Source organism: Vanessa cardui, chromosome 9 (assembly GCF_905220365.1).
Source record: "Vanessa cardui chromosome 9, ilVanCard2.1, whole genome shotgun sequence".
Lineage (NCBI taxonomy): Eukaryota > Metazoa > Arthropoda > Insecta > Lepidoptera > Nymphalidae > Vanessa > Vanessa cardui.
Genome location: NC_061131.1, coordinates 5,585,939 through 5,730,117, shown reverse-complemented (window position 1 = coordinate 5,730,117; position 144,179 = coordinate 5,585,939). Strand labels below are relative to the sequence as shown.

Genomic DNA, 144,179 nt, shown 5'->3' with positions numbered 1-144,179 from the left:
ATAATTACAAACATACAAACATAAATTAATAACTTATCAAATATATTTTAATCGAGAGTTTTTCTATGTAGTGAATCGTGATCGAGAATGACGGGTTCATAGCGTTTTATATATTTATTATATAGGGTAATACTGATTGACCTACTAGCTACCTGTTGACTTCCAGGCAGGATACATTACATACACATATAATTGAATTTAACTAATATGATTGTAATTTTTAAATATTGAAAAGAGTAACTACTGCGTTTTTTGCCGGTTCTTCGGTAGATTCTACTTTCTGAAACGGTGGTAGCTTCACTTAATTGTTAAATGACGATTCAAAAGTGCTTGTAAAAGCCCACTTGAATAAAGTTTATTTTGATTTCGATAATAAAATTGGGCGAATATATTTATTTTTGTAATGCGTATTTTGTACATCAGATGAAATTCTGTCACGTTTGTATCCACCAACCCACATCATAAATCACCTGGTATAACAGGCTCCAAACCTTATCCTTGGAAGTGGAGAGGCTTAGCCCAGCGGAAGACATTTACAGTCTTTTACTACTGTTTCTCCTCGACGATATTTTTGTCATAGCTTTATAATACTTGTATTCTAGCCCTGAGATTGTTTACATACTATCTGGATAGGTTCGTCAGAGGTGAGACGTAACCAATGAACAAATAAATAAACTCACCTTCAGAGTTAGGGTAATCGTATAACCAGAGCTCTGCGTGTTTGAGTAGAGTTTGTTTTAAAGTCTAATTTACTCACGTCTAATTTACAAGCACATCAATTATTTGTAATCCAATTTCAAAGTTAGCACATGTTCAGCATGTAGATTCAACAGAGCAAAACCGGCAAGAAACTCTGTAACAATATCTTTAAGCGGGGGGGGGGGGGGCTTCCAATCGACTGGCCCATTTTCTACTCTGCTAACCTATTTTAAATTAAAAATAAGGTGTCTTGGGATATCTGGTTGGAACAAAGTAGCTTTCGCAATGTATTCTGTATTAAATAAAATTGCTATAAAATATATATTTATGTTATAGGTTAGCGAACGAGCAAATGGGTTACATAATAGTATGTGGTTAAAACCGACCATAGATATTAGTGCTGTAAGACGTATTAACCATTGTTTACATCGCCAATGAGCCACCAAATTTGGGAACTAAGATATTTTATCCCTTCCTTCAAACCGAAACAACAATACTAGGTTCTGCTGCTTGGCGGTAAAATATCTGATAAGTTGATGGTTCCCGGGTGGGTTTGCACAAAGCCCTAACGCGAAATATTATAAAGAAAGAGACAAAGATAATTAGAAAGAGAGGGAAAGGTCGTCTGGTCGTCGGGTGCGTAAAAGGACTTCGTGCCAAAAAATAAATAAATACGTGAATACCCAATAATTTACGTAATATGTTGAAGAAATATTTTAAATTGTTGTCCCACAGACGTTCTCAGCCAAGTCGTTCAACTATAGTGCTTCAAAGTCTATTCGGGTCAACTCCAGACCGGCTTTACATTGTGTCATTTCATTCGTATTCAGCGTGAGTTTTGCGCTCCCAATCTTATTTGAATCACAATAACTTTATTAGTTTGTTTTTTACGAACGTAAGTGGTAATAATACTTGCTCACAAACACGAAAGTTTGTCTGTATATCTCTATCAGCTAACAGCTGAATTTTGGTGTTATATCTTCTCTATAATAACTAAAAACATAAAAAGTAACCCTGTGTGTTTCTATCTCGACTAAGAAGCTGAAACGATTTTGATAAAATTTAGTATAAATTTATCTTAAGTACCAAGGACATGGACTACTTAATTTAATTCACTCCTCAAGGGGGTGAAATAGGGGCGCGGTAACATATAAGCTAAATGGACGAAGCATTAAAGTGAAGTGACTAATGCGAATACTCTAGGTAGTGCGAAGTGACGCGTTGCTTCTTTGTTTATAAATAAATATAAATAAATGGAAGCTGCACTTGTGTTTGCCCAAACACTTGCTTCAGCCAACTACGCACACAGTACTTGTGCGTAGTTGTCTGGTAGATGACGTCTTAATTACAAATAAAAAAACATACTTTTGTATTATTATGTACATGTATGCCAATGTATTACATATTACTAGTAGTCTCCTGTCGCGTCTTCGTTTTAGAGTGTTGGTTGTCATTAAAAAAAAGCCTATGTCCTTTCTTGGAGTTTATGTTTGCTTCATAGCAAATTTCATCTAATCCAGTTCAGCGGTTTGGTTGTGATAGAGCGACAGAAAAAGAGAGTTACTTTCACATTTTTAATATTAATATAGATTGTGAGATTGTACGATAAAACATTCAAGCAGAACATCGTCATCGACTGTATTTGTACAGTCAGAGTAAGAAAACCTCCGTTAATTTTCAAATTAATTCCTTTATCAAGTCTTAAACTGTTAGTACGTTTTGAATCTAAACAAAAAATCATTGCGACGCAATATGTCATCCTCAATCGGTAAAGCAGATTATCTCTCATATTGAGCACACGAAAATAGATCTAAAGGTGACGAACCTTTTCTTACCCCAACTGTACATTTATTCATTTCCGTTCTTTTTATTGTAATTTACTGTTATACATAATGAGCATTTTGTAGCTTTAATAATTAGCATAATCCTGAAGTGGCTAACGAGTCTGAAAAAATATGCTCGTGTGTAGTTTTTATTTGCCGTGCCAACCGTTATGCGTTCTCATTTACATTTTGCTGAAATAATCGTTGCTTGTAAATGGTACAAAATGTTCTTTTTAAAAATTTATTTTTTTAAATAATGTTGCTGATAGCAGTTGCTATTCTCGCATCTTTTTAGCTTAGGCTAAAATATTATTTAGAAATATTGTGACATTAACTCTTTTGGTTGTATGACGTTGCGCATTTTTCTTGTTCCGATATTTTGTAGTGAGAAAGGACATAGGCTACTTTTAAATTAGAAAAAAAGTGTTTTATACAAAGAGGTCTTACATCAATGTAACATTTTAAGTTAATTTGTAAATATGTATGTATTCATATTTTTACTAGCTACAGCTAGTTTCTAATAAATGTTCCATTTATTGAATATTTGTAATTTAAGTTTACTTATGTACAATAAAGATGTTATTAAATGAAATTTCTAACGTCCTCTCAATATTGACGGGGAATAAATCTTTAACATCGTAAAATATAGTTTTAGCGATATTCTGTTACTAGGGGTGTCTACTGCAGATAGGGTTGGGCTGCCTCACCTTACTTCATTTAACCTTTTAGTGCTGACTCATAATATGATCTAACCTCAGATTAATTTGAACGATTGCCTTTTAAGATTTTAAGTTGATATTATTGATTATAATTTAAAGTAATTTTAGAAATTAATCAAAATAAATCATATGTGTCTAAATAAGAACAAACTTGTTTTGTTATTTTAACAATTCAAAAATTAATTGTTTTATTTTTATCGTTTATTTAGTAATTCAAACGAATGATATTATTGTACACTATATTAAGGCTATTTTTAATAAAAGATATATCATTTTATAGAGATATAAATTATAATAATTACTTAAATACCAATACCAAACCAATACTGAATATTTGTGTTTCTACTATTTCCTTTGTGTCCCTAAAGTGAGCCAGTGTAATTACAGGAGCAATGGACATAACAACTCAATTCCCAAGGTTGGCGGCGCATTAGTGATATAAGGAATGGTTAAATTTATTACGGTGCCATTTGCTATGGGCAGAGGTGACCTCTTACTTTAAGGTAAGTAAGGACCATTTACACACCAACCAACCTATGTTATATAGAGGAAAAATGTCTGATTAGGTCGGCAAATGAAGGAGAAAATGTATTTCTACGAAAATATGTCACACTTACTGCTTTAGTTATCTGAAAAAAATAATTGTCTTAGGCTTCGTATAATAGGTGAGATTTTAAGTTACAACAACAGCCTGTAAATTCCCACTGCTGGGCTAAAGGCCTGCTCTCCCTTTGAGGAGATGGTTTGGAACATATTACACCACGCTGTTCCAATGCGGGTTGGTGGAATACACTTGTGGCAGAATTTCTATGAAATTTGTCACATGCAGGTTTCCTCACGATGTTTTCCTTCACCGCTGAGCACGAGGTGATTTATAAAGACAAATTAAGCACATTAATCAGCTGTGCTTGCCTGGGTTTGAACCCGCAATCATCGGTTAAGATGCACGCGTTCTAACCACTGGGCCATCTCGACTCTTACAGTTTTTTTATTTCCAACATTTTACGTGAAGAACCAATTTAATTGAAATGCTTTAGGTAAATGTTAAATAAGACATACAATAAAGAACCTTCCGCCCCGACGGTCGCTGTCAGGTTGGACAACGTCTGCATAAAGTAAGGTGTCACGGTGATCGTCGTTATTGGAAACCTTTTATATTTTAATGTCAAAAACCGCACCACATTTTTGCTTGACTACAAACAAACAAAGAGGTAACGTAGTCTTGAGTTTATATTATTATTTATTATACTAGTAATCGCCCGCGGCTTCGCTTATATTTTAGAGTGTCGGCATGTGTTAGGTTAGGATAGGTTAAAGAAGTATTGTCCTTTCTGTGAGTTCAAGTTTGCTGCGTACCAAATTTCATCAAATTGGTTCTGCGATTTGGGTCGTGAAGGAACGACAGACAGACAGAGTTACTCTAGACTGAGATGAAAATAATGTTCGAATGGAGTAAGAATCCGTGACGTCACACGATTCTTGTCACGGCAAACGGCATGTATTTCGCTCGTGCCGTCATGATGATGCTCTTCGACACCGTTTTCTACGTCCTTGTAGGCGTATATTGTATATTTCGTTGCTTTTTTACAATAATTATTAAAATATTTGTTTTATTAACGTTTTTTTTTAAATTATAACCCATACCAATAATTAAATATGGACAGTTTAGTCCATAGTTATTGTTATTCTAATAATTTTGATTATTAAGTATCAACAAAACGAAAAAAAAACTGATTGAATTTAGGTTTGTTTTAAATAAATCTTATTAAAAATTCAATTTCATCACGCACACATCGCATTTAAAATTCTATTTTGTTAAATTTGCACCTAGTGGATTACATACCTAAATACGTGCCAACTGGTGATAAGGTAATGTGTTTTAGTTTAGATATAAATACGTATATGAACTATTTAGAGACAAGAGCAGCCTTCAAGCTTCATTGAGTTCTCATATTATGCTTTTAATTCATCACGTTCGTGGCGGCGAAGGAAAATTTCAAATTTTCCCACATGGGAGCAGTTTGGTGGAATTACCTCCCTCAAAGGAGACGCGGGCTTACCCGAGCGATGGTATATTTACAGACTACATTTTTATTAGCACAAGCTAGCCACTGAGCCGTAATGGTCCAGTGGCTAGAGCGCGTACATCTTAACCGATGATTGCGGTTTCAAATCCAGGCAACCAATGAATTTTCATATACTTATGTGCTTATAATTAATCTCGAGCTCGGGGAAAGAAAACATAGTGAGGAAACCTGTTTGTGTCTAATTTCAACGAAATTCTGCCACACGTGAATCCACCAACCCGCATCGAAGGAGCTTGGTGGAATATCATTCTTCTTAAGGAAGAGGAGGCCTAAGTTCAGCTCAGCAGTGGGAAATTTACAGACTGTTACATATAATACTATTAGCAAGAAAGAAATAATCTTAGTATGTTATAGAACAGTTAAATATCGTTTAGTTTGAAGATAAAATCGTCGGTAGAAATCCTTCAGTGACGTCGATCATACCGACATACATTGATAGATGGCCGGCGGTCTTGTCAGTCCGCAACGCGAGCACTAATTGAAGCGAGCCAGCGAATATTGGAAAAAACATAGCAAAACAATAGAAAATGGTTTTCGTGAAAGCTCGCTGTTGTGAATGATGTTTTTGAGTCATTTGTTTTTTTTTTGTGCCCGAAATATATAAAAACTTTTTGCAATAATCAATTATTATACGATTTGAATCCTCAATACATTTATTTATATTAGTTAACTGGTATTTGATCAAATTTCGTTATTTGGTAATTGAAAATCAAGGAATAGAAACTAGAAAATGAGTACTGGTAGATGATAATAATGTAGCTTTTTAAAATGGACCTGTTAACTGTAACCTGTTAGTTATTAAAAAACAATACACAGAAATTAAATATTTTGATTTTCCATAAATAATCTTTTATTATTATTTAAATATTGTGCACTTAAGGTAACCTGTTTTTAAACAGATACTTTTAAAATACCTGAGTTGTCACCTTTCGTTTAAGAATTAATCATGGAGTTAACAAGAATTCTTTTAAAATTCCACTCCAGATGGCGCCACGGTCGCTCAAGACTGGAATGCTTTATTGGCATAACACCTAGGGTATATACGAAAACCTACAGGTTCTCTTGTATTAAAATTTTTAAAATTTACTTGTTTAGTCATACTTTAGCTAATAATTTTAGAATAGGTAAAAATTGTGCTAGGCTTCGGAACCACGCGGAATAAGTAATTATTTAAGTTTACTTAATTACACTATTGGAATTATTTAATGGAAAAAGTAACAACTTGTGGGTAAAGGCTTGATGAAGCTTCTTGGTAAGTACCGACACACACTTCTGCTTGTTAGTAAAATATAAAGGAGAAAAAACTTAGTATTATTGTATTCTTGTTTGAAGGTTGAGCGACCCAGTAACATAAATAAATATAAATATGAGACTACATCACATACATTACTCTGATCCCAATGTAAGTAGCTAAAGCACTTGTGTTATTGAAAATCAGACGTAACGACGGTACCACAAACACCCAGACACAAGACAACATAGAAAACTAATCATAATCTACATCGACTCGGCCGGGAATCGAGCCCGGGACCTCAGAGTGGCGTACCCATGAAAACACACTCATGTCTAAAGTAACATGTAGCATAAGATACGTAACGTAAGAGTAAAAAAATTTAAAAGCTACTTAACATCAGATCAATCTGCCCCATCGTCTAACTGCGTATGAAAAAACGAAGTTATGTTAATATCAATTTAATTTAATGCTGTAAAATGACAATTCCAAAGTAACTCGAACAAGTATCTATAATTTGTGTTCGATTTTTGGCGTCATGTGAATGCTCTTATCAAATATTTAGCTTTGAAATGCGTATCATTTGAAATAACAACGCCAGGATCCCCTTTGATGTTACGAAGCCTTTGATTAAACGATAACAATCGAAATTAATTTAATATATTAATTGTGTTTATGTAGGTATTATTTCACTCAATATAGCATTAATATATACGTATAATATAATTGGAGTATCTTTTTGTAATATTAAAAATGAATGAATATGTATGTACACACGGTACATATACCAAAACAACTTTTTTACAATTTTTGTCTGTCTGTCTGTCTGTTTGTTCTGGGTAATCTCCGCAACGGCTGGACCGATTTTGACGGGATTTTCACTGGTAGATAATTGATATAATAAGGAGTAACTTAGGCTACAATAATATTTTTTTTTTAAATTCAAACGCGTACAAGGATGGCACAGCTAGTTAATTATATAAATACGTTTGCTACTACAACATCTTTTATATTGTCATTGTTGTGACGAAATAAAAGGATGCAATATCACACAAAGCAATCGCTCACAACAACATTTTAAAGCGAGCTTGTATTTAAAATGGTACAATATTAAAAAGTGCTACGGGCAGTCACTAAAAGCAGTAAAGGGAATTTTTCGTTTAAAATTCATTCAATAAAGTGTGTTGTCGATCCAAACAGAGGCAAAAGCGTTTATCGGATGGTTAATCGTAAAATGGACTCACTGACATGAAAAGCCACATTATTTAACAGGAAAAGGTGGGATATACGACATTTAAGTAGCGTATTTTTTTAATATGCATTGGTAAACTAGCTGGCGTTCGTGACTATACTCGTATGACTTTAAGCCCCAATCAAAGAAACATGGACGTTATAAGTTTGACTAGTCTATGTATGTGTGACTATTTATTTTATTGGATATTTAGTTCTCGAATGGTGTACCGATTTTGATTCAGTTTTTTTTTTATCGAAGACTTATTCGAGAATCAAACTCGGTTAAGCAATTTAAGAGTTGTGCTGGTTGAAACGGAAATGGTATCCGCAATAATCATATATTTTATAATTCTAAATTAACGAAAGTAATATGTACTGTTTTTTTAACTATAGTGCAAACAAACTAGGTCGATTCTAAGCTTAGCTGATTTGATTAAAATAAACACTAAATGTCACCTTAAGTTTACTACATACATCACTAAAAACCATATCATAACCATATCATATCATAACCATATCCATTATGGCATTTTTTAAGGTAAGGGGTATCAACCGGAAAAATAATAGGTTGGGGAAAAAGTTTCTTCGTATTTTATATGAAAATTCAAAAAGTTTTTTTTATAGTTTATTTACATTTGACTAACGTATGTAGGTGCCATTTTGTTCCATAACTTTTTGCCATCTTGTTGGTAGTGACATGATCCCATTGCTGTAAAAATTTTGGGTCTTCTAATTGAAAAACTGCGACAAGTGGTTTTGGCAGTCCTCTCGTGATGTTAACCTGACACTGCCTAAGGAATTCTGCAGAGACCGAAACAGATTAAAATCTGAAGGTGCAAGGTCAGGACTATACGGCGGATGCATTAATACCTCCCAGCCAAACTCTCGTAATTTTTGTTGAGTGGCTAAAGATGTGTGAGGTCTAGCGTTGTCGTGGTGAAAAACCACACCCCTTCTGTTGATCAATTCTGGCCGCTTTCTCTCAATTTCTTGCCTCAATCTCATCAATTGTTCGCAATACAGTTCTGAATCGATGGTCCTGCCGGGCGGTAACAGCTCATAATGAATGATGCCCTTCCAATCCCACCATACACACAGCATTACCTTGTTGCGAGTTAATCCGGGTTTTGCCACAGTCTGTGAAGCTTGACCGGCCTTTGACCACGATCTTTTTCGCACGTTCTTGTCGTATGTGATCCACGTTTCATCACCAGTTATCAGCTTCTTCAAAAATGGTTCGGTTTCATTACGTCGTAATAAAGAATCACAAATGAGTACACGGTTCATTAGGTTTCTTTCAGTGAGTTCATGAGGCACCCATATATCGAGCTTTTTTGTGTACCCAGCTTTATTCAAATGAGTTAAAATCGTTTTGTGGTCAATTGCCAGTTCTTCAGCTACATCGTAACTACTAATATGCCGATCTTGCTCCACTTTTTCAAAAATGGCATCAATTTTGTCCGTAACAGGGCGACCATAGCGAGATGCATCTTTGATATCAAAATTTCCGGCTTGAAAACGCTTAAACCAATCTTGCGCTACTCTCACAGATACTGCATTAGGTCCATAAACATCACAAATTTTTTTCGCGGCTTGAGTTGCATTTTTACCTTTTTTATAGTAAAATTTTAAAATGTACCGAATTTCTTCTTTAGATTCACTCATTTTAACAACAACAAAAACAAATGAAAATCACACAAATTCCTAATTTGAATTTGGAAGTGCCTTCTTTAAAATTAAAACTTTTTAATGATACCAAAACCAGCCAGATACAAATGGTATAGCCAAAGAGATTTTATTACAAGTTCATACATACTATATGCGAAAAGACTTTTTCCCCAACCTAATATTTATGCTTTTTTCAAATACCTTCAATAAGTGAAATTCCATGAACAGACAATATTATATAATGCATGAAATCCCCAGTGAATTTCCCGTGGTCTTTCTCATTCACACCCATCTTAATCCAGGGTGCGGGGCGTGCAATAACCCAAGCGCCGCACATTGTGCGTGCCTCGCCGATGACGGGCAAGTCTTCGACGAAGGTCTCTTTAAAGTATTTTTTTTTTTAAAAGAAATCAATCAGGACACTGCTTGAACCCTTAAGGAGGAGCTGCTTCTTAATAAATTTATCAATCAAAGTATTCTGAAGCAGCTTCTCCTTAATGTAAAGAGACTTCAAATCGGACTGATAGGTTTTTTAGTCATATCACACCTATCGCGTTTATGTTCTGTAATATGACATTTCTACGTCCCTTAGTTTTCACTCCAAGAAATCTTCCACTTTTCTTCTCAGCATTACGTCAATGCGAATTTTACGAAGTCAATTAAACTTTCAAAGTTTATGTCCGTATATATATATTTACGTATTATATCCTTAACTAATTGGCCATTTATGAGCAACGAATTCAGTCGTTGTTTAAAGATTTTTATAACATAATACTACAATTAACCTTAATAACGCAATAAATTTTATTATTGAGGCAATAGAGAGTCACTTTTAGAGTTCTATTATTCCTTGCCAGAGCAGTTTATTTATTTTTTAATAATTTTCAACTACCATGTCCGAATTTTATCAATGTTTTGGGTTTTTAGAACAATTTTTCTTTGTGATTAAAATCCTGAAATGTTTGGTGTTCGACGGTGCCTGTAAATGTCTTTGTATGTCAATATAAGATTTGTGTGATAATAAATATAACTAATCTGTTATGCCGTTAAGTATAGATAACATTGTAGCTGTGCATCACTGTACTAATGGCATCCAATACAAAATTTATAAATGAAAATATACAGTAAAGGCTTGAATCCAGTGTCTACCTCTTTGTAAATGTACTATGATCAAGTAAGTAGTTTAGTAGTGATAAGGAAAATGAGAGTTAGATGGACTTATTTTATTTTAAAAGATATTTATCTGTTTCATTGGTTTTGCTGCTGAATCAGCAGCCATTGAATCAATTTAATACCATAAAATTTAGTTATTCAAGTAAGAAAAAAATAAACTATCTGGGTATATGGGATAAACCGAAGATCACCAGATTAAGCGAAAATTTTTATCTAAATTTCACATGCTCCACTGCGGATTAGTTTAAGCGTGTCAAAATTAATAGACCAGGGTTTTTTCACGATATTTTTATACAGCGCTAAACACAAAATTAATTATAAAAGCTAATTTAATTTAGCTCGAAAAAATTCGTCCTTCCCCGGGCTAAAATCAGTAACCAGTGCGGTTTTCGTTATAACAGACTTTATTATATCGCTTGCAACGGCATGGCAACATTTGTATATAAATCTATCGAATAACTATAGCATTTCACAGCATTTATTTTCTGTCGTCTAATTTATAAAACACTTATCTAAAAAACTATTATATGTTATTCTGTATATCTTAATAATGTATGCAAGTATAATATAATATGTAGTTTATGATAATGAATATATATTTTGAAGAGCTGAGTGGTTTGACCAGTGGTTAGACCGCGTGCATCTTAACCGATGATTTCGAGTTCAAATCCAGGCAAGCACCACTATATATATGTGCTTAATTTGTGTTTATAATTAATCTCGTGCTCCTCGGCGGTGAAGGAAAACATCGTAAAGAAACCTGCATGTGTCTAATTTCATCGAAATTCTGCCACTTGTGTATTCCACCAACCCGCATTGGAACAGCGTGGTGGAATATGTTCTAAACCCTCTCCTTAATGGCAGAGAAGACCTTAGCCCAGCAGTGGGAAATTTACGTGCTGTTACTTTACTTTACTTTTATATATATTTTGATATATAATATATATTATATTTCTCTATGTGTATTATTTGTATCTAGTTATGTGTGAACTATTATACTGTAATATTAGTTTATTTAAAATAAAGATATTATCTCCTCTTTCTATCTGCACTTAACTGTTCTCGTCTTAAGCTTCTATTCTTCTATCTTCTACCTAAGGTTGTTTGTGAGATATCGCTACAAGCGATAAGACCGCCTTTGCGCACCAGTTGTTGTTTCTTTAATACCCAATAATTGTCGTGTGTTGTGTTAAAAGTATTTGAAATAAAAAAATAATGTAATTAATTAAAATAAACAAATGAACGAGTGAATATTTCTATACTGAGTCATAGCCTTTCTTTAGTTACGTTTATCTTCGTTTAATCGATGTAAACTTATTATTGATTTAACGGGAAAACAACTTATGTCTTAGTTATATAAATTTCTATTTCTAAGAATCTTATGAACTTGTTCTACAGCGAGATCGAGCGTTACAAAACCGAGAACAACTTTATTATTAAAGAGTGCAGTAAAACAATTGCATTATTATTAACTTATAAAGATTTAAGAACACAATATTAAGAGTGTAAATACGGAAAATTTATTTTAAACGTGAAATGTAGGATATTTGTCATTTGTATAAAAACATAAATATCATTTGTGGTTTTTGGAACACAAAATTAAATCATACAGTGCTCCACGATTGATAGTTTTAGGTGATTAATTTTTTTATCATATATATATATATATATATATATATATATATATATATATATATATATATATATATATATATATATACACGTATATTTTTTGGAATTGATTGAAGTAAAATGACATCTATCTTACCTTTTATTTCTTTTCGAAATATCTAGCTTAAATGAAAAAAAAAATCCTATTTTAATTAGTTTCATGTTGTGAGTAGTTTTAACTTGTTATAAAAAAGGGGCGGATTTACTAATGTATTCATTAGCATTTTAGGACACCCAATTAAAGAGTAGACGAACCTCTGTTATTAAGCTCTATTTACATTACATAAATACATTGATGATATAAGGAGTACATTACAATATTACTTATAAGTATTGTAACAAAACAAAATTTGTATTTGACTTTTTCACATATTTCACTTAACAAAAATAAATTGTATAAGAGTTAATATTTTAAAATGTTATTCATTGTATCATAAAAATATGAATGTAAAATGTCACGCTTAGTAATTAAAATTAAAATGGAATTATCAGATCTACTCTGTGGTTAGCTTTAGATCGCATACATATTATATGTACGTGGCCCACCGCTTCAGCCTAACTGAATTAATGTCATGGACGCGTGTTATACTCTTGATGTACATAGGACATAATATTATGTATTTATATAATATTTTTTCTCTTATAATTTATCAGACATACAATAACAAACAACAACAACAGCCTGTAAATTTCTCATAGCTAAGGCCTCCTCTCCATTTTGAGAAGAAGGTTTGGAACATTCGCATTCGCATGTGGCAGAATTTCTATGAAAGTAGACACACGCAGGTTTCCTCACGATATTTTCCTTCACCGCCGAGCACGAGATGAATTATAAACACAAGTTAAGCTCATGAAAATTCAGTAGTGCTTGCCTGGGTTTTCAACCCGCAATCATCGATTAAGATGCACGCGTTCTTACCACTGGGCCATCTCAGCTCTACAGACATACATACACTTATATGGTATATAAGGCGGAATATTACTATTATTAATAAGAAGATATGTTCTTTGCGCCAGTAATTACACTGTCACGTTCACCCTTCAATCTGGAACACAGGGGTTCTCTAAGTAGTGCTGCTTAGCGGTATTGTAAGTGATGTTTGGATGCTGTCTTCCCAAATGGACCAAGTGTATCAAATTGCCATTTTCTTTTAATGAAGATGTGAAGAATTTTTTTTATAGTAACCTTCTATTGATACCAATACTGAATACCCCTATTGTTTAGGATTCAAAATTTAATTATTAAATAAAATTCGAAATAGAAAACGATTTCCATTTATTTGAACAGTAAGCGAATGCATGAAATTAAATGTGTAGTAAGCAAATACATAATATTTATAAACATATTATGATTTTTTGTTTGCGTTTAATTGTTAAACAACTATAATATTAAAAAACGCATTTTTTTTTCTTTACAAAATTGCACATTTTTTATTTTATTTTAGCGTAATACATTTTGCAAATGAAACATTTTATATTATTTTACGATAATATCCTATTTAACTAAAATTAGCTTTGTGCTTACAATGTTGACAGGAAAACGGTTATAATGTAGGTGAATGGTTCAAACACGATAGCTTGAACTAATTTGGAAGCCAAGCTAAACGCCGTGCCCGAAGCGACGCCAACAAGAGGTGCTAAAGTTTTAATTAGTTAGTAAGTTTCAAAGTCGCATTAAGGCATCCGGCTGGCTTCACTACAACGTTAAACAACTACATAATATGTCAGGAACGAGATCGTCGAAGGACAAGAATACGAGTATATGAAATGTTAAATATTGTTGGTTAGGTAGCAATAATGCTAAATTTTGATTGAGTCAGTATTTTTCATAATTTTCTCTTGCAAACAGATCCAACACAGATCAACGAGAAAAAGGATATTATTTATCTTCAAATAACAACTACTTTCTTTATGTTATTTTGGCGGTCGGTCAAAGAGGCAAACTGATGGTAAGTGGATACCTCCTCTTATAAATTGGCGCCGTAAGAAATAGTATGTTATGCCCTTTGTTCCCTTCGTTATACTCATTGTCTATTGTATTATACGCATTGTCGTTTGGCCGTAGAATATCTGATGAGTGGATAGTACCTACCCAGACGGGCTGGTTCAAAGCCCTGCCACCGAGTGGAAGTTACTTCATTTTTAACAAAACCAATCATAATTTGAAAAAAGAATACCCAAAATAATATTTTATAAGTAAATTATAATTACAATTATTTTTGTTAAATATTTCAGAAGACCAAGAGAATAATTAAAATCGTAATTAGCAAAATTAATGAAATACATGTTCTTGTATTTGTAAAATATTTAATATATTAAATATTTAATAATTAGGAAATCATTATGTATTTCATTTCTGTTAAATTTTAATATTTCTTATCACATAAATTACTGTACACCAAATTCGCAATATTATGTTTGTTCAGCGTCAACATTGTTAATTCTTGCCACTATACTGCGTGGACATAACTGATGATTGATTACGTAGTTATAATTTCTTGTGTCTAGTTAAGTATTTTGTATAGTAAATTAATTCATTGGTGAGCATTTTGAGTATAATATGAATCAAGAAACAAAACTATGTAGAGGAAGTAATATTTAGTAAATACGCGTACTTCTAAATACTTACTAAGTATTGAAAGATTGATAGAACGACGCAACCAACGAAGACCACGAACCACTGTCTTTATAACATCACAGGCACCAATTGGTCAGAATCTTTGAAACAGAGGCTGAAGGTTACTGAGCGCAAACTTGAGGCCCGTACCCGGCTTGATTCTATACCCAAGCTGGAACACTTCACTGCTAGTAAAAGATCGTGACTGAGGCGAACCATACATCATGTAAAAATATGTGTATACAGTATTCATTAATTTATAATACACTACTACTAAAAGTACTACCTACACTAAAAGACTACTAAAAGTGCTATCTATACAACTTTAATCATACATAGTTTGTACTAACTATTATGTGTTTGAAAAATAAGCAACAATAACCAATCTGACCATATAATTTTGGTTCGTCCTGAAAATATAAACTAATATGAAATTTCTACATTAAATGTATAACTAGTTTTTGCTATTGGAAGACACAAACAAACAAACAAACAAAACTTACCTCTTTCTAATAATAATTCGGTATTAGAATAAAACGTCAACGCTACAGCAGTGCGATTCTGTAAAACTTCGCTTCGTAACTCACTCATGAAATCTTGACAACCGTTTAACAATGATACGCCATTTTGATACTTATAAATATAGACATTGTAGGCAATGTTGCATGTCATATCCTGAAATTTCAAGCTCGTTTTCTGCGGTGAGATTCGAGTCTCTTATCATAGAATAGCTATATAGAACTGATTGATTGGCTTAATATCAGGATTCAAGATACAATTTCATAATTAATATTACAGTGTTTATTTATACAAACAATGCAATATGTTCTGTTATCAAGTTTAATTTAATGAAATGAAATGAAAATATAGGGATTTACTGTTTTGACATAAACGTCCTTCGCGAAGCGAGATTTTGCGTCGTTAAAAATATTCAACAGCTGTTCCCCGAAGGACTTGTGGAATTTTAAATTAAGCCTGTACATTTGGAAATAGTACGAAGAGTTTCACGAATTTTTGTCGCTTTTAAATGTGTGTTTGTTTTAATTACGAGTGTAAATATTTTAATTACCATATTATATGCATTTATTCAAAGTTAGAAATAATACTCCATAAAAGTATGGTTGTATTATTAATCGATAAAAGTCTGAAAGATAGGCGTAAAACTTACGTAATGTTATTTCATACACAAAGATTTATCAACCGACTTCAAAAAGGAGGAGGTTATCAATTCGTCTGTATTTTTTTTTTTTTTTTATGTTTGTTACCTCATAACTTTTTACTGGGTGGACCGATTTTGATTAATTTTTTTTTGTTTGAAAGGTAGTGCTTCTCATTTTAATTTTATTTATTTCCGATGGTGGTGGTATGTGCGCGATAAATAGGTGAATAACTCAAAATTGGTTGGCACAATTTTGATAAATTCATTTTTTATTATAAAGGATATACTTTAAGGGTAGTTTGGTGAAAGTTTGGTAAGATTCTGAGCACAGGATCCATGACAAATTAAGGGAACGGGAGGGAACGGAACAATTCTAAGGAGCACGTTAGCAATACTCGGTCGAATCTTTTATTTATGGGTTACTTGGATATTTGAATCACCTTCCGGAACGTGGTTATGTTCATGTAATTGTCATAATCGAATATTATAATCAATTAGCGACCCGCCCCGACTCCTCACGGGTGCAATACTGATACTAAATATACTAAAGAATTTGTTTATTTACGACATCACATTGCAAACTTCTAAAATTGTCAGTGTTTCTTTACTATATTGTTCATTTATTATATACACAAACCTTCCCCTTGAATAACACTATCTATTAAAAAAAACCGCATCAAAATCCGTTGCGTTGTTTTAAAGATATAGGGACAGAGAAAGCGACTTTGTTTTATACTATGTATTGAAGGAACTCCTAAACGGCTTACAGTTAGGGTGCGATTTGGGGCAGTATTTCTTACTGTCTTTAATCAAATTTTGTGTATATGATGTACGACATAGCATACTAATAGCTCTTTTGCACAGTTTTTTTACTGAGGTTGATTACAGCTCTTTCGAGGGTGGTACCTTGAAGTTTATGCCGCATGACATATTAAAGCCGCATTTTCATAGTCAATTTTTGCTTTATTCGAAAGTTGAAATTGTCCCTGAAGTAGATTCTGATTCAAATATACGGCACGCCTTATCTATCCATATTAAGAAAAAAATGCTAGTCTACATCAGTTTCACTTAAAATCAAAAAATAAATAAAATTTTAACAAAAAGAAATACCGACTTCAAACAAAACACTATTTTAAAACAAATAAAAATACACTAAAAAGTAATAAAAATAATTGCATATTGAACATATTTTTGAGAGACCTCCTAGGTAAAATGAAATGAAAAATATTAGACTACTTAAAAGTCGATTTACGATTATAAAATGTAGTTATAGTTATTGTTATATTTGGAGCCGGTGTCAATTATTTTTATTACTTTTTAGTGCATTTTTATTTGTTTTAAAATAGTGTTTTGTTTGAAGTTGGTTTTTCTTTTTGTTAAAATTTTATTTATTTTAAAAATAGGAAATCCTACCGTTTTTGTCGATACGAATAAAAGGTGTATGTATTTTTGTGCAGCGCTTTTATTTTTATGACATAGGTGGCAATCGAGCAAGAGGCTCACCTGATGGAAAGTGACTACCACCGCCCATGGACATCTGCAACACCAGGGGGCTTGCAGGTGCGTTGCCGGCCTTTAAGAAAGGAGTACGCTCTTTTCTTGAAGGTTTCCATGCCGTATCGGTTCGCAAAAACCGCCGGCGAAAGCTGGTTCCACAAAGTGTATTTAAAGTAAGGCATAAAAATAAATCATATTACATAAATTAAATAAAATAATTTAATCTGAACCTTTATAATATTATGCATTACACATATTATTATATATCGTCATTTTTAATCTGTATACATAAATTTGAAATACCACTCACTGAATAATCACGAAAATTCAGAAACTGTAATATCTACAAACTTGAAATTTAGCAGGTTCCTTATATAAATGGTGTAAAATGGGTTTTGGAAGTTTGAATAAATTTCGCTCGGGCAAAATCGCAGATTCAGCTTGTATATTATAGAGTACACTGTTAATATGTCTTTGCGGCAATTTTTCTTTCTATACATGAAGCTTTTCAAATATTTTAATGTGTTCCTGAATTGTAATGACTGTATAATGTAATGGAAATATTTAGTTTTTAATACCGTCATCATTTTTTCTCAGTATATGAGATACAATATAAAATAATGTGTATATCAATCAAGCCGTATGTATGCCTGTGTACGCTTCAGAGACAAAGTGGATGGCAACATCGATATAAAAAATGAATACTTATCATTTTAAATATTTAGAGCAGATTCTTAATTAAGATTCACGTTTTGCGCAAGCGATCCTGGGATGCCCCGAAGAGACGGAGTTGGTACCGCTGTTTTCTTGTGACTATTCCGGCGCTCTCAGCGCTAAAAAAGATCCTTATTTAAGATAACGATAGCATTGTTTACTTAACTGTGAGGGCCTTATAAAATGTATGGTATGAGAACTATACTCATGCATTAATTTAGCCACGATTTTCGCTAATCCATCATTGAACTAAGCTGTATTCTTTTCTGGTAAAATTTAAACGGTAACAAGGTGATGTGTATTTTTGTTACTAATAATCGCCGAGAATTTATTGAAGTACATATTGATAATACAGTTGTTTGCTCCACAGTTTTGAATTTTATTTTTATTGATTAAAATAATGTTTGAAAATTTCAAATATAGCAAAATAAAAGACATATGTATAAGCCGTTAAATCTTTAGGCTTATTATATTAAACCAGTCGGTCGCCCGTGAGACTTCGCGATTATTTAAAAGATTATTTAGGTATTTTAAATCCAATGACAGGTTTTGTTTTCATTTCAGACTGATGAAATATTTTTTAAATTGATTTTTTAGCGTCAAATATATAAGTTCTGTATAAACGGCCAGTATTTTCTTTCCGCTCTCTCAATTTTTTTTTTATCATGAATATTCTATAATTTTTTGAACTACGAGACCATAAGGTAGTGTATTTAAAAGTTTGACTTTTTCATATTGGAACTTTTCTCGAAGTAACCATAATTCATAAAGAGTACATAAAATTTAAATATCTATATCAATTATAAGAAAACCGACAAAGAAGTGCATCTAATCTACATCGGACTCATTACAGCGTCTTCATAACTTTCAAAGGCTAAACCGATAAACCTTTTTTGCGTTAAAGGTAATAAATAAAATAATATGTTATTGTTTACTGAATCAAAACGAGTGACTAAATGAAATACTACCGGGAAATGCTGACAGCGAGAGATAATGGCCAAACTGCCGAGAAAATAGTTATTTTATACAATTTGATGGGGGAAAAGATATATTTAAGCTTCGCTAAAGTTGTATATTTTTATTACGAGATCATAATAATAGTATAACTTTCAATGTGTTAAGATAAATATTTTTTATTTGGATAAGTTATTGGTAATCATGCATTATATAATGATTTTAATGACTTCCTATTAATAAAGAGCTGAGATGGCCTAGAGGTTAGAACGCGTGCATCTTAACCTATGATTGTAGGTTCAAAACCCAGGCAAGCACCACTATATGTATGTGCTTAATTTGTATTTATACTTCATCTCGTGCACGGCGGTGAAGGAAAACATCGTGAGGAAACCTGCATGTGTCTAATTTCATTGAAAATTTTGCCACATTTGCATTCCACCAACCCGCATTGGAACAGCGTGGTGGAATACATATGTTCCAAACCGTCTCCTTAATGGAAGAGGAGGCCTTATATCAGCAGTAATACATTTATAGGCTGTTACTTTACTTTACTATTAATAATATTTACCACGTCTATAATTATAAGCACCGGGTAGGGCATATATACATAGGGCACATAGAGTTTAGAATCACATATAAAGACTAGTGTATTTTTAAAGTTAAACTGTACATAGCTTAATATATTCGGATTCTTTTTGACATTCTTTTTTTCTGATATTAATTATAAAAACATTAAGTCCAAACTTATTAAAATTCTTATATATAAGGGTTTTGGTCACAAAAGTGAAACAATCCATCATACTTTGTTTTAATTGAACAGCCTCCAAACAATATAAGGATGTTCTATATTGACTGCAACTGCGAAAAATATTCTGTATCATAATTTAATTATATTAAATATCATAAACAGTCTCTTGGGAATTTTATATTTCAAATAAACAATATACTTTTAATACAAAAATATACGCCAGTGCGTTTTCAAAATGTGTTTAAAGAAGCAATATTGTTTTGTAAAATACTTTGATAAGGATATTTTATTGTGATGAAAACAATGTAAAAGAAAATAAAAATAATTATAGAGTTAGTGAAAAAACTCAAAAACAAATGATAAACTCAATTTTCGAAACGAGAATGAATAAAGAGACGTTAAACAAGATAAATAGGGAACATTAATTGTCGAGAAATGTACGAAAAAATCTTAATAACATAGATTTTCTCTCGATTTTTAATGAAAAAATATCAAATACGTTTACATTTTGTCAGTCCTAGTAATTAAATACAAAGCGTATTTAATTACTAGGACTGACAAAATGTATTATTTCAATTCATTCGAAAAAGTTTCTATCATATTGGGATGTTATTACGAACATTAGTGTTATAAATACATATTTTCAAAAATTTCCAAAAAAATTATGTCGCTAATTAGGAAATTTCTTAAATATAATTTAAATATGATTATAGATTACCAACGTGATCAAATTCAAAATCTGATGACAAAACTAGTGTGTTTCATTACTTATTATGTAATTTATTACATATACATACTAGATTAAGACTTATAAGGTAAACCCATAGATACTCCAAGGCAAGGTATAAAATAAAGGCAATCTTTATTCTTAATTTCGAACTCTTTTTTTTAATAGACACTTCAATACGTCTTCCTCGGTATATAGTCAAAGTCATGCTTTATTGTATTTTTTAATTCTCCATATGTAATGCAGTTGCACCATATTTAGGTAAAAAAAGCCTCCTAACTTGGATTTTGAGTTAAGATTGTTTCATACCAAATGTTATCAAATGCAATTCAAGTATTGAAAGCGTAACAGACGATGAGATCGACAGAGTTATTATTACATTTTCGCAAGCTAAGCATTAAGCGAGCCATTCTACTTTTGTTAAAAAGTTACCAAATGTTAAGGTAATCAATCAATCAGTCAATCGGCCTGAATCTTGTAGTATAAAAATATTTCGGTTAATATTATCTATTCCTATAATGAGGAGTGTATGTTTGTGAGTGCATATGTATACACGAAACATATACAAAAACATATTTTTTTTAAAACTTGCAAAATTTTTTATTTTTTTTCAAAATTTGAAAAAAAATTGCAAATGCGTCTTTTATCGACAATGCATCGTCAACCTTAACCAAGACGTTATGTTCCCTGTGTCTATAGTTCCTTCCAAACCCTTCAAAGCAGAACACAACAATACTAAGTATTTTTGCATGGCGGTAAAATATTTAATGAAAAGATGACACTAACCAATAACATCTTGCACAAATACCATACAAGTAAACTTTTCTTCGAAGGTCAACGAAGTTTATCTACTAAAATTTTAATTATTGAATTTGATAAACGTTCTATTTTTAAAAATCTTTTTAGTTATCTATATAAACATATCATGAAAGAGTATGTATAGCTGTTTAGCTTATACATATTTATAGAGGCTATACAATTACTTAGAATCTTCTCCCTTTAATCTATGTATATCCGTGTGGAGCTAAAGTTTAATTCGTTACTTTCCAGACCTAACAAAAGTGCTTAAAATAATTATGTGGTTCAACTTCTCATGGAACAGATGGTCTCATTCCTCATGCAAATTATTATTTTATAGCAGGAGGGGTATTATTTTTTACATTGTATGGCAATTTTACGTGAAAGTTTTTATGTCATATTAAAATCATTTTAATATTTATAATACGTCTATACTAAAATTATCAGAATGAATTAAATTTACGTAGTGACGTTAAACTATGTACGTTAAAATATACTGAAAATGATTATCCATTAATGATTTTTACCAGGAAAGGAAGTTTTCGGGTGATATGATAAAACAATTTAATGAAACTTGGTTAATGTGTTTTGGTGTAAAGTTCGGTAGAAAATTAAAATGAGCTTATTGGTAATATAAAACATTTATAAGTCGCGTGGAAAAAATATTGGCTAGGTTTAAACGCTTTGCTTTATTTTAATATGAAACAAAACCATAAATGATTCTGTTAGTCTTCGACTAGATTTAATTTGGACATGTAGATAGATTTTTTATTATCCATGTGGGCGGATGACGAGAGCTGGTAAAAATTTTATACGTTGACCCGGAACATAAAAATCACTACGTAAAGTTTTATTACAATTTTTTTCACGTTGACACGGAAATAAATGCAGTGACTTCTCTCTGATATTACCCGGGAAAGTAAATAAAACATGATTGTATTATTTTCAACCGACTTCAAAAAGGAGGAGGTTATCAATTCGTCTGAATTTTTTTTTGTTTGTTACCTCATAACTTTTTACTGGGTGGACCGATTTTGGTATTTTTTTTTTGGCTCACACCGACTCCAAATATAGCAATAATTATTATTATATTCTTTATTGCACTAAAATATCTGTATACAATGATTGTACAGTAAAATAAGTACAGGCAAAGGTGGACTTATCTCTAAAAGAGATTTCTTCCAGTCAACCTATGGAGGTGAGTGACGGAGTGTTGTAGCGGGCAAGATAGTGCAGACTAGTATAGAAAATATATAGAAAAATATGAAAATATAAATACATACATAAATAAAAATATAATACATGAACATACATAAAAATACAGTGCACAAAATACATATACTACGTATATTATTTATATATACTATATAAATACATATACATACATATTTACTGATCGATGTTAATTTAATATATAAAATAAAACAGATAAGACATGGGGAGAAGTAAGGTTAAGATGAAGGGTTAGCTTGTGAGAGAAAATAATGTTTCAAGCGGCTTCTAAATAACTCAATACTACCACTGTTTTGGATGGATTTTATACTTGATTGAATTATATACTTTTTATCATCGTAAATCGACTTTTAAGTAGTCTAATAAGTTTCATTTTATTTTACTTAGGAGGACTCTAAAAAAATGTTGAATACGCAATTATTTTTATTACTTTTTAGTGCATATTTATTTGTTTTAAAATAGTATTTTGTTTGAAGTCGGTTTTTCTTTTTGTTAAAATTTTTATTTATTAGTTAACCTATGTATTATTATTATTTTAGTGAAAATAGGAAGGCAAATTTCCAAATAGGCGACAATAGTAGGCGAGGCTGGCACTTTAATAAATATCAACCTACATAACTATTGCACCGCCTACATTAGAAAAAAAACATGTTATATACTTACTCAGGTTTCTGGAAGAATATGTAATAAATGAAAAAGTACTTAGAAGTTACTTTACTTGGTGGTAGGGCTTTGTGCAAGCCCGTCTGGGTAGGTAGCACCCACTCATCAGTTATTCTACCGCCAAACAACAGTACTCAGTATTGTTGTGTTCCGGTCTGAAGGGTGAGTGAGCCAGTGTAACTACAGGCACAAGGGACATAACATCTTAGTTCCTAAGATTGGTGGCACAGTGACGATGTAAGGAATAGTTAATAATTCTTACAGCGTCAATGTCTATGGGCGATGGTGATCACTTACCATCAGGTCGTTTACATTTTACTGTTGGTTGTTATAAGTCAGGCAAAAAACGTAGCCTTCGTCTTTTCTTGGAGTTCAAGATTGCTTCATACCCAAATTTCGGTGGTTTGGTCGTGAAAGAGCGTCAGAAAGACAGAGTTACTTTCACATTTATAGTATTAATGTAACGGATACTCTCGTTGATATTTAGGTCGAGTCAAGCGCACACCCCCGTACTTCCTTGACGACGACGCCCTTCATTAATACTGTTAATTAAATGAACGTACAGCAAAATAATGATAATGATATTAATACAATATATTAATAGTAACGTCTGTCTCGTTACATTTCTAAATAATGTATCGAGAATCAATTAATTTTACGACTTAACGTTGATGTAAATGTAGAATGATGGATGCCATTGTCAGAATTAAATTAGATGCGGGTATTGTGAAAATGTTCATATTGAGCTTAATAAGCGTTATACAGACATTGATATATTAGTGTTCTTAATTTGTCAAATTTACGATTACAGTTATTCTTACATGACATTCAACCAGTTGGGTACATGATTTAATGTCCTTCACCCTTCCACCATCAGACGTCTATGAACGTCATTAAAATACCAACTACTTACACTAACCATTTTGGATTCTCAATTTTTATATACGCACATCCAAGCTGAGAGCCGACGGTTGACGATGGTTCAATGGTTGCAACACTTTAATCTTAACCGATGGTCGCGAGTTCAAAGCCAGACTAGCATTTTTTGTGTACTTTATTTGTATTTATATTTCATATTGTAATTCGTTGTGAAGGAAAATATTACTAGGAAAACTTGAAATCGCAAATCTCCCAGGCCAACCCGTATTACAGAAGCACGGTGGCATAATTTTTAACCTTCTCAAAATAATGTCTAAAGCATCCTAATGCCTTAGACATTTACAGACTGTTACATTTTAAGCTCAGATTGGCATACGGTGGCTATGTATCCCATGTGAATCTTGAGCCTATAGTCCAAGAATATTCAGAGTAGGATTAACGGGGCCGTCATGTTACATCGTCAACTGCATCAGTACATGTTATCAGGTATGTTTGTGGCAAGGGCCAGAGCCTATAGGTTATAATAAAGAAATAATGAAAATGTTTTTACTCAAACTCCTACTATTTATTATAGGGTAAATTATTCTAATAAGCAAGTTGCTCGGTTATTGTAACAAGTAAACTTTAGCGAACTTGAATGAAGCAACTCTTTAATTATTCGATGAGGATATTAAAGTTAATAACAATCTCAATAGTATATTTTTAACATGCTGTATAAAAACTCAATCAAAATACTCGTTTCCTTACACTTAGTTAATTCGAATTAATAAATATATATTTATAGGGCTATTTAATTATTGTCTCTCGTATTATACTAGTAGTCGGATCCGGTTTAGTTCTTATTTCAGAAGATGGCCGTTAGGTACTAGTCGTAAAAAGTATTCTATGATTATTCTAAAATAAGTATTCTAAATGCGTTATACCTAATTGCGTAACATGAAATAAATTCGGTTTAATAGTTTGAACGTGAAAAAGACAGACAAATAAAATAAACAGAGTTATTTTTGTATTTAGTAGAAAGATATAGGAGAAGGAGAAAGAAAGGGAAAGTTCGCCTGGAGGGGTGTAACCCTTATTCTGGCCACTCTACTTTAAGCCCTGTAAAAGAATTGCGTTCCAAAACTGCGTTTCAATAAGATTGTCAGCTTCATTTAACAGTATCTAACAGTACGAATGAATACAAAACTTGTACCTTAGAAATAGTATATCCACTTAAAAAATGTAAAAATATCAAGTAATAATGTCTTATAGGAGAAATTCTTAACGTGTGACAACTAAATGGGAAGTGAAAGCTTGCTGGATGTAATTAGTAGAAACATTTGTACTAGTTAAAAATAAATATTTCTATCATTGTTACATAAAAGCTTTTCATTTATTTTATTAATAAGTAATTATTAATAAGCAATGTCTTGATGTAAATATGTGACTGGAAGTCAGTTCGTTTACATTGCAAAATTTACTGTGTCCACTTTAAAAAAAATCGTATTATATTATTATGTTTTTATATTATTTATTTTCTTTTGATTCGTTATTATTATTTCATAACCAATATATGAGTGAAAAGGTCATCCTTGCGTAAATACATTTTACTAAAAGAATTTTCAACGAGAAATAAATATATTTTAATATTACACTCGTATTTTATTTATAAAACAGTTTGAGCATGTAAATGAAATATAAGTGTGGTCCGCCTATTACATATTTCAAAATTAAATTACTCAACGCTTAATCAATAATTTTAATAATGTTTGTATTCTTTGAGTTGTTTTACTTCATCCCGAGATTGTTTGTCTTAATCTATTAAGTCTTAATTGATTTTTGTTTTGTTTATGTTTATTTGAAGTAATTAAACAATTTAAACTATAACATTATTCACAGCATAGTGTTGTTCTTTGCTTTTATTCTGTATATGCCTCTTCTCTTTTTTAGTTTCTTGATAAAAAAATATTCTGGTTTTAGTACATTTTTGTTCTTCTTAAATATTCAATATAAGATTAGAAATTCGTGTAATCCGGTCTAATAAAACATTGTGTCTTTTATAATTTTATTTGAATGAGATCTTGGGACGGTCTCTTACAAATAATAAAATACTAAAAAAAATACTTTACATTAAAATTAACTTATCGTTTTTCGTAAACGCATCTACACTTAAACCGACTACAAAAATATAACACTTTTGGGTTGGACAAATAATAATAGCAGTGTTAATTTATTAAATACTGGTGCAGTACTTCTCTTGGTTATAGAGTAGATTGCGTGAAAGATCCTATGGTATGAATTCCAGCGCCAGAACTAAGTCACGTATGGCATATAAAAGTGAATAAAAAAACCGGTTTCCGAGGATGTGAAATACTTTAACGAAAAATCGTTGCAACAAAAATCGGCTCCAGTTGCATCCACGGATGATGCTGCCAATCTTTTTGATTTTCCCGAAGCATTGAGATTGAATGGTATTAAACGTTACAAATTGATTTCTTGTTTTTATTAATCGGGTATCTATTTTAAGCTTGTCCTGATTGCTATTATGAATATAAGGTGATGGGTTTTCCAAATGAAGCAATTTGATTCATCTAAAATAGTGTTTAATTTTGTAAGTAACAAATAAATTTTACAATTAAAAAAAATACAATAATAAAAGCTGAGTATTACAAACCTAAAATAGTGAATCGACAATTGCAATGTTCATGCTTTAATTTTTAGACAACAGAGACCAAATGAACATTAATTAATAAAAAAAAAACTTTTATAACTTGAATGTCTTAAATCAATATTTTTAAATTAACTGACACTTCTTATGTCATTAAAAAAATATAATCTCTTTTTTACTGAGTCAACCTCCTTCGACTCAACTGTTAACACAAACCTTACATGTACATATAACATATGTTTGTTTTCTACTCTTTGAAGTCTTAAATACTTAATGCACGTTGGCACGTTGTCAAGGTTATACCTAATAAGAAAGAATTCGTAATATATAAACATCCCTTCCGCAGCCTAACGTGAGAGAAGCCGCTAGCGGAAACGAGTTTGTCATATAAAACATTTAGAATATGTTTTTAGATAAAACTTATAAAATGCCTAAACTTCTTGAGACCTTACCTTACCTTCTAGATACTTTATTGCAAAATTAGCATTTTTCTTTTTAATTACAAAAAAGGATTGTGTTAGTTTGATTTGAGACTGTCTTAATATTGTACTTTACATAATAGTTCTTATTCAAATTATTCAGAAGATAACTAACGTAAGTAACCGTCCAATAACATAATATCGATAGTATATTTTGTATGTATTACATATTGTATCATGAAAGCTATCGACTGGAATTACAAGCCTTTACGGCTTTGTGCTTTTTATACAAAGAGAGAGCCCTTTCCAGATTTAGCCGATCGGGAGGGCTATTCAAAACTTAAAACCTAACCCATCTTACTTTTCAGATATCTGAAGTAATTGTTTATTCACTGAACAAACACTTACTACATAGAATACTGATCGTAGCTTACAGGGAAACGTTAAAGCTGTAAAAATTGTGTTTTATAGATAAAAATAATCATCCTCTTGTTGTGTTTTTATCTTTACATCTTATTGTGTTTTTTAGTGTGTAAAATAAGTCGTCTACCGCTGTCTGTTCCTGTGTATGCTTAGATTTAAATATACAACGGATTTTGATGTAGTTTTTTTCAATATATAGATAGATTCAGCATGAAAGTCTAGTATAATACATACACGATATAGTTGGGAAAGAATACAAAAACCTTCCTTTCGAATCACACTATCTACAAAAAAAACTGCATCAAAATCCGTTTCGTAGTTTTACAGATTTAAGCATACATAGGGACAGAGAAAGCGACATTGTTTTACACAACGTAGTGATTAATATAAATAACCTAATTGTGGTTATTATCTCATAACATATCATGTTTTAGTTATTTTACATTTTAAATAGTTGTAATATAACTAATTACACGTTAATTTCCCTCGCGTGATTAATAAATTCATTTTAATGTCATATGCTGTATTCTGAAGCCCGCAATTAAATACTGTGTATTATATATGAGAATGTTTTAAGGCTAACCAAACAAGTGTTGTTGATTTATAATTAACAATTTGATTTAATAACTGTAATAAATTTATAGACTTGGATAATCCACTTGAATAAATTAATAGTAAAAACACGGTTTCATTAATAAGTTTACTTACGTAAAACTTTGTCTATGCTGTTGACGATTGGATGCTTTCGACTGGAGTCAATTTTATTCGCAGAATTAATGCTTACCAGAAAAATGTTATTTTTTTTCTCAAACAATCTTTAGAAACAGAAGACTTTTTTTTATGTGATAGGTGGCAAACGAGCAGTAGGCTCACCTGATGGATAGTGACTATCACCGGCCATGGACATCTACAGCAACAGAGGGCTAGGTGCGTTGCCGGCCTTTAAAGAAGGAGTACGCTCTTTTCTTGAAGGTTCCCATGTCGTATCCGTTCGGAAAAACCGCCGGCGAAAGCTGGACTTGTACTAAAATAAACATAATTTGATTATTTCTGTGAGTAAAAGAATAACGATTTCAATCCCGTCGGTTCTTGTAATCTTCTTGTATAATTTTATTTATGAAGCAGTATTTCCTAATTTGGTAACAAAATCGTCACTCTATTAAATCCTGTCATACTGGTTTATATATCCACATAAAGATACTTTAATTAATAATATTTGGTTTTGTGATTGATTTGATTGCATATATCGCATTGAATTTGTGTGTTTAAGCGGAAACTTTTAACCACTAACTCCCAATTAATAACAAAAATAACTGTAACGGATGAATAAAAATAAATTGAAAATAAACAAACAAGATTGAGTAGATGCCTAAAACGATTTGATCTGTACAATTAATTAGAAAAAGAAACATATTAAAAATACAACCTCTTTTAAAGTCGCTTAATACATTGTTATATAATGACTACGTACGTTTTGAATACAATGTAAACTGGTTGAAACCAGATTGTCTAAGGAAATCAGAATCCCACGAGGACCACATACAACTACCATGTAGTCTATAGAGAAGGCGTCATCGCGGACTCAATTACAAACATTACTAATGAATGCTATATAGTAATTAGTAATCGTAATTTAGATAAAATAGAGACAGGAGCATTAAAATAACGCCAATCAAATTATATAGAAGATTGAGAGCATTTGTGGTGATACAATAGAAAATACAACACTCTTTTTTATAACATTTGTTTGAGCACAAATAATTTTCTATTTTTTTTTATGGTATAGGTTGGCGGACGAGCATATGGGCCACCAGATGGTAAGTGGTCACCATCGCCCATAGACAATGACGCTGTAAGAAATATTAACTATTCCTTACATCGTCAATGTGCCACCAACCTTGGGAACTAAGATGTTATGTCCCTTGTGCCTGTAGTTACCCTAGCTCACTCACCCTTCAAACCGGAACACAACAATTCTGAGTACTGTTATTTGGCGGTAGAATAACTGATGAGTGGGTGGTACCTACCCAGACGGGCTTGCACAAAGTCCCACCACCAGTAAGTATGACTTAGGTTTTTTAAATTTAATTCTTATCGTAAATAAATAGTATCGATCTTTTTGTGCAGGACATTGTAATGAATTTTATGAGGCAAGGACAAAATTTGTCAGGGTGCCGCTTCACTGAGCGCTCTTTGATCAAGATGCGCATCAAAAGGGAAAATCGGTTAGGTTTTTGCCCTTACACGTTCGAGAGCACACTACACTGTTGGGTAAATTTTTGACTAACTAAAATTTATGGGTGTTTTAATTTTGTTTCAGAAGAATTAGAACAGAATAGCTAATGATGTATTATTCTAGGAAAATTTTTGATAAATAAATAATTAAATAGATAAATACATATTGGACAACATCACATACATTACTCTGATCCCAATGTAGTAGTAGCTAAAGCACTTGTGTTATGGAAAATCAGAAGTAACGACGGCACCACAAACACCCAAACCCAAAACAACATAGAAAACTAATGAATTTTTTACATGGATTCGGCCGGGAATCGAATCTGGGACCTGAGAGTGGCGTACCTATGAAAACTGGTTTACACACTACTCGACCACGGAGATCGTCATTTGATGTCAAGATGATTCAACGCGAGCATATTTAGTAAATGTACGTGACGAATCACTCTATAATGACTATCATAAAAAGACTATTATTATAAATACAAAATGGAGAAAATAAATTCAATAATGTAAATTTAGTTTCATTAACGTAGCTCTTACAATTAAATTAATTCCATTTAAATTTAATATTTATATCGAGTAGGACTGTCAGATGATTAGTAACTATTATTTTTGTATAAATGTCTTCGAGTGATAGGTTCTAAATGCAGCGTTCTCTTTTTAAATATAGAAGACGTTATTTTCATAAATATAGTATAAGCATAAAATCATGTTGAATATTTTATATGCAGTGAAATAAAAACAATCCCCTCTTAAATTGGTCGCGTGATTGGTTCCGTGATTCCGTCTATAACACTCCTCACAGAGGAGAAATTTATTGATACTGTTGCCACGCTGTCGATGTTCTGAAGTTAGTCGTTTGTATATTTATGGCTTTATGTATGAACGATGAATGTATTTCATGTAACTAAAATTTGAACGTAACTTCTCATCTTTGCCTAATTAAATTATACATGTGAATATTTATTCATTTTTATTTATATGTATTACTAATTTTATCGCGGTTTCGTTAGACGTTTTAGTTCATCGTAAAGATTTACGCATTGAATATTAGTCAAATTCAGTACGATTGTTTGACCGTGCAGTAGCAACAGAAAAATAAACCGAGTTACTTTCACATTTTTAGGGTTTCATAGGCAAATCGCAAACAACGGAACCCTCATGGATTCTTCATGTCTGCCTGTCTGTCTCTCTGTCGGTAACAACAAAACAAACAACAACAACAACAACAGCCTGTAAATTCCCACTGCTGGGCTAAAGGCCTCCACTCCCTCTGAGGAGAAGATTTGGAACATATTCCACCACGCTGTTCCAATGCGGGTTGGTGGGATACACATGTGGCAGAATTTCTATGAAATTTGTCACATGCAGGTTTCCTCGCGATGTTTTCCTTCACCGCTGAGTACGTGATGAATTATAAAGACAAATTAAGCACATGAATCAGCGGTGCTTTCCTGGGTTTGAACCCGCAATAATCGTTCTAACCACTGGGCCATCTCGACTTTCGGTAGATCACAGGCACTTTTTTAAAATTAGTATGGATAATATCTCCACAGACAAGCGTACGTGTCGTTATAATGATATATTATATATTATGTTTGTTATAGCAAATTATGATATTTTAACGTCAGTGCATTTATTGCCAGGTTCTATTAATATTATTTATACATGAAGCTCAATACCACAATAAAATTAATCTAGTAGAAAACAAAGCAATTTTTAATATATGGGCTTATATACATTAAAAGGCACTCTATAAAATACTCAGGTCTTGCTTTGAGCAATACAGTAAAATTTCGATGATCTCGTTAAGCACTTTTATCTCTCAACGACGAATAAATGTATACTATATGTACTGGTTGTTTTCTTAGGATATTCATTGAAATGTTTTCATAAAACGACGGGGCTCGTTCTTTTACACATACGAGTATATCTTAAATGATTAAAACTCCCAAAAAAATACTCGACCTTAGTCTATTTATTTATGTGATGGTTGGGCTTTGTGCAAGTCGGTCTGAGTAGATAGAAACCACTCAGCATATATTCTACCGTACAGGAGAAGGATGAGTGAGCCAGTGCAATTGTGGGCAAAAGGGACGTATCATTTTAGTTCCCAATGTTGATAGTGCATTGGCTACGATAATTACGTATGCTTAATGTTTATGTCTATGCCTATGGGCGGTGGTGATCACTTACCATCGGGTGGTCCATTTTCACGGCCGCATTCCATGAAAAAGGATGAATAAACAACTGTGAACTATTGAATTCTTTTATTATTTTAATATATTTATTTTTTACGTTTTGTTTTAAAATATTTGTCTTTATTAAATTATCAAAGCATGTCGTTACATGGCTTGGTGCCATATTGTCAAAATACGTTTAATACCTTCCTCTAAAAAGTGCGACAATAAAGGCTGTTTTTTATTTTGTAAATTGTGATTCCATATATCCACTATATATTTTGTGTAGATATGAATGGTAATATCAATCTATCTATAGGAAAATTATAATTAATAAAATTTATATATATTTATTTCTTACTTTAAAAACAACTGTATAAAAACAACTGTTGGAAGTCTCCTTTTTTGTTAAGGTCCGCCTATAGAGTACTGAACAAAATCCTATTAAGCGCCATATTGCCGGATGTTCGCCGTCAAGCTTTCATCTGGGAGAGGGAAAATGTATTGAATTTTAAACTACATTGCTTATTGGGCAACATTTTTTTATAATTGTGAAATAATTTACGATTCGATAAAATATATTTTAAAGTTATAACCTTAAAAAAGCCATTTCAATTTTCTTGATTATGTCATTGTTATCTGTCTGCCACACTACACTAGGACAAGTCACTAGCTAGTTATATGTATATTGTTTAACAGATTGTAGTTATAAGTACTTGTATAAGTTGATTATAATATGTATTTGTTAAGGACATTGGAAAACATGCTATCCCATCTGGACGATCCCTTCATATCTTAAATCAAAATTTACAGGAAAGCGAGTTAAAGATTAAAATATAAAAATAAATGTTTATTGTATTATATACAAAGACTTAATCTTCAACAGATTAGGAACGAAAACCTAGAAAAATGGACTAGTACTTGTGTCAGGCTAACTTTTCCATAAAAAAAGTATGTAAAGTAACAGCCCGTAAATTTCCCACTGCTGGGTTAATGCCTCCTCTCCTAATAAGGAAAGGGTTTGGAACATATTCCACCACGCTATTCCAATACGGGTTGGTGGAATGTACATGTGGCAGAATTTCGATGAAATTAGACACATGCAGGTTTCCTTCACCGCCGAGCATGAGATGAAGTAAACACAAATTAAGCACATATATATATATAGTGGTGCTTGACTGGGTTTGAACCCGAAGTCATCGGTTAAGATGCACGCGTTCTAACCACTGGGCCATCTCAGCTCATAAGTACGTAAACGTGCATTAAATTTGTTTTTATTAGTTTTTCGTAATTTAATATTAATCCATTAATATAAGATCCATGATTTTTACTTTCGTAATAAATTTATTGAACTACTGAAGTTGATTTAGCAAACATATAAAAAGTTAAGTCTGACATGTCTGTTTGTACGAGATATAAGGTTACGCAGACATAAAGTCAAAACTTTAAATTGCAACTTTATTTAATATAAACGCAGTAAACCACGTCACATCATATCTCTACTTACTACGTATATTTGCTAAACGTTTCGGAGTGGAATATGTCCCTATTACAATTTATTTATCATGTAAAAAAATGTATTTGATAAAATTTGTATAGTGTATGCTTATTGATAATATATAGAAGCAATTTTGAATAACAAAGGGATTTGTTTTAGGACATACGATGAATACAATGGAATACTTTAAAAGTGTTTGAGAATTTATAGCGGATAAGATATAAAATTGTTACTAAAAGTGAGGGTTAAAAAAACTAAAAATAAGTCTATCATTTTATTAATTCTATTAAAATCTATATTGATACCAACGTAACAGAAAGAGACGGGGAGATAAAATAAAGATTAGAAAGAGACAAAGGGGGGAAAGAGTGGGAACTTACGCCTTTTTCTTACGTACCATGACGTTTTCAGCTCACTTTACTGTAAACCCCGTTAAAGAATTATTAAAATTACCAAAAAAATTAGAATTATCAAAAATTTGCTTATTTTGACTACTCGTTTTAAATGTACGGCATTGAGTAGAACATATAGATTTTTACGACTGTAATTTCTAATCACTATTTCATAAATATTAGTTATATCTCAAAACAATCACAATAATAATATTAATGGTAAGTAACAGTCAAATACTCAATTAGTGCAAGCTGAAACGCATTTCCATATTGCGAGTAATTGATTTCGGTTCAACAACTATGAACTTGCTGCCGGAGACCACACCGGACATATTCTGTAGTTAAGCGAAACCAAAGTTTAATATAGATAAATTAGTTCGATAGTTTCAATTTAGGTAAATTCGTTACAGAATAAGCATAATATTGAAATAATAAAATTCTTAAGAAGCTGGGAAATATTAAAAATAATCAATTCTTAATTTGAAAAATGAAATTCTTATTTTAAATGTTTTTGCTGTTCCAGTATATACATATAAACTGTAGCTTGTTAATCAATTAGTTTAAGCAAGCGGTATTTGTTCGGAGACTTTATAATTTTTATAACAGTAATTTTATAAAACAAATACCATTTTCCATACTATATGCACATTTCCTTGGTAGTAAGAACAACGGACTCATTAATTGTTTTAGCGCCAAAGAGAAATAATTTGTATTACTTTGTTCCGGTCTGTAGGGTGAGTGAGCCAGTGTAATTAGATTCAGAAGAGACATAGCCTCGTAATTCGGCCTTATTATTGTTGGGGAATTGTGAGTATAGTGAAATGATTAATAAATGTTCCACTGCTAATTGACGGTAGTTACCGCTGAATAGAGAGATTTTCATTTTGTTTTCGCAAATTATAATAACACAGTCATATATCACGAAGCAAAAATATATTATAAATTAATTATTTTATTAAAATAACATGTTTTAATAAAATCAATAAAATACAATAAAATGTTGTTATTTCAAACTATCCGTGAGTAGTCGATTATTCCTCACAATAATAAAACTCACCTAAACTAAACACCTAACCCGTTCTTCAGCTTCGATTAAAAAGGTATGGCTGAACGGTAACGATAACTCGAAAATCTGTTAATTAAATTGGAGAAAAGTAAATGCATCAAGCTCTAATCGACATTTTTTCTTTACTATTTGATTAAGAAACGTCTACAAATTAAGTAAGCTCTATAATCTCTTGTTTCAACTATATTCATAATTTCATGCAGGCCTACGATAGACCCGATAGAAACCTATCCACACTTATAGATCGTTAAAAAAAAATGATTTTATATAATATATTGTAAGGTTAATTAGCCAAGTTATTATATTATGATGTATTTATTTAATACTATGTAATAAATATACTAATAAGTTTTTATATTCATAAGTCATAACTGGCCATAGTCACATAATTACTTTAATTATGTAACTATGGCAACGGAAAAATAAGGAAGGAGACTTGACATTTTTATGTTGAATTGTGAATAATAAAATTTTAATAACAAAAATAATCGAATTTACTTGAAGATAATCTCAGAAGTGGGATCGCCCATAATATCCGCTAAATTTGTATAATCGAGATATTTCGTTATTAAAACCATAAAATTCAATGAAATGACAGTTCAATGGCGGCCATATTTGACGTTTTCGGGTGCGTTCAGAAAGTATGTCCCAAATAATTTTATGCAGGATTATGGTAGACTCCATGGAAAATTAACCACAATAAGTTATAGATCAACGTTTATAAAAAAAGTTAATATGCTATGCAACGTAAAGGACAAACCCTATTTGTTTTGCTATTGTTATAAATATACTATACGTTTTTTAAAAATACCCCGAAGCCGAGTTTTCATCAAGTTGAAAATAAATTAAGCCGGTAAATAACACCGACGACTTATATTTCATGAAATAAAGTATATTATGGCAAATTACCTCTATAAGCAAATGTCTATAGTACTGGACTAACCAGACTAGAACCTTTTATATAATTTCTAATAATTAATTGAATGATAAATCAAATGTACTTTACTTTATTCAAGTAGGCTCTACAAGCACCATTGATTCATACTTTTTCATAATAATTATAAAGTTGTACTATATTAATTTATACTTTTTCATTCATAACCACGAAGCACGCTGCACAGATGGTTCCTGAGCATATGTGACGTCACAATGTCAATTATTTTAAGGACATTCACATTATTGCGTCACTAACATTCACGGTTTTGTAGCGTTGTGATATTGCGAATAAATAAAAAAAAAAATAGTTTAATATGAACAATATAGTGTAATAAAAGAAATATAAGGATTTTCAATTGAAATACCTAAATATAGAAACCCTATATTTGAAGTTATATTTACTTTTACTATTTTGATTATGAATGAATGTAGAAAGCGTAGTTATTTTAAGGGAAAGTTTTTAACATAATTATTATTTCAGTCTTTAGTTCAATGGTAGTAAAGAATATCGTAACATTTTGTTTGATATACTGTTCGACGTTTAGATGGCTAATTGCATTTTGCATAATGTCACTCACCGCCAATAAAGTGAAGCGAACAATATAGTGCCCAGCTCTAAGATAGTATTATGCAACATTGTACAACAAAACGCAGTCGTTTTAAAGCCATATTTTAATAACATTTTAATACTACAATGTATATAAGATAGTCTTGTCACGATATATTCTTTTATTTATAAGGTTGGTCACTTAGCCAATGGGTCACCTGAGTTACCACCGAATAAAAATCGGCGGAGCTTCAACATTCATTGCAATATGAATTTACTAATAACCTTGAAAATAAGGTGTCAGATAACCAATTGAAATCCCTTTAAATCGGAACATTCGTTACGTTTCTACGTAGTGCTGTTCATCGTTTGTATGAGCGATGAGCGGACGGTACATACAAAGTCGGACTTATCTAAAGGGTTATAACCAAAAAAAGCATTACAAAAATAATAATAATAATAATAATTTATTGTCATATTTTTTAATTAAAAAAAGTTATGAACTAAATTTATATAATTGGCTTATAGTTCATTGTGTAATTTAGATTAAACACGTATATTTCAAAATAAACTTGATAAAAAATAATCATCATGTTAACATTATGGCATAATGCCATCCAAGTATTTTGTATATGGGGCGATGTACATATAGCACAGAAGTAATTTTATTGTATCGGTTTTCTAGCATTTAGATTTAACATACGGTGAAAAGTGATTTTACATGTAATTTTGACTATTTTGCATAAGGCGGACTTTTGTGGTAATTTTCCATTTAATTACTTTCAACAACAACAACGGCCTGTAAATTTTCCACTGCTGGGCTAAGGCCTCCCCTCCTTATGAAGAGGAGGTTTGGTACATATTCCAGTGTCCCGATGCGGGTAGATGGAATACACATGTGGCAGAATTTTTATGAAACTAGACACATGCAGGTTTCCTTACGATGTTTTCCTGGGATGTAAGGGGGCGCAAACTACACCTTAGTGCCCCAAGCCAACCTCACCTGCCCGTGGTGCATCCTGCCGATAAGCAAACGAGGCTCTGGCGACCGACTGATGGCGGTATAACCATCAACATAATAGGCGTAGCTAAATACCACAGGCCGGTGACGGGCAGCAGCGACACCGGTGCGAGAAGCTACGCCCTGCGATCGCCAACCCGGCTGCCCAGCGTGGCGATTATGGGCACAACCTCCACATGCAGCACACACGCAAGCCACGGTCCCCAGTTCCCGGCAGCCCCGCTATTCCTCGTCATGGTGGCGACGATGGTAACGGCGGGACGGGGGGTGCTAAGAATCATAGGGCTACGGGAGGCCACCACAACCGACTGACCCTTGCGACGTACAACGGACGCACGCTACGGCTTGACTCGCATCTAGCGCAACTTGAGGTAGAACTTGGGAAAATTAGGTGGCACATATTAGGGCTATGTGAAGTCCGTAGAGAGGGAGAGGACACCGTAACCCTCGAATCAGGCCACCTAATGTACTTCCGAGAGGATGACCAACAATCCCAAGGTGGCGTTGGGTTTCTGGTAAATAAGTCCCTAGTTGACAACGTGGTGGAAATCTCCAGTGTGTCGAACAGGGTAGCGTACCTCATTATAAAGCTCACCGAGAGGTACAGCCTCAAGGTGGTGCAAGCGTGAGCACCGACCTCGACACACTCGGACGATGAAGTGGAAGAATTATTCGATGACATATCGAGGGCCCTCCACTTCACCACGAAAACCCACTACAACGTTGTCATGGGGGACTTCAACGCTAAAGTGGGAGTACAGAACTGCAGCGAATCGGTAGTAGGACCCCATGGATTTGGAAGCAGGAATCATAGGGGGCAAATGCTTGTCAACTTCCTGGAACGGGAGGGGCTCTTCTTGATGAACTCCTTCTTCAAGAAGCAGCCGCAAAGGAAGTGGACGTGGCAAAGCCCCGACACAATGACAAAAAACGAAATCGACTTCATAATGACGGACAAGAGGCATATATTCAGAGACGTCTCAGTGATTAACAGGTTCAATACCGGTAGTGATAACCGACTCCTCCGAGGCTCTCTGAATATCAATTTTAAGGCCGAGCGCGCCCGTCTGATGAAGTCCACGCTCCGACCAAAGCTGCTCCAAACCATTGCGGGATCTGAAACATTCCAGTCAATCCTGGAGAACCGATTCGCTGCCGTGGAAACCACAACTGACGTAAACCAGAACCTCGAAAATGTAGTTCGAATTCTCAGGGAAGAAGGCACGAGATATTGTGGCATGCAGCGTAAGGGCAGGAAGTCGAACCTTTCGGAAGAGACTTTGGGGCTCATGAAGAAACGACGTGAAAACCCACCTGTCACTTCGTCAGAGAAACGGCAATTAAACCAAGAGATCAGCAGGCGCGTACGACACGATCTCCGGTGCTCCAATACTCTTGCAATAGAAAGAGCTATTGAGCAGAATCGGGGGTCTAAGGTGTTCGTACAATCTCTTGGAAGGAGTCACCTGACGAAGTTGACCACAGCAAGTGGAGAAGTCGTTTCTTCTAAGCCGGCAGTACTTTCGGAAGTAGAGGACTTCTACGGCCGGTTATACGCATCGCATGCATCTCGACCTGATCCCGAAAATGAGGATCCTAGAGCTACATTAACACGCCATTTCTCCGAAGACCTGCCTGAAGTCAGTATTGGCGAAATCGAGACTGCTCTTGGACAGCTTAAAAATGGAAAAGCCCTGGAGAGGACGGCGTTACCACAGAGCTATTAAAAGCGGGAGGTAAACCGGTACTTAGGGAACTTCAGACGCTTTTTAACTCTGTTCTCTTCGAAGGAAGAACTCCGGAGGCGTGGAGTAGGAGTGTGGTCGTCCTGTTCTTCAAAAAGGGAGACAAAACCCTGCTGAAGAACAATCGTCCCATATCCCTACTGAGCCACGTCTATAAGCTGTTTTCAAGAGTGATCACGAACCGTCTTGCGCGAAGATTCGACGAATTCCAACCCCCGGAGCAGGCCGGGTTTCGGACCGGATACGGCACCACAGACCACATCCATACAGTGCGGCAGATTATACAGAAGTCCCATGAGTATAATCGGTCTTGCATTCGTGGACTATGAGAAGGCCTTTGACTCGGTTGAAATCTGGGCGGTTCTGGAGTCCCTGCAGCGTTGCCAAGTTGATTGGCGATACATCCAAGTGATGAGATGTCTCTACGAAGCTGCCACCATGTCTGTCCGAGTACAGAATCAGCAAACAAATCCCATACCATTGCATCGAGGAGTGAAACAAGGGGACGTTATTTCCCCCAAATTGTTCACTAATGCAATGGAGGATATGTTCAAGACGCTGAACTGGAAAGGACGTGGCATTAACATCAATGGCGAATACATCTCTCACTTGAGATTCGCAGACGACATCGTCATCGTGGCAGAAACGCTGCAGGACCTACAACAAATGCTGAACGAGCTGGCTGATTCTTCTATGCGTATCGGCCTACGGATGAACTTGGATAAAACCAAGGTCATGTTCAATGAACATGTTCTACCGGAACCGACTACGATACATGGTACCGTCCTCGAAGTTGTTCAAAAATATGTCTACCTCGGGCAGACTCTGCGATTAGGTAGAAACAACCTTGAGGACGAGGTGAATAGAAGAATTCAGCTGGGTTGGGCAGCGTTTGGGAAGTTACGTCGAATCTTAACATCGTCGATCCCACAGTGCCTTAAGACGAAGGTCTTCAATCAGTGCGTCCTACCCGTCATGACATACGTAGCCGAAACGTGGACACTCACGACAAGGCTGGTCCACCATCTTAAAGTCGCTCAGCGTGCTATGGAAAGGGCTATGCTCGGCGTTTCTTTGAGGGATCGCATCAGAAATGAGGTGATCCGTCAAAGAACCAAAGTCATCGACATAGCCCACCGGATTAGTAAGCTGAAGTGGCAGTGGGCTGGTCATATTTGTCGTAGAACCGACAACCGTTGTGGAAAACGTGTTCTAGAGTGGAGACCGCGTCTCGGCAAACGTAGTGTAGGACGTCCTCAGGCACGGTGGAGTGACGATATACGCAAGGCGGCAGGCAGGAGCTGGATGCGAGTAGCCGAAGAAAGACCACAGTGGCGTGCACTGGGAGAGGCCTATGTCCAGCAATGGACAAAAATAGGCTGTTGATGATGATGATGATGATGTTTTCCTTCACCGCCGAATTATAAACACAAATTAAGTAAATGAATATTTAGTGGTGATCGCCTGGGTTTGAACCCGCAATCATCAGTTAAGATGCACACGTTTTAATAACTGGGCAATCTCTGTTTTTGAATTTACATTTACATTTCTCTGTGTTCAATTAATTAGTCAGTGTAAACGAAAACACTAACGCCTATTTATATTTATTGTTTAAGTATTTCCTTAAACATGCCCACAGATTTATTCGAATCCGTAAAGAGTTTAGTATTGGCATCATAAATCTTTAGAGACGAGGATCCAGCTAATCTAATACTTCAGCTGAACAAGATATATATGACCCCTTACACGACTAGACCGGAATTCTTAAAGACTGCGATTTCAGCTTCGACCTGAAAAGCGTCCGCTGTAAATTTATTTTATAATTACGTTTTGTTATTATTTTATATCTCTATAACTAATGTTTGGAAATATATCTTATTTTATCTAGATCTTTACTTTTTAGAAATATTGCTGTAATTAATCATTGTATAGCTTAATCTACTACTAACTAATATTATAAATGCGAAAGTGGATGTTGCACAATCACGGCAGAACGGCTGAACGAATCCGAATGAGATTTGACTAGGAGATAGATAGTCCGAAAGAGTACCCAGATTACTTTTTATTCTGACAATAGTTTTCACCCGTGGCTTTGCACGCGTTTTTGGGATGTCATGTGTTCGGCAAAAAAGTAGCCTACCTTTCTTCGGAGTTCGAGTTTGCTTCACACCAAATTTTATCAAATTCGGGTCAGTAGTTTTCTAGTGAAAGATCGACAAACAGACAGACAGAAAGAGTTCCGTTCACATTTATAATATTAGTATAGATTAGAACACAGACCTCTTCCCTCACACACGAGCGAAACCGGAAACACGTTGTTCCTAGAAATATATATTGTAAAACAGACTGTACAACAATAAATATAAATAACTGATATTTATAGGCACAATTATTTATTATATAAATGTACCATTAATGTCAATATGGTAAGAGCTGTATATATATGAAGATAATGTTTACGACTTCATTGGGAGTAATTTCATTTCAGCTGATAAGAAGTAGTTTACGTATCCCATTATAAACTATATTGTAAATCCATATATATTCCGGTTCAATAGAATGTATTGACTTCGACGATTTTAAATTATAATGAATGATTAATTTAATAAATTTGCAATAAGAAATTTCATGGGAATTACTTCAGGGACTGGAAATAAGCTTAGTAAACCCTTCATAATCGTTATAAGCCATGTTTACACAAAATCTTGATAACTTGGTAATTCCATCAGATTTATAAAAAGGTTACGCCGGGGGAGTGCTCCCTTAACGTAACGGGGTTGTCTCCACAGCCTCCAGTGTCCATTAGTATGAATATCACATACAAATTTACAGTCAGTTTGTACCAACTACTTCATCAGATTTTTTACAATCTCTACGAAAAAAGTCTTGAAAAATACTAAGATATTAAACGTTAATAAATCTTTAAAATAACTCAGCAAAGACAAAACCGGATTAAACCGGTTACATTTTGCACAGGAATTTCTTATGGAACTTTAGTAAACACTAAAGAGGAAATTGTCGAAATCTATCTGCTAAGTTAGTTAAATGGAGAAAGAAAATTAAGATTGGTTCTGTGTACTCTGGTACTGAGTATTTTATACATATATGTGAAGTTTGAATGAAAATTATGAAAGTTACATAAAATTATATTCATCATTTGATAAACTATTTTGACTCAAAATTAAGAATTGCAGATTAATGAATGTTTTTATTCAGGTAAAGGATATACAGATGGTGTGCCCACTTTTCACATTAAAGAAATGGATTACGATTCAGAGTTTCGCAATATCGAAATCACGTATAGTTTTAATTGGAGACACATTACGGACGGACGGACAACAAACAGTAATGTTACTTTGATTCGACTTTCCATTTCTAAATAATTCATTAAATCAAATAAGTAATGTTTATGTAAAGCAAAATGAATATTACATTAGTGCGATAAGACATAATCGAAAAATTATAGCTTTATTAGGACTTAGATATAAATAAATAAATATATATAAATATTGTACTACATTACATATATTACTCTGATTCTAATGTAAGAAGCTATAGCACTAGTGTTATGGAAAACCAGAAGTAACGACGCTACCAGAAACACCCAGACATAACACAATGTAGAAAACTAATGAACTTTATCTACATCGACTCGTCCGGGAATCGAACCTGGGACCTCAAAGTGCCGTACCCATAAAAACCGGCGTACACACTACTCGACAACAGATGTCGTCAAAAGATATATGTTTTTTATTAAGGAGGTATATTTAAACTAATTACATGAAATATTTATTCTAAGTAAATTCTGTCTTCGACCGTTTTTAGTCTAACTGGGACTCTGTAAACGTAGATCAGAGATCCCTGTGGATATCATATGCTATACGACATGAAAATTCACTTGTAAATCCGCTTACTAGCTTTCACGCGAAGACGAAACATTCAGATCTAAAACCACTACGCGAAAGAGCTAAGCTCCTTTAACTTTTATTTCTGATGCCCAATGAAAACAATAGAAAACCCTTTCACATGTTCTTTTACTCAGTAATACTCTATCGCCTGTAATACTATCAAGGATGACATAATTACTTTGTTCATTCAGTGTAATCAACATAGTAATGATTTCCTCCTTATTCGGCTTATGGTTGACTGGCCATGGGGATAAACTTCAAGGGAGACAACGTCGTTGTACAAATTGTAGTGGTAATATGCCTTTAATGTCATAATTGGTAAAACAGCTTATTCAAATTCAAAATAGATCAGCCAAATTCAGATAAATTCAGATCAGATAAAGTTTTAGGAGAGAAGTTCGTTACAAAAAAACCTTCTAGCTTTTATTTCGTCAATTAGGGTTTTGACGTAGGACCTTGAAATTTGTAGCCTTCAGTATCAGTATCTGACCAATGAACATTATCAAAATCGTACTTTAAAGTAAGTTTAATGTCTGAAAATAGCTATAACGTCTGTTGTTAAGCCTTCATTCAATGGGTATATAGTACAACGCTCGTTATGTTTTGCGTCTGCTATTCCTGCCGAAATGCAAGGGGTGATAAAGGGCTCTCAGACGAGAGTAATTGTCAAGTACAGCATATATATGTATCTGCACTCTTTTGATATAATGGGTGACAGAAAAAACGAGACGACTACCGTTTTAATAAATTTAGATTTTGAGACAGTTTATTTACTAATTTCAAACTAAATTAATTCATGTTTACAATTATGATTTTGTATTTTTGTTTCCTTAAAGTAAAAATTCCGACAAACGTTCCAAAATCAAAATTTAGCAGAATGTTTTTTATAAAAATATTTTACTTCACATACATACTTTACCTAAAATTATATTTTTTTAGCATAGTAAATATATTGTGTGCTAAAATAACGTTACACGTTAAATGTATTTCAACATACTCTAGAGCATAAGAGTATTATTTCGGTAACAAGACCAAAATACTTCGGAACTCAACATCAATGCACTCGAAATCTTATTTACTGTAAACATAATTTGGACTACTTGTTAACACGTTTAATGCAGTTGTATTCGTCAATTGTTGATTCAAAGATGCGAGCATATAAAAGGACTTAATGTAACGATGGAATAATGTTAATAAATATTCAAAGTACAATATTCTATTTCAAAATTATCTTGGAAAATAGTCTGTAGCTAGACTGACTAATTCAAACCGGAAAACAAGGATACTTAATTCTGCTGTTTGTCGGTGAAATGTGTGATGAATGGGCGGTACCTACCCTAACGGACTTGACAAAGTAAAGTAGGTATTATACGATTGAAGCTTAAACTTATCCCATGCTCGTTATCCTTTTTCTACACACTAAGAACCGTTGACACTGACTCTTTCATTCGTTTTTCGCAAACTAGGACAACTATAAAAACATTTTATGTGGCGATAAAAATGTAGTGACTGAATGGTTTGAAGGCAAGCAAGTCTAGTTTAGTAGTTGTCGATAATCTGGTTCATTGGGCTAGTGGCTCTATAAAACTTTGAATGCTATAGTTCTAGGTTCAAGCCCCGGGTCAAACAGATCCGTGTCGATATATCTATGCCACAGATACTCCTGAACTTGTTTTTCCGAACCGATACGACTTGGGCCTTCAAGAAAAGCGCGAACTCTTTCTTTCTTTAAATACCGGCAACAACCTGTAAGTCTAGGTGTTGCAGATGTCCATTGGCTTTAGTAATCACCATCCATCAGGTGAGCCTCCTACTCAAAAGAACTATTTTCAGTTATGTTGGATTTGCCACCTTCTCGGAATTAAGTGAGGAATATACACTGAACCTGTGCTTGCATCCACACTTGTGCACTTTAATATATGTTTTAAAAATAGTGCGTGGGACATAACAAATTTTAAAGTGAAAATAACCCTTAAGTTATCATCACGTAAAATAGAATTGATGAATTAGTCGCATGCAAACGTTTTTTCTTTAATGAAAGCGTTACAAATTTAGCTCTCATCAGAGCACTGCTGAGACACAAGCCCGTTAATTGGGTACGCACGTCGACAGCGACATGATCTAATGAAAATGTAAAGGCGCAACTTGGCAAGAATCCTGCTGCTTATTTAGGTTAACACGACATTAGATTATGCATAATAAAGTTGTAGGCGAGTTCGAACTGGTTCTAGGCCAAAATGCGTGGCGGTAAGGGTTCGTTAAAAATTGGCCACTAAGCAGGCTACGAGAATACAGCTTCTTCGTTTTGTAATTGGAAATTTAAAAAACAACGTTCTATTTACACAACTAAAATTAAAACTTCCCTTTTAATTAATAACATACAAACTGTACAGTACTGTACAGATCAAGAATTTGAAAGAGAACATACATATTTGGTATCTTTGTATTTAATTAATTTTAAGAGTTTTGGAAACTTCGGTAAGTTTATTTCATTGATTTTATCAGTAATAATTTCATAAACATTTAAAATAATCTGTTTTTATTATTATTTTGGGTATCGTAAAAAGTCAGTTGGGCAATGAGTGTCGCCAAAAACCTTAAATTACTGAATAAGACGACTATAAGTCGCCCCTTATTAAGCACAACGACCATCCGTGTGCAAGCAGGGCTCGAGCAATTTTCCCTCGACCGAAACAAATAATTCAATGGCCCAATTCCGATGGTCCAAGTTACAAATATCGGTAAAACCTAAAATCAAAATTAAAATGTACTTTATTCGAGTATTATGAATATGTAGAAACTACAGTAATTAATGGTCAATATATTACCCAAGTAATAATGTTCATAATCGTTAGCGGGTTATCTTCTACCATTACAGAATGCCATTCTAGTTTTCAATTTTCAACGCAAACATAATGCTATAATTGTTACTGTACATTACTGGCCTTTATTGCTTCAAAACGATTCCTTTATTATCACGCAAGGGTACTAAAAATAATTGAGAGTTTATTCATATACAACCCATGTACCCGATGTTATATCCCATACTTATAATTAGCACCTTAAACGCAGGTTTACATATTTTCCTTAAAAAACGACGAATTTACATGCAAACTTTCATCCTCAATTTTATCTTCTTAATGGAATAATTTTCAAAAGTGCTTTACCGACTGACCTCATACATAAATGTAAGCATAAATAGTAAATTTACATCCTAAGTTTTACCCTTTTAGGTGATGAATTTCATTTATAAAAGAATCACAGTTCGTACTTGCCGAGTTTCATAGGGAGTTCCTGTACAAAATATCCCGTGTTAAAATAAACTGATTTAGAATATTTTAGATTTTTTTGTAATATAAACAAAATTGACTAAACTTTGCAAAACATTATGTATGCATATTAAAAAAACTCGCTGTATTTTGTAGTTTCATGAAAATACATTATTCAAATTCTCTGAATTTTCCACACAAAGGACATGTTTCATGGTACTAAAACCTATATAAACCTACAAAGCAACTAATACGCATTTCATCGAACCCTAGGGACAAATACTAACACTGTACAATAGAAAGTGCATATTGATCCATAATTGATTCGAGTTTATTGCGTGTTGGATAATTAAGCTCTTTTGGTAATAAACGTCAGAAAACAAACAACAACAGCCTGTAAATATCCCGCTGCTGGGCTAAAGCCTCCTCTCCCTTTTGAGGAGAAGGTTTGGAACTTATTCCACCACGTTATTCCAATACAGGTTGGTTATGCCACCATGTAGTAGAATTTCTATGAAATTAGACACATGCCGGTTTCCCCATTAAGTTTTCCTTCGCCGCCGTGAATGAGATGAATTATAAACATAAATTAAGCACATGAAAATTCAGCGGTGCTTACCTTGGTTTGAACTTGCAATCATCGGTTAAGATGCACGCGGTCTAACTAGTAAGCCACCTCGCCTTGTATTATATAATGTAACACTTATTTTACAATAAACATCGTAACACTTATTTGTATTTCTGAACGAATTCTTTTACAAATATATGGCAAAAGATTTATCACTAAAATTTGAATTTACTTGGTGGTATATATTCTACCGCCAAACTGCAATTATTAATTTGTGTATTGAGTTTGCTTATTTAGTAGGAGAGGTCAGTCAGTTCAGATCTAACTACAAGGGATAAAACATATAATTTCCCAAATTATCAGGTCGCCAGCGCAATGAGGAGGTAAGGAAAGATTGATATTTCTTATATCGATTATGGTTTTATGGGTGCTGATGAACACTTACCATTAGGAGACACATTTACTCTGCCTACTTATTTTATACAAAATATATATATAGTGAAATTTTTATTGAAACATTTTGAATTGACATTTATCAGATATGAGATGTTTAGCGACCAGCTCTCTACAAAGCATTTGAATATTTGGAAATAGTGAAACGCATTATTCGAATTTCTTGCGACCACTCATGGCATTAACGTGTTCAAATTGCTTTTGAAATTGATCAACCAAAATCGACTTTAACTGACAGACAAGCTTTCATGGTTCGTCAGGGTGAAGTAAGGATTTTATTTACTTGCCGATCGTAGCACTTTCTATCGTGCTCAATATAAACCACCCAGAGACATCCATATACAGAAAAAATGGATCAAATTGCTTAGAAAGATTTAAGAAACATGGCAGCGAACAAACATTCATATATAAAAGACTAGTTTTCACCCACGGCTACGCTCACATTTTAGGGGGTTGGTTGACATGTGTCAGGGAAAAAGAAGCCTATGTCCTTTCTTGGAGTAAAAGAGCGACAGAGTTAATTTCACATTTATGATATTAATACTTCTTCTGACGTAACGGACAACAGCATAATTCTCTCTCATCCCACCATGGTTCCTCTCTGTATCTGTTATATACTCTCTTGTGTGTGTGGAGTATACACTAAAAAAAATGGAAATTTATATTTATTGTATTAAGAACCCTCTTTATGTTTAACTCCTTTATTGACTAGTTTCCTCTACTTATTAAATAGAGGAAACTAGTCAACTTTAGAATATTATCAATCGTAATAATATCATCTTTTAAAATAGAAATATGTATCGAACTGGTAAGATCTATTATCAGTTGGAAACAAATCTTGTATTTCGTTATGTCTTATAAACCTAAAGTAAGTAGGTTACGTTTTTTGATCTTTTTCTACATTACATAAACCAGCGACGCAATAAAAATACTAAACAATTAATAATACGAATAGTAAATAAATATCTGAACGAAAATTCTATTGACATACCCTAATTGTTAATTAATATAATATTTGTGCTTAATTAAAAATACGTTTTAAGTAATTTTGATGAATAGCTATATTTTAGATTTCGTTCTTCATTTATTTTTTCGTTCAAATTTGGAATCCCCGTATTTGGGAGTGTAATTTATTAAGGAGTTACTTATTTTTCAGTTTTGTATCAAATTACAAACAATAAGAAACAAAATTAATTTGCTTAACTGACTTCTATAAGAAGTAACTTATTTCCGTTAAATTTTTCCAAATAAATTCTTGAAATTGAATATAAGAAATATATAGTAAAAAGTAGGTATATATGCGTTACCCGTATATTCTTTACGAGTAGTATACGGGTCACGCATATGCTAAGTAGTGAGAAACAGCGTCAGAGACGAGAGGTTCATTACAGCATATGAGTCGGTCTCACAGCCGAGGTACCAATGTATAATTTATAATTCATTTTACTTGGTAAATAATTCAAAATTCAAAAGTAGAATGATAAACTGGGAAACATTTATGAAGCACCTACTAACAATTAAAATCGCAATACAAAGAGATTTTTTCCGGGTAAAGTCACGTGCGCTAGCGCTAAGCCTTTAAAATCTCTCAATATTTACTTTACGAACATAGTAAATCACAATTCCTTTAAACAAAATGTCATTGATATAAAATGTAACATCTGTAAAACACAGAATTCATCACATTTACTAGTTAACTTAAAATAGGTATACAGAATGGAAAATGGGTTACCTGATGCTAAGTAATCACTGCCCACAGACGTTGGCACTCTTAGCAATATTAACCTTAACTTATACCGCAATTGCGCTACAAACCTTATCAATTAAAATGCCTATTTGTCACACTGATTCAAACACCCTTAAAAACCGGCACACACAATACTTTAGCCTTCTCCAATTGAAGCGGTGAAGATAAATTAACCTTACATTTATATATTCCTAGTGAGTTAAAAGCTTTGCCATATTATGCACTACAAATCGTTTTTGATTAATTAATCGATATTTATAAGTTAACACTGCTCCACTCTCTCTTCTCCTTATATACATTTCAATTTGACTTCCAATATTTCGATAACAACTACGCCGAAATCCAAAAGCCATTTTTGCGAATCCATTATGAATATTATCGATTATTCAAGATTGTTGGAAGAATGTAAAACGCCTGACCACTTTATTAGTTCTTTTTATCACCTCTTAACTTTTTCAAGTGCTTGTCAATTTTTGTTATGTAACTTGCACTTTTTTCAATAAACCGTTTTAATTGTTTTACTCTAAAATCGGATTATTTGTACAAAGATTAAATGACAAAGTTAGTTATTTATCTTTACACCCATCGGCTCAATTAACGGTGAACAACAACCCAAACTAAGTTTTTGAAATTAGGTCTTTAATTGCTACAATTTCTATAATATAGTTAATGAGGTTCTACACTCGCTGAATCCTTTGCAGAAGTAACTTTGGGTAAGGTAACAAAAATGGATTTGAGCTATTTTTAATGGCTCATGGCTCAAATTATTTCTAGGTTAGCATATTCAAGCAATTTATATAGTTCCACGGGTAATTCTTCTCCGACTACAGAATTTCCTGACTTGGACATTTTAATGGAATAAGTAATTTCACTTTTATTATTAGGTGGTCCAGTTTATTCACTTCCGTATGAATTCGATTCCAGAGCAGGTTTAACGTCATAGAATATTTATGTATTGTTGCTAAATATTTAGTTTACATTCAAATGATGAGGGTAATCATAAAAATGACAATAATGTAGCTTATACATCAGAATAACAGGCTGTATATATTGCGTGAAAAATACCTGATAACTAACCTCTAAAATGCTAGTGAAGCTACGATCGAAACCTCGAATGAAAACTAGTATATCATAAGCGGAACCTACTGAGACGGACTTTGATAAAGCGGCCTGAAGTGATAAGACAGTATTTTTGATATACTTTAATGTTTATAATTTATAAAATGTAATTTAAGTCTGTTTGTATGTTTTACAACCGTTTTGAATTGACTTAGAATATTTAAGGATATTAAAAAAATAACAGCAGCTATACGTAATGGATATAAAATTAAAAGATTAAAACCAAAATACCTTTACTCGGTTGTGTGTCGTTATTAATACTAGAAACTATAAGAACGGTTCAAGTAAGGAAGGATAAATATTTACAATAATCAGCTATAACGTATTTCTATGACTACCTGCAATTTTTTTTTTTTTTCAAATTGTAATGTTGGTTAATATTTTACCTAATTTTAAGGAAATTTAGTATGTTACTTATGACTATGATGACGTCTCTTTGACTAACATCGGCCACAGAGGTCATACGTGATTCAACAAAACACAGAATACAAATTTAATTTTTTTCCTCGATACAAAACCCAGTAAATTTTCACGATTTTGAATCAAGTCATAAAACATTATGAAATTTGTGTCTTCTTTTTCCCTTTAAAACTGTACGTTACATAGATTTCACACTATTAAACCTAATCTTGTTAGACTGACAGAGATTGATGGTACAATTTATAATATATCATGGTCTAGAAAGTTGGGAAAGTCTAAAATATCAGATGAAATATACAAACGTTAACGTACCATTTATAATGTACGCTGTGTATGTGTACGGACACCTTCGAAACAGGAAAACTAAGTTGCCATACCCAATGTACGAGTGCGCTGCAAGAAGTCGGTGCAATTACAGGTAGAGCTGTAATATCATTTAAAACTTTAATTTCACTCTATACAAAAGTCTTTAGAGCATTTGTCTTTTTGACGTGTCTCCTTTTAACTAAGAGACAAATTACTGTAATTATATATTATTTTGGATTGCATTTTATAACATTTTTTTAAACGCTTAAGTAATTAATTCTACGTTTTAAATTTCGAAAATGAAATATTAATATTTATTTCCTACCAGCTCTGCCCGCGACTTTTTACGCGTTGCATTTAACAAAAAAGTATTATTGTAGCCTAAGCTACTCCCTATTATATCAGTTATCTACCGGTGAAAGTCCCGACTCCCGGCAAAATCGGTCCAGCCCTTCCAGAGATTAGCCGGAACAAACAGACAGACAGACAAAAAACTGTAAAATTTTTTGCTATTTTGGTATATGTACCATGTATACATACAAATACATTGAATAAAAAGGGCTATTTTAATAATACAAACAGACACTCAAATTACTTTATATGTATAGATTTAACTTTTTTAGGCGACTAAGTTTTTAAATATATATAAAAACTAACCTTTAATTAATGTATATAATCGTTGGTACAATTATTTTATTAATAAACAGGATTCAATAAACAATACTTCAAGTTTTAATGACTGACGATAATTAAATCTTTGAAATTAGATTGACATTTGAGATTGTTTTCACGGTACACGTTATATAAATAGAAGCCTTCCCGTCCGCATTACAAAAATGCCGAAGTTCAAATGTCAAACTATTATTCCTATAGTCACTCGTATTCGTATGTGAAATATATGGTCACGTTAATTAAGGAATACCTGTGCAAACCCCCAGGTTTAGGCTGTGCGTTGTTTAACGGTAAATAAGTTTTGAAATTATATTTATTACATAGGAATATTGAGAGCCGAGATGGCCCAGTGGTTTGAACGTGTGCATCTTAACCGATGATTTCGGTTTCAAACCCAGGCACCACTATATACATATGTGCTTAATTTGTGTTTATAATTCATCTCGTGCTCGGTGGTGAAGGAAAACATCGTAATGAAACCTGCATTCCGCCAACCCGTATTGGAACAGCGTGGTGGAATATGTTCCAAACCACCTTCTCAATGAGAGAGGTGGCCTTAACCTAAAGTGGGAAATTTACAAGCTGTTACTTTAATTTTACTTTACATAAGAAATCTCATTATAGACTTAAAATTTACATTTGTACCAAACAAACTTAAAAAAACAAGCAAATTTATGATATCATATTTATATTATGATTCTCTTTTGACAAAACAAGTAAACATTCCGTTATATAATATGTCGGAGTAATTTCTCTCCCATACAACGGCAAACAGCAATCAGTCCTCATCGCTTTTATCAACTGTGACACTCGCACAATGCTATCGGCAGGTAAAATTTTGGAACCTTTTATAAAAACAAGGTATAATTCCTTAACGCGGGTGTGAGTCGCGCATTTTAAACAGGTATATCCTGTTAGCACACCTTTGTGTCAAACGGTCTTATTTTTATGAGTTAATCCTGAAATCTTTGTCAAGGTTTATAAATTATTATTAACGTGTTCAACTTGAAAATATTTTATTTCTTAATTATCAATTCCTTTTTTATATAAAAGTAAATTCAAAAAGAAATGTGTCGCTTATATAATATCTATGAACAGTTTCATAACAATACAACTTTTGTATAATACAAATATATAAATGTTTTAAAGTATGTGTAATATAAAATACATAAAATAATACATCAATTAGTTAAAAAAAGCCATCTCACTCTTTTGAATGTCAAATCAATAATGAAAGAAAGAGATAAATCACTGTTTAACTAAACACCCGATGAACGTTTATAATGAGACCGTAAGTGTTGCTAGATTGGGTTTACATAAGTTTAATTTGATCCACATCATGAGCATAGATTAGGGTGGAATCACGTATTTCCACATTGAAATCGGTTCATTACTGTTTTAGTTACGTAGATATAAATGTTTGGATGTATTACCGACTTCAGAGTAACGAGTAAGTACTTTTTAATTAATAACCCCAAATGTTTTATTTTTCAGTACTACAGTCACGTTCTAAATGTATGTGGGTATAATAACTGAAGTACGTGTACAACATTGCCTGCCTGAAATGCATAATTATGTATTTTAATTATACCTTTAGTACTGGCATTGCAAAATTTAAAATCCATTTGATACTTTATTATCGTATATATATATATATATATATATATATATATATATATATATATATATATATATATATATATATATCGTATATAAGTCGTATATTATCGTAATCATTACATTGTATAAAACAAAGTCGCTTACCGTAGTCTGTCCTCATGTTTGCTTAGATCTTTAAAATTACATAACGGATTTTAATACCTTTTTTTAATAGATACATTGTTTCAAAAGGAAGGTTTCTATGTATAATACATGTGCAATATGGTAGAGAAATACGGATGATTTTAGAGGTTTCTAAATTGATATCTAAAATGAATACATTTTTTTTCGCTTACATTGCAAACCCTACGATCAATATAACAGTATTATAGATATTATAATGGTCTTCAAAAAAGTCAGTCAGACATTCATTAGTATGTTTTGTATCAGCATTGCACTTGTGCGAACCCGGGGCGGGTCACTAATTTTATATATAAATCAAATGATTTAGACGTTAGTTACCATGCGTGTATCATATGGGAAATATATATTATATTAATATAACATAAATAAATCCGGTTTTCTGCTCTATTAGAACTAGATAGAACCTTTTGCAATAACAGAAACGAATATATGATCTGTAAATGATTGTATAAAAAACAATGGAAGCATTATGAAATGAAAGAGATATCATATTACGGCGATTAGTTTTGTCGGTAAGAGAATTGTCATAAAGTGACATAAGATTAACTTTAAAAGCCGTTAACAGTCGTTGCCGTTACGTTTTAAATGGACCACGAATTAGGCGATAGCTGGCCGCAAAAGTTTGACCATTAAATGCGTGAGCGGGAAAGAGACATCGGCGCTAACGCGTCGTGCCTCCCGAGTCCCGCGTATACTCCGGTCTCCGGCATTTACCGCCGCGCGTTGAATCTTACCGCGCGACTTACTGATGCATTACGCGTGTTTCGAACAGTGACAAGTGAAGTTGGATACTACAATGGGTGGACTCTGTGTGCTGTTTTTAGTGATATTCGCAAGCTTTTCAACCGCCGACAGGAAGCCTACGATCGCGGAGAAACTCACCGAGGATGCGGACTTGTCACAGGTATTCGAAATTCAAAACTTTATTAAATAACTTATGATACATCGTGTCAATGTACGAGCGAACTTTTGAATAAGTTTTGATTTGTTCGTATTCACGTATTTTTTAAATTAATGAGGGTTTTAATTCATAAAATAAAAGTGTTTTTTAGTTAAGTAAGTCTAGTTTGTTTATTTTGAGTGCACTAGTTTTGTAGAGGCAGTAGCGAACGCCTTTCTAGACCACTTAGCGTAGAGACGTGAAGGAAAGAACTTGTTAAACGTGTTCGTGTGAAACAAGAAAAAAATGCGTTTACGTTTATTAATTATATGTTTGTAAGACTAGAGAAAATTAGAAATACAATACACAATTAAAACACAATACAATTTGTTTTGATTAAAAGTTTACAATTTTTTAAACTTCTTATTAATTAAAATTAATAACATTTTCATAAAATAATTAAATTTAAATTATTACAATTGGGTATAGCCTTATTCCTTGTTTAAAGATTATCAAGTTTCAAGGAAGTAAAGGCGCCTTTTTACCAATCGTTTAAAATTCCGGCCGCATAAATTTTAGATTTCTACTCTTGTACGATTTATAATTTAACAGAACATGTACCTTATTATTAATGAGGACAACATAAACCACAAACATATTATAACTCTTAAGAAACTATCACTAGAGCTCCATAATTAAATACTAGTAGTGGCTTGCGACTTCGCCCGCATTTTAGGGTTATGTGACCGGCGAAAAATACTCTATGTCCTTTCTTGGAGTTTGAGTTTGCTTCATACCAATTTTCATCAAATTTGTTTAGCGGTTTGGGCGTGAAAGATCTACAGACAGACAAACAGAGTTATAATATAAAATAAGCACCTCCTAAATGTTCGACTGTAATTTTGTTAAAGAAAATTCTGGTCCAATAGATATGATAAATTATAATTATTTCATTTCAATTAATATATTTAATACCAATAATCGATTCAAATAAGATTTTGATTGGCGGCTATCATGTCGATTATGACCCACGGTAACGTATGAGTCACAAAACAGTGCGCTGATTGAGAATTCCTTACCACTGACTGATGGAATAGGCGTATTATTTTAATGTAGTAGGTTCCGATTTTAGTATATGTACTGCCGCAGCAAGTACAATATAGTAGGTACACCTTTACATATATTTAGTATCTATTCTGACTATTGAATATTATATATATTTTAATAATATAATAAGCTAAATAATTAAAACCTTTAAACGGGCTGATCTCTGATCCTGCCAGTCCGATTTGAGAAATCGTTTTTTCCGTTATGTATACTAATTTCAACCGACTTCAAAAAGGAGGAGGTTATCTATTCGTCTGTATTTTTTTTATTTTTTATTAAGAATAGTTTATAAACTACACTCATGTGCTGGTGAATCTACTTTGTTACATAACATACGTTTAAGAAATTGGTAATAGCCAACCCGCATTGGAACAGCGTGGTGGAATATGTTCCAAACCTTCTCCTCAAAGGGAGAGGAGGCCTTTAGCCCAGCAGTGGGAATTTACAGGCTGTTGTTGTTGTTGTTTGTTGTTGAAGACGTGTAGTGAAATAATGTTACATATCACCAAAAAAGTAACTATTTCCAATGTTTTTATGGATGTTGAAGTTGTATCAAACTAGGCATATTTTTTTTTAAATCTAAAATCATGGAGTTTCCTTAAACTCAATCATTTTAAAACAAAATAAAAACGACTCAATTTCTAACGCTCTTATTTTTTTGAATTTAGTTACACATAATACCAAGCAAGTTAATTATGGTAAAGCCATTGATGAACTGTAAGAAAGCAGATGAATAGCATAAAGTCCAAAGATACGCATATGTTGAGAGAGATCTAAACATGATAAGAAAATCATATTAATTTCATAAGGTAGAGGAATAGTAAGATAAAGTTTTCAATAAAGGTACTTTAAATATTCTTAAGTGTTTAGTTAACACGTTATATAGTCACACTTATAACACAGACTCTTCGCCTGATTAAGTACTTATCTCTGATAGTGGTATCAGAATTAACTATCCATTCAACTGTGAGACCTAACATATTATATTATGATTAAACAATAGTCATGAGCTCTTGAAGGTGTTTGGCAGACGCTCTAAAGTGGCTTATATTTATGACAACACCATGTATATCACCGAAGTTTATCACTTATCATCAATAGGCCTATTTATTTGTTCTGAACTTAAATTAGAAAATATGATATCGTTTCGAAGAAAAAATATCTATAAAATCAATCTATTTCAAATTAGTCATATATTATATAAATAAGCACGTAAGTTAAGCTAGCTTTACAGATAAAGTTAGTAATAATAATGTAAGTGACTTAACAAGCTTTACAATAACCTTTGATTGAAAGTTTTGGTTAATTATCAGAGGCTTTCCAACTTTATCGCTCTGTGTTTGTCGTTTAATCAAGATATCATCGTTGAAAGATTGTCAGCGTTTGCCGAAATTTCTATTTAATAGTTGAATAGAAAATTAATTACCATACGTTATTTGTTAGCTTTTCGTATTCAATTGAAATGATATATTTGTTACACGTATGAATAAACAGATTTTGTTTGAAAAAGAATCGTGCGTAAACGTTTCAATCGCAGATTAACAAAAATCATATTTTCGTAAATACCTACTATCAAGTAAATAAAATAAAAAATGAATATTTAGTACATAAAAATCAAACATATTTAATAAAACTAACAATAATATTATATTTTATTATTTTTTCATATGTTGTCGTTTTAATACATGAATATATGATATTTCGAGATTATTCAATTCATATTTGCCTAATGTGTTCATAGCAAGAGGAAGGACGTCAAATGTTATTTTCTTTCTCCCGGAAGACACCCATCTGCGGGCCTTTATTACTAATTGGTCACATAAGGTTAATGAAACTAAAGCCAGTTCAAATGAGCTGGAAGCCGTCTTAGTAATCCAATAAAATCTTTGTAAAATGGCCGTTACTTCCTCGCAAATTACGAGCAATATTGTTAAGTTTTCTTTTTCATTATAAAACGGAAAATTGTGAAAACTTAGACTCTCACAGGACAAAAAGGGCAAAAGCCATTAAGCGAATGGACCATTCATTACATTAACGTCTTAGAATTTTGAGATGCACTAAAAACGCGGAAAGGTGCCTTTGTGCAAATTCCTTCAGAGGACTGACATTTCTTTACTCCTCTAAAGATATCTACCGAAGATCCACAGATGTTTATTTTAATTTAATCGAGATTCGTTGCGGTTCTTTATGATAAACGTGAAATCCTTTTAATGTCTTTCGATTTTTTTATGGAAATATTTAAATATTTTCGTTTCAATATTTTTCCTTATAAAATAATAAATACACTGATCTATTTTTACTGATGGCAACAATGATAATAAAAGTGAATGAAAATTTTTTCATTCGTTCTTTCAAACAAAATCTTAGCTTCGCGGTTCAATAAAACACATCGATTACACTTTGATACACTCTCGGCTGCTTAATTGGGCAGACGTCTCAAACGGCTACATCCGTTTGGGCAATATTGCGTTGTCTATACACTGCTAGTACTATAAAGCATAATATGCTGTGTATCTCAAAATTTTGGGACTAAGTCATATAATCCTGCTTATATCATCAAAAGCAAGATTTAATTAAGTGGTTTTAAGCATACGTGCGGCGTTAATAACTTTTTAATTAGGTCAGATGTTATGCAAGATTTATTTGTCTGTTATTTAATTAGACGAACATGAAAAATAAACAAATGAACGATACACTTCTACTAAAATTTGTGTAGTAGTTATTTCATTTAGGTAATATATAGTGTAATTTTAAATGTATAACATGAATATTTTTGTAGAGACAATAAACGCTTTATGAGTCTTTGTATCCAGATTGTACGTACAAGTACATATGGGTACAAGTTAATGCAAAATTGTATAAAAGCCTAAAGTTATTTTCGCGAAACTAGAAAATATTATATTTGAATCTGTTCAGAAAAATATTACAGAACATAAAAAGCTATAACAAGACATTGCTAGCTTAATACGTAATACATCTGATGAGGCAAGAAATCAGTATTTATTTAAATTTTAGATATGTTGTGAATAAGCTGGATAGTATTAGATACGTAAATTTAATAGTTGCCAAATGTCAAAGGATCAAACAAGTAAAACAAGGTTGCGTAACGTTACGATGTACCTTCGGATCACAAAATAATTATGATAATACCATGGTGCCAGTAGCAGCCGGTACAGACGCAGGGTAATTCAAATTACAAAGGGTCTATAAGCTTCTCGTAATGCAAACTTATGCCGCCAGTTGATTAGAACAATGACGTTAAGAATTTATTCATTAAGGGCTTGACTCTGATAGTAATGTCATTTGAAATATATAAATAGATTCTATGATACATCTGTGATTATGATCTAAGTGAGATTCTTATCAATACAAACAGAAATTACATTTTGTAGATTAAATAGATTTTTAATCCGTATTGATGATTGTATTACCTATATAAATATATTGTACTATTAATTAAAAAAAATATATTTAGTAGTTTTATTTATTTTTTTCAAAATAATTAGTTTTTATTTTAACTACAGTCAAAGGTCAATATATACTGTTTACGGTTAAATAAAAAAAATGTGTGAATTTTTGTTGTGAAAGACCAGGTACATTTATGTATGTCAAGCATATATGTATATATAATAACTGCACAAAATATATTCTTAGTATAAAATCAATTTTAGGTATAAATTCTTAAATATACTTTTATCCAGTTTACACTGGATAAAAGTATATTTTTATGTTAAAAATAAAATTATTATTCATAAGAAATGAATTTAAATTTTGCGCAAAAGAATATTGACTCGTGTTACTTACTTCCTTCAAGAAGCTATTATGGTGGACAACCGGCCCCTTGTCAATTAACGGTCAAATTAATTTTATTTGAGCTTCCTTTGTGGACGTTAAGATTTATCTTTGGTATTATGTTACCAGAGTGGAATCTCCGGCCGCGTTTAATCCAAATTTAATGAACATAAGATTTATATTTTATTTTATATTTCATAGTGATGACTTTATTCCTGTTTGTAAATAAAATCGTAAGTTACAAAAAACCATAACACTATCTGGTAAGACATTTTTCTTATATAATATCTAGTTGGATTTATATAAGTTATTACTAATAAATAATATTATTTAATAATATTTTAATTGATAATTGTGCATTAAAATGCACGAGATAAACATGATAGGTACTAAATAAATTATATATACTTAATAAAACTTTATTTTATCACCAGATCCAAGCAAATAAAATTGAACATTATATATAGCAATGCGTGTGCGCAGAATTTGAGCTCAAAGCTACAGCTGTAACTGGATAAACCACTAAAAAGCAAAGTTATATTAATTTTGTCAAATATTATTCAATAAGTGTCAGGCTTTTAATTTTGGAAAGTAGAATTTAGAGTACGTCACTAAAGTATATTTTTGTGAAAAACAATTAAGTATTTAATAATATTATTATAATACTAACACACATATCAAAATTTATTGACGGAATTGATATTGAAGTTAATTAAACTTATTTATACATATTTAAAAAATATATTATGCAAATTATTTATTAAAAAATAGTCACCACAATTAAAGCGCGTTTGTTTAAAAAAAACTGTACAATTTCTTAGTGTAGCTCAATTTCAAACATAATGTAATTTGTTTTATTTTATTATTTGTACCGCGTTGTGTAATAATATCCTACGGGCTATATGGAAATGAAATTTACATTATAATTTAACTCGTCTATGAACTAATTTCAAATTGTATATTAACGTAACTCTAATATTGTTAATTATAATGTTTATTGTTAATGCAAACAATATTTACATCATTTTATACATAAAAAAGTTTAATGATCTTTTAAAAGACTGCTAATCATTCATCAACATTTTTCAATCTGTAATATTGAAGATGATTACACCGAAAAAATATGTATATATTTTATAGAAAGTCAATAGGCTTCGAAAAAAATAAAAATGACCGAATATAAAATAAAAATTCCAGGAAAACGACAAGCCAGTTAGGTAATATTTCGAATATTTTACATTATAAATAGGTGTGACAATATATCCTGTCTTCGTTTCCTGTGTTCTTAGAGGTAACATCTAACAATTGCTATGGAATTCAATATAGGCTTCTGGATGCGGACGAGGTGACACATCTTTGTTACTTTATATTCAGTTCCCGTAAGATTATCGCTTGCCACGTACTATTATAATACACACCGTATACCAAACGGAATTCTAGATATGGCTTTAAATAAATTCATTGTTGTCGACCGAAATGTTTTATGTAACGTATATTTGAAACACGCTTGTTCTTTCTAGAGCTGTGTGTTCTATTTAATCGTTTCAGATGATTCGTGTGATGTGAAAAAACGAGGGAGATCATCAATTTAGTTCAAATAAAATCCCAGTAGAATACAAACTAGTTAGACTAATTGACTACGGTAAATTGTCAAAATATCTTAAGTGTACCCGAAGTTTTAAATATAATAAGCAATAAACATAAACAACAACAACAACAGCCTGTAAATTCCCACTGCTGGGCTAAAGGTCTCCTCTCCCTTCAAAGAAAGATTTGGAACATATTCCACCACGCTGTTCCAATCACCTTCATTCCATCCTCACGATGTTTTCCTTCACCGCTGAGCACGAGATGAATTATAAACACAAATTAAGCACATGAATCAGCGGTGCTTGCCTGGGTTTGAACCCGCAATTATCGATTAAGATGCACGTGTTCTAACCACTGGGCCATCTCGACTCACATAAAGATTACTTTTAATTGCCTATAACTGTTATATCATATAATAAAGGGTTCAAAAGGTATCATACATTGAAATTCATGATGTCAATTAGTGATGTAACTTGTTTCAAGCGTGAGCCTCGGGCTGTTTTTTGTTCGCAATTTAATTATATTTGCATATAAATAATCGTTATGATAACATATCAGCGTGTATCCGCACTAGAGATCTGAATGGATTTGAGGAAAATTGAGTACGTGGATAGATCAGACCCTGGATTACGTAACAAAATGGCTGTAATCGCGATTCAATCTCCAATCCAAATCATACGTCGACCTTAGTACTGATTTTTCGACGTAGCCGGCGAGCAAATGGCCTTGTAGTGATGTAGTCTCTTTATCAGCCACGAGAAAACAAACTTTCATAATTAATTAAACCTTCTAAGGTACTGTTACCGTTTTACTCATAAAAGTAAATCTAAAGACCAATTTATACGTTTCTTACATTCCAAAAAAGATGGCCCAGTGGTTAGAACGCGTGCATCTTAACCGATGACTGCGGGTCCAAACCTAGGCAAGCACCACTGAATATTCTCGTGCTTGTTTTTAATTTCATAGAAATTCTGCCACATCTGAATTCCGCCAACCCGCATTGGTAAAGCGTGGTGGAATATGTTCCAAACCTTTTCCTAAAAAAAGGAGAAGCGGCTTTAGCCCAGCAGTAGGAAATTTAGAGGCTGTTGTCGCACATTCCAAAATATTGTACTTCCTTACAAGGATTCGCAATTTTCAAGACGATAAAAATAATATTTTTTATTGTTGGTTGTTATTACCTTGTATAAGAAAGTCTTGTTCAAATTTGTATGCTTCTAGACATCGACGAGGCGCGTCGAGACTGCCTTACTACGTCATTTTATAATTTCATTGAGTAGATGTCCCTTGTGTCTATAATAACATTACTTTATAGCATTGATATTAAGCGGTAAAACGAACGAACGAACGAATGAATTGTATGGTGGAATACTCACTCACGTATATCAAACGATGCTCTACTATTACGGTGACACAGTATGTTGTTTTTAGTTAAACTAGAAATATAATACAATTTTTTTTATATCAACTAAGGTCTTAGGTAGTCTTACTATAATAATTAACTTCAATGAATAAGTAGATGCCTAGAGCAGGCTTGCCTACCAAGTCTTACCTAAGTACCACTCATTCAATGTTATCTGTTATTGCACAATACTTTGATCGCTGGGTTCCGTCGAGAGGAATAATTGAGTCAGTATAATAACAGGCGCAAGGATATTACAAATTATAATTATTAAAGTTGGCATCGCATTGGAAATATAATGACTGGCAAATGGCAATGACCTTGATACAAAATAATCAAGCAATTTACAATATAAAACTAAGGGTAAGAAATAAGAATGACGGCATGTGTCCAAGTTGCGAAATAATGTGATCGTATGCTAAGAAATTCATTACTTAATAGCTTTGCATGTTACCTGCGATTACACGCCAGTTTCAGCAAAAGGTTAATCTAAGGGTATGACCGTATATCCGAGGTAATAATTAAATTTTAGGGTCTTTCAGTATTGTATAGTTACGTACAAAGAGTTTGAATTTACTTTAAATTATAAAACAAATTGTTTTCGCTTTAGTCGAACTTTTCGTCGACGAGCGGTTAGGGAAATTAAAAATTTTGATTTCATATCAACAGCGTCATTATTTGTTTAATACCATGAAATATAATTTTATAATCAGAGACATATTAGCATTGAAAACATCGGCTGTTGATTTTAAAGGAGATACGAAAAAGTACGATTTGGTACGAACATTGATAAAATCAACGAGATGTCGAAAAAACAGTAAATTATGATTGCCATTTCATTTCGATTGTTTTCAAGAAATCGTAGAATTGTATACATGGATTCTTACATAGTATAAATTTAAATTTGGAATATGATTATTTCCATTACATTTTAATACTATCTGCCTATATACCAGTCGTTATTATTTCACCAGCTGATATTTGCTAGTTTTTTTTTTTCAAATGAAACTGGTTCGATTTCCGATGGAGCTGGAAGTGAAGGACTAATATAATTCAGTTTTAGTTACCATGTAAAACAGACGGTAAACATATCTTTGAGTTTATAATGAGTTGGCCATGAAAAATCGCCTATTAAATAACAATAATTTATAATCAGTCCATTCTTATATTTAAAATAAATAAAAGTGATGAGTTACTCAGATCGCACAAACTTAGATTTGACTACCTAAGTATTATTAAAATATTATTTAATTATAGGACGACACAACTTAGATCTAGCATCGGCAAAATTCGTAAAACCGATCATTTTCGAATTGAGTACGCTATCCCAAATTATCAATATTTATTCCTAATGCGAATATGATCTTTGCACAAACGTAATAACTTATAACATCACATGACCTAATATATTCGTCAATTTGACGCGTCGATTTACATGCACTTGCTTTCTCTGACGCGAGAATCTATAGCGACGAATAGCGTCGAATGGCGCGACAGCGAGCTATTTCTATCCGCTGTGTAAATCGGTAGTAATCGGTTTTATTTTCATTCCATTGCATTTTCCGATGCTACATCTAATTTGTGTCATAACATATATTTAGGAACGTACCATATATGTATACGTTAAAACCATACACTACTTAAGTTCCATATCTATACACGACTTTGGTACAAATAACATAATGACAAAATGTTACATGTAAAGAAACAATAAAATCGTTAATTCGGCTAAAATTAACCCACAATTTCAAATAAAGTAGGTACTGAATTCTCAACGTAATGATTAAAGTCTATTTCATTGCTGTTCTCATGCAAATGTAATATTAGCGTGGATATTGAAATGGATTTTTGTTATCAATACTTATTTATTTGTTTAATATAAATAAAATTCAATTTTAATAAAATTACGTGACGCTATTTATTTGCAGATCACATTGATAAACTTTAATGAAACTATTGACTGTGTGGAATTGTTTTTCACAGTTGTTCTTCTTTTAATAAGCAACAATTTTATTTGGCAGAAAAGGAAATGACTGTCTTTTATTTTAATTATTAACTTAGGTTAGTTTTATAATAATTGTTTAAATCTAAATTATGTAATTATTATTAGTACGGAAAAAAATAAATAAAAATAAAACAAAACTATTTTAGTTATACAAACACTCGTGTTAGTGTGTTTTATATAAAGCAAGTTTTATATTTTAGAATATTAAATAAAAGAAACGTTTTTAGTCAAAATGCTTTCGTCAAACGTTTAGGCATGAAATCTTTACAAGCTGGCTGTATTAGTTATAGAGTCCTGTACGTTGCTTGCTTTTGTATTTATACTTAGAAAAGGCGTAGTGTAAAGTATTGGACCCTATGTTTCCTGTAGTTTTAATTATATATAAATACAATGTTTATTCTGATTCCCTGGTTTCCGATCACAGCGCCACCTATCGAGTACAATCGAAGCATCAATCAGCAATACTTGGTACTGTTGTGTTCCGGTTTGAAGTGTGAGTGAGTCGGTATAAGTCTATGGACGTAACATCCTATTAGATTTTAACATGGTTATTTATTGTTTTCAACAAGACATTCGTAGATAATGTCGAAATATCGGGTTCCTCGAACAAAAATAAAAAAACATGGTAAATATCCTCCATCATATCCACCTGTATACGCTATACTAAACGATGTTATTCTTCCTTTATCGCTGTTTTGTTTATTGTAAGTTTTGATATGTGCCTGCGTTTTGTTTATTTTATAGTTATTTTGTTATTATTGTATAAGTGTTGACAACGAATACCGATATACGGATAAATCCAGTGGGGTTTTTGTTACATCGTTGTCTATATAAACAAACCATGTATAATGATATTCGATGAATAAAAAAAAAAAAAAATTGTCATATCCCGTAATTAATAACTGTAGTGACATCTTATTTCCCAAGGTTAACACATTGATGACAAAAGGAACACTTAATGTTTTTAAATGTTTAATGTCAATGGACTGGTAGCTAATATGTCCCCCTACCTACGACAACACCAAAATAACTCCGTGGAAATACTATACATATATAAATGGATTAATAAAATATACAGTGTTTTGAAACGGTCCATACAATTCAGAGTAAGCCGAAACAGAGAAGCGTCTGAGATATTGTTTTTGTATTCTGATTATGCAAATTGATTTCTCGAGTAAATCGGAGACCCTAAGCTTTATAGCAAACGATTCAACGGAACAGAGTGTTGTTTATAAAGTCAATTATTTTCTTAGCAGTAATTTCCTCGATGGTATGGTTTCTTTGTAAAGGTTATTTGAAACGAGATAACTGTTTCAAATTATAAGTTGTTTATTCGGCTTTCCTAAACTCGTATTACGAATATATTTAACTCATGTACTAAGCTTAATACAATTTAACAAGGAATCAATGATACTTTAAAAAAGACTTGAGAAATTGTCTAATATTATCATTATTGTAAAAAAAAAAAACATTTATTTAGAACATTACATCAATTCTCTTTAGTGTAATCATCCAAGGGACAATATGGTCGGTTGACTGCAAATATTAATTTATTGCATTATATAACTAAGTGCATTAAATTACCATAAAATAATGTAATGTGCACGTATTATTTTTATTACTATCAGTGTTATGTTATTCTGAAAATTAATAAAATTATTAAAGTAAATGTAAATGTTTGTAAATGTCCCTCAGCTGGTTTAAAAACTCTACACGGTTTTTGGAGCTTATTACACCAAGCTGCTTCGATGCGGGTTGACGGATACATATGTAGAAGAACTTCATTCAAATTATACACAAGCAGGTTTCCTCACGATGTTTTCCTTCACCGTTGAACACGAGGTGAATTATAAACACAAATTAAGTACTTGAAAATTCATACTCACCTGGCTTTTAACCTAAAATAATCAGATAATTTCCATGCGTTCTAACCACTGGGTTATCTCAGTTCTTCATATAAAGGACAATATGCTTATTAACGTATATACTATATGTCAATAAGTAATAATTAATTTAAGGCTGTTACTTATTTTGTAAGGCAGTAAGACGACGTCACACAATGATCTTGATGAAAGCTCAGTGTGTAGAAATAGGATTCTTTAGCAAAGGTTCCAGTTAAACATTTAATCAATACCAGTTGATTTATATGAGATTTATTCATGGCCTTTTAGAACAGCAAGGGGTGTGTAGCCGACTATTTAGATCGATGACACCGATTAGACGAGATGACAGTTGAGTGTTCAAGTTAAAAAAAGAATCATATTGACAACATCCTCTAAATAATTCTTTTATAGTTAGATATAATAAAAACAATTTCGGTTAATAAATTTCGTCTAAAATATATCATTTATACTGATTGGTATTAAATATTTTTTAACATTAATTGCTGAAAAATAAAACATAATAGCTGATTTGAAATTGAATTAAAATAACAGTACACATGTATATTAGGATACAACTTAGATGTAACATCGGCAAAATCGGTAAAACCGATCACAATCTAATTAAGTACGCTCTCCTAAATTATCAATATTTATTTCTTATATGAATATGATTTTTACACAAAAAAAATATATTCGTCAATTTGACACGTTGATTTACATGCACTTGCTGCCTCGGGTTGAACTGACGCGAAAATCTATAGCGACGAATAGCTTCGAATAGCGCAGTAGATTGCTATTTCTATTGGTTGAGTAAATCGGTAGTAATCGGTTTTATTAAATTTGCCGATGCTACATCTAAGTTGTGTCGTACTAAACAATAGTAGTGACCAGTTAACCTGTAACAATTATTTTGTTTGCAGCCATTTTGTTCACCTCTTTTCTTACAAAAATAGTCATTGAATATATTTTTATGTAACTATTAATGGTTTGTCAGTTTTAAATATTTTAGATTCAACAAAAATCTATTTCGAAACATATCGTTTGCATTGTTCATCATAAACAAAAGCCTTTGAGCGCTGAAAACCGTTGCATTTTTTTACTAAAAATATATATATAGCCAACAATTTGAATGTTACCATTGATTTAAACAGATTTTCTTGTGGTTTCTTGACTGATTGTACAGTTAAGTTTAGTCCTGTATTAATAATGGTAAGTAATTAATACAATATAATGCAAAACTTATATAATATTAGCGGCCCAAGCCGGCTTCGTGGGGGTGGACATAAGTGTTTTTTTATATTTTTAAATTTTTATTTATATTCTTTTGTTGTTTTATTCCGACATGTTTAACAATTGTCATTTTATTTCAACTTATTTACACAAAGACAATAAATTATATACCTAAACCTTCCTTATGAATCTTGCTGTCTATTAATGAAAACCGTATGAAAATCCTTTTATTAGTTTGGGAGTTTAACGCGAACGTACAGACAGACAAACGCGGTCGGGTCTCTTGTTTTAAAATATGTAGTGATGTAAAATAAATAAATGTTTAAAGAGTATACAGAAGTTTCTAGAAAAATGTCAGTTACGTGATGTTATATCAACCGCATAAAAGTCGACGCGCGAAATCTTGTTATGTTGAGTATGTATTAATTGGATGGAGGACGGCTTGTCTACCGAACGTGACTTGTGGATCGTGGGTACTATTGTTCTGCTACATCCGGTGGTTTATCGTGACCGTCACCCTGCTTGTAGCCCTTATACGGCTGCGGCGCTTGCGAAAAGTACTCTTTTAAAATACATTTTGTGGCTGGAATATTGCATTTATATATCTACATGTCGCTAATGCTATGTAGACGGAATGCAATTCTAAAATATAAGTAAAAGAAAAGTTTTCTTTTCCTTCATTTATAATTTGGTGTCCATAATATACATAACCTGTCACATGAGAATCCCAATTTTTATAAAAAAAATTCAGTTTGTCGCCATACAATAAAAACCTAATATAATACCGCTCAGTACATATTATCTAATTGAGATAGACTCAATATAACTCGATATAATTCAGACAGTAGATTCAGTATAATCGGCAACGTATCATTGCCGATTCAAATTAATAAAATTTAAGTAGAATAGTAGTCTTAAGTGAAAGAAATTTGGTACGACGGGAAGGAGCAGTTAAAACATGTATTATTTTGTAACATCTGACATCTTAACTTTTTAATAAAAGCGTCATTAAAATTATAATATCTTCTCGGAAAATAATTTGGTAATGTTTGACGTCTTACTTCAGCAGCGCGCGCTCATTGGTCAAAATGAAAAGCGCGCGCTTCCTCGGCTTCCGTTCCATTTCACAAAATCCTTCATACAATGATTCCAGGAAAGACATTAAATAAAAAAAATAAAAAATCTTTTTCATATATATATATATAAAAAAAATCCGTTTAACGTTTAATCCGCATACGTATAAATAAAAGTAACTAAAATCTTTTAAAATTAAAAACTTATGAATGTATTAATACAGATAAATAATATCTGATAAAATTCGTATAAAATGTACATTCCACATATAGAATTACTTTTTACATTAACAGTTCCGAATGTATAAAAGAAATACACATCAAGTATGAATGATCATCCACTTTTTCCCTGCGAATTTAAAACTTATTCGCGGCCCATTGAATACGTCATGACAGTTAATTTATTACTGTCCCTTAACCGTTGTCAACAAAAGTAGATGAAGCGTGATCAGTATACATTCGCTATGGAAACTTCCTATTTGCAAATTATTAACCAGCTTAGGGTCGAGTTTGTAATCATTTCCAATTTCTGTCGGTGCGGAACAATTAATTTTCCATGTAAAGTGGTTATTTATGTTATGTGATTAAATGTTATACATCGCTAACAACTTCTAATAATTTACTTATTTTGAAAAAGTCAATCTCATCTGGTTAAGTACACAACACTTACGACATATTGTACATAAACAACACTTAATATTATTGTTTTCTGGTTTGACGGGGGAATGGGCCAATGTAATTAAAGGCACATGTCAGTTCCCAAAGTTGGTGGCGCTTTGGCAATGTAAGAAAGCTTAATTTCTTTTAGCGTGACTTATATCGGTGGTTTAATTAATTACTTCTTATCAAGTGACCTATTTCTTCTGTCAGTTAAATAAGTTTTATAAATAAAATATAGTCAGCGACCACTACTGAGTTTTCAACTACGTATAATCAAATTTATAGACGTTTTTTATATATTCGAAATTATACATATGTTTCAATTTTATTTTAAGAGACAGAAAGGCTAGCTAGCAATACGATGAGTTTTTTCTTACCTATGATATATGATTAAACGTGTTACCACTTATAATGATATTATGTCCCTTAGATTCTTACGTCTCATGCACTTGCCTTATCATTGTCGTGTTGTATAAAATCTGTTGTTTGTGGATTGAGATGGCGAAAGGCCTAGCGTTGTAATTTCATTTCGGCCGTCGTGTAAACGTATCTAACATTTATCAACTCATTTATATTACTAACCGCCTATGTTTTTGCACGGACAAAGTAGTATTTAAATTTGGAACCCACATCCCACTATTATTTTGTTGTAAGAGAAATCACAATGTTTTAAGTAGTATCTAAGAATAAACATAAACATACAGACAGATGTAATTAGCATCATATTTTTTAGCTACTTTTTCCACTAATTATAAATGTTTTTACGATGTATAATTCGGGTACTAACAGTCTTTAACAGTTACTATTTTTTGTTTCCACACTGTAATAGTGTTCTTTTTTCAAATTAAGATGCAATCGTAACTCGAGATTTTGTTCATTGAAAAACAATCATAAAACAACAAAAACATCTTTGCAGCATTTCAAAATGCAAATTCAAAATGCAAGTGCATTAAATTTCATAAAATCATCTTCAATTAATTTTATATTCCTTAATCCATACAAACACAGGCAATATCAATTGTGTATCAATATCAGTTGTTAAGCACGTTTTCAAATAGTCTATCGTATTTATTATTTTTTTTATTTTTTTATTTTATATTAATTTGTATTCTTATGCAAATTATAATATATATACAGGAACTGAGATAATACAAGAAGATACTTTGAAAATGAACTCTATTGGAACGTAAAATAAATCTGTACATATTTTAAATCTAGGGTTGCTTATATGACGAATCTCGACTGTCATTAATTGCTAACAAAAATATCAGATAATTGAAAGAAAATTGTGGCTCAATTGTGTGATACCTTGTCAAGATTACTATAAAAAAACTTAAATGTCAAACTGCTATTTGTTAATTTAATTATTTCCAATGCACATCAAACAAAAATATAAACTTCTGCACTCCTTCTCAATTTAAACTTTAAAGATACCGTTTTCATAAGCCCGCGTAATTCTCGTAGAAATGCACACCAAGTTTTCTCCTCACGTATTAATTTATAGAAGATTAATTGAAATATATTTTATGCAAAGTTATTCTTATGAGCATATTAAGAAAATGTAATCATAGTAATCTTTGTTTCATGTTAATTTCGTAAAATTTCAATTCAAAAGTACTTGTCAGGTTCTATTTTAATAAAGTACATATATTTTATTTTGTATACTAATAAGTATTATTTAATTATTTATATCGCTTTTACTAAATGCATATGTATACATGGTACATATACCAAAATAATATTTTTAAATTTTTGCCTGTTTTTATAAGGAATAACTTAGGCTACAACAATAACGTTTTTTATATAAGATTTTAAATTAACATGGTTATTTTTATTATTAAAGTTATTAATTTCGGGATATTTACAATGTTTTTTTTATTTTTGTTCGGTGGAGCTCGATATTTCGACATTGTCTACGAATGTCTTGTTCACGAGACTGGACTATTGTCGAAATGTATTCCCGAAATTAATAACTTTAATAATAACGTTTTTGTTAAATTCAAATGAGCACGAAGTCACGGGCACAGCTATGTATTATAATTTTTAATAGGAATTTAGATTTATATTGATTTATGTTTTATGTAAAATTTTTAAATAATTAATTTTGTTGAAAGGGTTTGTTTTAAGACGACTGTAAGAATACAAGTACGAAAATAACTTGTAACATTTTTCCATTCCAACGTTAATACAATCAGCTAAATCTCATAATATGGATATTCAGTAGAGAGAATACTATGTAGCCACTACTACACACAGTACTTAAATACAAATGTTTTGTTCCTTTTCTCCTAAACAACAATAATTACTTTAATGTAGTTTTTACATTATATATTTTCACAATTGAAGTGGTGTTAGTGAATTTTTTTTTAAACAAAGATGATGTTCATATTTGTTAATATTTTTCTAGTCATGGCTTATCATTCTAATTTCATCTGTATGACGATGATTAACATATAACTATAAATACTATGATTATAATTATAGTATAGTTAATATATTATTAATAATTAGTATATTATAAAATTATAGTCATATCATTCAATTTTCTGTACCAATAAATTTGTACCGTGAAAGCTGGGACGGAGCGCTAGTTGTGTATAAAACGGCAATCTTATCAAACGTTCTCAATTCTAGATATAATAGAAAACAATGAACATAGACGTAAGTTTCACTTCGATTGTAACGACATAAGGCAGTGTACATAACGTCTGCGATATTCTAGACTAGGTGTACAATATATTTTCAATGCAACAGTCGAAGAAAACGCACACAGTACAATAAGAAAAAAAAGTACATTTGAAAATATATACCTATCTGTGTGTTCACGTACTCCGGAAAATATATGAGAATTTATAATGAATTAGTCATAGCGATAGTCGACCTGACCCGGCTGTATGTATCTCCATATCAAACGATAAGTCAATTTCCATCTGCTCCTCATTCAAAATAATATCAATAAATTCCTCCCAAGAAGTCACTGTGTACATTCGAAGGAATTCTATAGGTGATTGGTATGTATACCAGTGACTAAGTCCACAGCAGGACTTCTATTCATTGACGCAAATAGCCAGACCGATTAAAGCATTTGCAATGTAAATGGGCTGCAACTAACCCTTCCGCTAGTCTTAAACTTGGGCATATATTATTTGGATAAGCAAATGAATGCAGATGAGGAATGCACTCTATTAAGTATTATCGAATATCCATTTACCGAACGTCAAAAAACTTCATGAAAATTCGTGACTTCTGAGCCATGAACATCTAAAATTGACGTATTTTTTTTACATAGATATCATAAAGATAGTGATCCTTTTATCAATCAAAACATGATGTGTTACAAATGCGTACAAAAAATGGTCGAATTTCATCCCAAAGAAATAGTATCTTCTGGGACTAGACATTGGTTTTTGATGGACGATACATGATTTTTTCTTATCGCTCCTTCTTTTATATAACGTACACTATTACTTTTTTAATCAAATATGAAATACGATCTTTTCTCTATTTATTTGGATATTTTATATAAAAAAAAATATCTTCCTACAAGTATTTAAAATGGGATATTTACCGTGTTTTTTATTTTTATTTGGTGGAGCTCGATATTTCGACATTTTATACGATTGTCTTGTTCACGAGAATAAATAAATAACACCGTTTTAAATACTTGTAGTATTTAAAATAACCATGTTAACTTAAAACATTAAAATATATCTTGTTATTAATAAACTAGTTCGGGTACTTAATTTCGTACTATGTACAGGGTTTTGCTTATTGATGATATTTTTTAAATAATGAAATGCGATCAATCTGCTAAGCGGTAATCCCTTATATATACGCTTGCTCCACGTATTTATTCGATATCAAATATACCTACTCTATTATTTGTAACAATGATTGTTCGAAATTTCAATACATGCAGAACATATTTTATTTACAGAAATTGATAAAGCTCTATATTATATTTACTTTGTCCGTGATTAAAATGCGTGACAAATTAATTGAAAAAGGTTATATATATTTTTTTCAAATATAGAAATAATATCTGCCTCAGTCTATTACGTAGTACAACCGAATTATTATATGTTATGAAGTAGTACATTTCTTTGATGTATATTATATGATTTAGTGAGCGTAAGCGAAGTTAGCGCTCTAAAAGTACCTTTTAACGACTTGATTGCAAACATATAATTTTCTCTAGACTTTATTGAATTGAATATGAAAGTCGTGTAAGTATGTAATTAAATTTAATTCACTTTTTCGTTTAAAGAGGAGAAAATAAAAGAAAATAATCCAAATTATTCTTAACTAGCGACCCGCCCCGGCTACGCACGGTACATTACTGATATTAAATATACTACAGAATTTGTTTATTTACGACATCCCATTACAAACTTCTAAAATTATTTGTGTCTCTTTATTATATGGCCCATGTATTATATACAAAACATTCCTCTCAAATCACTCTATCTATTAAAAAACTGCATCAAAATTAGTTAAGTAGTTTTAAAGATTTAAGCATACAAAGGAACATAGGGATTTGGAGAAGGATATGGAGAAAGCGACTTTGTTTTATACTATGTAATGATAATGCACCCTGTAGCTCAGAAGAGTAGGGAGGCAAGACGTGAAAAATGATTAAGATTTTGTTCGATCGTTAAATCTATATAAGAATAATTATTTGTATGTTACTAATATAAGCTATATTCTGCCCTTTAATCAAAGAAAAGTCGGGAAATATTTATTAGTTAATATTTCAACATAAACATAGTACACAAAATACTATCGAGTGTAATATGTTTACTGCTTTTCAGTTTTGTTTCAGTTTTAGACAGAATTTCATTGAAATTAGACACATGTTAGTTAACTCATGATGTTTTCCTTCACCGCTGTGCACGAGATGAATTATCGACATAAACTAAACACATGAAAATTCAGTGGTGCTTGCATGGGTTTGAACCAAAAACTATCTCGGTTTCGATGTGCTATCTCGGTTCTTATTCATACAACATTGTATATTTTTTTCTAAAAAAATTAATTTGTTCCTTTAGTACAAAAGTTACCAATCTCTTATAGAAGCACAGCTTAAGAGCATCAAATTATTTTTGATAAGGATAGTGGTGGCTACTCAAATTGCACCCAGAAGGGTTTTTATAAATTTGATAATTATTCATCTCCGTCGTTATTATTTTAATGATTTATCTTTAAGATAATCGGATTACATTGAAAAAAAAAATCAAAGCTATTTAAAGTTGAGTTTCATTAATAAACAATGAAAGCTTAATTTGGAAGTCCCTTTAAGTTTCATTTAAGTATTTAAAGTACGTTCTGTAACCCAATTTGGCCAGGAATTTTGGAACAAATATAAGTATAGTAGTTGTCGCCCGTGGCTTCAGTTCCCTCTTAGGGGTCAGGCAAAAAAGGAGTCTATGTACTTCCTTGGGTAGAAAGCTTGCTTCATTATAAATTTTATCAAATTCGGTGTAGCAGTAAAAGCAATAGTCAGACTGATAGGCTGAGTTACTTACGCATTTATAATATTATAACAGTACAGACACATCAGCGATTTATGTCAACAAACTCCGAAATTAAGCGGTGGTTCATTAAAATTTTATTGCAAACATTATGCATGCATATTATCGCAGCAAAACATGTATGAGGACTGATAAGTCATGACAAATATGCATAATTTAAATCCCGATAGTAGACACTATATTTTGTATATTAAAATATATATGATTATAAATGGTACAGGTTTAATTGACCAATTTAATTTAAATTGATTATTGTTAATTGAAGAACTAGCTGAACCAGCGGATTTACCCGTCATCGTCACACTTTTCACCCCCCCAAGGTGTGAATTAAAAAAATGCTATGTTCTTCCCCGACACTCAAATTATCTTTATACAAAAATTTTATCTAAAATGGCTCAGCGGTATTATCTTGAAGAGGCAGACAGATTTCCTTTCTCAATAATATTATTAATATAGAATAGATGTAGTCGATCAAATGGGTTTCCAGGTAGACTGCAAACACTTAAACTGCTAGAAATCCTTTGTCACGTCAAGGTATACCAACGACATTACCTTCTAGATAAACAGATCTTAGGGAGTTACAGGGATTTTGTGTGTATATTGGATAGCTGGTGAATAGGTTGTACGTAGAATGATAAAGTTCTATATAATTCAATTATTAGATCGCAAATCCCACCGATAAATGAATTATCATATTATACCACTTATTAATGGATATTGAAATTAATACCATATTTTAATCTATCGTGAAAAACGTTGTTGTGTTGTTGGAATTTAAGCCGCCGGAACTGACGCCAAATGATGCCAGACTCGTACATTATCGTATTTGTCTTCGTATAAAATTGTAAGCATTTTGTATAATAGAGCCGGGATGGCCCAGTGGTTAGAACGCGTGCATCTTAATCGATGATTGCGGGTTCAAACCCAGGCAAGCACCACTGAGTTTTCATGTGCTTAATTTGTTTTGATAATTCATTTCGAGGTCAGTGGTGTAAGGAAACCATCTTGAGGGAACCCGTATTTTGTTAGATTTTAGAAGAAGGATATTCAAATTCTCTGTTTAATTTTTTTATGTGTAACGCACTTTTGATATCAATATCTTCGTAAATTGTAAAGAGATTCTGATTTTTTAAATTGTACAGAATATAGTCGATTATATTAAAATTAAAAAAAATGTTAAAACATAAAAACGCATTTCAATACCTTATATTAGATTCTAAACATATTACATTTATAATTAGTTAAGATTATGTTAAGGAAAATTTTATAAATAGAAAATACAAAAATAAATTCTCTTTACATATTTTTTACGAACACAATGAGGACAGTGAAATTATCAACGTAATCCAAAAAAAAAAAACGATCACAAAAAGGTCTATTTGCATTAGAACTAGTTTTATGATTCCGATCATTTGAAATCCCCTGATGTTATATGTATGGGGTAAAACGACATTAAAAATGTTACATAACTTTCCATTGTTAACATAAGAATACCAGCTTAACATCACATAAAAGACTCATCCCTCTACAGTCAGGAGCAGAAGTATGCGGGTCGAATCTTTGTTGTACGTAGAATAATAATATTCAATTTTATTCAATTATATCTTATGCTGAGTAGGGTAATGTTTAGTAGATAAGCGTCATCAATTTGGGTACAACTTCAAACGGCATACTTTATCATCCTGAATGAGAGTATTTTGTTTTATTTGAACCTTTTTATTTCAAAAGCGTTAGAGTTTGTTTTTAGCGATAACTTGCCCTTGTATCAAGTATAGTAAGTATTTTTAAAGTCGGTAAAAAAGTGGGCAATTTAACGGAAGCCCCTCAAGGACGTGTTCCGGTTTCGAACGGAGCCGCCCACTGCTAGGGCTTCCGTCGTGGCAACAAACTTATGGTCAGCAAATTTTTAATGGCCAAGTTAACACTGGCATTAAATACAATGTCCTTACTCACAAGATATCTATACAATTACATACTTCAAAAAGAATTTGTTAATATTAGAATTAAAGGATATTTTTAATGTATATATTTTTACAGACAAACTTAAAAAGATTTCGATATTTTGATTATAATATCGAAAATCAGATGTTAATTGCTGCGGGAAATGTTGTTTCGCATCGAAAGTAGTAAAATTCGTAATCGACTTTACTATAAATAATTTAACGTGAACTGATTGCGCCGCAAACGGCAGATGTTGAATTGTTACCATTTATTGTACACTTTATCGAATTGATGTAGCAGACGTCGTACGTACGAATGCAACGAATTAAATTTTGTTTTCCCTCATCGGCTGTCAATTAATTAAATCGACAAATCGGATTCAATAATCGCTTGTCAATTGTTAACGATTTGTTAAAAGTGGCGAATAGAATTTAGTTTTGGCCTGGTGCCCGTTTCCCCCTTTCGTCGCTTATACTGACTAATCCAATCAATTTGGCTTTGTCGGCTTATTGTTGTTTTTAATATTCACAATAAAGTCACGTCTCAGTATGACAAATGCCACGACTTATGTCTGTATTATTTGACGTTATTTGAACACGTTAATGATGACAATGATAACTTGTACTGTATGACATAAGTGTCTTCGCAAGCTCAGTAAAGCTTGATCCCTATTCCTTCACTATCATATGAGAGGATGGCAATCTGATACTAGAGGTGAATACTGGATATTTACATATTTTCGAAGATACTCCAAGCACCTTACTTGCTTTATCCCCAAGCAGCACTACTATGTGTTGTATTCCGGCATGAAAGGTCAATGAGACAAAATAATTACAAATATAAGGAACATAACAACCTAGTTGTCAAGAGTCAGTAGCCATTTGAGATGTAAGATCTGTAAAAAAAAATGTACGGTATCAGTTAGTCCATTTGCCTGTCGCATACCTATTTCTTAAAATAAATGAGTAGTAGCAATCAAAATTTTTAAATTGTCAAGAATCACTGCACTGAAAAATCTTATAACTTGGCCCAGAGCTGAAAGTCTTTCGCCTTGAATTCTTTAACATGAATGATTAATATGGATCATTTTTAATGTTATAAAATCTATTTTCGTGGGTGAGCTTGCATTAAATATTTAGAATATTACTTAAAATGTACTTAATCCACTTTTTTAAACGTGTTTATTCAGAATAAGATATATGATTCTCCATCGGAACATTTCGGTATTAAACAAAATTGTTGGGATACAAAAAACATTTGTAACATAATATGCGACGAAATAGTATATTTAGTATAAAAGGGCACAAGGAGCGTGTTGTCTCTCAACTTATATTGAATGCAACCGAGCGTCACTCGGAGCCGTCGGCGAATCAAAAGATCGCTTTTATGCAGGAAATTCTTGCTCGGTGGTCTGACATTGAACTGTAAACGATAGAAGATAATTTTAAATTATTTCATGCATAATTTTATATGAATATATTAAATATCTTCGATAAAAATACCTTTTACACAAAAACTTCTTTTTTTTGGTGAAATTAACATACACAAAAAAAGTAGTCGCTTAGATATTATTTAATACATCAATTAATATCATTTTTCAAATATTATCTATAAAATATTATTAACAAACAGTATAAAATTTAAATAGTTAATATACGATACATACTATTTACAAAAAAAAATGTTCTTGAAATTTACATGCACAAAAAAAATAGTATATAGATGATCGCGTGGAATGGTGGTAAGAAAAGTTTCCCCATTGAATTGAATTTCCTATTCGGAACCTCTAGGCAAAAAATTAACTAGTCCTTCTATAGAGGAGAGTTGCTAAATTATTTACATTCAGAAGGCCCACGGATTTCATAGATGGTCTATTTGCTTTCTAGATTATGTAAAGAAAATCTTAAATAAATAATATATTCAACTTGTATATGGAATAAGTGCATTATAATTTAAATTTCAAACTTTACCGACTTTAATATGTTAGTTAGCACTTTCATGATGGTAAAGGGTACCGTACTATTATTATTAAGACACACGTGTTACACCATAAAATCGGTAAGTTTTTTTCATATCTCTCTTCATCTAGTAACTTATTTTTTTTTATTAAGATTATAAATGTGAAAGTAGCTCTCTCTATCTGTCTGTCTGTCGGTCTTTCACGACAAAATCGCAAAACCGAACTTAATGAAATTTGGTATGAAGCAAACTTGAACTACAAGAAAGGTTATAGGTTAATAATTCTTTGTTTTGTAATGAGCCTAACTCATTACAACCAACTCCCTGAAACGCGAGCGAAAACGGGGCGACTACTAAAATATAAAATTTCATAGCCAATATTGTTCTCTAACAATTTACCCAAACTGCTGTTATTGTTACCTTATTGACATAACATTTCACTAAAAAGTCATTTAATAAATTAAACAAATTATTGTAACGTTATACAAAACCTCTGTAATCCCACGATCAACAAGACGAGCGCCTCCGCAATTTTACTTAATACCTTTGAGATTTATCCCATGGATAACTCTTTGCGTTTTTATTAGTCAGGCGCTTTAACTTTTTGTATGAAAAACAATGGAGTTTGTTAAATGGTAACCAATAACGATTTTTAAAACAAATATTTAACAAAATAGCAAAGATCGATTCTATATATTATGATAATCATTTTTTTATTTTATATACAACATACACGGCTTACAGTTATCCGTGTCTTTTTTTACATTTTAGGTACATTTATACAATTTGGCGTTTTATATTTTAATTTAACTCTTCGTCGTATTCTTGGAAGACGTGGCCCACACTGACGTTTTTTCAATTTAAATTAATATATTCATAATCTATAATACATAATATTAAGTATACATAATATGCTAATCATATTAAGTTGTATCAGATTATTGCATCATGGAATCACGATAGATAGAAAGGAAATTAAAACCATGTGTTTGTGTATTCACTATTTGGCTATAAGATCTCCTGTGCTCAATAATCCCTTTTTAGTCTGGCCGCTTAAAACAATTGTACCTAAAACATTACCAGTTTTATTTTTATATAAAGGTTTAGCGATATTAGTTATTAGAAATCAGCAAAACGTAGGTTGATAACAAAAACATGAAATCATGTTCAGGATTAAATATAACATCGATAGTTAGGTAAATCTAAGGAAATATCCATAAAGCTTAACTTTGAAAAGGGCTTCCAAATTGTTTAAAGGGCTGGAAGAATGTACAACGGTTGATGTCATCGAAGCCACCTCACGGTCAGTGAACCATAGAGTGTTTTATTTTTAGGTACTTAAGTATAATATTTGAAGCCCAAATTATCAGTATTTAATGGGGATTGCTATCTATTGTCACATGTCAATCGTTAGCGGAATAAATACGATTAGTCTAATACATACTTGATATCATTATGTAGATTATATTGATTTGTTGGGATTAATACAGCGTGTTCAATTTATTAATTACTCGCAACGTGTGATATTGTACTAGTTTCCGCCCGTGTCTTCGACTGCGTATGAGATCCAGGTCAGGATTTAGGTACCCTATGTCTTTCTTACTCTAGACAAAGTAAAGTCTCAATTTTGTGATAATAGGTTAAGTAAAAATCGCAAAAGGCATAGGTTGGTGGCACATTGGCAAATGTAAGGGATGGTTGATATTTCTTACAGCTTCAATCCCTATGGTTGGTGGTGACCACATACCATGTTTGGGGCACATTTCTGACACATTTGCCAGTCCATTAAGTATGCAAGTCGTGATTTTTTGTGATTTATAATTTGATTTAATCGTAAAGAAATCAAATACACCAATGCGATTAATGAATTAAATACTAGCAAAGCTGAGAGAGAGCTGTCTAATTTCATCGAAATTCTGCCACATGTGCATTTCACCAACCCGCATTGAAACAACGTGGTGGAATATGCTCTAAACCCTCTTCTTAATGAAAGAGGAGGCCTTAGCCCAGCAGTGAGTAATTTACAGGCTGTTACTTTACTACTACTTTTATACAAGCAAAATTTCTACAGACTTAAATTTAAAAAAAACAATTTATTATGTTGACGATATTCAGCTAATACATTAATTTCATATTCGACTACAAAATTATGTTCGGATTGAAAATCGAGGCTTAAGTAAAAGAGACCAAAAATTAAAATTTAATAATTCACAAGTTACTTCCAAAAGAAATGCCCCACTGAATGGAATCCTTCAAGGGCTGTGCTGTTAGGGTAGGACTACACTTATACGATAATGAGACGAACCCTTTGTGAATTTGTGAATCCTTTAGCTCTGCACATGTCAGTGTGAGTAACTTTTGTACATATACTACGTTGTCTGTGTGATCGTGATGACACTTTTTAACAAGGCACGAGCTGGCGAGTTGACTGCCTAGACGAGAGATAAAATTAAATTTCATACATATTAGAATTCTATCTATAATTCATTTATTTTGGTCACATGACCAAAATTTACCAGAAATATTGGTTAAAATTTTAGATCATGTATAAAAATACAGGTAGGTATTTTTTGCAAGCTTCACTGAAATTCTAAAAGGGGGCTAGGTCCCACCCCGTTTGACTCACTCGACGCTCTACAACGCTTAAAGAGGGTGGAATGCTAGGAACGCCTAAAAGCATTGCTAACGTTCCTTTAAAATAAAAATAAAATGTTACTTGATACCTTAAAGTTTGTTAGAGTTAAAACAAAATAGTGAAACACAATACTTTAACAAATGTTAATGTGAAAATAAATTGTTGAATTGAATTTATATTTTGTAACAACATTGTTGTTCCGTGTCTGTTAGTCAAATATTTATGAATAGATATGATATTCTGCTATGTTTTTGTACGTATCCAGCGGAATTCAGTTTATTTAATTTTATCAAATCGTCTGGTATTGAGAAAATGATGACTGAAATTATACTAATATTTGCATGAAGGTTTAAAAAAAAGAAAATCACCTTTACCTGACTCTTGCTTAACAGAAACGTAGTATGTCATACCTACTCATTTTAATACATTAGTTATTGACTAAAGTATTTTACTATTGAGATTATCGGAAGGTTAATTTTGCCTGCCTTTCATTATTGATGACCTTTGTTATTCTAAAGTTATTCTTATATTTCTATTAAATATCAACGTAATTTTTTTCTTAACGAAATTAATATTGGCTTAATTTTGGACACTGAGTTATGAAATACATGTCATCAAAGTATGTTTTTTTCCTTCGTAATATCGAGTGCCGCTTGGCTTTAAGTATTTTATGAAACGTTTTTAAAGGTAAATACCGTCAAGAGTATTGGTATACTTGAGTATTCTATTTGTTAGTCGTGGTTGTCGTGATTTCGATGCGTCTACTTCATCATGATGGAATTGTTCTGAATTGTTGCTCCGAACCAATCAATCATTCCTCAATAAATAACATGAGTTAAGGAAAGTAATAGAATCTGAACTCTTATTAATAAAATTAATATAAAATAATCTTTTACAATAATAGTACATGTCAAAAGGAAATAAAAATGCATATACACATGTAAAGTAAACAAGAATAAATATTATAATTCCAAAATTTACATTGGGTTAATTTAAAGATTTTTTTTTTAAATCATAATTTAAACGAACTAATTTTTAATGACTTTTTTTTAAATAAGTCTAAAGTAAATAAATAACATTTGTCATTTATTATTAGTGTTCAAAATTTTTATTATAACATCAGCAATGAAGTACGTTTTTTTATTAACAAGCTACAACAATTGCTTTTCTTTAACACACGCTTTTACATTGTGTATAACTGACCCGGTGGTAGGGCTTTCGTATAGACGTATCTGCTGGATCTCATCTCACTCATCAATTATTCTACCGCTGAAACATTGTACGTGTTTCGGTTTGAAGGGTGAGTGAGTCATTATAATTACAGAAGCATGAGCTATAACATCTTGTATCCTATAGTTAGCAGCGCACACACGTGTAAGAATGTGACTATGGATAGAGAGGACCAATTGCTTATATGCTTCCCTAACATACTAATAATCTTGATATGCCAGAATGTAAACAAATTTAGGAATTGTTTTATAACCTATTCCAAACCTGCCCCTCAAAGAGAGAGGGGGCCTTGGCCCAGCAGTGGGAAATTTACACTATTGTTGTTGTTGTTGTGGTTGTTGTTGGTGTTTGTAACCTAACTCAAATAGTCGACACCCAGAATGAAAATACTAGAGTTTTGGCTCATTCGATATGTATCAATGAGTCCCATATATTACAAACACAAATACAGTAACATGTTTTTATTATTTCTAAAGTATATAGTATTATTATTTGATGTATTATATCCATGTAATTCAAAACAAACCACCGTCGACGTTTAATTTTGTCGCTAGAATATATGACAATAGCATTGATGTGAACGTCAGTGAATGAACTGCGGAAGAGGAAAATGATGAGGGAAGAATGAGTTCACGTAATCCTGAGATAATTATCGTCTTTCTTGTATAGTTTCATCATATCGGACATAAATGTAGAAGGAAATTATAATGTAGCTTACGCGTTTTTGTTCTTCGTATTTTGTATAAATTACCGAACGTAATATCATGAATAAAAACATATTAAAAAGTAAAAATTACGCTAATCATAAGCATATAGATAATCTTTAGACAATCATATAGATTATTAACCATAGGACCGACAGTTCGGTAATCTAGTGGAAAATCAAAAGTATTTATAGTATAAAAAGTATTCTATGTATATTTAAAAATCAAAATGCCGTGGTTTTCATGTTTTATATAGAAATTCAGGAAGGAAAGCTGAATTAATTGAAAGTGAAACGAATTTAAAGATAAACGCTCATTATTACCTTTATTTATCTGCTGGGTCTTTATCACACCATTTAATTAAATTCAGAGAAAAGTTTGACATAAATATTTCAAGTGACACAAATATGTCAATAGTTATCAGTGACTAAAAGCACAAATTATAAAAAGAAAACAGAAATCGAACAAAATGAAGACTAACGAAAAAGTTAAAAACACTATCACATAGGTAAATGTCCTCCTAATTATGTATAGTTAATGTTCTCTAATGATTTAATATTCTCTACCAAAACATAAGAACTTTAAGAGATGCAAAAATCATAATTGCACGAAAAATCCCTTTGTATCTGTGTAACAGTAAGGATAATCCTGCGCGTGATGGCATCGCATGATTGGTTTTGCAAAATTAATCGGAACTCGCATAGGGTTGCGTGTTTTTAGATTTTTCTATAAAAAATTACAAATATTGAAAAAAACTTAGTAGAAAAAAACATAGTTTCTTATATTTTACGAAACAGTGTTAAAATAGAAACGATAAATATAAAAAGAAAAATATATATATGTAAAATTGATTTACTAGATTTGATAATGTATAGAATAGATAAATTATAGAATTATATTTTTAATTGTGAGAAAAATGAAAAAAATAAGAAAGATTCCTGTAGTTAAGATAGCTTAAACTGGGAGGCAACCCTGAAAATCAGAAGCTAATTTACAAAAGAGGATCAGCGATGCAAATAAATCGCAGCTAAGCGCTTCGCATCATAATTGTTTTCTATTGTTACAAATTTAATTAAGCTAACATATGGAGAGCCAATTGCCAGTAATGCGCCCTATTAATAGTAAATATTGTAATTATGCACCAGACTGTTCGATTAGTTTAAGGTCTTTGGAACATATTTATTTCTATCTATTCATTTGAAATTGTATTAAACATATTTCCATATGATATTTTTTTTTTTATCCAGGTCATATCTGTTTGTTGCTAGTACTATCCATCACAACTACATTTTTTAATCTGAAAAAATTCTGAAAAGAATTTATTTTTCAACTAACCTATACAAATTAGTGGAAAAGCCTAAAAATATGCCGATTCTTCTCGATAGAACCTCTATTCCTGACAGTAATAGTTTTACGTTTAAGTAAATCAATACTGTAAAATGACAGTTCAAATGTGCTTTTATCAATATATTTGAATAAAGAATATTTTATTTTTTATAATTGTCGATTTTCATTAAACAGAATGAAGTTATCACTATGTAAAAAAATGGATTTCAAAGCAATAAACGGAATCCTTTCATTGGCATATCAATCAATACATTGCGATTTGGACAAATGGTCATCAAAACTGAAGGGAAAAATATATCAAAGTGATATCAGTTGGAATTCATATCAATAACTGAACAAAAAGTGGAATTTAAGGAAATAAAAAGCATTAATCTTTATATGATATCGATGTGTATTTTAACGGAAAATAAATTACATAATAAAATACATGATATACTATTTAATACTTTTATACTGCTTCTCTATTTCGTTTTATATAAGAGGGTAACAACTTAAACCATTTATAATAAGACGCGGTCGTATTCTAAGGATTCTTTACTAAGTATTTCATACCTCACAGCATATCTTATTCATTTGCTATTCATAAATAAATAAAAGAACGATCGTCAATGATGCTTCAAGATTGTGTAGTTTGAACGTTTTCTTATAGAAGTTTAGGTCTTGAACGGTAATAAAATAAAATTATAAAATAATAATGATTATTATTATTAGAAGCATTTTTTTCTGTTTTCATCTATTACAACTCCTTACTTAGAAAAATTAATTTACAACCGCTTAATAACGTATTTGGACTCTTTTGATTTCATTACTGAACGACAATACGGCTTTAGAGCTAGAAGTAACACCACTGCTGCAACTGTAGATCTAGTAACAAAAATAAGACAGAACCTAGATAGAAAGAACATAGCTCTGGGCGTATTTATCGACTTAAAAAAAGCCTTTGATACCGTAAGTCATAAAATCTTATTACATAAACTTCAAAACATAGGTATCAAAGGTACTGCACTAGAAATGTTAAAATCGTACCTAACAAACAGATTGCAAATCGTCAAAATTGGTGATATACAAAGTAGTGCTTTGCCTGTCACTTGTGGAGTTCCACAGGGCTCAATTTTGGGACCACTTCTCTTTTTAATTTATGTGAACGATATTGCAACTCTGAAACTAAATGGTCACCTGACTTTGTACGCAGATGACACCTGTTTATTCTATTTCGGTAATAACATAAATGATATAGTTTCTCAAGCTCAATGTGATTTAGATGTTTTGCATAAATGGTTCAATCAAAATCTTTTAACTATTAACGTTTCCAAAACTTGTTACATTGTATTTAAAACTAAAAATAAAAGGATTGCACCGCATGTTCAATTAACTATTGACAATTTTCCAATTGAGCAGAAAAACAGTGAAAAATATTTAGGATTACGAATAGACAATCACTTAACTTTCAAATATCAAGTAGACTACATTAGTAAAAAACTTTCCTCTTTAATTGGGTCATTAACAAATATTTCAAAATGCATACCTAAAAAAATAAAGTATAACATCTACAATTCGCTAGTAAAATCGCATTTATTGTACTTAATAGAAATATGGGGTAATACTGGAAAAACAAAATTGCAAGAACTTCAAAGAAAACAAAATAAAATTATTAAAATACTTTTTAGATATCCACCTTTGACATCAACAACTAAACTTTACAAAGAAACAAACATTATGAACCTACGACAACTTTATGTGTATAATTCTTGTATTCTCATTAGAAAAATTATTAATAAATCGACACATTCAGAATTGACATTTTTAAAACAAAGCAATAAACGTAGCACCCGTAGACCAAGCTTATTAGTCCTCCCAAAAATTAGAACCAAATTTGCAAAAAAAAATATTACTTTCGATGGAGCACAACTTTATAACAAATTACCATCTTATATAAAAAATGTAAGCTCAGTTAGCGAGTTCAAGTCTCAACTCTCAAAATATATTTTAGAGAATACCCACTTTTGTAGCAATTAAAATACACACAGCTATTTTACTATATTTTATTCGGTTAACGAAGTATCTATAAGGCGAATATATTTTTTGTTATTGTTATATTTATCACACTGTTCTCATGTAAGTGAATCTGTCTTTTTGAGAATAAATTCTTAAACCTCAACCTCACTTATTTAACGATATATAATACCGCGTTAAGTTCTATTTTGAATGACTTAACACTCCATTGGCGGTCAACTTCGTTATGCAGTTCCATCCTAAGTACGCGCATCGTAAAAAATCACTCTCAACATTTTTTATAACGCACCAAAAGATTACAAAATAGAAAACAACTATATGAAAAATGGTCTGTAATAAAATATCTTGTTTATAATTAGGTATTTATTTACCCTAAGTAAATAAAGCTGAAGAAATTTGTATTGTGGTAATCTCAGGAACTTCACTGGATTAAAAGAAATAACAATTTTATGCATTCGAGATCCTAATTCTCGAGGAAGATTATTAAATATCACGCTACGGCTCACGGGGTCGCGCAAGCATACTGAAGTACGCTTCATTTAAAGATACGAAAATATTTGGGTGGTGGTAATTATTTAATTTCATAATAATGTAATTACTATAAACATGACAGAAATTGACGTTTGATCTATTTCTATATATCTTTTATCGCTTTCTTCTTAATAGTATTCTGCTGAGTGATCTAGAATTCTTTACAAGATGATTCAGACTTCAGTCAGGACATCTTTGCTATCTGTTTTCATATTATAAACCATGAAACCGCGTCTACCCAGCAATACAGATGGCTCTGGTCGGAATAATGTTAGACTAAATTAGATCTAAGTGGTACTTTAACGAGTTTAAATTAGGGAAGTGACAAAGTATCATTAGGTAATACAATCTTAATCCCCAGAACACTAATTGAATTATCACATTTTTTATATATATAAAAAAAAAACAAAATTATATAGCTTTCTTTTCAATAAGATAATGAGTACGTACGTATAAACGTACATACTTATTTACGTGCTTACATAGTATTCATATAATATATACATAACGTCATTTAATAAATCAGTGGTCCATTTTCTTCTAAGTTTACAAAAAACCACAAATCATTGCTAATTGAAATACACAATTGCATTACTTGTTGGTGAAATTACTTGTGAACTTCGAATAAAGGATGTCACTTCTTGTATAAGACATATTGGTTAATCGCTTCTAAAGTTAACGGACTACCTAAACCTAAGTTAAAATTAACTGATGAGGAGCAATACCTTCAATTCAATATTATATCAATATTATATTCAATATTATATCAATTAAATTAAAATATAGTAAACTAATTGATCCTGGGGCTTTACCCGTGCAACATTCAAACAATTAAAAAACAAACCATATGGTACACGTAGTAGTAATAGTCACCTTTATCCCTTCAAAAGCTGAATAAAATAGTAGCCTATACGAGGACTCAAATTTCATATAAATAGGTTTAGGGATTTAAGCGTGCAGAGGTCGTGTTGTATAAATATGGTAAAGAGGTCAATTACGACATAGAATATCATAGACAATATTTTTAAAACTACAATGCACTATTGTGTAATAACTATGAGACTAATATCAACAAACAAGTTAAAACATTCATATTTTTGAAAATGTTATGTGTCAATTAAGAGATCCCCGCGGAATGTCAATAAGTGCCCACATCCAAAATCCATGACGAACCTATCGGCAAAATGAACACTATAATAACATTTTATGATTAGAATTCAAATCGTAGTGGATTGTTGAATAAAAAAAATGAACTAAAAAAATATATATATCGAAATAGTGTTTGTAAAATAGTACCTTTGAAACATTGCTATTATGTGCGACCACTGAGGTTTCTCATTGTGCTTTTCCCGAAGTACGAGTATAATGTTGATAGTTTTTTTTTCTCCTAATATCAATAAAGACCAGTCAGCATAGCTCCGAGTTTTCCCTCAATGACTACGCTTCTATGTAATTGAATTCGGTCACGTGTAAAGCACACTAATAGACATGATAAATTACTCTACAATTTTTTTCTAGTTACGACTATACACACATATACCTATTATTGACGTATGAGAAACATTAGAAAAAACTTTCGTGAAAATATAGTCAAAAGGAAAGTATCCATGTAACTTATAAATAACCTAAAAGACAAAGGTTTTTTTTACAAACTGATAGATGAATGAAGAAAGCCTAACCACACCAGGCAAGGATTCATAACGACTGCCCCGGCTTCGCACGGGTGCAATTTTATAACAAAGAATAGATAGCAGATAATAATGCTTTCTATCAGTGAAAAAATAGGATTATTTTCGGAGATTATCCCCTGCGTACAAACAATAAATTTTATGCCTGTCTAATATTAGTATAGATTTCGTAAGCATTGACTATCTAGTACGAGGGGGCATTAAATACTCTTTGATTGGGGGAAGTGTAAAACGTGTATTTTATCGAAAAATTGTACTTTTTACCAATATTATTTCAACGGTAAAAGTAAGAAAATGTCCCAGCAATTGCAATTATGCTAAAAATATAATGATAACAATGTCTTTCCCGTTGTTTTCTCTGCCGTGTTAAGGTAAGGTACACAAACGTTATCTCTTAAAAAATATAAGAACACTTTTTTGTTTTTTAACGAAATTGTCTTTTCCAAAACATGTTTTGCATATTCCGTTTCTATCTTCAACGGAAATTGTTATAAAAGAGAATAAAGATTTTTACTTTAGTTAATTTACATTTCTTTGCTATTTTACTAACATTATTCTATTTATTACAAACAAATATGTTTTCAATGGCAATTATTTTTTTTTATTTCTATCGTTTAAATTGTGTTTTTATGAAAATATAAAAAAAATTAATTAATTTGAAAAATAGAAGTTCTGATGTTAATAAAATTCGTGTGACATTTCTTTGACCTCTCGTATAGATTTTTCCGCAGTTTCACCGGAAAGCTGGAGTTCACAGACCCCGTTTTAGCAATCCCCTGTGCTCCGGCGCCAACCAGACTACAGACGAGTCGCGACAGGGCGGCGCCGTAGCCAAAGTTTATGCGAGACCAGTGAAATTACCCCGTAAATTGGCACATGCTTTCCAAACAAGATAGAAATTGTTACGTAAAATTTTCGAGGTTTTATAACAATCAAACAATATTTGTTGTTTATTAACATTTTTTGAGTTTTAGTACGTGTTTACAACAATGTACTCGGAAGGAGATACCGAAATCGTATTACATTAAGTCCATATTATAAATTTATAACGTTTGTATAAGAAACTGACACAGCTCAGTGATAGCAAGACTTGGAACAGAACCTACGATTGATTATGATTTACTTTGGATGTTTTTTACTCTGAATATAGGATGAATCAATACAAATTTCGGCAAAAAAGAAAAACATCGAAGCAATCCTGTATGTTTTGGATGAAAACCTACCACGAAACCGAATTAATGAAAACGCAGTTGGGCCAAATAAGCTCCAAACATACTCCTCAAAGGGAGATTTTACTTTCACAGAATGTTTAAAGAAATTAGAAACCAACCAGATCAATTTTTATTTTTTATACAATAGGCAACTGACGAGCAATTGACCGTAAGTGGTCACCAACACCCATAGAAATTAACACATAAAGAAATTACAATTACTTACAACACCCAAGACCAGACTTGGGAACTAATTTGTTATGTTCTTTGTGGCTGTCGTTATACTAGCTTACTTAGATATTCGTCAATATTATTTATCGATTGATATGTGATAGATACATGGTATCTACCCAGGCTTTGATAAAAAAATTGTCAGACAACCTATTTAGTGGTGAAGGTTATATGCTAAATAGGTTATCCGTAATAATAAACGTTAGCAAATTTGGCAAGCTGTTCGTATTGGTATTTAGTTTTTATGACACATACATTATATAAAAAGTAGGGTAAAACTGCAGGATTGTGGTAGGAATTTATGCAAGCCCGTCTGGGTAGGTACCACCCACTCATCAGTTATTCTACCGCCAAATAACAGTAGGTACTTAGTATTTTTGTGTTCCGGTTTGAAGGGCGAGTGACCCCAAGGTTGGTGGCACATTGACTATGTAAGAAAAAGTTAATATTTCTTAAAGCGTCATTGTCTATGGGTGTTGGCGACCATTTACCATCAGGTGGCCCATATGTTCGTCCGCCAACCTATACCATAAAAAAAGGATATCGCTAGTATGAAACAAATCCAATTTAATTTGAAGCTATCAATATTACAAACGTTGACTTGTACGTAACGCTGTTATGATTTTTAATCTCGATTGTATTGTTAAATTATGAAAATAGCTTTCACGATTGATGAAAGATTTATTCAGTTTATGAAATGTATATAAATATTCGTTCTGAGAGTGAGATTGGAAAGGAAAATGATATTGAAATTTAATTTTGTATTTACAATTGAAAACTTTATAGAATATTAATGTAAAAAGGACATCTTTAAGAATACTTGCGACTACGTGCGCGTTAGAATTTAGCAAAAACTTAATTGTTTTAACCTAAGTTACTCCTTATCACATCACTTATCTCTCAGTAAAAGTTCCTTCAAAACCAGTCCAGCCGTGAAGAGTTTAATTATTTTAAGAGTTAAGTAATTAGCAGAAACAAACAGAGAGAGTATTGTTGAAAATAATGTTATGTTGTTATAATATGTACTATGTATTATAGACATAATATAAATTATAAGCGGCACAAGCATATAGTGTAAAGCGGTTAATTTAATATTCCAAACAGACACTCCAATTTTATTATATTATAGATTAATATTACATACCTTATTATGCATGTTTTAATAACGTTTTTTCTCCTGAAAAAAATATCCTGCACAAATTATGAAATTTTTCTTACGGCTTCAATCTTACTTTTTTGAGGGACCCAGTGTACCTACTGTGTAACTACAGGTTCAATCATAATATATTAGTTAACAAGTTTGGTAGCTGCTGATACAAGGAAGGATTTTAATAAAGATAAATAGCTTATTTCTTACAGCACTAACATCAGTCAACGGTCACTGATCACCATTTACCACCAACTGGCTGATTTGCCTGGTCACCATTATTATGTCATAAAATAACTCTTTAAAAGGAGCCCAGTTATTAGAGTTTTGTGAAAATATTGAAAATCAATAAATAATCTAGTTCGCAATAAAACCGGTATATACGTCATTAGGGGAAAGATTATTTGAATGGAACATTATTTATGTTAGGATGAGCGATTTGCACGTATTCCTGAATGCCTCATTGATATTTTAACAGCATACCATATTTATTGGGATGTGATTTATTACCAGGGTTTTCTGATTAAGGATATACGAAAAACTTTTTATGTCCAGTTCGGTTATAAATTGAACTATTAACGTTATAAATCGAATGTTTTAGACGTTCGAATGAAACGCCGATATCGAGTTATTGAACGTATTTATATTATAAATAAAGGAAACCAAAAGCCAAATTAATAAAAATATTAAAACTCTTTTAAAAAGAAATATATTTTTCAATTCATAGATATTTTTGACTATCTGAGCAGAGTTGGCCCAGTGGTTGGAACGCGTGTCGATGATTGCGGGTTCAAACCCAAGCACCACCACTGAATATTTATGTGCTTAATTTATGTTTATAATTCTCGCTCGGCGGTGAAGGAAAATAACGTGAAGAAACCTGCACGTGTCTAATTTCATAGAAGTTCTGCCATATGTGTTCCACCAACCGGCATTGGAACAGCGTAGTGGAATATCTTCCAAACCTTCTCCTCACAGGGACAGGAGGTGTTAACCCAGCAGCGGGAAATTTACAGGCTGATGTTGATGTAGCCTGACGTATAAAAACGCGATTGGGAGGAGGAAACGCAGCGTGTTGCTGTTTTCCGTCACGGCATACGAGTCCGGCATAACCTTAACGACACGTCAATATATGTTTCATAAAAATAAATGTAACCTATAAATTACATAACATACCTAACATTAGCCGATACTTTGTTATAAAAGAGCTCTATTTGATAAAGAAAATTTATAAAGAAATTTTTATAAGCGCCATACTGTTGGGTAATTTATTTGCTGAATCGAGCAATGTTTTTGTATTGAAAAGACCAGAATGAAAACGCTGGCTCGTATTAACAGCAATTGATTACACTCGTTTTTGGAAATGTTTAATATAAGATAACGTTTAAAAGCTTTAAAGATATTTATAAAAAGTCACTTTTTATTTTCGAATTTCAAAAAAATAAATTGGAAATATACTGTATAGCCTATTAACGTATCTACATATGAGTATTATATATATGAAATTACAATATAAAGTAAATGCCAAAGGATTGTACGTTGTTTAGAATAGCAAACATTTATCAATTTAAACCGTTATTGTGAATTAATATTATAGAGGGCATGAGAAATAGTGGTAACGGATAGGACTATAAATAAAGCCTTGATACGGTTATGGTTTTATCGTAACCGTCTCGGCAACGTTAGATTGGTCTTCACTTCATTTGTAAGGATGTATCGAGTATATGATCCACGTTTTAGAGTGGGGCCATATGTTTTGTATAAATAGCCTATATCCTTATAGCGTAAAAGATAGATAGAGCGAGTTACTTGCTTATTTATTAAATTAATATAGATATAGATACATATATAAATCGTTAAGATTATAAAATCATTTCGTAATAGTAAATTAAAAGTGAAACCTGGTTGGGTAATATTATCCTCTGTTATACATAAATGCATTCTCTCATAATAATCAAAATAACGTAGTTCTGTTCTAATTCCTAGTAACATAGTTTTGGCATAGTCAAAGAGAGGTGAGTATTTTAAAATATGTTCTAAGAAAGCCTTAACAAAAACCCCAATTATTATATAGCCTCATACAAATCAGGATAATAAATAAGAATAATTTGAACCCAGGATCTTAGAATCTGCGATCTTATTAACCGATTACAAGGACTTGAACTAATTAAAGAAGTTTACATGCATTTTTGTAATTAACAAATGTCGAAGTAAGATAGCGAAACTTGCCATAATTTATGCGCAAACCAACGAGCCTAACAAACAGGAACATCTCTTCGATTTTCCCCTCCATTTATGTACCGGTCATTACGATTTACTAATAGGCCTTTAGAATGCTTTGTATTTTATTTATTTGTCAAATATAAATTTTACTTTCAAAGTTGTTAGGTTAAAATTAAATTTCGCCAACAATTTTTTGATAAAGAACCATTATAGGTATAAAAGAAATTAAGTATGGAATTCAATATGTATACAGACATTAGATCAGCTTTATATAAATATATTGTATTGACATTCTAATTACATGTACTTACTGTCACAGTTTTTACTTGCACAGATTTATAAGAAATTAGAATATCATAACAACAAATAATACACAAAACTTGAGTGCTAAAATAAAATCTTTATACATTACCCCAGCTATATCATTTCCCTATGGTATGATAGAATGGCATTCTCGGGAATTGTAGGCTAAGGTCAAAGGTGACATAATCTATTGTCAAAAGCTACATCTTTGCATCTATTATATTATAGTGAATAGAGCGCATTGTAATCAGATTAACAGCTTTCAGACAAAAACGTTGTTTACAAAGTATCTTTTATGGAATTATGGGTTTACCTTCATGCTATCAAGGGGTGAATAAATATTTGAAAGGAACAGATGGTATGGAGTTTATGAGTTAATCTCACAGGGATGTAGAGCTAAATATATTTAAGGAGAATATCTAATTATAGTACATATTTTTTGTATTACAATAAATGTTTTACACTTCACTTCTTAAATACTTAGAAAAAAATCGAGTCTTTTATCACACATTACAATTCTCTAAGAATCGAAGCAGATACTATAAATGTCAAAAATCTTACAAACTATATTCTAGTACGCTTCACTGTGCGTATTGTATACGTTTATACAAGTATGGATGTATATTATTATTTATATGACCCAAAAACTCGGGCGAAACTGCCTAATAAAATATTTACGCTGAACACAGTACCCAGGTTTCACAGGGTTAAAGTTTTAATTGATAACGCATCTAATGACTGTAATACGAGATAAGAATGAATACTTTCTTAACTTGAAAAAAAAACAATCTTACATTATTGTTAGCTATTTATATTATAATATAATTATATTATAAACTATTTACAGTGTATTTTAAATGTGTCTCTTGCGATATGATGATCTGAATACATACATATGTAGGGCTTCAAAATAAAGATAACTTATAAGTAAGTCTGAAGAAATCACGAGGCCACAGACTATTAGTATTGAATTATTAAGTTAAGAGGATGATATTAGACCTATTTTCTTTTACTTTGTTAATAAAAGTAGATAGATAGCGGGTCTATTTTTTTACTAATGCAAAACCTTTCTTGTTCATGGTTTCATTAGTCTATATATAACCAATAATAGAAAAACAATGCCATATTATATATTTTCTTTTGTTTTTACTTTTGCTGCTGTGTTTTGGTTATCAATTTAACAATCGCACATAAGACCTTTTTTCGAAATACGGAATACAATTAAGGTTAAATTTTGAAGCCACTAGAAGATCAACAGTATCAAATGAAATTATTAACTATTAACGTTAATTATAAAATATCCCAGCACAGCAATTAACTCTCTAAAAACATTGTCAGAAAGTAAAGTAAACGAAGAGCCCGTGAGCGTTATAATGTTGGGTAAATATCATTTTCAGCTAAAAAAATATTTAAACAAGAACAATTATAGTTTACGTGTTGGTAGAGCTTTGTGCTATTATTATATCGCCAGCTGCAAAACTTAGAATTGTTCCGGTTTGAAGAGTGAGTCACTGCAACTATAACGACTTATTGAAAAAACTTACATAAATTAACACGGGCATGGAAACTTTATTATGTCTATCAGGTGGCCCATTTGTCAGCCTGCCTACCTATAAAAATAAAAAAAAAGTGGTTCCTCGTGTTAGTACGTCAAATATTATTTGACAGATACGTTTTCATTTTACTAGGATATAGCTTATCTTTAATACCTCATAAAATATATATTATTTACGTTACTTGCAGCCTCTGGCTATTGGGAAACTATAAGATACGTTGTTATTAAACATTTAATTATTTCTGAATTATATGTTTTCGTCGAGTACTAAAATAAACAACAACCAGTGATATTTTTTTATATTAATATTATATACGACGAATCAAAATAATAGGACAAAATCTAAAAAGAAAAATTTTGACAAATAGTGTGTTAAAAATAATGTTTAAAAATAGTATAGAAAAGTAAATACACATTAAATGATATACGAAAATCGAATGGTACAATTGATATGTTTATTTATTATTTTAATATCTATTTTCGTTCGTTTAAAACTATATTATCAGTTTGATGATAATGGCAAAGAACTTTTTAGATTTTTTTTATTGTTATTTTTATAAAGCAGAGTTTACAATAACCGTATATAAATATTTGACTTTTCAAAACGTCATAATGTATGTTATGAATTAATGGAAGCTTATCCAATATATTTATAATGTAATAAAAACTCAACGCAATATAAACTAATTATAAGATAACAGGGCGAAATTCCAATAATTATTACGGCTTTATTTCTCGAGTATTCAAGACGAGTTTTTATCAAAGCATGCCTAACGTATTTGGCAAAAGAAATTCTGAGACGATTTCGTTTCTTTAGCTAAGTATTCTTTTATTTGAGGTGAAAGACTCTTAAAAATTTTCTTTAATTTATTTAGAGACCTTGCGACTTTATTTTTATATTTTAAAAGGAAGAACAATAAATAATAATTGGTTTATTTCTGTCATTATATCAGAATATTAATTTATTAATTTTATATTTTAATTGTAACATGTAGGCAACATTTTGAGAAAGTGGGCCATAATATTGGATTGGGCTATTAAAAAAATATTGTATTTTTTTAAACAAATATTATGCATTGCACCTCAGCTTACACTGGTCAAGCCTCATTGCTTTATGAGAATTATGAAATATTTGAAATGACAGCCGTGATGTAAAGATAATTAATTATAGTCAATTAAATTTCAAAATGAAATAGATATTACGTTAATTAAATCATCTAATTTTTAAAGTAAGTTACCTTACTGTATAAATATTAAATTTCCATGAGAACGGAAACTTTGAATAATTAAACTATAGTCTTGTAACGCTGTATAAGAAGTATCATAAAATCGAGCTTAATCATTTTGAAATAACAGAGACGGAAATATAATGGGTATAGTTGAACGAGTGTCCTCGTGAGATAAGAGGATACGTACGGTTATGATATGACCAAAAGCTGTGACCATATCTGGCTGCATAAAACGAATTTTATAAAGTCATTTTTCAATGTTACTGTTTTATAGTACTTTTCTGGATTGCTGATTTATGTAGACGAAAATCGTTTGAGAGATCAAGATTTTAGAACTTTAATATGATATATAATGTGTTTCATTCTTTCATGTTATACACTTAACGCGAAGAATTTCATAAATATGTATGTGGATTCGAGGACAATCTTAAATATTGCATTGCTTTTATTTTGAAATCACTATCGTTTTTCATATTTAAATATCAGTATTTCTTTGTTTTAAATCGGAAGACAATACACGAACTAAACATTGCACCACTCAAAAATTAATGTGACTAATATGCTATATATTTATCTAATGTTTTTTTTTGTAATTCAAGCAACGATATTGCCATTTTAATTATGTCAGTCTTTAAATAACATCCAGTAAGATGTAATATTGGGTACAATATTTTAAATATATTGTAACACACAGCTAGGAGAGTTGGGCTATAAAAGTAAATAGATCAGTAACATATCCGTTGTAAAGCTTTTCATTTTGCAAGAACTGTTTGCATTGTAGATTGCAACGATGATAATACATATGCATACATGTATTAGCATCCTGTTGATGCACTGTTGGCAATTTATGCATCACAATATAATTAACTAATCCATTAACACTTTAATAATAACACAAAAGAAATAGGACGTAAAACACAAACACATATCTTGTGGAGTAATTATTATTTTCTTGCAATCGATTTATTGATTATTCTTGTTATCATTAAGATTTTAGATACTGCGTAATAGCTTCAAAAATACTAAATATGTAATATAAAGTCATATTAATATTTTTTCATGTTATCATTGTCATCATCATCAATAGCCTTTTTCATCATGAACAGCCTTTTTTCGTCCATTGCTGGACATAGGCCCCTCCAATAGTACACCACTGAGATCGATCTTCGGCTACTCGCATCCAGATCCTGCCAGCGGGCTCAAGGTTAAAGTACATGATGAATCGAAAAAAATTGTTGATGGTAGGTAGGTAGTCACCACCGCCCATAAACAATGGCGCTGTAAGAAATATTTATCATTCCTTTCATCGCCAATGTGCCACCAACCTTGGGACCTAAGATGTTATGTCCCTTGCGCCTGTAGTTACACTGGCTCACTCACCCTTCAAACCTTAACACAACAATACCAAGTACTGTTGTTCGGCGGCCTAGACGAGCTTGCACAAAGTCTACCTCCAAGAGAGAAGTAAAAGGTAAAAAGTAGTATTAAAATGTATAAAATAAAATATAGATACGTACAAAACTTTCTGATCAGCTTTTGTGTATACCTAATGTACAAAGGAATACGTCAGTATTTACTTGAAAAACGGGAAATGAAGAAGGATTCGAATAAATACTTTTTTTAGTATCTTTTGTTGCGAGAGTCACTATTTATTATTGTAGGTTCTTATTTTAATTTCCTTTTTTGGTAATTTCTCTTTATTCCTTATTATACGCTTGAATGGGGTGGGGTGTTATCGGTCACTGTTATTTCGGTAGTGGGATAGTTCCAAGGCCGATTGGTTTATCGCCAACTAACTTCTACCTTAAGAATAAGTTTCAAATTGTTTCCGTGTGAAACGTGAATTTGTTCAAATATAAACAAATATACGCGTCAATGGATTGCCATTTCGTTGAATGATGTTCAGAACTTATCACACTTATATTATGGCGTAATTATCAGTATCCAAAATGAATTAATTGAACTTATAGCTTCAGAACTAATAAATACTTGTTTCTTTCGCGCGTCAAGGTAAGGTTTTATTTACCCAAAGTCGTTACACAGTCCATATAAAAACAAAGTGTATGCAAAATATCACGATGCTGGTTTAATCTATTTCTGTAGAAAACACAAAATCAATCTTACTTCTGTTATTAATAATATAAATACGGGTCGGTACGGTTTGACAGTCTCTGGTGCGATCACAGATTATTCAGTATTCCTAGCATAGCCTGTATTAATTATAGCGGGATTACAGCTTGTGTAATAACGGCGCATTGATGAATATTTTTTGTATATTCTCTACAAATTATTTCGTCAAAAGAGCCTTCGTCGTTTCGTATAACGTCAGCGCAAGTGGCTAGTCAATTACAAACGCCAGACTTCCATAAATATTTTAACGGACTCAGTCGGTACAAAGCTAATCCGCGCTCATTTAGAAGGACGCTCATTCATATTTCGTGTTTTGGGTTATGTTAATTTTCTTGTTTTGTTGTTTTTCGGTTAAAATTTTGTTTGTTTAAGGAAAAGTTTGTGACTCGCCAACAATACATTTTGTATACAAATTTAATTTCATATTATAATTGTTTAGAACAAAAATAAAAATAAAACACATAAATAGCTTTTATTTTATAATAATATGTAGTCGGCCAGAAACATGAGCACATTGATGTTGTATATTTAAATATTAAACATTCCTAAACCGCCAAATCTGAGACCTACAGAACCAATACATGCCTGTTGTAAGACTGTCTTACTTCAAACTGAAATAAAACAATATGAAGTATTACCGTTGTACTGCTATAGATTATGTACCGAGCGGTACCCAGACAAAATTGCACAAACGCTTGCTTCCTTACGTTTCTAGTTAAAAGGAGAGCCTAGTTCAAGATGCAAGTAACTTATTTTACCACAAAATAATATTTCCTCTAACGTAATATAAGATGAAGACTTGACCAGTATCTAGTAAAATTTACATATTACTAGATACTGGCCCAGTATTCGTCTCATCTCTTCGTATATTGTAAAAGCCAAAGCAAACCAACCTTAAAATGTTAAAGTAATGTGGTAGGAACTTATCATAAGACAAGTCGATCGGTCTTAACGTATTTAAATATTTAATATTCATACCGTAAATGATAAACACAAATAGCATTGCCATTACGGCATATTGGACTAAAATAATAAAATATAAAGGCTATACAATAAGAAGACTTTTTTTCTTATTTAAAAATTTGGCCGCCAAATACCAACAATCAAAATCAAGTATATGGAAAGGGTCAGCGTGAAACATTTTAAAAGGTGCGTATTTAATTTCGGCATAAATAAAACGGTCCTTTTATAACATTAAATGTCGTACTTATCCCCGCTGATTTTTAACAATGTGTTAAATCAGATTAACACTTACTCGCTCGCATGGGTCGCTTTGTCACATGCTTGTTATCGAGATTGGGGAGTAACAATGTAATTTTAAATGTGTGTTTTTCAGTGTCAACAAAAGAAATCAGAAATACGAATTGAAAGAGTAGGGAGCCGGTCGATTTTATCAGTTATGTTGTGAGCTAAGGGTTACATAACAGCGTGTTTTTATGCGATAACGGACGCTTATTTCTAAATACTTTTTTAACAATTTTATAGAATGTCATACCGTTTATTTTTGATGACGATGATGGCTACAAGATTACGTTATGTTACACATAATATTTAAATGCAAGGTATAATACTGATTCGTAGGCTGTGTTCATGTTAATACGTATACATATCGCACCCTACTTAATTCATGCGATATGCCGAGTGCGTTGTATTGAGCAAATTAATTCAGAGCTAAGATTAATGCAGTGGGCAATTAAACCAAATTCTAAGACTGCGCTGGCAATTAAGGTACATCCTGAGTATGTATTCATGAGAATATAGTGTCTTGAGTGTCTCATTTACGAAGTACGGAACATAGTTTATTGGTATCTCTTTATTTGTCAGGATAATCAATATTAATTTAAACCACCGCGCATATAGGCATAGTGGTTTAAATTAATATTGCCTGCATTAAAATTGAATCAATGGTCTTTGCGTGATGAGTAATTACATAATTTATATTTCCTGCTGTATTTGTGGAATATGTTTAAATTATTATAATTTTTTGATTACATTAAATACCTATGAAATATTTAATTGGCTTATTTATGAAACGGTTAAATTTAATACATTTCTTGTAATAGAAACAATTTTCATTGTAGCCATTTATTATAATATTTGTATTCACTTATTAATTGACACACATATTAATTTGTAAATTGAAAGCTGATTCGATACTTATCGGTATTTTTACATAGGGATATTTATATTTTTATAAATAACGTATATCGTCATTACATAGATTAAAACAAAATCTTAGATCGATTCGAGAGGAAGGTTTTTCAAATACGTGGACAATATAGTAAAGAAACACTGATAAATTTAGAGGTTTCTAATGTGATATCGTAAATAAACAAAATCTGTAGTATATTAAGAATCAGTATTGCACACGTGTGACATTGAGGCAGGACGCTTATAATGTATAAGGTAGAATGTCATTAAATGTAATAAAATATACCAAGAGTAAGTCAGAGAAGGCAGTGTGTTGAGAAATCGCAATACAAAAGACGTAATATCCACACGCAGATGTCTAGAATTGTTTATGTGATGGGTAACTTTCGGTGTTCCAAATGTTTTACAACACTGGCGAACTTCCTACATATTTAAACGACGTTGAAAAAGAAAAAGGTGAATTTGGATCTCACAGAAAATTTATGTTGAAGTAAAACTTTTAATTCTGTTTACCTTTTTCGATTTTAAGTTGTTTTGTAATTAGTCATGTGATTATACTCGCGTGCCACCATATTGCAGGTTGATGATATTGCAGAAATATACACGCAAGGTGTCAGCAATAACTGTCAAAGTTTCCACTTAATAAAATTAATGTCATAGCAATTGATGAAGAATAAACAAAGACCTATTAATCCGTTTTCATCTTATACCATTTAGATGAAAAATCAAATGAATTTAATAAACTACTCTTAACGAGGTTATTAAAACATTTAATAAGTAGTAGTATTTTGTATCATACAGTTATCAATCCCAAGTCTGTATGTGTAATTTTTTTTTATTATGAGAAGTACATTTCTGGTTTCCTGTAACAGCGCTACTGGATATTTAAATCATATCCATTAAGTGACATAAAAATTGGCACAACTGCTAACAAGGAGTCCAGTGACATACACACGTACAAAATAATAATATATATTTCAAATCGTACGTGTTTGCGTGTATGTATTCAAGGTACTTTCATAAGATCTTAATGCTCTGTAATATGAACTCAAGCCCGATAGTTCCCAGTGCTATTACGAGGAAATGAGGCGAATAACGCAACTACCAGATTATCTCTCGAATTCTCGGTTCAGTAACGACACCTGTTTATGGTGATAATAGTAGAAGGTTTAAAAATTAAACAAACTTCCAAGCACTAACATATTGTTTAATTTTGTTGCATACCTTTTTATATATAAGGTTCTCTTTGCATTTCTATAAATTATAATTATTAGTATACTAAGTTACCTTTCATGAACCAAGTTCGACGATTCTCTTCGATTTGGATTAAGTATATTTCAAAATTGTCTTATATCCATTTCATTACTGTTGGGAATTGTCCACATTATTAGGAAAATCTTACCTTACTATTAAGACCAAGTGATAATGAAAGCAATTTAGAACATCATATCCATAATTCTAAGAGAGTAGTGACAATCACTCATTGCTCCATTTATGTTACTTATTAACGAAAAGATTTATTGCTGGTTGTTGGTACAATTGTTTCAATACAAATATATACTGTATGTCTGTATTGATAAATAAAAACTGATGTTTCTTCTTTATTCTATCCTAAATCATTCATCCAATTCTGATAAAAATCGAAGAACAGGATCCTTTGATTTAAAACTGTCCTAAACAAAACAAATATTGTCTTCGAAAATTTGTTACTCAATTGACATTTATACGTTTCATTTCAATTATTATTCTACATGAACGAAAACGGGCTGGACAGCTAGTTTATAACAATAATAATGATCTGTCTATCATTGTTACTGTTCCATAAAATTAAATTATCTAATTTACAATAGACTTCTTTGAAATTACAGCAATAAAAAATATGATATTAAATAAATTAGCAATAAGGTTTCAACAAAAGCTTATGCGAGAACTAAGCATAACAATGAACTACTTGTAGGTAAGGAGAAGGCAGTAGTTACCAGCGTACCTACCTTATTAGACGCTAGCTATTGTTCACTTAGTACAAACCGTTTGTGGTTTCTCTTTGCCCGCACGTTGCAAAGTTATTTTCGCCTGGCAATTAAAAGGGCCTTCCACGTTTAATATAGTATCTTGTGTATACATAGCAATTTAACCTTTATAATAAAGGTGATAAAAGCGTCAATTTTCTGAAGTTGTTGGAATTGTTAGATTCAAGGAGTCACGTATATCATACCCAAAGCTCGTATGAATAATTTGAGCCTGTTTATTATTAGGGACGTGTGTGTTTGCGGTTGCATTTGAAACAAAGGATCATAAACGTAATTGATAGTACGATTTTATGATTAATTTTTTATTGTTTTATTTACTTTAAACGACAATATAACTTTCCCAATTTATATCGCAAACACACAAAGTGGATCTAAATTTATAATATATTTTTCTCTTTCTTTATTATTTATTTTTAAGTTGAATTCAATGTAGTAATATATTAAAATGTCTGAAATACGAATACTGAAAGGTCTGAAAGCAGAGTAATATAACACGATGGAAATGTTTAAGCTGCTGCCAAATGACGCACCAAAATATGGTTACAACGAACCGGTCCTTAAAATGCCCATTAGAGTTGCACGATACACGAAATACGGGCGTTTGTAGTTGCCAAAACTCCGAACAGTTAGACGCTCGCCACGTCGGCGCCGCTAAGTACAAACTGTTTTATCCCTCGTTGTCCTATTTCCTCTTGCCAAAAGGATCTTAATTAACTACGCAAAATATACTACAGCAACACTCTTTTGAATATAATTCAATCAAATACACTAAGAACTAAATAAATAAAGAATCTTTGTGAGTTTTATTTTTCAATAAAACAGCCAGTAATTTTAAAATACGTCGTGATGTTAAATTTATTTCAGTAGGTCATTCCAATTTCTGTGAAATAAATTGAACTGGCATAGTAAAGTAGAAGTAAGAGAGAATCGAGTATGATTTTATGTTACCGACTCGAATATTAGTTAGGAAGAGTATTAAGCATTTTCCATTCCATTTCGATCGATCTAAAAACCGCTCCCTGTTTGTTGAGATGAAATTATTTGTAGCAAACATACGTGATAAATATAACTTTATCGTTTCATTCTAACAAAACCATTATAGTTTATAGAATAGCTTTCCTAGTTAGTAACAAGTGTAAAACAAATCTCTAGAAGCGATGATACCTTAATTATTAGTCTAGTAGTTAAAAGGTCGAAGCTTTTAACTGTAATCGTACCTTACTCATTCAACATTGACACAAATTAATTGCTTTGGAATTTACTAAATACATCTGAAACAGTAATAGTATGTTAGGAACATAATATATTTATAAGAAAATTAAAGATTAAACTCAATGAATAGAATAGAAAAAACGCTGTTAGTAATTTGCTAACATCTAGGTCATGATTACGTTCATGACGGGCGCGCGCTCAGAGCAACGTGATTGCGTTTGCATATTTGAGTATCCCGCGATATATACTCACTTTCGCTCAGGTCGAGCTAATATTGCATGAGGGAGGACAGTTCTATTTTATTAACGTTGTTAGTGGTTATCTTAGTGATAAAGACGTATTTTGCCTTTGTATTTACGGCAAATTCATCTCATTGAAATAAATGTTTTATATTATGTTGTTCTGTAGCTTAACCTAGAATGGCATGTTCCGCTTCTACTTCTTGTGACTTGTGATATAGTTTGTGATATTTAGTGGCTAGATAGGAGAGTGGAGGGAGAGGATCGTGTTGATATATTTTATTTGCGGTTATGTTTGACGCTCATAGCTCAGTAGTTCTCCTCCGTGAGCAAAAGTGATATTTTCCCCTACTACTCCTTCGTAGGTGCCATTACATCCAAGTACATCTTAAATAGGACACACGAACTATTTAAGGTATCCACGGATCCGGGGTTACGGAGCTGTGGCGGGCCAAGACGACACTTCCCATGATCCATCGTTTATATCTGCAACATGTCGGTCTCACAGAAGGACGCTACGGCCCTTTAAGCTAGTTTCCTATGGGGCATTGCCAAAACGATTGCTAACAGGAGAGATCATACATAAAAGGTCTTGATCGTGGATCTGCCTCTCCTCGTTCCACGTTACGCTACGGGTAAGATTTAAATATATGTTGAGAGGTGTCCTTGTCCGCGCCACCCATCAGCATTTTATTCGTATTCTTGAGTAAATCGCATGGTGAATCGTCAATTTCGTTTCAGTCAGTTTCTGAAGACTAGCAAAACATTTATAACGATACATTCAATTCTTCAAGAAGACGGACGCGCCGCAGTCACTAGAGCCTTCAATGTGCCACCCGCTTCAAATCATCGAGCTCGCTCGGAGGAGATGAGCTTTAAAACGTTCTGGCGAGGGTCTGCTGATCGCATATTGCATCAATGCCAGAATTAGATCAGTGTTATATACTAACACAAGAGAAATTCTAAAACTGTATACCGCAAAGATTGTCTGAATCACAATCAAAGAGTATTACAATTGAACGGATCGTCATAAATAAAGGATCAATTATTATTAATCAAACAGTATTGTAGAAAGTACGAAAAAGTCATTCATCAAAATACAATCATGACTTCAATGTCTACATTGCGTGTTGAACTCGGAAACCAGGCTATATTTCAGGAACTTTTCTTTTTCTGAACTAGAATTTGCCCTTAGATGAAAGAAAGGTCACGATAACGAGACAAGTTTTTAAAACTTAACTTTTAGAAGAATTATCTTGGTAAAGTTTCGTGTACATAATTCTTATTAAAGACCATAAATACTGGATCCCAGATTTAAGTTCACCGGTCGGTTTTTTCCGTACTTATGCCTTTTATTAAAACTATGGCTGTTGGACGATGTTCCATTTGTGAGTTTACTTGTTTTGTTTCATGTATGCCACTAATAGCATTCAAAATTTTAATACTACACAGATTATAATTAATTTAGAATCTGGTTCCTAGTACTTAGAAACGCCCAGTGTCAGTAGCTGACATTATCACTATACTGTCATCTTTAGCTATAATTCTATTATTTTAATTATTTCCTTTGAGGTAACAAAATATTTATAGCAAATATAAGCAGGCATGTGAAATATTTTGTTTTTTTTTTTTTTTTTAATAAGTTATTATAGTAAATTTTTAAGTAGTAAATTATTATGACGCCCTGACTGAATGAGGTCGTGACGATTTTGATTTCAAATTCTAAACTTAATGTAGATACTGTGAATTTTTTAACAAAAACCGAATAACTTTTTTTTCCGATCGTTAGAAACAGTCAGTCTGAACTAATAAATAATTAATACTTGGGCTTCAATACCGTTCTTTGTACAGTTAATCAGGGTCAAGTTTAACTAAACTATCTTATCGTAGTCCGTGAAGTTACGAGTTAGGCGGCTGTCTACAATTCCAATACGTTTATCTTGCATTCGTACAATACACTAATTGGCAAATGACGATTATGTATTGCAATAACGTCATTAAGGATTATAGCTAATTAATAAAATAAGCCTGTTATTATATGTCTATTAATTTTAATATTAAATCATTTATAAAGCTGATACCTATGACGGTGACTGCCTCATTTGTGATATTGGTTTTAATATAAGGTCACAGACTCAGAGGTTCTAGTTTAAAAAACTTGGTAGAGCAGGAAAAATTAAATTTTTGTCCAAAACTTTTTAATAGCAGCTCAAATTCTGAAAGTTGAAAGTATGTACACCCGCGCTTCGAAAACTCGTAAACTCTGCTTTGCGCCTAAACTCTTTCCGGTCCTCTTTTATTTGTTGTCCCATTGTCAGTCTGACAATGGGACAACAAATAAACCGGACCTGTGTTAGCGCACAAACTTGTGCACTATATCATATGCAAGGTAGATGGCTGGTCTCCCTTGATATTGGCTGTCATGCTTGAAATCTGTCAGGACGACATCTCCTTTGATAGTAGTACATTTTCAAAAGTAAAATTTCAATTTACTTTGTATCAATATTTATTGTTTTATAATACTAAGGGTAGTAATTTCAATAAAATTTTGTTTGAAAACAAGTCTAAATTACGATTTTGGTGAATGCATTTTTATAATCACAGCTCATGAATGATTAGCCAAGATGTGTTGCGGGTTAAAAAGTTATGGATACAGAAGTAAACAAGTCAACATTAAAATGCAGTTATTTTGAAATTATAGTTAACCATTTAAATTTATTCATTTGTATAATACACATAAATTCAACTTAGGACAGTTGTTATCGTATTTTCAGTTGAAATAGTTTAAATGTTGGAAATGAAATTTCTGGTATTTGTTAAAACAAACTAGACTAAATCTGCAAATTCTTTTTCAACTCGTTGTCAGATCCTACCAACTACATTTTACCAACGCTTACATTTTGTAACAAAGTTGTAAGCTTTGAATGCATAATAAAACTTGCAGATAAAATGACGAATACCTATGTTATGTTTGCAAAAGGAAAAATTCTATATCGATATCAGTTTGAAAGCCAACGTCAGCCGCGTGTTGGCGGCAGGTGTGCAAATCAAAATATTATTTCTGATTTGTTGAAGTAAAGCCTCGTCAGTTCCAGTTTTATGTAAACTGTTAGGTAACCAAGTTTGCATTGGTTCATATCACAAACATTTGTCATATAATCTCGAAATCGATACCTATGTTGGTATGTTACTTAATTTAATTGTATATTTAGCTCAGCTTGATGCAAGGTTTTCGGAATGTTACTTTGAATATGCAATGTTCAGATTCCAATTCCAATTCAAATTTAGGCACTTTTTTTCTTGAATATTGCCACTTTGAAGCTATTTCTGCTTGTTAACCTAAACTAAAATTGGCATGGTACCAACTCGCATTCTGAGCATCCGACCTAACCTTCACGACTGATTGAATGAACAAATTCAGACCGTTATAACGTTGAATTCAAACCGTGTGTTACAAAAGAAAGAAAAAAAGCTTTTTTATTTATTTGAACCCCGGAATTTATATTTTAGTTCACTGTGGGTTTGGAAGTGTTATGTTTTTTCCGGAGAACTGGCGTATTAACGCAACCAACATTCAAACTCCTGTCTCTGAAATTTCTTTACAGAAAACCCTGATGCATTTTTACTGGCTTAATTTAAGATATGAAGTTAGGTCTTCAGGATTTATAGCCATATAAGCTAGCCACTAAACCGACGATCTTAAATTAGTCCTACAAAGTATGTAACTACTGAGTTTCTTGTCACTTCGTCTCGGCAGAATTAAAGTTCGAAACCTTTGGTAGCTTAACTTTTAACAACAGCCTTGTACATTGAAGCTTCTAAACTGTTTTAAGTGCCATCCTGAATGGAGTAAGTTTTGATTTAATAAACACCCCCTGCAATTAAATTAAAATTTTCGGTAGTTGTTTTCATATTCCTTAGGTTGTGTTTATAATAAAATTTCTACACCATAAACTCAATATTAAAAAAGTTTTAGTAATTTATTTGATGATAATTTATATGGTAGTACAAGAAATTAAAAAAAGTTGTATATATAAATATCTGCATTCATACACCCAGTATTTAACGGAACCTTTCCGAAACGGTTTTCCAGATCGATTTCAATCATATTTTTGTGTGTATTTGATTGGCTTCCTGGATGGTTTGGATAGTCCATAGTAGATGGCGCTGCGATCCTCAAATAATAAAATTCCTATTTCTTTTAGGAAAACATTGGGATGGACGTATATTTATATGTAATATAATATTTAATTTTTTTGCGGACAGCCGTACAAAAAAAATAAGTATATTTTTTATTTATTATTAAAAAAGAACAATTACAATAAAGACCTCTTTTGCACGGATAGAAATAATCCACCCTCGCAGCCTTTGCAGCTTAAAAAATTCCTTGTCACGATAATTACACTTCAAAGTACCTGAATCGTGACAACCCTTTCACATAAAACTACATACATATATGAATGGTATATATATTGGGAAGGTCTAGTATGTACATAAATTACACCGAAATAATGAATATTGAAATATAACTGTCAACTTCATTAGTAAATGAATACTCTAATAAACGAAATGACCAACAACAACAACAACAGTCAGTAAATTCACACTGTTGGGCTTAAGGCCTCCTCTCCCTTTGAGGAGATGGTTTGAAACATATTCCACCGCGCTGTTCCAATGCGGGTTGGTGGAATACACATGTGGCATAATTTCGATGAAATTTGTCACATGCCGGTTTCCTCACGATGTTTTCCTTCGCCGCTGAGCACGAGACGAATTATAAAGACAAATTGAGCACATACATATATAGTGGTGCTTGCCTGGGTTTGAGCCCGCAATCATCGGTTAAGATGCACGCGTTCTAACCACTGGGCCATCTCGGCTCTTGATCAGTTGACGATTCATGACCATTTCTTCATAAATTCATAATTTTCATAATTCTATTGACAATAAATTTTTATAAATAAAAAAAAACCGCCTTCAAAAATGTACTAAAAAGAAAAAAATAATCAATTACATCCATATCCAATTTACTATTTTTTAATCACCTCTCAAAGTCGGTGGCAACATTGCTAATATAGGTACATAATACACAATACATACATACAAAAACTAAATCTATTTATTGTATAGATGACACCATTAGACAAACCTTACTATCGATACAAATTAAATGATTTAAATATAGGAATTTATTTACTACACAATATATATGTATGTATATATGTAAATCGATGTTGGCATATCGTTTCAGATACTTTAACAGCATTTGACCGATTGAGTTGAAACTTCGTACAGTTACTGTTGACACTCGCGTAAAGGTTTTTGTCATAATACTATCAAAGTAATGGCGCGCCTGTCGTATCGGATATTTTGAACAAAAGAAGATGATTCATCTTCTATAGAATACTGAGATATATACTCGCCAGCTCTACTATGTTTATATCATCTTTTATGATTTATTAGAAATAAAAGCGCCAATAGTTAGAACGTGTATTTCCACCTTAATTATTTATATATACTATGGAAATCCATTGCTCATTGCTCATTAAGTCCCATTGCTCAATTTAGCGCTCCCCTTCCTTGGAGGGTTTGCGGCTTACTCCAACACGTGCTCCAATGTTTGTTGGTGGATACAGATATGACTGAATTTTATTGAAATTTGACTCATGCAGGTTTCCTGAGCATAGTTTCCTTCAACGCCGATGACATGATATGGGGTGGCGCTTGCCTGGGTTTGAACCCATTAATAAAATACATTCTACATAAATTAAATGCTTACAAGCTTCTTATTTATTCCAATTTTATTAATCAATCAACTATTGTGTAGCTTCGCACGTCCAGATAATTTGGTCAAAGGAATTTTATTTTATAATAATCTGATGGCCAAAGTAAGTCTTGGTTTGTTTATTGATACTCGCCGCTGTTATCTGATTATCTGTCGGCAGAGCTCTGAGGTGAGACATTAGTATTCAACGAAGGGCTCCGCCAAGTAAGGGTACATCGGTACAATTGGCTTTGTTGGTGCAATGAACCTGTTTTCTACACATCGACTTTTGCATTTCCTGAATCTACTTGTACAGACATACATATAACACCGTATGTACTTACATACTCTATAGTTATACTCGTCTATTACATACACAGATTTCTGCTTATGTAACCCGTATCGACTTATAAATTATTAATATATATCATACCATTCATACCTCATATCAATTCGTACAATAATTCCAAAATAAACTTAATTAAAATTATGTCCTATTTTTTGTGCCTCGGTTTTAAAATTAAGCTAAAATGTTAAGATTTTATACAGTATATTATTAGGTTTAAAGAATTTATTCTCAAAAAGACATAGTCACTTACATAAGAATTCATACATATCATTTATTTTGTTACCAAAAAGTAGTCGCCAGATTATTTGGAAATCAATTAACGATAGTAAGATATAATTACAAGTGTGTTATTAATTTAAATGTACTTATTTATTAATTAATAACAAAGGAATGTCTAATAAATAAAAACTTTTTTTAAAATAAATCCATACATTACTCGTTTAATATAAAAAAATAGTACAAAACTACACTTTAATCCGTACTCCCCACTCTCTTAAACACATTACTTAATGTTAGCTGCATTTTGTTTTAATACGAAAGCGTACTTAGCTTTTGTATAGCATAAATTTTAATTTTTCAGTAAAAAGTATTAATTTTTCAGTGTGCATTAACCATTCAGTACACATAAATATAGAGCAACTACAGCTTCTGTTATACTAGCGTAACCTGTACAATAAATGCCTTGGTTTAATTTTTATAATTTTTTATAAACTTTTATAAACAAAAAATTTTTATAAACAATATTTTTATTGCTTTTATAAAAATAAAAATAGGTTAAAGAGTCCTTTGCCACAATAATAGTTTCGTTTGTATAATTTTATGTAATGTTATTTAGTTATTCGGATTACATCAATATTCAAGATATTTGTTTCATCTATACATATAATAAAATTGGAGTGTCTGTTTAAACTATTAAAATAGCCCTTTTTTACTCAATGCATATGTACATATACCAAAAAAACATTTTTAATAATTTTTATCGGTCTGTCTGTATGTTTGTTCCGGCTAATCTCTGGAACGTCTGGACCGATTTTTACGGGACTTTTAGTGTCAGATAACTGGTATAATAGGTAGTAACTTAGGCTACAAAATTTTTTTTTTATATTCAAAGGCGTACAAGGTCGCGGGCATAGTATCAATTATAATTATGTAGATAATTATATTTGATACTGATACTGATACTAAATTACTTGGTAGGGCTTCGTGCTAGCCTGGGTAGGTAACACCCACATATCAGATATTCTACAGCCAAACAGTAATATCCAGTACTATTGTATTCCGGTTACAAAGGTGAGCAAGCACAATCGGTCATAACATTGTTGTTCCCAAGATTGGTGGCGTATTGGCGATGCTATAGATTAATATTTCCTGCAACGCCTTTGCCTATGGGCGGCGGCGGCGGTGACTAATCATCAAGGGGCGAATTTGCTGGCCCGACTACCATATCATATAAATCCAGATTCTAGGTTCAAATCCCAGGCAAATAGAAAGCTATTGTGTTTTTTCCCAAGTAATAATTTTTCGTTACACGTAAAGCCGTGGGTACTGTGCCTCATATTTCTCTAGTTTTGTCGAATTGTCACCCCATTCGTTTATAAAAGTGAGGAAATAAAGACCAGACCAGACCAGAAGCTTTGTTACGCAATTGACTAGGCCTTGATATTAAGCAGCTGTTGGCGAAATTCGGTCAGGAAGACTGCATGAAATATTGAATATATTTTGATTAATGTTGAAAGTCTCTCCAACTATTTTCAATACAAAAAATATGTGCTTCTCCTAACTCTGACATTCTGTACTTATATTATACATTTAGGTTGACTTTCATACAACTTTCCGAGATAAGTTACAAACTGAAAGTTATAATGAACGCAATTGAAGTTTCACGCATTCGCTCTTGGCAATTTCAAGTATTTTATATTGTTCTATTATAATATAGTATTGTTTAATCAGTACCATCGGGTTTATAGTAAAGTAAAATAACAGCCTGTAAATTTCCCACTGCTGGGCTAAGGCCTCCTCTCCCATAGGGTTTGGAACATATTCCACCACGCTGTTCCAATGCGGATTGGTGGAATGCACATGTGGCAGAATTTTAATGAAATTAGACACATGCATGTTTCTACACGATGTTTTCTTTCACCGCCGAATACGAGTTGAATTATAAACACAAATTAGGCACATGTATATAGTGATGCTTACCTGGGTTTGAACCTGAACTCATCGGTTAAGATGCACGCGTTCCAACCACTGGGTCATCTCAGCTCAGCTCTGGTTTACACATAGTCAACATTAAAATAAAAAGGCCTAAAAAGAAACGATTCAACTCAATTGCCTTGGTGTGTGTAACAGCTTCTTGGGTGAAAATAATTTGGTCCAAAATGATTTATGTGAACAAATTCTTATGTATGTTTATTTTTTTATCAACAGTTTTTCGCTCTGCTGGAACGTAATGTGGTGGCCAACATGAGTCTACAGTACCGGCAGATGACGCTCTTCGCGCCCACTAACCAAGCGTTCCAGAGATACAACGGTGAAATGGATGATTCGCTTGTACTATTTCACATATGTAAGTAATGCAAGGGATTAAATTTTACTAAAATATATCTTATATTTTAAAATCAATTCCTTAATGCACTAAAGTCGTATTTGATTAGTGAATTTGTCAATTTCTGTATATGAAAAATATAGATGTAAAACGAAAATCAACATAAAAAAAGAAATACATCAAATAAATATGCATAACATGGTAAATATTCTGTTTTATATACCTTTAGTAATAAAAATATCCATGTTCATTTAAAATATAATATAAAAAATACTAAAAAAATGTCTTTATTCTTATGTAATAACTTCAAGACGTCGTTGTGTTCGATTTGTCAATAGTTATAAATATAGAATTCTAGTTTCCTGCGACCAATTCCAAAAGGTCCACAAAATAATAATTAATCCACATTCAATTATTACTTAAGTTTAGTTTCAATGCAGGTATTCGAGGTTGGAATAAAGCGGCTTCGATACAGGCCTCTCGTTAGAGGAAAGTTTGTGGTCAGAAACAAAGTTTACTCGTATTTATAACTATTTCACTTTGTGAAGCATTCCGCCCTTCTCTTTAGAATCCTCGAACTCGACATAACACTCATTCTTTATTCTATCAAAGAGTTTTTTCTTTATTTAAATCTGCACAATCTTCGCAACTTAATAATTATTTAAATGAAAAGTGAGATAAAAGTTATACATTTTTAATTTCAATCCTCTTGAGTCAGTTTCCTTAAAAAAAAAAATCAACTGAATATATTTCTGCGATGATTTGAACCTACCACAACTGTGGACTACCTTATGTTTATGTAAGTATATATGTATATAAGTGGTGGTAGCTCATGATATCCATCAACAAATCTCAGTTTTTTTTTAATCAAACTTCAAATTTTTGTCCTGGACAAATTGCGTGCTGTATCAAATGAAGCATTTATTATTTAAATTAATATTATACATCTATTCGTATTTAATTATGTAAAATCAATGATATTCTAATAAACAGATATGACATACCCATACTAAACAACAGAAAAAGTGTGCCGCGCCGGGGACCGTTTATTTTACATTTCGTTACAAGTAAAAAGGATAGCTTTATAAAAACAATAAGTAAACGGGATACCTAGATGATTTAATTACGCAAAACGTATTACTACATAATTATGATGTATTATAACGTATTACTGGCATAATTATGATAAAAACGACTAAAGGCAAACGTCACAATTAGGACGTTTTCTAGTCTTCACTTTTTGCGCGTTAATGACATATCTGTTTACTAGAACATCATTGTGTAAAATAAATATAATTTTATACTGCGATTTATTAATTACATCTTGAAAGGAAATGTAATTATAAACTGTCAGAAAAGTCTCATGAAATATGTTTTTCAGCAAACTTGGCCACAACACTTTCGAATTTGGACTACTCGATATCTTCGGAACTGGATGGCAATCCACCGCTTTGGATTACGAGACGACGCGAGGCAATGCACGACGACATTTACGTTAATAACGCGAAGGTCGACATTTCAAGGTCATACCAGGCTATAAATCGAAATGGCAAACTACAGGTAATTCTATCAGTTTATTTCGATCTCTTTCTATTTTAGCAACTGGCAACATTTAAGCTAATATTAATTAAAAAGTAGTTTTTATTTATATAAGTACGTGAAATTGAATTTTTGAGACATATTTTGTTACTAATAAAACACATATTTATGTTATTTGAATGACAACAAAAATTGACCACTGAGTATTTTAGGTGCTCTTGGTTCGTTTTACATTTAAATTAATTTTATAAAATGATTCAAAACTTATTTTTCTATTTGAGTTACGGATATTTTATTACATAGAATTATTTTATTAGCAAAATTTGCTTAGCATTGTTTGGGATTATTGGGATGTGTGTAAGCTGCATTATGTTAATTTGGTATTTTAGCAGCTAACCACCTTTTTGACGTTTCTTGCAGGAATGGCTCTATTACACCTACGTATGTAGCTGTTACACCAACTCTTACAAGAGTTCTATGGGCATAATTTATGAATACATGATGTTAAATTATGAGTGATCTAGATTTTTAATATATAATATTACAATGTTAAAGTAACGCTTTAAAACGTTTAATATATCTGAAAATAAACTTCGAAACGCCCGATATTGCAATTTCACGGCGCGTTAACTTTGTTGCAGACATTTTTCGTTGGAAAATACCTCATATTTTAATTTCCTGCAGGTAATGGAAAGATAGTATAACGAGCTAACTTTAATGTTCGAATTGATTCGATTGTGTACGATATAAGAAATATTTCAAGCGTAAATTTGTACTGGATAACTTTATGAACTTTTGTTGGAATATTCAATTCTACAAAATATTATTTGACAGAAATCTAATTTGAAGATATAAACATTTTTGTCATTGTTTTGTTGCGTCGGCCGTTTCAATTTAGAAGTCTGACGGATCGAATCAAATATAAATCAAACATAATGTGTTCCCTTCTTCAACTTTGAATTTCGATTTTATTGGGAAATCTTGTGAGAAATGCAATAAATACCCAAACTTAATACCGATTCTTTTTCTAAATTTTTATCAAGCATTAAGAATAATCATAAAAAACAGGCTTATAATGTCTTGTGTTCAAATTTTAAGAAGCATTTCAACTAACAGTTCATGCCGTGAAACGACTAACATGCAGCTCCCTAATTTTTTAGGTTACTGTTACCTAGCAAACATTTTTTTTTCTAAAATTCGGTACAGTATTTAAAAAACACTGATTTTATTAATACATTTTATACGCCAACATAAATTGAGTGGAGTAATAAATTAACGTTAATTGTGCCTTAGCTTTATTCAAATATTACAATATAAGTATTGCCATATATATATATACTTAGTTGTGACTTATTTTTTAACTTTGATATTACTTTTTTACTACGGATAATTTAATTAATTAATTTACATTTTTTATTTAATAAATGTTCCTTCCTAAGTGTGCCAAGTCAGTCGTAATTTTAAGTTTTAATAAAAAAATGTATGGGTATCGATATCATGGGATCTGCTCGCGTGGTTTCCTTTACATGATTTAATTCTGTCCTTATGACGTCATGTTACGTCATAACATTTTTAGTTCACTTTTGACATAGATTTACGAAAAACTAATTGTTACGTAAAGCTTTTCAAACGACGCAAAGTACATACTACGGTATTTATTAAGCAAAGATTATTAAACTAGTTTGGTACTTCTTGCCTTGAAGTTATTTACCCTGAAGCACATTATGCATCCCTGGCGTATGAAACTTGTTTTCAACAACCATAATGCACGCGGGATGATGCTGTACTTTTCAGTATAAATACATTTTTAGAACTTCATACTAACAATTTATATAAAGAAACCCAATATCGGTAATTTCTCAGCATCCCAAGATTATTTAAGCGAAGTTTAGTAACTCAAGGCGGGAAAACTAAATCTAAAAAATAAGTAAGTGGGATTTTCGTTATTACAATGTCGCGTCTATGCTAGTCTGATCCCCTGAGATGCGCTACATTTTAAAAAATAAGCACTAACATTTTTAATGCATAAATTCCTAAGACTGGATGATATAACTATATTTAAACATTTAAAAATGTTTTTAATTTAAAACACGTAGAAAATGAGATAACTGCTAACAATAATAATAATTACATATCAAGGATTGTAATGCCTCATTTATTTTTGCCGCGTTGGTTTCATCGCCTTATAAGGATACAGATTCCTAGGTCCTAGGCTCCAGCTCCAGTCGTACCTATAAAAAAATATATTGAAGTACACTCCCTTTGCTCGGAAACCAAGTAACGCAGTCGGTAAACCAATGTAATGCAGTCGTGCCATTTCGCAGATTTGCCAATTCCGATATCACCAGAGTGAGGGAATACAGAGTGCAGTAGGAGTGTTTATGAATACACTTATACATCTTAATACGTGTACAGAAATGATCAGGACGACTTCATTTTATTTTTAAAATATTGTTCACTTGAGCGTCCAATGTTAGGAAAACTATAAATATCCGCAAAAGCGTCTGGATTTATTACAACATTATAGTATTAAGTAGACAGTTAGAGTGTATTTATGAGAATATAGAAAATAGTTACAAAGTTGTGCAATTTTTGACTTCGAACTGGAACTGATATACAATTTATATGATACAAGCATTTAATAACTGTCTAAATTGGTTTGATATATAAATATTTTGGGTAGGAAGAGTGACTTATACAGTTTAGTATACTCGTATTATGTATCTCTTATTAAGTAGTTGCTGCGAAAGCATTAAGCCTAACTTGCTATTTATATTTCATAAAAATAATGCTTACAATGGCGGCCCAAAGATAGACTGGCAAATGGTTCACCATCTATTAGACTTCAGCACGGAAATATCTATTAATCAGAACATACACCAAGATGCTATGTATCTTGTGTATCTTATGTATCTTACATAGATTTATTTAACATTCGAGCTGAAACATACCAAAACTAAAATGACTACTAGATATAATTTTACATGTATTACGATTTAATACACGAATATATTATAAAAGATAATATTTCGCTTCGTGCTAGGTATGCTCAAGTCACTTTTTGTTCTAGGTCCTACACGTGATAGACCAGGTTCTTCAGCCTTTGCTGCCCTTGGGCCAAAGCGCCGTCGGCTCACCGGTGTACAACCCGAATGCATACCAGTTTCTCGAACATTCGGACGTATTCAATATTGAACAACATCGCCTCAGGTAATATACAGGATAAAGCAGACAACGGGCTATATTGGTGAAATATATTTGACTTTTAAAGTTTGAATGGAGTTTGAACTATGAGACAATTCTCTGTAAAAGATGTACATCAAGATTACATAAAACAAAGTTATATATTCACTTCTTCACGGATATAATTCAACTGTAACATAAGTAAGGATATTGTAGGATGGTAAATAATGCCATTTATTTTTCTAAACATATGTTTCTTATTTTTTTTGTTCACTAAATTGAATATAATTACGTGAGAGGCACACATGAGAACATTCAATAGAAAACAATACAACAGGTAATTGTATTCTGCAACACAGAATGCAAAAATATAAAAAGTTACATTAACTAACTAGCAGTTTGTAAAAATGAAAATTTAATTGAATGAAAACAAAGCATTTATTTGTTTAAAGTAAAAAAAACAGACCAGAAATTCCCCACTGCTGGGCTAAGGCCTCCTTTCCAATTAAGGAGAAGTTTTGATACATATTCTACCACGCTGTTCCAATGCGGGTTGGTGGGATGCACATGTGGCAGAATTTCGATGAAATTAGAGACGTACAGGTTTTCTCACAATGTTTTCCTTCACTGCCGAGCACGAAATGAATTATAAACACATCGGTTAAGATGCACGCGTTGTAACCACTGGGCCATCTCGGCATTTATTTGTTTATTGTTTATAAAAGTTATCAGCACATAACATTCAAATTATTCAAGTGTTAAAAGACTCTGTAAATTTAATATTTTCTTATAAGTCAAAATGTAAAACAATGTTGGTTCAAAACAGAACAAGTTTCGTTTAAAACGTTATAACGCATGAATACATCAAACATTTTATCTGCGACAAATTGCAGTTAGTTATGCAACTGCTAGTACGTTTTATGATTTGAACACAATATGACAAATTCGCTATCATCAGCGTTCCGACAGACATGTCGTTAGGCGTTTTTGTGAAACGACATTACTAAAGTTCCAATCAGTTTTGCATTTCAGCGATTGCTTTCAAATATTCAATTTCGTAACGTATTTTGAATAATCTTCTATTGCTTTTCCATATTTTGTAATGTCAGTTCTCTGTAGATTAAGGCCCTCGAGACAAATTTACGACGGAATTTAAAAATAGAATGAAGTTTGTATGAAGAATTTTATATTCATAAATACGATTTTCAAACTATTAATAACGCCAACTGCAGCCGTTCAAAACAAAAGTACCTACAACTATTTTGTTTCTCGTCCTTTATATTTTATTTGTGGAAAAATATTAAATATTAAAAACCGACGGTAGAGTTGATTTTTACCGTTTAGTTATTCCAGGCCACTAAGTTGCGCCTCTGATGCGAAGTTTTATGAGTTGGATTTTTCCACTTCCCCGCTTTTATGCAGCGAGAGAAGTTCTAAGTTTAAAAACAAAAGATTTTTTTTAAATTTATTTGTATACCAACAGCCTATAAATAAGTGATGACCTACAGTTGCGATTTGATATTCTCATACACTGTTCAAAAGATTGAAAAAAAAAATCAAATGTGAGTCATATCAAATACCTATTACAAATATTCCCATATGCATTTGCAAACAATCATATGCGTCTCGATCATATTTTATAAGAATTAAAAAAAAAACTCAATGAGTAAATACTTTCTATTATAAATTTTATTTACATTACAAAGAAGAAAAATATATTTTATTCGTAGAAAATATGTAGCACCTATGTTCTACTACGGTTCGTTACAATTTTTAAGACAAAATATTTTTACGCCATAAAGTCTAGCGTAAAAACGACCGTTGCCAAAAGTTGCGCGCGAGCGTTTTATTGCTTCCCTTTTTCTCTTTGTTATATTTATTCAATTTATTTAGAAATCAAAGATACTATTTTTAATTTCGATAAATAAAAGAATTTTTCTATTATAAAATCTCTATTTTATATTCTGTGTTTGATTTTATTAATAAGAAAATCTTTTCACAACACAATATGCAATGAACGGTGTATCGGAAACATATTTAAATTTTTCATAATTTTATAGAAACAATCTTACGAATAAAGGAATATTGGTCGAAAAACAACGCAGTTTTGATAGAAGAGATTACGCAGACTCATCGTGTATAACGTTTAATTTATTAATATTATGCTTTTCATGAGACTATAGGTACCGATAACAAAATAATTAATGTACAACGTAATACGTTAAACAGTGTTCTCGTATCGACGTATTATGTGGGCTTTATATAACGCAGACGTTTTAAGGTTTCTGTAATGTACTTAACTATTTGTTAAGTCACTTAGTGTTACTATTATTTTTAATCTAAGGCCGTATTATTGAACTATAAACCGCATTAATATATTTAACGCTAATGCTACTTTTGTCTAAGGATGTGATATTTATGTATATTATTATTACAGTAATCTAGTGACTGGATAGGAAATAATAGGCTCCGGAATGATATTTGTGATCGGGTCGCTATTTGCTTTTTTTTGACGTATATTTCTCAATTGTCTCCCAGAGTCTGGAAGTTTGAAAATTTCTTTTAACAACAAATAACAGTTATTTACATTAACGCATTTGAGATTTATGGTTGGAAGACTTAGATCTAGGTTAACTGAGTTTTTCTGCTAAAAATAAAATATGAAAATACAATAGTAGACTTTTACGTCTGTGCATGTAATGTATAATATGCAGATTATGAATGACCTTCGTGATCCAAATCGGTTAGTAGGACATCACCATCACAATTAGAAAGATTGTCAAGATAGTTCCAAGAAAGGTGGCGTGGTAAAATAATATGCTAATGTTTCATTCTCGCTCGGCAAAAGTAACCATATAATGCCAAATGCATTTTTCGATTACAGCGTCATTATTATTTGATTATTTTTTTTTATAATGTAACAAGATAGTCAACCAAATTATATAAACATAAATCTAAATAAGAACTATTTTAATCAACATCATATATTCTATCGTGAAGTAGTATTGTTGTGCCCCGGGTTGAAGGGTAAGTGAGCCAGTGTAACAGAGGAACAAGGGTCGTTACAAATTACTTACCAATGTTGTTGGCTTATTCGAGATGTAAGGAATGGTTTTACGGCGCCAATGTTGGCGTTCACTTATCATAATGTTGGTCTTTTTGATCGTTTGTCTAGCTACTGCATAAAAAAACATTATTAACCTTACGCATTAGTTCACTTTTAACGGTAGATGAACGGACAAGACATCTTAGGAATTCGGTTGGTCAATGGACTTGGTCATTCACTTTCATTTCTTACGTCTCTGAATATTTATCCCAAGTACTTTCTTTTGTGATACGTTATTTTCTTTTATTTAATAGGATAGACAGGATTTTTTTATTCTACTTTTTAGTTGAGAATAACTGTTGACCCTGATATTTAACTGCCATTGTTTCTCTTTTACTAACGAAATCTTTACAATTTGCGTAACTCTTTATTATAATTATATATCGAAATAATTCCATAAATTTTATTTAACAACCATGTCTTTGAATGACATTCTCATTAACACCGAAAATTTAATAAATATTGGTTTTACTGTAAATAACTATTTTTATAAAATATTTATTTCAAAGAAATTCACTCCCAATTAAAAGAATAATAAATGTTCTTTGGAATTAATTTGGATTTTTATGCTAAATATTAATTAATATTTATTTATCAAGTTTCTATCAAAATAATAACAATACACCTGGTTTTCTTTAACATGTTTGGTATCCTTATACAGGCCTATAAAATGTTCTAAAGCAATTGACTATCGTCACCTCATTTTTGCTATAGGACAGAGTCTAACCTATATAATTTAGTAATTTAATGTTCACCAAATTATTTATTAATTGTATTAGAATACCAGTGTATTTATAAAGAAAACTTAAAGCAAAAACCAATGATTAGGTTGATGACGACCTCTGTGGTCGAGTTATGTGTACGACGGTTTTCATGGGTACGCCACTCTGAGGTCCCGGGTTAGGTTTCCGGCCGAGTCGATGTGGAAGGTTTACTAGTTTTCTATGTCGTCTTGGGTCTGGGTGTTTTGGTACCGCCGTAACTTCAGATTTTCCATAACACAAGTGCTTTAGCTACTTACATTGGGATCAAAGTAATGTATGTGATGTTGTCCAATATTTATTTATTCACTTCTAACATCGATCGCTTCATATTACTACATTCAACAAACGATAAATATAATATTTCAACGAGAATACTCTTATAAATAACAGAGTAAATTCAGGTAACCGAAAAGTCTGTTAACATTTATAATGTTAGCCTTTGAGGGTTGTTATGCAGTTGTTACTTACCCCTTACCGAATAAGTTGTTATAACTTTTTAAATTTGTATATATTTAGAAGTATGTAAACAATTCCTTGAGCTATCAGGCATATTTAAATACATTGCATAGCGACGGAATTGCTTTTTTTATATAGCTATTGTTATCGTTATTTCACCCTACAACAGTTCTGTCACTTGCTGTGTCTGTCTGTTTGTTCGTAATGTCTAGGATACTACACGTTGGATGTCAATAAGGTTTAGATTATCATTTATGAACTTCTTCAAGCTGATTGTAGTATCACATTAATTGTTAATAATTAAGGGTTTTCAAATATAGTCTTTAAGACGTTTATTTAAATTTAGTTTTGCCTAAAAAGGTCCTGTGTATCCTTTATAACATAAAAAGTCACATTAACCATTTAAGATTTCAATGTGACGATTAAAAAGGTATAATTTAATATCGATTTATAAGTCAAACAGTACCTTACCACTTTTAGTGAAAAAAACTGCTGTTTACATTTTGCGATTACGACCTCAGTCTAATAATATTACAAGATATTTGATTAAACGCATAAAATAAAGGTGGCGGCGCCTTCGAGGAGTAGATCGCGTACATCGCTTGACTTGATACTGAATATTCTCATATTTGTTTAAGTTTCATTATTTTAAAGATGTGTATCACGGACTGAATCATATTTTTTCAAAATGAATCCGGATATGAACTAATTTAGAATGAGTGCCGTAGAATATTTGGTTATGGGACACGCCGTTTAATATACTGTCTTTATATTTCAGTATTTTATTTATTCATTTTTATAGCTGATATATCGTTACTATTCTCAGGCATGCTAGAAAGATCTCTCTTATTCTTTTTAATTATTTATACATCTTATATTTAAATTAAAGACTCAAGGTATGACATAAATCAACTTCCCATACTTTACTTACAATTTGAATAAGTTTGTTGAAACCGATAGTGATCGTCTATAAGATAATATTTCCATAATCTAAGAATATCAATAAATATTATTTACTAAGAATATTAATTCTGATACTGTAAAATATAATTCATACACTTGTAACACTTTTTCTTACTTTTTTTTATTCTGTAAACGTATTCTGTTTCGTAGGTAACTATAGTACATTTTAAGATACAACTGTCTTTCTTCTCTCATATGCAAACGGTCAAGTACGCAGAAGCCAAGCCAAGAGTCTAGTTCTAAATGCTATCGACTTGAAGTTGACGTCGTTATAAACTCGCTTGTCTGCAGCTAAAAAAAAGATATATCTGTTTATTTCTTTTTATTTCAGATAAAACAAAAAAAAAGAAAAGAATATTTGATAAGTGTTACAAAGTTCTAAATAAGACTGCAATAATATGAAGAAAAAAACCTTATGATTTAAAACGTATAAATGTATATGGATTTCCAGCGTTTAAAAACTTACGTATCTTTATTGAAATGTCATAACTCGCCCCACTTTGAAGGCAACTTTGATGTTTTTAAAAGGAAATTCATTACACATTTTTTCCAGATCGTTCCGTCAAAAAGTAAATCAATTACAGAAGAAAGAAGTCTTCAACGCCGACGGACGACACACATTCTTTATTCCCGTCGACGAAGGCTTTAAGGTAACTTCGCAGAACAATAAAACTAGTTTATAAAGTTAGTGAAAACTTAAGTATTTTACGTAAAGGCAATTTCTCAAGAGTTAAATTTACTTTGTAAAGGGCAAGCTCTTTGGAAATTAGTTCCTCATTAGGTATTTTAACCACGAAATTTAATTATTGGCGCAAATCAATAAACATATTACTTTTTATATAAAACCATATATGAATACCCCCATTATAATGAATTATAAATACTACGTTTTATTCAGCCTTTTATTATTTATCATTCTAGAAACAGGATGAGAATAGCTCAAGCGATCAGCATCGAACCTGCAATATTTTACGTCAAATCGTTGTGCTTTTATGTTTTAAGACCCATTTTTGTATATTACTATATATAAAAGTATTAATATCACGTCTTCGAATTATTTAAAACAAACATATATTGTGGGTTATATTCATCTAAATAATCGAAAATATCTTCCGAAAAGTCCTAAACATTTACTAAACTAAATAAACAGTATATAATATATTATTATTATTATTCCTAAAATTTACTGGGTGGTAGGGCTCTGTACAAGTCCGCCTGGGTAGGTACCACCCACTCATCAGATATTCTACCGATAAACAACAATACGCAGTATTGTTGTGTTCTGGTTTGAAGGGTGAGTGAGCCAGTGTAACTACAGGCACAAGTTACGTAGCATCTTAGTTCCCAAGGTTGGTGGCGCATTGACGATGTAAGGAATACTTAATATTTCTTACAACGTCTTTATCTATGGGTGATGATGACCACTTACCATCAGGTGGCTCATATGCTCATCCGCCAACCTACTCCATAAAATAAAAAAAATAAATAAAAAAGTCAAATTGAAACGGTTTAATTTTTGTTTAATAAAATTCCTTAAATCTATTTTAGCCAACCACGCGATCGGATTTAATCGATGCAAAAGTGGTCGATGGTCACGTTATACCTCATCACGTACTGTTCACTCAAGCGACTCCAGAAACCGAGGAATTCAAGAGCATGGCGTTCAGTGACAACGTCAAAGTAATAATATCTTTCACGACGTCAGCCAACGGAAAGGAAGAAATTAGTGAGTACAGATTGAATTCAATAATTAATAATAGTAGTTTGTATATATCTGTTATTTAGTTTTTAGATTTATTTTCTTTTTAACTAAACACAACTCTTAATTATATTCTACTAGCGGCCCGTCCCGGCTTCGTACAAGTGGACACAAGATTTTTTAAAAATAATTTTACCTTTTATTTATATACGTATTTTTCTCCTTTTTTTGACATATTTAACAATTGTCGTTCTATTTCAACTTATTGAAATAGAAACCTTGATAAATGTTATTTCCAAACCATCCCCACTTTGTCTATTAGTGAATACCGCATGAAAATCCCTTCATTAGTTTTGGAAATTATCGCAAACATACAGACAGACGCAGCCAGGGTACTTAGTTTTATGAATATAAATGATTGAACTCTTATAAACCTTTTGCTATTTTAAAATATCACATAAATCCATTTTATAATAGGCTATTTGACTGGTTTTTAAATTAATTCCATTTTATATTATTTAGTAGAGGTTAAGGAACCCAGTAAAAGATGTATTTTTTTATTTCTAGTACATATTTGCCGAAAAATATCATATTAAAAATTCCATATTTAAATAACGCGCGAAAACGCTACTTGGACGATATGGCGCTGCAATGGGGTCGGTAACGTCACTTTGCTGTATTTTAATCTGTCGTACATATAGTAGAAAAGCAAGATTTACAAGAAAGTGACTTCATCATAATCCCGGCCAATCAGGAGCATTTCGTGTCACGTGACAAACGTTTGAAAAAATGCATTTTTATTTATTGATTTTTCAATAAATTAAGTATTATTATCAACTTTCGTTAGTAAATAACCATTTTTAAACTCATAATATACACTCAGTGGTTTAGTGGCTGGTTAGCCGTTCCCTATCAAATGTCTCCATCCTATCCGGTCTAACACTCTTTTCGGAATTCACATACAGCGGGGAGAACTATTGCCCAACTCCCTATGGTCGCATTAGAAGGCCGTCCCATCGGACAGCCAATGAGGGAATGGAATCCTATCTGAAAAATTTAGACCAATTAAAATTAAAATATATTTATTCGATATTAGAAGTATTACATTTTATAGTGCATTGATTACCAAAATTCTACCACTGGTTTGGATTTGGAAAGTTTAAAAGTATTGTATTTTTAAAAGGACTATAGTTTTAAATATAGTATAACGATTAAAGAAAACCTCACTAACAAATATTTTTAAAAATAAACATACGCCGCCCTCGTATACTTCAAATAGTATTCGCGTAAATTAAGTTTTTTATATTTGAGTGAAAATCGTACAATTTCACTGCAGTAAATTGATTATAGGTTATTAATTTAAAATTCAGTTGAAAAATTGAACTATGCTTACTAAAAGCTGCACCTTTTAAATAACATGTAAAAATGTGAACGAATTCGGCCGCGTGTTTCCAGGTGACTAGTCAACTGCACAGGGCATATAGCTAACAAATATGTGCACAAACACAGGTGCACTTATTTCCACACTCTCATAATCCGATAACGGATTCGACAACTATTAAGAGTTTATTACAAGACTAAGGTATTTTTAACTTACTAAGGTACGTGAGGGTATGCACTTCTAACATTCAGACTTTGGCTGCTACTGATAATTTTTCGAGTCAACATAGTTTTCCTTCAAAAATCTATACATATAATAAAATAGTATCTGTCTAGTAGAGTGTCTGTTTATATTATAAAATAACCGCTTTTTACTAAAATATGTGTATACACGGTACGTATACCAAAATATCATTTTTTGTGAGTGTGTTCTGTTTGTTCCGGCTAATCTCTGGAACGTAAAGACTGATTCGGACGGGACTTTCATTGGCAGATGGGTGATGTAATAAGGAGTGACAGACAAACAATAACTTTTTTTCAATTAAAACGCGCTCGAATTTGCGGGAACAGCTAGTGTGTAATATACGTTATAAATTCAGTAATGTTAGTACTCAAGTGAAGAAATTCCATCATGTGATACTAGTTCTAAATATATATCTTTATTATTTATTTAAAAACTTCTTATGTCTCACGGTTAAAGCCGTGTAATATATAAGTGTAGCTGATACATAATAATTATAAATTACGAACCAAGGTACATTTCTAAGCCTCAATAATTTTATATATCTAATGAATAAACTAAATACCTTTCTTTGTTTTACAGCCTACCCGTCAAGTAATTAATTAGCTTATTAAAACGAATATAACAACATAAGTATTAATAAGCCTTAAAGAAATATTCGTAATGTGAAAATACAAAATACTACATTTCAGCTAGAAATTTTAAGATCAGCCAGACGGTTACAGTAAGCACTTACTTATGCTACAAATTTTGTTCAAATTATATATTGCAAGACTTAAATAATTAGATGATGATATGTTTAAATCATCTGCTAGTAATTTTGGGTCAAATTACAAATATTGCAAAAAAATCTAGTCGGTGAAACCCAATTGATTGAGTTAAAATTTCCCAGGCATTTTTATTGCAAATGAAATAAAAATATATTTTTCAAAACATATTTCTCAACTTCGTCGAATATGTTTTATGCATCGAGCTTGAGGTTGTACGTTTTCCTCATTATTTTTATGTCATAAAGTTGTTATCTTACTGTCTGCTTTATTTCCATCGCAAAAGTGCAAAAAACACTTCCGCCCGACTGACAATTTGATATAAAATTATAATCATACTTATAGTATAACGTCTGTGGCTGTTCAAATATAGATGCATTAATCATAAGTTCTTAACTAAATACAACGACTTTACCAAACTTAAATAATTATATCTCTTTAACTTTAGAAAAATTGCCATTGACTTTTATAAAACTTTAGTTAGTTTTATTAACCATTTAGTTATCATGTTTTGTAACATAGATAAAATACTTTAAAAACATTAAGAAAACTCCAAATGAACTATTAGTCTTTTTAGAAAATACCTTGATATATTTTTAAGATTTAAAGAAAGAAAGAAATGTTTATTAGGACACAGTAAATAATAAAAGAATATATAGTATAAAAAATTTGAAACAAAAAAAAGCAACAAAAATTAAACATATTTCCCAACTATAACTACTCACTAACTTAATATACAAAAAAAAAACAACAATAATACAATGATACGTGTCCTAAAGGTTACCATTCAGCTTCTAAATTGGGTTCCAAGAACCTAACTCTGATTTTCAATGGTACCCTGTGTGGTTGTAAAGTATTAGCAAACGATTTAGTTCCAAGCTATTTTTGGTATTAAAAGTACATGTATATAATGTACTGTAGAAATATATTTTTATAAAAACGAGCAATAAAAAAATACTTCAAATCCACCACTCGAAAATAAAACACGTGTCATCCCTCAATCAGAATGAAGAGCTTCCAGCATTCCAGATACACAATGCGAAGAGTAAAACCCGTGTCACTTGAAACGCGTCCGTTTTAACGAAATAAAATACTAACCAACTACGTACATACCTGTTAAATTCCGATGTAAAGGTTCGAGTTAATTTCCTCTGTAATTCTAAACCGCAAAACGGTTTTTCTTTAAATGATTTAAAAATATATATACTTTTAAGTGTTACAAACACTTTCTGACTCACTAATAAAATTTTAGCCGGAATACAACAATATTAAGCATGGCTGTATTCTGGATAATAACAGCATAATATACTCAATGGATGTCTATGTGTCCTGTAGCGTTAGTTGTCACATTCTTTTGTTTTCTATTACCTTTATTGTTTATAATATGTATCATTTATACTTTCTGTATGTGTCTAAAAAGATTTTTTTTATTAAATAAGAAGACAGAAAACCAAATAGATGACCCTACCTACCATCGCCTACAATTACCAGCGTAAAAAATGTTTAACTATGCCTCACCAACCTTGGAAATTGAGATGGTCCTATGATTCTATAGCTGTCAAACCCTTTAAAACTAAACAAAAATACAACATATTGCTGCTTGAGGGTAGAATAAACGAAGAAGCAAAATATATGATGCCCAGAGGCTTGATTGTTTTAACAACATGTAATGTTTGTTTTCATATATAAGTAAATAATATCAAATAATTTGTTCCCATAATAAATATGTAACGTATTCGTTAATATAAGCAGCGCTAACAAGATGCAATATAAAAACTTTTTAGCGAGTAATCAAAGTTACTTGCTATATTTTTCTCACGTCGTCGTGCACTAATTTATAAGTGAGCTGTAAAAACGTTCCTTCAAAGGATTCGTTTTAAAATATTAAAACACTTTATTCCATTGCAGAATTTAACATAAACTTAACGAGCGTTTAATTAAAGTAGGACGTAATAGAGTTACAAGAACTCGACGCTAAGTTTTTTAATGTGATTTTACATGATTAATTAATAATAATCTACAAACAGATGCTAACTTATAGAAATTTTTTAAGTGTTCTATACATACTGGATATCGATTTTATTTCCGTAACCATAAAATTTTAAAAAACATATTTTCCTTTTTAAGTATTTATAAATTTATTTAAAAAAAAGGAAATTTTAAACATCGAACATTGTAGCACGGTATCATTATTTTAGTTTCATTTATTTCTCATGTCGACCTGTATCGTATATCTAAAAATCTAGGATTTCGACAACAAAGGACAAACTTAATGAATATTATTTTCGAAAGAGGCAGGCAACGATTCATTCATATCTACTACAAAATTCATTGGTTTCTCTTAGCATATATTACCTATATCTTATAAATTTTACGCTTCTCACAATGTATGGAAAACTTTAATAACATTGTTTAACTAATACATGATTACATGTTTGCTTTAGGCCTTATTGAAATTGTTGACTGAGTCGATAAGCAAGCCTATTCAAACATTCGTGTAAACTCGGTACAAGATTCCCTAACTTTAGTATGTACATATGTTACAGTCACAACTATTGTATTTCACTGTCAATATTGTCCGGAAACTTTTCATACGTTAAGTAGATTAGGTTTATTAATGTGAAATATCGTATATCACCACTTAGTGACGTATGCCGTCACGGCAATCGGCACGACGCTTAAACCGTGATGCCTACTGTCCACGCACGCTTACCTCTTTGTGTGTACTTAGCATTTACAATACTAGTAATCGCCCGCGACTACGCATGCGTTTTAGGGTGTTAGTTGTCATTTGTTAGGCATCAAAAGTAACCTTTTGTCCTTTCCTGGAGTTCAGGTTTATTTCAGTTCAGCTCAGCAGTTTGGTCGTGAAAGAGCAACAGACAGATAGAGTTACTTTCACATTTATAATATAATATAACATAAATTCTGAAAAAAATATGTATTTTATGAGCGAAACTTTTATTTTTATTTATTTAACTCCATAAATATTGGGTCTCTTGAATTATAAATTATTTTAATAGCCATCGATTGCGATGTTTCACATCTACCGAACGTCCCTCGACGGTCTCATTTTTTATTTGCTATCTGGAAAATGACCGATAGGTCAGTATGGTACTATTGAGATACATATATCTATAGGCATATCCAGATGGCGGGAGAAATTATTTTACAAATTTATTTTTATTTTACACTGGGAAACCAATTTCATTTAAAACTAACCTAACGTATGGACAAAAATATTTTCGTAATTTTGTTTGGATAAAAATATAGTATCGATTAGAAAAATATTTCTCTTGATAATTAACATTAAATTTATCTTAAGACTAACATTTGCTTAACATTATAATAATTAAATTGATTCGTTCTTACAGCTTTCTTAATTATATTAGGAATTTGTTAATCGAATTATTAATAATTTACGAAGGGTCGATTAAAGTAATCTTATTTAGCTATTACATTCCATTTATAGAATAACGATATTAGCAAAGTATTTATTCGGACGGATTTAAAATTTGATTTAAAAGATTCATGTGCTTAATTTGTGTTTATCTCATCTCGGTGAAGGAAAATACCGTGAGGGGAACCTGCATGTGTCTAATTTCATAAAAATTTTAGCACATGTGTATTCCACCACCCCGCATTGGAACAGCGTGATAAAATATATTCCAATCCTTCTCCTCTAAAAGAGAGGAGGCCTCAGCCCAGCAGTGGGAAATTTACAGGCTGTTGTTTTTGTTGTTGTTTGTTATTGTTCCAATGCGGGTCCATAGATTATAGTCAACACGTGCAAGTTCCTAACGATGTTAAAAACAAAAATGATAAAAACAAATTGAGCCAATGAAAATTGACATGCTTGAAATTAAATACACTCAGATTTTTGTATGTACTCGGTTAAAAAAAGGAGATTTACTTTCGAGTTTACGCTTTACTTTATGAGTGGTGCCAAGTTAAGATACTAAGCAGCGACATGTAACGTAATGTGTTAGTTTAAGCTTGTTTAAACTTTACTGCAAAGCTACTTAAACACTTGCAAGTCTACAGCGTTGCTTCGATAAAATAAGTTAAAATATTAGAAGTATTTTACACAGACTAATGTCTAGGAAATGTTTTGTAAAAAGTGAGTATGTTATATAACAATTTCGTCTGGATTGGTAGAACTACCCTCTCATTTAATATTCTACCGCTACACAACACAACCTGTACTAGGCTGTGTTATGTTCCGGTTAGTAGGGTGAGTGAACTAGTGTAATTTACAAGCACAAGGAATACACTTGACATCTTATTTTCCATAATCGGTGGCGCATTAGCGATGTAAATAATAGTTAATATTACAGGACAAATATTTAATAGACCGTGATCGAGTGGTGTATACACCGGTTTTCTTTGGTTTCGAATTCGATTCTCAGTTTTCTATGTTGTCTTGGGTCTTACTTCTGATTTTCCATAACACAAGTGCTTTAGCTACTTATATTGTCAGAGTAATGTATGTGATGTTGTCCAATATTTATTATTTATTTATTTATAGTCGCTAGTTAAATAAGTCAATTAAACAAAATATACTTTGTTCGAATAGGCTTTTACAAGGACTTTTGAATTGTCATTTAACAAACTATATTAAGAAAATCTTCCACCGGTAAACTGTTTTGTCCATTTGACTGTACGCTACATATTATAAATTATGTGTATTAAAAAAAATAATTTCTTATTATTTGAACAGCGTACGTGAAATCGAATACGGTCGCTGGGGATGCAAAGCACAGCAGAGGGGTTGTTCTAGCAGACATCGTGAGGGCGAATATACCCGTCAAGAACGGCGTGGTCCATCTCATACAGCGGCCTTTGATGGTAGTTGACACCACCGTCGTCGACTTTCTTAAGGTGAGACATACCTATTCTAATGCTTATTTTTTTTAAATAAATCACTTATAAAGCAAACTAGGTAAGTTAGATTTTGTTTATAGCACTATTAATTCAATGTAAGTATTTTTTTTAAATAAACTAGCGAGTTAAAGAATAGAAGTTTAAACCACCATTGATACCTATTTAGTCTGTGAATGAATGATTGTACTCCCTTTTTAGATTTTAAACCTTTTCATTTACAGTAAATATATTTTATACGTATAAAAACTCAATCATTAATCTTTGGTTAAATTTTAATATCAGCATAAATTGAAATAAAATAATAATTTCTGTACCGTGTCGTTAATTTTTGCTCCATTAATTCTGGAACCAGGCGAGAAAGGTAAAGAGTCGTGAATTATTTGCGTTATATTTATTCTTGTGAGTGTCTTACATGAAGTTATATTTCATAAATGATTGGAGCACGTTTAAGAATAATGATGTGTGCATATGAATTTTTATTACTACTCTTGATTCGTTCTTCACATCGGACATCTTATTCATATTTCATGAGCTTGATAATATAATGTTATATTTTTATTTTCAACGGTTCCTTAAAATGTTTGTATATATTTTCGATCAAAGGTAAGACTGCACGGTTTGTTGAGTTCAATTATTTTCAATGAATATTATTTGGTTTTATTGGTAGCTTCCAAATTTGGGATTTCTTTCTTATATTTTTTCTAGGAGAGTTCTATTTACTAGCTAGTTTGAGAGTGATTGTAAATTATTATAAAACTATCCAAATATCCATATTTTTTTATTTATTTTTTTCTTCCACATTTATTATTTTATAATATTGGTTTGTTGACTCACGATTTGTATAAACCTCGCTTGAAAACGTTTAAGAACTTAAAAGTTACTTCGGATATATTTTTCGTTTGTATAGATGCATTCAAATTTAATTGTCTAACATTACTCTTATTACGGATACAGAATTTTTAAAAAAAGAATTAAAAAAAAATTATGGAAAAATCAAATAAAAAAGTTGAGCGTATTGTAAATGGCGCGTTCATTAACAAATCTGTATCGCTTTTTTATTTCTTGTTCGCCGTGGTGCTTAAGCGTTTCCAGCGTTATTCGATAAAATTGCCTTCATTTTTATAACTTGATCGTGAACACTTTCAACACACAAACTTGCATACAATATATTTTATCAATATCAATTTTTATTAAAAATGTTTAATTATTTTCATGTTTTACGCCTCCTTGTCATGGAACCTGCATGAATTTTGCAATTTTAGGGGATTGTAAGTATATATTTGCATGGTCATATTGAATAAGAGTCATAGTTTAACATAAACGTATAAGGGCGTTCCCCTACAATTTATTCTTAATACAAAAACCTGCAACACTAAAGTAGACCTAAAATCGTAGAATCCTGCACAACTTAAGGGTTTGTTAGTTACCTCCAATTTGCATTTAAGACGGGTATAATTTTATGAAAATAAAAATTAACTAGAAGTATTAAGTACCTTTTAAAGAATATTTTTAAGGCTACTTGAGAAATTGCGACTTTCAAGTTTTATTGTCACTGTCGTTCACTTGTTTTATTTATTGTTGTATTGGATTTATATTATATTTGAATTACTTTCAAAAGCGCACAGGCAAACATCTTAAGGTAATGTATAGAAGTAAAAGAACAATTGGGACTTGTTTTATGAATTCATTATTTCATTATATAATATATATAAAAGAAATGTAGAATTGTAGGTTTGCAATATTGAAGGTTTAATATAGAATTTTTTATTTATTTAATTTTATATAAATCTACAATTTAAACTCCTGCAAGAATATTGTATTTCGATAGTATTCGATAGAAACGTATAGTTACTTAATTAACTACATATGTATATCTGTTTGTTTTTTTTTTTGATAAATCATGAGAAATACATTTTACTGTGCATGACGAATGAATTTTCTGTATTTATATTAATACGTTTTAATAATTATACTTACATTATCTATGCGTATTTTTTAAAAGTCTACAATGTTAGAATTTTTTTTGTTTAAATATGATAAATTTATAAATAAATATAATGGTGTAACTTTATATAGTATATTTTTTCCATCGTAACCTTAACTTGAATGTAATTTAGTTCTGTTATTGCATTAAAAATATACTTTCTCATCAGGAAAAAGAAGATGGTCCCCTGTGTAAATTCTACGAGGTGATAATGGACTTAGGCGAGCACAATCAGTTCCTTAACGAGCTTACTTTAGCCAAAGACATAACGCTCTTCGCGCCCTCCAACGAAGCTTGGAATGAAATTAGTGTGCAGAATATTATAAGGTGAGCTGACGATGTACTTTTAAGCACAGCGTGTTTTAGTATGTCGAAACTGAATATTCTTGTAGTAACCTGACTAGATTCTGAACTAAATTACAGCTACTGACAATGCTTTACAAGCTTTTTAATAAATAGGTAAGTGTAAATTGCTTTAAGCAAAGTTTTAAAATGTCCTGTTTCAAAGGACCTTTTTTAAAGAGTCCGGGATTTGTTGACATTACTAAACAAATATTGTTTAATTTAAAATTAAGGTCATTCTTTTATTTTAATTAATATGGTACTCTTCACAATATAAAATATTTGTATTTTCCTTAATAAGATATTAGATTTTATTTTTTCATAATATTAATATAGACACCAATAAAAGACAGCTATACATTCAAAGGTAAACAAATTCAATGGCTTCCTATAATATTTTACGAAAATAACAATAACGAAAGTCTTTTCAAAGAATATACTTCAATTTTAACAATTTTTTTCCTTTCCACATTACAATGAAAAGGAAAATTGTTACAAATATAAATATGAAAATAAACGTACATGCATATTATATATTAATAATTATAAACATGATTATTTTTGTTATATTTTATAAGAAGATTGTTACCTAATGAATAATAACTGTGTTTAAGATTAAGAACTAAGTATTTCTCGGTCTCTGTAATCCTGCCTTACCTTACCTGTAGAAGATAAAATATTTATAACATATAAATATTTTATTAAATCCTGATATGGTTTCGATAGATTTACCATAACTTTCATTTTGGTAAATAATTGACTACGTAAAAATACCTACATTATAAAAGTATATAATTATAAATGCACTAATTTAACTATTCTGCTTAAAATTTTATTTAAAGGAATCATCAAAAGCTGAAAGAAATACTAAATTTGCATTTAGTGCGCGAGAGATTACCATTGGACGCCATTATTCATAACAACATGAACCAGGTCAGTGAAAATTATGAACTAAGTATAGCACGATAATAAGTATAGACGTGTTATTATTGAGTAATAATATATTGCACTTCACTTGCAAAAATATATAACACTTTCAATAATAAAATATAAAATAAGAGCAACTCATATTTTTAACACTATTGTTTTATTACATTCATGTTATCGCATAGAAATCAACGACTATTTTTGACGTGTCACATGTGTATGCAAAAAAATATACTTTGACGTTAAAAATAATTATGATATTAAAAACTGTTTACATTTACTCCTGCTGCTAACGGAACAGCTCCCTGGCGCAGTATGTCAATTTGAAACTAAAATAAAATCATATAATTTCCATAGTCAATGTGTCCATTTGATTACCAACGTTTCATCTCATTATGTTCTATTATGTTAGATCCTCTTACAAAAGGCATGCTATTATCATCTCGTCCGAATTCTTCTTTATCATGTAGATATACATTCGCATCGTCTGTGCATGATTTACATTTTTAAAAGACTAACCGTGTTACCCTTATCAAACCCACGTAAGGCTCGGAATAGTGTTTTGGCATGGTCATTTCGATGTGCAAACAAAAACAAAAGTTGTGACAAAGAGCTCGTACCCGATGTGCTTTCATTTGTGTGCCAATTGCGTCTTCTTTAATCTTAAGATGAATTGATGATGTTAAATATTCGACATGATTTTAGATCTATCAAGCACCGACGGCGTTACCGAGAAAATATTTGTACTTTAACGTGATAAGTCATCAAAATAATTTAACATTGACGGTGGAAGGCGGCGGTGTAAACGCAACCGTAACTCAAACTAATATCGCAGCAACCAATGGTTTTGTACACATCATCGACAGAGTGTTGGGCGTTCCGTATACGACTGTATTCGAAAAAATGAAAACTGATCCGATGCTCAAGTGAGTGTATATTTTATTATATATAAATTTAGTGTTAACGATCAATTGGGTACTTGTCCTGACATACACAAAGATGAAAATACTATTGCTTATATTGAAACTGCAGACTATGGGATTCTGTTCTGATATGTTTCGTACCTCTATTTATCAAACCGATATCCCCAATAAACCTCATGTGTATCATCTATTAACCTCATAAAAGTGAATCTCAGGCGAGTGATGGAATAACTCATTATTATGATAAAAGATTTTTTCACATACATGCCTACAGAAATATTGTAATATTTGGTGTACTAAAATATCTTAATTAATGTATGTATTTGTACCTAAATAAATGTTATAAAAATAGCGTTTCTAATGAAAGAAAATTACAGAAATAGTACACTCATTTCGCACTGGGCTAAAATAAAAGTTACTTTTGAATAATTCGGCAAAAACAGTGTCCCTCTGTGCATCGTCTATGAAATCGCGAACACAGCAGTTTGTTCTCGTATATATTCCGACCATTAATTTCTGTAGAAATTTGTACGAATTTGCATTCCAAATACGACTTGAATTGTAGCATCACATACAATCTCGGCAAGCGGCAGATGTTCAACCACCAACTGAACGACATGGAGCACCGCTACACGTACTTCGTGCCGCGCGATCATGCCTGGCTAAAATTCCAATTAAAGCATCCTTCCGCTTACAATGCTCTGTTCAAAGAGGATTTCGGTTATTACGTGAGTATGCATTTTAATTAATGATTCGATTACTTTAGTTTCATTTAGTTTAGTTCAATAGTTCGAAGTGCCTTCGTGTTTCATCTCCAAGCAGTATTATCATAGCAATCAAAATGTCATATCTATATTGCTACGTGCAAGTTCTTTGGCATTAAAATTCTGGATACCTATACTGACCTGGATGGTATGTCGCCAATTTGATTGAAATTCTAAACATATATCATAGACGCATATTTTACTTTTGATATCATCACATTGTGTTAGTATTTAGCTCAAAAATATTATATTCAACATTAACAAATCTAGGGGTCTATACGAATTCAAAGCAACGAAAGAAGTGAAGCATGGCAAGATTGTATTCACATCTACTGCCTTATATTTTCAGCGACAAAATTCATTTACGCAACCTCCTTCTTACAGACCAAACAGATTCTAGAGAGACATGTCATCCGCACTGATCGCTCGTACACGGTGTCTGATCTTAAGCTGTTGGCGAATGAGACCCACCCGTTTGTATTGCCCACTTCCCGCGACCCTCTTCGACTACGCGTCAAGGAGTCTGATAAGAGTGAGTGTTTATTTTTATGTATTCAAAACTTGAGATATATTTAATACCATGTATTTTCTTATTGTAGTTATTTTTTATTTAAATATACTTTAATAATAGATTTAATACTTTTCATAAATGTTATTGTGTTTATTTATTTTTTTTGTAAACAGATTACTACGTAGAATGGAACGGGCATTGGATTCACGTTTTCAGACCAGACGTAGAATGTACCAATGGAATAATTCACGTCATAGACGAACCTTTTGTACTCGAAAGCGACATAAGAGCCACAGGCGGTGCAGACAAAACTCGCATTACTTACGCTTTCATTCTACTCTTCATCTCGTTCTTCTTCGCTAGAATCTTAGAAAACTGAATCTATCAATTCATAAGGTTTATTTTCCAATAGCAACTTCATTATACCGATTCGGTGTATGATCTCTGAAATTTAATTTTGTTTAAAAAAACTTGTGTTAAATGAGTTCATTGAACTTTATGTCATCATCAAGTTTCATCGAATTTATTAAATATATTTAATATGTCACTTTAAAGTCCTTAAGAATTGTGTAAGGTATGTTTTGTCCATTACATCTGATAAGCGAAATATCTAACCGTATAGCATTAGTTATTGCTGTTCATGTGTAGTTACGGGAATATACAAATAAATTTTTAGATAGTTACCAATTTAGGTATAATTATAAAATGCTAATCAGACAAAGTTCCATCTATAAAGTATTTCAATTGTTTCTTTAACGATGGTTGTAATATTTCGTTACTTTCTTTTTCTTCGTGTGAAAATGAGACAAAGTATACGACACTGCCAGGAGAGTTTGAATAAAGAAATCGGTAAATATTCTTATTTATCGAATTATGTTATCTGTGGCATTTTTGCTTTTTAAATTTCGAATTCGACGATTCGAATGAGTAATTAATAAGGACTTATATGTGAAGAATGAGTAATGTCTTCTTCTAGTCAATAATAATACTTTTTCCGTTCTGAATATAAAACTGTTTTGTGAACGCTTATCATTGAAATAAATCAGAATATTTTGTATTTATAAAAACATCGATTTCATATTTATTTTTCTCCTTCTTTATTTAGCAATATAACACTTAAAGAGTTTTAAACTTTAAATTACTTTTACGAATTTTATTATAATATATCAACTTTTTTATGACATATAAAATAAATTACTTATACTCTGAATTCTGTTATTGTAAACATGCTATAAAAGTTAGAATAACATTCTATAATTGATATTCAAATTTCATCGAAACTTTTATTGATTCCAAATTATTTAAAAGAATATAAAAATTATTTACCAATTATTTCAAATAAATTTGAAAATAAAGAGGTTTTATGTCAAACTGAGTAGTGCCTTTTTTTGGAAAAAAAAGAAAAAAAGAGTTCTTCTATACAATTATTTTACATTCCAATTATATTAACGTCAGATCTATTTACATACTGTCTTAGCAAAATTTCTATGCACGTTACATTTCTCAGAAGTCTACAAAATTACATACCTATAAAAAAATAAAGTTTTTATTTTTTATTAAAATAAAATTCTATCGAGATATTATTTAAATTTTAAAATTCGTTGTAACTTTGCAGTGTGTACCATTTTAAATATAAAATATGTAATAATAATGGTTTTATTTGTATATAGGAATGGGAGTGCTTATAAATTATGGTGCATTTGTATTAGGCGATGAACACATGGCACCATTAAACGCAACGGTGTAAAAATATTGCGCATTAAATCCATTAAAATGATATTGGAAAGATTTTGAACATTACTTCTTTATATGAACTGTTTTCCAAATATTATTATTATATACTTAATCACTGTTTACTTTACGATATTAAAGGTTGTATTCTCGACGTAGTCTTGGAGCAAAGGTTACAAAATCAGGTCGAAGACAACTTGGAATGTAGACATTGTTTCGTACCAACATTCATTAAAAAAAAGAAAAATATACTACTTAGGTTCTATAATTGAAAAGGCTAAACAAATCAAGAGCGTTAAAAATCGTGCAATGTGTAAATCGCCCGAATCATTATTAAATGTAAATATTTTGTTATAAGTTATTATAAGTTAATAATAAAATGATTTAATATGAAAATTCTAGATGCGACTGAAAATTATCATATCGATATACTTAACGCAATAAATCAGTATTACAAATAGAAGTGCTGTCCTACGGTATAACACACACGTAGACATGAATTTTCGATTACACAATTTTATACGGTTAATGAGCTAACTTCTAACAATATGACTGATTTTTTAAAACATTTTACACATGATCGTATGACAGCACTACTTTTTAAATTTCAGTCAAATGATTCATGTAATTGTAATATATTTACTTAGTTTATTTTTAGCTTTTAATGTAAGAAATATGAAATGTCATTTATCAAAGCCTCGTAAACCAAAGCTTATTCCGTAATCATAACTATGTAAACTCAATAGTAAGGATACATTCAATGTAGTACATATAATATTCAATTATAATTATATATAGGAGTTCTATTGACATTATTAAAATAACCTTAGATTTATTCGGGACGAATTGGCCCAAGACAATATAATATGTTTCGACCAAATATATAGCCAAATATTTGGTTAAACGCATTGAAGTTCGGTGAAATTATTATTGATGTTATCTCGGGTGTATCAATTAATGATAAACGATGTATGTAAGTGTTTTCTGAATAAAGACTTTACGTAAAATATTGCATACGTTTTATTTATATAACATATTAACTTTAGCGAAATAAACAACGGAGCACGATATATTTCGTTTTATGTGATGTGATGAAATACGATTTATAAATAAGACTGAGTCGAGTTGATTCATTTTCACCCAGAGGATTTGAATTGCGATTCAACGGGTACGGCTAATCCTGCAACTATAACAAGCTGTTCTGATTTATCGTAGCTTATTTTAAATTGTATATACTTAAGTAGAATTTAAAATGAGATGGAAATTATTATTATGTTGATAATGAAACTTTTAATTAAAAAAAACCGTCCATTCTAAACATAATAGGGCATCAATGTTTTAATACTTTAAATTATCTTAAAACTTACGATGATAATAAAAATAATAAATAATAATTAGGTACTTAATAATTATTATTTATTTTTTCCAATGTTATTTTTTTAAAACAACAAAAGTCTTTCAAATATTATGTTTGAAATTAGAAGTTTATGTATTCTTAAATAGTATTACCAATTTATTTTATTAATTAGATTGATACAAATAGAAACATAGACTAAGCGGAGCTTCATGAATATTCGTCTAGCATTAATGTCCGTAGGCAAGTGTAAATTGTTGAAGCCTTTGTGAAATGAAGCGAATGATCCGTTATTAGGACCTTTTTAGATAAATTACAGCGTTAAATGTAATTATCAAATCATCTATTTGCAGTAAATCAACGAATTTGGATAAAAATGTTTCAATTGTATGCTTGTATTATTACCTTACCACATATATGTATATTAAAATGCTTTATTAAAAACTCCACAGTGATGAAATTGATAACTTGTACATCTCGATTTGCTTGACAAAGGTTGCTCTTCTGTTCTGCTTGTTTTGAAAGGCTAGAAAAGGTTGAATCTGTCACCTGATGGTAGAAGGTCCCCAATCCCTATTGAATCTAATATATTGTGTTCCTCGTGCCTATAATTACACTGATCTTGTTGTCTAGCTAACCATTACCAGAGTAGTGGATTGTAGATGGTAGATTGATTCACTCCTGTTTACGTTGCTTTTATTATTGCTATGAATCAAAATCCGAAATTAACTTAACTTTAAAAAAAGAACGTTCTATCGATTCAAAAGCTTCATATCTAATAATATATTATTGTAGAAAGAAAACTGAGTGACGTGGTCAAGGAAGTGACGTCACCTTTCAAACGTAGTAAAAGCAAGGGGTACCATCTTGATTTCAGCGTTCATGGTTATAACAAATTTATGACTGTCAGTTTCATTATTTATTGATGAACCATATATTTTTTATTAATAATAATTTAACTTTAAATTTAAAAATTTAAAGTTGTTTCAGTAGTGTTTCTCGATATTTATTTTAAATGTTGAATGATCGATTATAATATGATATTGTTATACATATTTGCATTTTATATAATGAACCAATGAATGAAAAAAAGACCTGAAAAGAAGAATTTGCCGTAATCGACTTCCACGGTAACTAACAGTACTTAGATTTTTAAATTAATACTGAAATACAGTTCATATCAAAAATTGCCTACAAAAAATAAAATTGTTTCGTTAATAAAAATTACATCGTCCAACTTCTGAAAAAAAACTCTTTTATCATATATATGATATTATCGTATTACAAATATTAATTGTCTGACCGAAACGTAAGCTTTATGTTAAATGCGATGTCACGAATTTTGAATTGTGGACGAATGTGACAATTCTGTTTACACGTTTGATTAATTCTTTTAATGCTTCAGTAAGCTTTACATTTTAAAAATGCGCGTTTACTTATGTACGCGCACATGTTTTTTTTTCTTTAGTATAATTACAAAAAATGCATGCAAATCATTATCATGATAATAATTTACTTATAAAAAAAATGTGTTATATTTTTTTCATCACTAATGTAACACTAACTCAAAAATTCTAACATTCTTAATTTAAATTTGTAATAAAATAAACACCTTAAGACAAATAATATCGTTTATTTGTGATCGACTTCATCGTGACCACACTTCATTGACGGTTTAGTGAGCAACTTTATCGTGTAACTTTCATGTACACGCGCATTATATAACACACATTTTTTTTTCGTAACGAGTCAAAAACAAAAACTACAAAAAAGGTAAATCAAAACCAAAACTTTAAATCTATAACAAGTTTTGCAAAATAAATCGTTGCCGTTCAAGCGCTCCTTTGTCAAAGGAAATAAAAGTTTCCATTGAATCAATTTATCTCAGCGCCAGTGATGGAAACACTTCCGGCTGATCGAGGATCGTAATGAATTGAAGATCTATTCTAAATAGATAGCAATTTATCACCTCTTGTCTGTTTGAATTTGTATCTAGCGACAACGCGGAAAGCTATGTTTCATTTTTAGGAAATTTTACAGTAAGCATGACGATGAATATCACGCGCCTTAATAAGGATTAAATTTTTTTTTGTTTTCAGAAAACAATGACGTGATATGCAAAGAGCACAATGAAAAAAATTTAAACATGAAAAGAGGTTTTATATTGTTTGAAATATGTCGAATTTTTAAGGTTTCCTTTACAACATCGGTTATCTATTGAAATCAATACTCTTTACACAAACGATTTCAACCAAACGCACTGCTTTGTTTAGTTATAAAATATTCAAATAGAGCTTCGATTTGTAAAACATACATTGAATATGAATATTAAAAAATGTATGATAGGCTTTAAAATGAATTTCTATCTAAATGCAATTTTCAAACTAACAAAGCCGCAAGCATAAACAGACCAACATCCACAATTTGCGTCGGAAATGTATTAAACCGCAAATCGGTCTGACGTACATTAACACATATATTAATTATAAGGAACATTATTTGTATAATAATAAAAGACAACTAAAACAATTCACATGGAACGCCCCCTAACTACACATCGGGAAATTAAACTGAAAATACCAACGACTCACGGCAATATTCATTGCGAGTCGAATCTACAAACATTGGTGTAAAAACTTTGATTACTATTGAGCCAATTTGTCATTATGTTTCAAACATAATGAAAGGAGAAAAATAATACTTGTATTACTCATAAAACGCAACGTTTGATATTTTACTAACTTCTTACACTTCTTTTTTAATTATTTTCCTTAACATCGAACTTGAAATTAATCTTCGTACCTTTTTACGTACAAAGTAAAAAAATAAAATAAAGTTAATAAATATACTTTTATAACAAATAATATTTTTCATGAGTATTTTTTATAAAGTAGGCCAAACCCCATCTCAACCCAATGTTGTCTTAAGAAGCGACTAAGGAATTTTGGTTGAAAACACCCGTCAATCATGCAGGTAAGCCCTCAACGAAACATATGGTGGAGGGGACGAACCCACTAGCAAAAGCTTTCCGAAAGAGGTTTAACGTCAGACAGCCGGCCAGCCGTGAAAATCTGCCAAATTATTTTTCATGCAGCTCACGTCACAGCATTGACACCAAAGAGTGTCCAAGCACAGTCGGGAATCGACATGATCATGATGACACGTCAATCAGAATTGTAAATTTCTGACCGTAATGGAAAAAAGGTTAAGAATCGTTACATAGCATAAAGTATCTGTCCCTGTCTATACGTTTAAAAATATACAACGTCTTTTTTTCTAGATTAATTGTTCAGCTGAGATGGCCCAGTAGTCAGAACGCACACATTTAATCGATGATTGCGGGTTCAAACCCAGGCAAGCACCACTATATATATGTGCTTAATTTGTGTTTAAAATGTATCTCGTGCTCAGCGGTGAAGGAAAACATCGTGAGGAAACCTGCATCTGTCTAATTTCATCGAAATC

General features: G+C 31.5%; 1 protein-coding gene across 5 annotated transcripts; it reads left to right on the top strand.

Annotated features, from left to right (window-relative positions):
- The first annotated feature begins 54,369 nt into the window (after positions 1 to 54,369).
- Positions 54,370 to 140,369, top strand: LOC124532322 (fasciclin-1). Of its 5 annotated transcripts, XM_047107178.1 has the most exons (16): positions 54,370 to 54,580; positions 113,079 to 113,217; positions 114,578 to 114,756; positions 117,806 to 117,945; positions 123,761 to 123,857; positions 124,756 to 124,933; positions 132,015 to 132,175; positions 132,531 to 132,539; positions 133,441 to 133,446; positions 134,332 to 134,489; positions 135,347 to 135,437; positions 135,733 to 135,744; positions 136,137 to 136,357; positions 136,920 to 137,082; positions 137,503 to 137,650; positions 137,803 to 140,369. In XM_047107178.1, exons 1-16 carry the CDS (start codon positions 54,473 to 54,475, stop codon positions 138,006 to 138,008), a joined length of 2,016 nt encoding a protein of 671 aa, XP_046963134.1. In that variant the 5' UTR covers positions 54,370 to 54,472; the 3' UTR covers positions 138,009 to 140,369. The 5 variants fall into 5 exon arrangements, with proteins under 5 accessions (XP_046963134.1, XP_046963135.1, XP_046963136.1 ...); XM_047107179.1 differs by lacking the exon at positions 132,531 to 132,539; XM_047107180.1 differs by lacking the exon at positions 135,733 to 135,744.
- The last annotated feature ends 3,810 nt before the right edge of the window (positions 140,370 to 144,179 follow it).

What these genes read in the sequence shown, in the direction of transcription:
- LOC124532322 (XM_047107178.1), top strand. Translation starts at nt 54,473, where the DNA reads ATGGGTGGACTCTGTGTGCTGTTTTTAGTGATATTCGCAAGCTTTTCA. An exon ending in ATTGAACAACATCGCCTCAG is followed by an intron (nt 117,946 to 123,760) that starts GTAATATACAGG and finishes CATTTTTTCCAG; the next exon opens with ATCGTTCCGTCAAAAAGTAA. An exon ending in CGTCAAGGAGTCTGATAAGA is followed by an intron (nt 137,651 to 137,802) that starts GTGAGTGTTTAT and finishes TTTTGTAAACAG; the next exon opens with ATTACTACGTAGAATGGAAC.